Source organism: Siniperca chuatsi, linkage group LG24 (assembly GCF_020085105.1).
Source record: "Siniperca chuatsi isolate FFG_IHB_CAS linkage group LG24, ASM2008510v1, whole genome shotgun sequence".
Taxonomy (NCBI): domain Eukaryota; kingdom Metazoa; phylum Chordata; class Actinopteri; order Centrarchiformes; family Sinipercidae; genus Siniperca; species Siniperca chuatsi.
This window is the reverse complement of record NC_058065.1, coordinates 13,740,820-13,851,276: the sequence shown is the minus strand read 5'-3', so window position 1 is coordinate 13,851,276 and position 110,457 is coordinate 13,740,820. Positions and strand designations below refer to the sequence as shown.

The following is a 110,457-nucleotide window of genomic DNA, read 5'->3' as shown; positions in this document are numbered from 1 at the left end:
TTTCTGAATCAGACTCTAAAGAAGATCCAGTTCATTGGTATAATAGCTTAAAAATAGGATGAGTAATGAAGGCATTGCCTGCTGGTAGTACTACAATGCAAGGCTTCAGTAAGACACAGCTGACAATGTGGCTAATGGCCTATACTGGTGTCTATGGGATGTTACAGACTTTGTAGAGATTTGCATCGATGCAACACTGGTAATGATCTACCGCCCCCAGCACCCTCAGTCAGAGTCCCAGTGGGTTTCATACATGACAGAAATAATCTATTTTGTGCTTGTACATGCAGCTCGCAGCTTAACCTCTCACCTTAACTAATGACCCATTCTGGTGACACATTTATACATCGACGGGACTCAGTGGATGGGTCGGTAATCACTCAGCTGCAAGGACACAGAGCGGATAGCATTTCAATTTTTTTATCAGAAATCCTCAAACATGTTTAATGAAGGTTTTGTTTTAATAATAGCATACAGCTGGCCATTTGCAGACTCTGCTGTCTGTGAACTGCTCAAAGAATTTATGCAGCCATTACAAGTGTCACCATCAGCGAATAGCCTTCTACACTCCTAAAAATAAACTGTCCTTTACACAACAGCAGTTGTAGTCCAAGCACAATGTGATGCTGTAATGTCACCCTAATGCCTTTGACTTGGTTACCAATTTGTTGCTCAGCAGAGATAACAGATGAATGTGTTTGGTCACCTTTGCAATGGTGAGCAAATAAAAGCAGTTGAGGGTACAAGTGTTTGCCAGCAATCATGCACACATTCTTGTTCAGCCCTTTAAGGTGTCATTATGCTTCATCCAAAATGCTTGTTGGATCGTTGATCAGCGTCTTATTGGGGGGGTGCTGTGTCTGACAACACCCACTCTGCATAGCAATTGGCCAAATGTGAGGAGGCAGGATTTGAACTTTGACCTTTAACTTTACTGTCCCCAAGGGGAAATTTGTCTCGAGGCCAGGTAAAACACAGACCAGACTTGAACATAAAGCATAAAAGTACTTTTCTCGTAAGCTCTCCTTTTTCATTCTACACCCAACTACTTTCGCGTGTGCAATGCCTTAGAGGAGGGACTGTTTGAACGTTCCCATTTGTACGACTATCACGTCCCCCCACTCTCTATGATGTCTTCGAGTGTGGCTGTTTTGAACAGCTATAAATGCTTTTACCTTCAGAAGTAGCGCGAGTAAAATGCGAGCCGTTGTAGACGGACAACTGAGTCCTGCGTAGACAGGCCCATTAGGTTTCGGTTGTCCAGATATCTAACAGTTCAACCATAGTCGGATTTTAAAAAGTCACTGGACCACTGGAGTGTTGCAGTAGTAATTTGTTCTATATAATATTTTTATTTCTACATAATTCACTGTATTTTGAGCACACACTACTGATTGAAACTAACTTAAATGCATTACTGGCCCACACCAGTGTTTCTTTATGTTGTGGCCCATTTACTACAAATGATGTACAGTACATGTGCTGCAGCCTCAATTGTTTCAATTGAAAAAAAAATCCAATAGAAGAGAAAACATTTATTTATGGTATGCGAGTACCCTGGATACACAGTATGACAATGGTTCACAGTGCAAAAAGATATAAATTTTCCAAAAAAGGGCTAACAAGTCCTCAGATTTGATCAGTCAAACTAATTCATAATGCATTTATTTGAACGGGGCCCACGAACACACACCATCACAATGTGACATGAAAATCTGAACGAAGAATAATTGTGTGTGTGTGTGTGTGTGTGTGTGTGTGTGTGTGTGTGTGTGTGTGTGCACGCGCATCAGATTGGCTTGTTGACATGCCCTAGTTAATTCCAGTGAGCACAACATACTCAGTATAATATTGATTTAATACACTGATGAAGAACGAATCATTTAATTCTGAAACACAAAACAGTATCAATAGACCATTTGAGTGTGAGGTAGAACACACACACACACACACACACACACACGCACACTCTCTATCTCATCAAGAACAGTAACGCTGCAGGTCATTCCTGAAAAACAGAGGAGGATGTTTACCAGATCGTACATATGGAGTCAGAAAGAGGAGGATGTTTTCTCTACTGTAGGTTCTTATACTGTAGGGCAATTCTCAGTAAAGCTGAGTGTGACCTCAACACACACACACACACACAGAGCACACTGTATTGACCCTTTTTGTGGCTAAAAGAATTATAACAATATGAAAATGCTGTTTTGGACAGAATATGCAGACTTTTTCTCCATATTGATCCAGCGAAAACCTCTTAACGACAGCAGATGTTGTTAAATGCTGACAAACGCTGACTACAGAGGTTGTGTATGTGTGCATTAGGTACGTTACAGTAATGCTGCATTGTAATGATGACATTTAGAAACAAGCCATCATTAATAAATCAAATTCAGCCACTTAGAAAATTCCCATGTTGGCTTTCACGTTGCGATCTCGGTCTGAGGGAAACATCTCTGATGATTAGACAGGAAGTGAAGGGAAGGAAGTCAAAAAGTATCATTTCAAGGCTGAAACTACAACTTCTAAGATCCATAATGGACATCAGCCTTTTTTTGTGTTGCATGAAATTATGCTGACATTACATCATAACCAACAGAAAGGTCTAAACTGGAAAACCAATAAAGCTCAGTTTTCATTTTGGCATTGTAATAAACAGAAATGCTGTTGATGTTGGCGGTTTTCTGGTGTTTACTGCACAGCAGGATTTCATGTTCTGTAAAAAGAGGAATTCGCATTTTTTCAAACTAACTCACATCCTCCAATAAACATCAGATAACTGAAACCTACTGTGCTACTTTAGTGTCGACAGTGAATTTTGTCCAGATGTTCTTCGCCCACGATCCTTTTTCAAAATGACAGAATTAACAATGACTCTCAGCTGTAGAAATCAATACAACAGAGTAGAAAGACGTTTTCTACAGACTGAAAAGGTGTAGGCTAAAAGGTACAGCTGATCGCGGCTACTCTTTTCACAATACACAGCCTGTTTGACATCAAAAAGCAATGCTATTGCCAACATGTCATGCTGATCAAACACTTTCATAAAATTTATTTTACACTTACAAAGTGAGCTGCACATATTTAGTTCCTCAGTACAACTGTTCCATAAATTCATCCCTTTAATAAAAATAGAATGATTTTTTATTTATTTATTTATTTTTTTTTACATCAGTACTGACCCTTTGTTTCTTAAACATGCATATTCCTTGCAAATCAAATTCTCTCATTTGTAAGACATTTTCTGGATACTTTCAGGTCATTTGTTTTTTTTTTATTTCTACATGATCTGTACAATGACCAAGAGCGGTTCAGAAGACCCTTATGGATTATTTAAAATCAAGGCCAGTTACGTCGCCGGATTGGCGCTACGGGGCCCCACCCTGGAGCCAGGCCTGGGGTGGGTGCCCGACGGCGAAGCGCCTGGTGGCGGGCCTTTCCCCACGGGCCCGGCCGGGCACAGCCCGAAGGAGCGGCGTGGGGCCGTCCTCCCGTGGACCCACCACCCGCAGGAGGATCCGTGGGGCCGGTGCAGAGAGATCTGGGCGGCAGTCGAAGGCAGGGGCGGCGACCAGATCTCGGACACAGAAACTGGCTCTAGGGACATGGAATGTCACTTCGCTGGGGAAGGAGCCTGAGCTTGTGCGGGAGGTTGAGCGTTACCGGCTAGATATAGTCGGCCTCGCCTCCACGCACAGCCTGGGCTCTGGAACCCGTCTCCTCGAGAGGGGCTGGGCGCTCCATTTCTCTGGCGTTGCCCGGCGGGGAGAGGCGGCGGGCTGGTGTGGGCCTGCTCATAGCCCCACAGCTCAGCCGTCACGTGTTGGAGTTTACCCCAGTGAGCGAGAGGGTCGCGTCCCTCCGCCTCCGGGTGGGGACAGGTCTCTCACTGTTGTGGCGGCCTCACGGGCCGAACAGCAGTGCAGAGTACCAGGCCTTCTTGGAGTCCCTGGGAGGGGTACTAGACAGTGCACCACCCGGGGACTCCGTTGTTCTACTGGGGACTTCAACGCCCACGTGGGCAGCGACAGTGACACCTGGAGAGGGGTAATCGGAAGGAACGGCCCCCTGATCTGAACCCGAGCGGTGTTCAGTTGTTGGACTTCTGTGCTAGTTACAGTTTGTCCATAACTAACACCATGTTCAAGCACAAGGGTGTCCATCAGTGCACGTGGCACCAGGACACCTAGGCGGAGGTCGATGATCGACTTTGTTGTCGTATCATCTGACCTCCGGCCGTGTCTTGGACACTCGGGTGAAGAGAGAGGCGGAGCTGTCAACCGATCACCACCTGGTGGTGAGTTGGATCCGCTGGCGGGGAGGAAGCCGGACAGACTTGGCAGGCCCAAGCGTATCGTGAGGGTCTGCTGGGGACGCGTCTGGCGGAGCCCTCTGTCAGCAGGGTCTACAACTCACACCTCCGGAGAGCTTCTCCCAGATCCCGGGGAGGTTGGGGACATTGAGTCCGAGTGGACCATGTTTTCCACCTCCATTGTCGATGCGGCGGCTCGTAGCTGTGGTCGCAAGGTTTCTGGTGCCTGTCGCGGCGGCAATCCCCGAACACGGTGGTGGGCGCCGGAAGTAAAGGATGCCGTCAGGCTGAAGAAGGAGTCCTATCGGGCCTTGTTGGCTCGTGGGACTCCCGAGGCAGCTGACAGGTACCGGCAGGCTAAGCGTGCTGCAGCCCGTGCGGTCACAGAGGCAAAAACTCAGGACTGGGAGAGGTTCGAGAGGCCATGGAGGAGGACTATCGGTCGGCCTCAAAGAAATTCTGGCAAACCGTCCGACGGCTCAGGAGGGGAAGCAGTTCTTCACCAACACCTTATGCGGTGCGGGTGGAGAGCTGTTGACCTCGACTGGGGATGTTGTCGGACGGTGGAAGGAATACTTTGAGGATCTCCTCAATCCCGCTGTCACGTCTTCCGAAGAGGAAGCGGAGGCTGGGGACGGAGGCGGACTCATCCATCACCCTGGCCGAAGTCACTGAGGTTGTTGGCAAGCTCCTTGGTGGCAAGGCTTCGGGGGTGGATGAGATCCGTCCTGAGTATCTTAAGTCTCTGGATGTTGTGGGACTGTCTTGGCTGACACGTCTCTGCAACATCGCGTGGCGGTCTGGGACAGTGCCTCTGGACTGGCAGACCGGGGTGGTGGTCCCTCTGTATAAGAAGGGGACCGGAGGGTGTGTTCCAATCACAGAGGATCACACTTCTCAGCCTCCCGGTAAGGTCTATTCCAGGGTACTGGAGAGGAGAATTCGTCCGATAGTCGAACCTTGGATTCAGGAGGAGCAGAGTGGTTTTCGTCCCGGTCGTGGAACACTGGACCAGCTCTATACTCTCCATCGGGTGCTCGAGGGTTCATGGGAGTTTGCCCAACCAGTCCACATGTGCTTTGTGGATCTGGAGAAGGCGATCGACCGTGTGCCCCGGGCGCTTTGTGGGGAGTGCTCTGGGAGTATGGGGTCCGGGGCCCTTTGCTAAGGGCTGTCCGGTCCCTGTATAACGGAGCAGGAGCTACATGGATGATCTGTACAGTTTAAAGATCTACTGAGTCTCTGAATATCAGAACTTTTAATTTAATAAACAGTGAATTTGTTGGTTCTTAATCTTGATAAGTAGTTTTGTTTAAAACCCTTATGGCTCTCTTTTTAAGTATAAAAATTGGATTTGTATTTGTTTTATATATATATTTCCCAAATATTTCCACACAGGAAGTAATGTAACTCACAGGCAACAATATACAGGAGTATGAAGAAGCTTGATTTCTTTACTCTTTGTCCTTATACAGTGTTGCGATAGACTTAATTTGACATAATTTATATGTGGTTTCCAGCATAATTTATTACATATTTTCACTCCCAAAGATGATGAATTTAGAAGACAGAAACAGTCGTTTCAGCAAATGCCCGAAAATGACGTTTACATTCAAGTGATAAAGCCCTCTGGCTGCCATAGGTAGTATGATCAGAAAAGCAAAAGAAGAAGTCAGGTGACGTCATTATAGAGCGACGAAGTCCACAGAGGTGGTTAGACGGGTCAACAAAACGTCGGACGTCGAACACGGGAAACCTCTGTTCATTTCCCTGTTTCCTATTCAAACCATGAGCTTTTCCTAAAGCTAACCAAGTTGTTTTTGTGCCCTAACCCAACCGAACGTATTTTGTCATTTAATTTGGAGGACTTTAGTCTTGCTTACATCCAGAGATAGTTTGTTAAAATAAAACCAACTCTTTAGAAATGTTCCACAGTATCCAAAAGTTGTTTCAAATCACAACAAAATAAATCTGTGTCATCTACAAATAAAATACATTTCGATGTTTTGGAAACCTTACATATATCATTCATGTACAAAATAAACAATAATGTAACCTTCAATCATTTTGAATTAATATAATTTATTGGAACATTTTGATACCACCCACTGTACATTCATTACTCTATTGCAGTTGATTATTTCCTCCACAAGTTCCAGTACACTCCATAATTACGCTATGGAGCACTATTCTTAAAATCCCCAATGCTGGGTTTTAATCGATGATCTCATCAGAAAATTCCCCCTTTGTGCTTCCTATGTGACCTTGCTTTTACTTTACTGTAAAAGGCATAACAATGGGCATATGGGGATTTGATTCTAGTAAAACTCTGCCACCCTGTGACATCATCTCTGATGGATTCAAAACCAAATTTGATCACTTTAGAAAATGGTACATACACATATCCTTTAATTGTCATAATAACCGCCAACACACATCTCTCAGCATAAGCCGACTAACACTACAGGTTCACGAATAAAACTCTGTTTTAGACAGAAATATATAGTCTTTTCATCAGATGTATAAAGCTGTGCTTACACATGGTTCTGATTTATACATCTCAATCATCAGCCTGATTCTCATTCCCACAGTTAATGGCCATAAATGGTTGTAAATAATTAACTTCTGCCACTTGTTAGACCTTTCAATGAAAAGAATGGCAAAGGCGAAGTGCAATTTTACCGACTGTGTCACATCAGTGAGGTTCTCCAACAATGCCAGAGCAGCTGTTACTTGTGACCATTACGCACTGCTGTGGCAATTCGTAGCACTCAATCAATAGTATTAAATAGCAGAAAGGTAATCAATTATTCAGTTTACAGTGCTCACATCCAAACAGACTTAACAAGGTGCTTCACAATAAAGCAGGAAATGAAAAGATCATAAACACAGAGAAATAAAATGAGGCCTCCAATGTAAATAAAAAGAATGACAACATTTATCACACAAATGTTATTAATCAACATTAAGTTTGTAAATGCGCCTTTGATGAGCATTTTACAGAACAGAAAGATCAGTGAAAAATCAGTGAAATTGGGTAACAACCTACAGGAACAATGTTTTATTGTTAGATTCTGACTCTCAGGGTATTTAATCCAACTCCACTCGCCATTACTGTTGTGGCTTCTCACTTGTAAACTTGTGAAATAATAATGTAAACTTCAACTCTGGGGGAAAACCCCCCCTGAAACTGCTGAAGACCGAGCGACCTGCCTACACAGGCGTGATGGTGAGCTGTTAAGTCAGCCCAGCGCAGTGAGCCGCTGCCGGCCCGCAGATCCCCTGTAAGCTGGGTACTACTTACTGTACATGTATGTTTTGTGGACAAAATTTCACTTTTACACTTTCATGTGTTTCAGATTTTCATTAAATTATGTATTTCATCTGATTACAATTAAAGTTTGATGATTTATAATCTGTATAAAACTGTAATCTTACAGCCTGTGTCAAACGATTTAACACGTTTTGACATTCAATAACTTCGACATTCACATACACATACCGTCATCCGAATTCCAACTGTGATCAGCTCAAACATGCATGCTTTTAGTCAGTGAAACTGCATTCAGTCCGACTCCACTACAGAAATGGCGTCATCACTAGAGAGCGCAACACAGAAATCAGCTGGCAGATCAGTGTATAGGATGGCAAACTGTTGCCACGGCTACCACTGATACAGGACAGGTGGGTGATTGCTATCTCAGCCAGAATGCTGTCCTGAATTTTGCTTCACAACCCAAAACTATAAATGATCACATCTTGCTTTGACTCTTAGAATCCAATGAAAATCCACATTTATACAACTTTTATTTTTCAGATATAATGATTTTGTTCTTTGTATGTCATCAAAAACGCCCACATCTTTAAAAAACATATGCAACTGCTTTCTGAACCCCTGGCAGAGTATACTGCTTCTTGTTTGGAGCGGGACACCCTGTGCTTTCCGCTGCTTCATGATGACTCTGTTTTGTCTGCTGTGTGCTTCTGAGTCTCTGAGGACCAGCTGGAATGCTGACCTCTGCTCTTCCTCTTTCTGGGTCTTTCCCTCCCTGGTTCACAATTAGTTTGCCATAAAAACATGTGCCTTTTAATCCATGCTGAATTTGGAAAGCTCCATGTAGGAGAGATCTTAATCAGTCACTCTTCTTATACTGTTACTGCAGCTGAGGGAGCAGCATCAGTCATGCAGAAATAAACTTGAAAAACCAGCAGGAGAACAAATACACCAAAATTATTAGATCACATCACTTTGACCTTTATTTTTTGGGATACTCAGTTGTCCAGTTCTACTTCTGTCTCATTTTTCTCTCCACAAGAAGGTCAGAGGTCAAGGACACTTCAACAGGACGGACGTTCGGACTCATCGGAGGATCAAACCCAGAATGCAGGTTGGACTCTGCAAACACTTAGGCCTCCCTACGACTCTGCAGCAGCAACAGCTCAGCAGAGTCTGGCAGCCACGTGAAATCAGATGTCTCTGTTCCTGAAGATCCATGTTTGGAGAATTTAAAAGGTCTACTTGTCCACTTTTGAAACTTTATCACAGAGATTTACAGCAGCTGAGCTCAGCTTACCTTTCCCATTTCTTCAATAAAAAAAAAAAAAAACCCACTTTAATGTAGGAGTAATTTAGAGAAGAACATTAAAGGAGACATGAGATGAAAGAAGGAACCCAAAGGAACTCCAATAAAAGTGTCATGGTACAGCTGTACCACTCCTAGAGTCTGTCTGTGTGTGTGCGCTGGTGGGGCGCAGCCTCCGGTGAACCTCCAATCAGAAACTGACACACCTGCTCTCCATCCACCAATCAACACCTTGCAGTATATCTACCCGGCTCTCCTCACCAGTCTTCGCTAGATCGTCTGTTTACCCAAGTGGTGCTACGTCTCGGCCTCTGACTTGCCTCATAGAAAGATTTTTCCTGCATGTTTCCTGAATCCCTGACTAACTCTCTGACTCCCTGTGTTCAGGTTCATTCCGACACCTGCCTCCAAACTACTCACCGGCTCTCCAGAAACATCTCACCACGAATCTTCCGCTGCTCCACATCAGCCTGCTCACGGTGAATCCTTCCACACGCCTGGTTACTCTTCGTTTGTACAATAAACCGAAACTAACCCCTTCAGCTCTCTCTGTGTCAGTCGTGCTTTTGGGTCCAGAATCTGTGTACCATAACAAAAAGTCAATCATCCATCAATCAAGGTTTTATGGTCTGAAATTCTCATACTGCAGTTTCAGCAAAGAGCAGAGAGACTGTTAAAGTTAAATACAACCCTGCCCCTGTTTATATACTAATTCCCAACAGCAAATACATTTAGAGACAAACATAAGGGCACCTGAATCTGAGTCACAAAATGATGATACAGAAAAATGTTCACTGACAATGTTTCCCCATTCGTTTTCCCAACAATATCTGCTCGTAGCAACTAAAGTGCGATTAATCATTTGATCCATTATAATATAGAAATATATATATATATAATAAATCCAATATATAACATCATAAATATATTATCTATATATCATAAGGAGCAAATGTCAGTAAAAAATCTATAAAAATAGAACACTGAAGAAGAGATGCCATCAGCAACATTATAAATATACTTTGTATACAATAATATATAGAGACGGTCGATATGAAGCCTACTGAACAGTGGAAGGATTATTGCAGTGGAACAGTAGCTTTTACTGTGTACATGGTGAAAAGAACTTAATAAAGATCATCCCCCACACTTCAATCCTTGACCAGGAGTAAGTGCCTGGGATCACGTCAAACACGCACGCACCAACACACACACACGCACGCACCAACACACTCGAGCACGCATCTTTAAATCCCTTCCTTTTTAGAGATCGTTGACCCTACAGCGGCTTCTGTAACACACACACACAAAAGATAAACATGACATGCATGTGTTTATGCTGCTCGTCCCGCGGTGACCTCCCCTTCAGTGCGATGTCATGGCAATGTGATGACTACTTTCTCTGTTTCACTTCAGAGTCCCTTGTGCTGGAAAATTGGTGATTTAATGGGGAATGAAGAGCCCCAAAATAGCAGAAGACAGACAGTCCCAGGTGAAATGTGAAATGCAAAATGCGCACGCACACACACTGTCAGCCAGTTCAAGTGGGTTTAAAAGGATTGCACATTAGGAGCTACTGACTGAAAGAGTGTGGGAAAGAGTTCACAGTAAAAAAAACTGAGAAAACTCTGAGGTCAGTCATGAGATAGTTGAGAAGTTCATTTTATTCCTATGTGCAACCACTGAAAGAAGCTGTGCAGCAAATGTTTCAGATCTTTCCAATTTTATGAAAGGGATAAAAACAATAAACTGCTCAAGTAGGCCTTGATCATTTTAATCGACATTATCAATATCAGTAGGTCTGAGACAACTTACCAAATTATGAAAATAACAATTAGGTATCAAAAATATACAACAAATACTAAGTTTGACAGCTCTGTTTGTGTGTGTGTATGTAAAACGTATGCATCGGCTACACCCGTCAATTTTGATATCATAATCATTCAAAAATCCCATCAGCTGGGACCTCCGAAAATAAATAAAAACAGCTCCCACATTCCTCTACAGTTATACTTTTGAGTCCTTATTACTAATTTCAGCCCAGATTTTGCCCTGACAGGATTGATGAGAGGCTGAAGAAAGCACTGTACATGGATCCTGATTTTTTCCTTGTTTAAACAGCCAGGAGAAGGAAAACAAAACCTCGAGCTTTCTGTGTTTGGCTGCAGTTCTGGCAGAAAATCTCTGTGAATTAATAGAGAGTAGCGGTCAGCCAGCTTCATCTTCCTCTCTGTGTAACTGACACACACTGCCTCTGTTCGCCTGCCCAAAGTCTGCACCAACACACACACACACACACACACACACATATAGAGCTTTTGTTTAACATTCCAGTAGGTGCTAAAAGGTATTGTATTGCAAGGCAGCCAGGAGCTGGAGGTAGGAGAGAATTTCTTTGTATTGTGGCCAACAAGAGGCAACATATATGCACTTTTACTCTTTTCGCCATAGATTAATTGTTTGATCTATAAAATGACAGTAAAACAGTGAAAAATGTCCATCACATTTCCCGTCCGAGTCCTTGTTGACGTCATCAAATGTGCTCCACCAAACAGTAGAGAAAACCATCAAAGGGTTAAACCCATTACAAATTAAAATATTGTTTTATTCATTTTATAAAAAGACAGTCTTTTGTTGCTGGTCCCGGTCGGCATTGGCTCCTAAACTGGCAACAGTGTGGTATGACTCGCCATGTTTTGTTTGAAATATTACGAGAAGAAAAATGCATCAAATCCTGGAAAAGTGAGAGGGGATTTATCCAGAGCTGTGTTACCATCTGCCATATTCTCTCTCTCGCCCCACACCCGTGCAAAAACACCAAATTTCCTGACATCTACTCCGCCATGGCAGGCTATTGTGTTTCTCTTCCCAGAACTGTGTAACAAACCCAATAAAAGCCTCTTGGATGTCTCTCTCCTAGATGGCCCACTCTCTGTCTTTCGCTCACACACACACACACACACACACACACACACACACACACACACACACACACACACACATTGAATTTCAACCTGTGCAAACAAACTGCTAAAATGACCACAAACACATCACATCAATATGTTTATTAAGATGTGCACACACATCATAATAAATTTGTTTATGAGTCTCAGTATGAGTCTTCTTTATTTTAAAAAAGGCAGTAACGTATTGTTGCATTAGCAGCCAAAATAAAAAGCTACACTGCAAAAAGTGTCTTTCTGATCAGACTTTTAAAAAATGCTGCAGTTGCCCTCAGTGACAAGTTATACAAATTTGAAAAAGATCAAAGCATGTGACAATGTAAGCCGTCATTTTTTGGTGATTTCATATCACCGATATGTCAGTATTTCATTAGCTGAGAGCAGTGGCAATGTTTTCAGTTTGACCATCGCACACATCATTTTGAGTTTATTTAGTGGGATTCAAAAGGGCTTTTAGCTCAAAGTAAAAGCCATGAAATCGATGAAGATGAAAAATCATGTCATAAGATCATCCTCATGCTCTGCAGTGATATTTCGTCACATCCACAGAAAAAAAAAAAAAAAAAAAAAAAAAAAGCAAACAGTAAACAGTTGTTGATACAGTACAGTTGTAACAGTCAAGCCTCTGTTTCTGCAGAAACTAACAGTATGCAGACTCACTAATGGGACATTTTATGTGCGCAGGTTCTTCATAACACAAACAGATACAGAAGTACCCATATTTCTAACTGTGGTCACGTATGTATATTACATTATGCGATGACTTAATAATGTTGTTGGCTCCCCCTATTGGCTGACTGCATACAGTAGATGCTGTAGTCAGTTGGACCTTTGTGTAAATTAATAAAAAAAAGCCTCAGAAACTCCTGCGCCTTTGGTAGATAGTGTTGTCTTTCTGCAAGAAGTGAAGTATTTGCACTGTTGTTTCACAACTGGCCTGTCTAAGGATAAAGAATATGATTAATGTAGTCTTTAAAATTACATCAATTTCAAATTTGGGATTGTTTAAAGCTTCATCTTCATTCTTTTCCTACGACTTCTTAACATATTTCAGGGTTTTCCCTAGAACACTTATTATGTAATTAACCTCAGCCTGGTGTTGGCGAGGTGGTGCAGTGGTGAGGTTGGTTTTTTCCCCTTACACATCAGCTGATTGTGACTGACTGGACTGTTTGTCCAGAAGGTGTGTGTGTGTGTGTGGGGTTTGCAATGTGCAGCTTTGATTAATTACTGCAAAGTGAAACTCAGAATCAGCTTTATTGGTCAAGTCTACATGAATTTGACTCCAGTTTAAATACAATCAAAGGCTGTGTAGGCTAAAATCACTCCATATTTACTATGTAGTGCACTATATTGACTGTCCACCATTTCATTTGACTGTCTGAATTCTGACTGTAAAATTTCTGCACTAGCCTATAGTAGTGCGCGTGGCATGTTCACTACTTTCTGCTAACAATCCCACAATACAAGTATCCGCCTTTCAAAGATGCGCGAATTATGTTGTACAACTCTACAGCTATCAGTGATGATGCAAAATGATAACGATTAGTAAGTGTCCGAAATCTCAAGTTAATGCTCGCTATAGAGTCAACCATTGAGTGTCTACAGGGAGTAGTGAATTAGTGAGAGAGGGAGTAATTTCGGGCAGAGTGTTGGGTGGTGAAACAGTTCAAGAAACATCTAAAAATTCATTCTAAAGTTGCAGTTTGATTGACATCTGACAGCACAAGTTGTATGAAAGTATGAAAGGAATTAGTATGGGGATTTCTTGTATACTAACTGCAAAAAAGTATACTGAGTATACTATACTAAGATTAATATATGTATATACTGTATTTAGTTAGCATTTAGTATGAAATTGAGACACAGTTCCTGCTAAAGTGTTAGCACAGACTTCCAATATTCTCAAAAACGGAACCATTTTTTTCTGTGCAGCCTTCCAGTTAAAGATGATGCAGGGCTTTAAATAGTTACTCTAGAGTGTGTGTCATTTTATAGTCTTTAGCAGTCATGACTACTTTGCAGGGTCATAACTGACTCAGTTGTCCAAAGACATGATATTCAAGGTAAATCTGACTGCGAAAACCCGTCTCGGTTTGACTCATCGGTGTCCCTACGCCCTTCATGGTTTAATTCCCATTTCTCTTTTTCCCCAGCGAGACAGGAAATGGCACTAAGTGGTTCCCATGGTAACACAGTGTGTCACCAATGGCAGCTGGCCAAATATTAGCAGTGACCTCTCGAGCTGATAAAGTGAATATATTAATAAGAAATATGTTATGAACTATGTTCTCACATTCACACGCTCATATTTGTCATAATTGCTCATTGATTTCCTGACAACCACAGTGGCAAGGGGGAGAAAAAGAAAGAAAATTGCTTTTCCCTCCACTGATTTTAATGAAGGGGAAAGTTGGATCTGAAACTCATCAACTCTTTAAGTCATTTATTAGACATTCAGTTGATATTATCTTCAAATCTCCTGAACATCAGCTAATTTTTTCCCCACTGCAGATAGCACACGCATTTTATTGGAAGATGTGCAGCACAATGGAAAAATAAACGACTGATATAGACTGTTAGTTCAAGACTTTCAAGTCCAAGATGAAGACTTCATCGCCTTCATCAATAAGTTACGATTGGTAGGAAATTGGTATGCAGGTGCAGACTCACAAGACAGGACAGGCTAATATATAAGTTGGCACAGCAGAAGAGAGATTAAAAGACTTAAGCACAGAAAATGGTTTAAATTAATAGTCATCCCATCCTGAACGATGTTGTTGGTGCAGGGGCAACACTGGACAATTGGGCCCCAGAAAACAGCTGTTCTAAACAGCTGCGATACAAAATTATTATCTACAATCCCTGGCTTTCTCCATGGCCCCTGAGGGCCCTGAATCTGGCATCGGGGGATTCAGTTGTTCTTGTATTTATTGCAAACAAATCCGAAAGAGAACAGAGGAGAAGGAAGAACAGTGTGCCAGAGAAAAGTTCTACCCTGACAGAAAATGTAACCTGGGGGTCACGAGGTAAATCTGTGGGGTCACGAGATGATTAATGGCATAGGAACAAAGAAAGAACATAGTCCTCCTACACAAATTTGTATTCTTGTTTGTGTTTTTGTTTTTTGTTTTTTACTTTTCTGTAATCTTTGCTTTTTTCTTGTGAAATATTGGGAAGTTTTTCTGGCCACTAATAACTTTAGAGGAAACTGCTCAAAATTCACAGACATTGAGTATGACCTGTGAAAGAGTCGCAAGTCGATGCAGCTTAATTTTAAAGGGGCCACAAGTAGTGCTGACAAAAAAATGAACAACCAAAACTTCTGTACTGATTCTACTGATCAATCTCCACAACAAACCGTTACTGTATACATGACTGACTGAATCGGCTGCTGCTGATCCCAGCTCTTGTACATACTCGCTGCCATCGACACTTCCCGTACAAGCCCAACTGCAGCCTGTAATCCAAAGAGACCGCCTGGGGGCCTCAGGGCTCGCCAGATTCCTTCATGTACCAAAGTCCGACTGCTCATTAGCCTGTTAGCCTGTGGATAGTATTCCTGCTGCCTGCAGAGTTTGGCTAGATTCACTGCTGCAGTGCGTGTTAGTGTTAATAATTCTTTTGCACATTGATTTAAATACTTTTATGGTCTCCAGGTCAATTCTTATTTCGGCTACTGTCACGATACAACATACATACTAGCTGGTGGATTGTTGTTTATTTACTGTAAAAACAATACACAATACACAGGCACCAGGACACCCTAGGCCGGAGGTCGATGATCGACTTTGTTGTCGTATCATCTGACCTCCGGCCGCGTGTCTTGGACACTCGGGTGAAGAGAGGGGCGGAGCTGTCAACCGATCACCACCTGGTGGTGAGTTGGATCCGCTGGCGGGGGAGGAAGCCGGACAGACTTGGCAGGCCCAAGCGTATCGTGAGGGTCTGCTGGGAGCGTCTGGCGGAGCCCTCTGTCAGCAGGGTCTACAACTCACACCTCGGGAGAGCTTCTCCCAGATCCCGGGAGGTTGGGGACATTGAGTCCGAGTGGACCATGTTTTCCACCTCCATTGTCGATGCGGCGGCTCGTAGCTGTGGTCGCAAGGTTTCTGGTGCCTGTCGCGCGGCAATCCCCGAACACGGTGGTGGGCGCCGGAAGTAAGGGATGCCGTCAGGCTGAAGAAGGAGTCCTATCGGGCCTTGTTGGCTCGTGGGACTCCCGAGGCAGCTGACAGGTACCGGCAGGCTAAGCGTGCTGCAGCCCGTGCGGTCACAGAGGCAAAAACTCAGGACTGGGAGAGGTTCGGAGAGGCCATGGAGGAGGACTATCGGTCGGCCTCAAAGAAATTCTGGCAAACCGTCCGGACGGCTCAGGAGGGGGAAGCAGTGCTTCACCAACACCTTGTGCGGTGCGGGTGGAGAGCTGTTGACCTCGACTGGGGATGTTGTCGGACGGCGGAAGGAATACTTTGAGGATCTCCTCAATCCCGCTGTCACGTCTTCCGAAGAGGAAGCGGAGGCTGGGGACCCGGAGGCGGACTCATCCATCACCCTGGCCGAAGTCACTGAGGTTGTTGGCAAGCTCCTTGGTGGCAAGGCTTCGGGGTGGATGAGATCCGTCCTGAGTATCTTAAGTCTCTGGATGTTGTGGGACTGTCTTGGCTGACACGTCTCTGCAACATCGCGTGGCGGTCTGGGACAGTGCCTCTGGACTGGCAGACCGGGGTGGTGGTCCTCTGTATAAGAAGGGGACCGGAGGGTGTGTTCCAATCACAGAGGGATCACACTTCTCAGCCTCCCGGTAAGGTCTATTCCAGGGTACTGGAGAGGAGAATTCGTCCGATAGTCGAACCTCGGATTCAGGAGGAGCAGAGTGGTTTTCGTCCCGGTCGTGGAACACTGGACCAGCTCTATACTCTCCATCGGGTGCTCGAGGGTTCATGGGAGTTTGCCCAACCAGTCCACATGTGCTTTGTGGATCTGGAGAAGGCATTCGACCGTGTGCCCCGGGCGCTTTGTGGGGAGTGCTCTGGGAGTATGGGGTCCGGGGCCCTTTGCTAAGGGCTGTCCGGTCCCTGTATAACCGGAGCAGGAGCTGTGTTCGCATTGCCGGCAGTAAGTCAGACCTGTTCCCGGTGCATGTTGGACTCCGCCAGGGCTGCCCTTTGTCACCGGTTCTGTTCATAATTTATATGGACAGAATTTCTAGGCGCAGTCAGGGGCCGGAGGGTGTCGGTTTGGGAACCACAGGATCTCATCTCTGCTGTTTGCAGATGATGTCGTTCTGATGGCTTCTTCAAACCAGGACCTGCAGCATGCACTGGGACGGTTTGCAGCCGAGTGTGAAGCAGCTGGGATGAGAATCAGCTCTTCCAAATCTGAGGCCATGGTTCTTGACCGGAAAAAGGTGGTTTGCTCTCTTCGCGTGGGTGGGGAGTCCTTGCCCCAAGTGGAGGAGTTTAAGTATCTCGGGGTCTTGTTCACGAGTGAGGGACGGATGGAGCGTGAGATTGACAGGCGGATCGGTGCAGCGTCTGCAGTGATGCGGGCGCTGTATCGGACCGTTGTGGTAAAGAAGGAGCTGAGTCGAAAGACAAAGCTCTCGATTTACCGGTCAATCTACGCTCCTGCCCTCACCTATGGTCATGAGCTTTGGGTAGTGACCGAAAGGACAAGATCGCGGATACAAGCGGCCGAAATGGGCTTCCTCCGCCGAGTGGCTGGGCGCTCCCTTAGAGATAGGGTGAGGAGCTCAGTCACACGGGGAGCTCGAGTAGAGCCGCTGCTCCTCCACGTCGAGAGGAGCCAGCTGAGGTGGCTAGGGCATCTGATCCGGATGCCTCCTGGACGCCTCCCTCGGGAGGTGTTCTGGGCATGTCCCACCGGGAGGCGGCCCCGGGGAAGACCCAGGACACGCTGGAGGGACTATGTCTCTCGGCTGGCCTGGGAACGCCTCGGGATCCCCCCGGAGGAGCTGGAGGAAGTGTCTGGGGCGAAGGAAGTCTGGGAGTCCCTGCTTAGACTGCTGCCCCCGCGACCCGGCCCCGGATAAGCGGAAGAAGATGGATGGATGGATGGATGGATGGATGGACAATACACAGGTTGTAGCATCAACACAATGACCACAATAAGTAAAATAAAAAAACACTTCATGATTTCATAAGTTATCAGCTTTGTGTAGTCAGTACAGTTTAATATTTTGGAAGGATATAAAGCATAAATTGCTTTACTTTATTGCCTTGCTTTACTAATACTCGAAAAAAAAACCTCTAAAAGTTTAGAGGTGCAAACCTGATTATACCGTTATTACAAGTCACAAGCCAAAAAGGTCACTAAACAGTAGACAAGAGGGTGTGCATTATTTTCAGATAACCTCACAGCTCTGACGTAGCTTTGGTACCCCACATCACCTATTTTATTCCTCGTAGCTGATAGCTGAGCCTTCTCCTAGCTGTTCACAGGAGTGTACTGCTCCAAAATATTAATTACCGTTCCTTGTTACTATGTTTGCTAGCAAGTGGCCATGATAAAAGTGGAATAATCCACTCCAACCTGTGTAGTTATGAAAATAATGCTCCACAGAGCTTAATGGCCTCTGTAGAGTGTGTTATTTTCAATAACTGCATGGCTCATCATAAGCCTGGCTTTAGCAGTGAAATCCTGTGTGTGTGTGTGTACGTGTGTGTGTGTCTCTGAGAACACAGATTAAGGGACATCCCAAAGGAGTTTTAGTGTAATTATGGTTGAGAATTATCACAATCTTGGAGTATATATTCCCATACATAGCCAGATAAAGTTCTCACACACACACACAGCCACATTCTAAAAATATTCCCAACACAGCTCCATATCTCTGTAACCCTGCTTCCGGATGGCTGGTATCATTTGTCTGTGTCACACACATACATCAATGACGTACATACACCAACTGGGCTATAACACAAACACAAGAGAGACACATGCATGCATATAGTGTAGGTGTAGGCCATGTGGATGCAAACCTTGGCTTGATGGACCTACATCCATGTCAGCACAGGTAAGACTGCCTTTTACCAACAAACACAAACAAGCTTATAATAATAATAATAATTTCAGACACAGTGAAACCAGAGAGAAACTTCCAAACAAATATGATCGTCTCGTGGCTCTGCTGTGTTTCTGCCTCATCACAGCTTTGCTTTTGCATTCTTACACTCGAGCATCTGTGTTATTTTGCCATCAGTCCTCTGTGATTGCATACACTGACCTTGTAATAAAGCCAGATTCCTTCTCCACATGCCTGCACGTGTGCTGACTTGCTCTTGCTTTTGATTCACTCACTCCTGTATAGCTACTGCACAGAGAGTTGAAACCAGTCGTTGCGGTCGGTGTTATGCAACTAAACTATTCGACAATTTAAATTGGCCTTTTGCTTAACTACCGCAGTCTGCTTTAACTCAGTATAATGTACGGTAATGTAAGCATTAGCCAAGCTGACTAACAACAGTGAACCAAAACTTGATGTATTGCCTTTTCAATTACTCTTATCAGTGAAAAATCTTCTCCCAAGTTACTCCTGAAGAATAAACAAACAAATCATGACATGAAACTGCCTGCAAAAGTTAACAGTGAACACACCACTTGAGGCATCAGGCCTGCTCTGTGTGTGTGCATGTGTGTGTGTTAAGTCCCCCAGAAATGTAATTATATGCATGAGTTGCTTACGCTAATGTTATAACTCACTTGTAACACAGGGGCGGGTGGTTGGTCTACAATCTAGTTACATATTTTATCTAGGCGGGATCATTTCCCTCCTGATTGATTATGCTGACTCTGGTTTTTTCCAGGCTGCAGCAAATGCAATTATTTTGTATCTTACTCTGTTTGTGTGTGCGACCCTCGAATCAACAGAAATGGTACAGATTTAAGCTTATATGACCAAGAATTAACCTAAAAAAATGAAAGAAAAAAAAACCAACACCTGCAAATGCATACAGAGTTAAGAAATCTAATTTTCTCATTCTGGAGCATTTTACATAGAATCCACATTGACAGCTTCTGATGCCTACAATTCAGGGGTACAAATCAAGTTCAGATTCTGCCCATTTGCTTACATTTTCTCTACAGTTGGTGAAAACCTAACTGTTAGCAGTGAGACTCTAGGCTTGGAGCATGATCTATTAATGAAATGTTCAGAATCAGACTCAAGGATGTAATTTCCACTGAGGATCAGGGGACCACTCACTTTTCAAAATCCCCACTTTTATAGTTTGATTTACTCAATAAAATCTCTTCAACAGTGTCCCTCAGGCGACAAGGTTGCTTTACCTATTGGTGGAGGTTGTTGGGGTTGTATGCAGCCTGAGAGGAAGACTGCAGGCACTAATCAGGGCTAAAACACTCCCTGTGCCTCCCCTCATGTTTTTCAGGTTAAAAAATAATAATTTAGCCCTTTGCTGCATGATATCATCCTCTCTCCCCTGCCCTTCCTGCCTCTCTCTCTACTGTAACTATAAAGCAGAAAACGGCAACAATTTTTTTTTTTAAATATACAAAATTATAATTTAATCAATGTTTTATTTAGTTACTCCCAATATTTGTCATAAGATGTCATCATTAATCAAACTGTCTGCAGCTTCATAGAGCTAACTGGGCAGCCACACCATTATCTCATGTGTTTGATTCTCTTCTCAGCTCAGATGGCAGGAGTCTGTTTGCCAGAAATAGCTGCCAACAGCAGGAGAGCTAACTGTTAAAAGTCAGTGCCAGCAGTTCGCTTTCAAAAGCCCTTCACTGGCACTTCCATAGAATACATAGCTGACACATGAGCTGAGGTCATGAGCCCTTTAAACCCAGAACTCTGACTAAATGTTATTTTATTTAAAAATGCTTTTCCAGACAGAATAACTGAGGCAACACCTCAGGATTTAATCCTGTTCAAATCACTAGCTGCACTGGAAAAACCCAAACAGATACTGTATGGGTGAAATCAGGCCGTCTGCAATGTGTAAACACACACTGATTTGCTTGGCTTTTAATCATGTTTTTCTGCCCTGTTCACAATAGCTTTGACACTGAAAGGCTTGAACAGTGCACAGTAAACTGAAGGCTGACTTCATGAAGGAGAAATCCACTCAAAGACAGGGATCATTTGCTATTTAAGGACTGCTTTCTGTCAGTTATTTTGGCCTTTTGCAATGCATTTCTGATCAAATGGTTTTAAATATTTCTTTAAATAATCAATAAATCATTTGAGAGGATTTTCACCAAAATTTGTTCTTAAAAAGGAATACTTCAACCATTAATAATTTGATATTTTTTCTATATCACAGTTGCAATATTGATGGCAGTGGCAGTAGTGGTCAACATAAATACCAGGTGCTAGATGGGGCCAGCTATTCTTTTAGAGAGGCCAGTTAAAATTAACTCTGACTAAGTTAAGAAATTCAGATTTGTAGTATCATTCCATTGTGGTGAAATATAACAAACCACACAACATTTAATTAGTAAACTTTTATGACTATATTCAGTACTACAAAGCTTATAGTCTGAAACAGGTATAGTTCAGTACTGAATACTGAAAAGACCTAAAGGTTTATGTTCACATCAAAAAGTATCCATGCACAGCCTTATTAGCCAACAGGATCACAGACAACCAATAAATACAAATCTGGGAAAATTAAAAAATATTCAAAGCCCAGCAGGGTCTGTCCCTGCAACTGTGTCCATGTAGACCGCAACAATAACACAACAGCTTCAGTAACTTATAGTATATAACCTCCATAATACTAACATGAACACTCAAGGAGTTAAATACACACAGACAGCCACAGCCCAGAGTCATTTAACCATCAGGAAAAGAAACCTGCGAGCAAAGACAGACATACACAGACCGACAGATAGACAGAGGGTGTATCTGACTCACGTCATTTGAAGTCCAACTCCATTCTCCTTTCTTTCATTTACGTAAATGAAGTATCCATGTTGATAGTCATTGTGTTTGTTGACAGCACTTGTCATCTCCTCTCTCCATGGCTACTAGCTAACTAGCGTATTCTTACAAAAACGCGGTAACACTAGCAACACTTGAAAACTAGCTAACTCTTGCACTTGTTTTAAATAATACTAGCTTAACATTTTGTTGTTTGTTGTGAGGCCAGACCGTGACGGGGTTCACACCTCAAACAGTTTCTTTTCGTGAGACATGTCCATTCGCATTTTCGCACAGACATCACAGTGACCGCATCTTGTTTAATACTTAATATTTTTCACCTTCAAACTTCACCTGACTTCTCTTTGGTAGACTTCGGTAAGGGTGCAATATCGTCTTTGACCACGCAGACTGGCCAACATTTACACGTCGTTACGACAAAGGGGGGCGCTGTTGCGCGCTTTTGAGAAAAATCAACGAAAAGTGGGGAAGACATGGCCGCGACAACGAAATAAGAAGGGTCTGTTATGACAAAGAAAATGATTAAATCTATTTATTAAATTCATTCATTTCAACACTGCGGTGCACACTCTGGCAATTCTTAAAAGTGATAAAAGCCCCAAATCCCAAACCAAAACATAATTTTAGAGTTTTTAAATTTGATGGATTTGTGAATCTACAAAAATACACCAATTTAAGGGATAATATGTTTTTGTGACTCTTTCCAAGAAGTTCCATTGCCTAAACTTTTATAGCCCAATATACCTCAAAACATGGGATTGTTGAACAAATACTGTATTTCAACCCTTCTCTCAAGTGTTCAATGTTCTCTGTATTGTGCCCAGCAGAGGTGGGTAGAGTAGGCTAGCCAAAAACTGTACTCAAGTAAAAGTGCTGTTACTTTGCAAAACAAGTACTCAAGTAGAAGTAAAAGTAATCATCAAAATAACTAGGCTTCTTGAGTTAGAGTACAAAAGTATTTACTGTAAAAATTACTTGAGTAGCGAATAACTTAAGAAATAAAAAAGAAATAAAATACACTCCACTGGCACACTCCTGTCCCCCCCCCCCAGGTCTTATATTTGATGTGGATGTATCCAATGAGTAAAAGTAATGATTGTTCTCTAAAAAAAAAAAAAAAAAAAAATACTTAAGTCAGAGGAAAAAGTATGCTGCATTAAAACTACTCTGACTCTACAATTTACTCAAAAAGGTAGTTAGTACATGTAACGGAGGAAATGTAACTTGTTACTGTTCTATTTTCTGTTGCTGTGAAGCCCTTACAGCATCAAAACACCCACTTACAAACTAAATTATCAGTCCTTGGATTATATGCTCAGTCTGTCAGCTCATATAGATCAAAGACAGTAATTGGACAAAAACTGATCTGAATATTCACGCAACGGTTCAAAAGGAATTCCGCCCTAAACCACAATCCAAGAGCCATTCAGACCCTTCAGTACATGGTTTAGCATGGATGTTCCTTTTTAACTGAGAGATTAATAATTGATTCAAACAGCCCAAAAACCATATCTGAAACCACCGTAGAAATTCAAACAGACCGATCCAACTAACCTATTCCACCTCCTTCGTTGTGCATCTCAACTGCCGGGAAAAATTACACCGCCATCCTATGATGACACAGTCATTAAGGGACAGGAGGTGGAATGATGGGAAAAATAACATCAGAATCCTTTTCAAGACATTTCCAGGACATAGATATCCTTCACCTACACTCACTGCAATTTCCATGCATGGTGTGATTTCATAAGAGGGAAGGCAGAGCTGATCTGATCATATGACTGATTAGGATGTTGGCAAGACTTACTGGCACTGGAAACATGCCTTTATTGATTTAAAAAAAAGAAATGAAAATATACTTGAGAATAACCGCAACCAGCTTGGTGCAAATACCTCCCCCTCAGGTTCAGAACTTGCTGAGCTAAACTGCAGGAAAAAGAAAGACATGTACAGGACTGACCAACAGGGTGATACATACATGCTGCATGTGTTGTTGTATCTTCAAAAATGAGTTGTCAGCTAATCAGGTGTTCACCAGGAAAAAAACAAAAACGCAGCTGTTAAGAAAACAGGAAACAACATAATATTTGTTAAGTCATATTAAAAGCAAGAAAAATAGAAATGACACAAATATATGCATATGTATAGATTATCTTTTTTAACTCTAAAGTTCACAGTGTCTTTTGGTCCTTCCCACCTTTAACTGTATTATGTGTCTTTTTGCTAAATCTTTTCCAATCTGGCAATAAAATTCAGAGGGACATAATGAATTTCAATTATCCATTCAATAATCCTATGATAAATACAGTATAATGATATTAGTGAAAAGAAAAAACTGAAGCCCAGAATCGATATACAAACATGTTTAATCAATGGCTTAGTGTCATTTCCCTCCCATCTTGTTCTGTTACAGCTCAGAGTGAGTGTTAGGGTTATTGACCGGAGTCGGAGAGCTCGAGGAGGAATCTACAACCACACCATCTTCCACTTTCACCTCCTCTTGCTCTTCCTCTTCAGGAGTCTGCTGCTGGGCGGAATCGGGTTCGTGCATGTCCATGATTTTCAGGAAGTCATAGAAATCGACAGCAGGAGGCCAGCTATCCTCGCCCAACATCCCTACAAAGACGACCAAGACAGAGACCTATAATTACAATGTGCAACTTGATACAGGATTAAAGATGATACTGGCCTTTAATCGAATGCAACAGCAACTGTTTCTAAACTGCATTCCAAGTGTGGGGGTGAATAACTTATATTGGGTTGGCATTATTGCCATTATTGTTACTGAGACTAATTTTATTTTGTCTTGAAGGTAATGCAATGATTTCTTGTGGTTTAAGATTTGGTCATTTAAAGGTTTATCAACAGGTTTCAATGTGGAAATGAAGGAAATTTTCTAATTATGAAATAAATAATTAAATTAATATATTGTGTAAACTATACACATGAATCAATAATTTGTGAAATAAATATTATAAAATGTTATTTCGTCTTTATTTTCATAATAACAGAGTTGATATGGCTCGGTAGGCTGCTCATGCTACCTACCTAGCCCTCTAAATAGCTAGGCTGTGTTGTGAGCTTGGTTTATTACTCAGCATCCAAGTGAATAGCCAGTGTTAACAGCTATCTGGCTAATTCAGAGTTACCTCTGCAGCATTATGATACTAAAGATTTTTTTTCTTTGTGGTAGCTCTAGCCAACAGAAGCTAGCTAACACTGCTAACACTGGCTATTCACTTTGATGCTGAGTAATAATCCAAGCTCACAACCCAGCCTAGCTAGTTAGCTGGCTAGTTACGTAGACTGTGTAGCCTTGTTAAGCTAAATAAAAGAAGAGGTTGGTTTCTGTGTCTGTGTTAATTTACAGCAGCATCTAATTGGTTGATTCAGAATTACTTTGACAAGCTCCTGTAAGCTCTCGCTTACAGGAGCTAACTGGCTAAATGTTGTAGTAGTTGTTGAGCCATTGGGAAAAATACTACTGTGAAATAAAAATACACTTTTGAAAAAGGACATTTTGAAATAAAAATGTCTATAATGAAATTAAAATAAACTCCAATAAAACTGTTAATATGAAAATGAAAAGAATGATGAAACATTGCATAATAATGAGGTTGAGTTTGAATGATTTCTTAAATTATTTCACAATTTATTGGTTAATTTCTAGCCTATTTTTTACACAACTTGTTTTACACTTGTTTATTTAGTATAAAAATATATAATCATGAAAAATAACTCTTATTTCAACATTTAAAAATAATCAAGATAATAATTTTAGCCATAAATGTGCAGCATGACTCTAGAAAACTGAGTACCTACTTTGATTTTTTTTTTTGTTGCACAAAATTGGCCAACTTCCAAGAAATTTAATAATGCCACAAAATAAGAGAAAGTGGAGGCATAAAGCCACTCTGCATCTCTAAAGGTTGCAGGTCTCCAGTTTCTCTGTGGAGAATGGACGGAATGGGCTGGATGACAATCCTTCAGTTCAAATAGACAGAGACGAGTCACAGAGACTGATGTCTTATCTCACACCTATACAAACTACAGGGTCCGAAAGGTTAATGGCTCCAGACAGCTGAGGTTTAAAGCCTGAAGCTACCTTAACAATCATCACCTTCCTTTATTTTATTTATTTTTATTTAACCTGTATTTAACCAGGAAGTCCCTTGAGATTAAAACCTTTTTTTTTTTGAGGGAGACCTGGCCAAGATAGCACACCATTACAAGGTAACAAAAATTATGAAAAAAGGACCTTTTTAACGTTCATTACACGTGTAGCTGCTTAACTCAAAGCCTCTTGCACATACCTTTCACATTCCTCAGACAGGAACGCCACAAGTACGATCCTGTCACTGTTTTATCAACGGGCTTATCTGAGGGCCAGCAGAACTGCATAATAACTGACATATTCCTTTAACCTCTGTTCATCTTGAAGCACATGGCATTATACGTGTGCCTCAACATAGGAGATATAGGAGAAGAGGGTAGACATTATCAGCTAGTTCTTGACTATAAATTTCCAGTGGAGGATAACGGTCACATCTGTTTTATCATTTGTCATATTTTTTTTTTTTTTCTTTTTCCATGAGAAGTCATTCTCATCTTTCTATGCTTGAATATTTTTAACAGACACACTGCTCCATATTTTCTTTGAATTCTATCTCATTGGACACATGCCTCAAACCTTTTTATTCCGTCTGATAAAAGTGAATGAAATCACATTAATCACAAGTATTTGATGGCATTCCCTTATTGTATTCTTCTCCTTTTGACATCTGAAAAAGACTAGACAGGGGTCGTCAAATCATCCTGATCAGTCTATCCCTCAGAATTTGAGGCTCTAATAAGCCTCTTCTGATGTTTAAATTTACATTTTAGACATTTAGCAGCTGCACTTACATCTTACTATTTTACAACTTAAATGTAGATCAACGGAAACAGAAAATACCAGGTATAAATGCGAGTGTAGTTGGATTGTTCATTACGGATGCGTTATCAGCTGGAAAACACATCCAGATGCAGAATGCATTGCAACAACAGATGTCATAAAGGCCTTACTGCTAAAAAAAGAGAGAAATTTCAAAGAGAGTCATTTTAAAGAGCTCTTGAGAGTGAATAGAAAGGGGAATGACTCAGAAAGAAGAGCTGAGGTGAGGATCTTACTCAAAATGTTTTGTTCACCTCAGGATGCACACCCTTCTTCTGTGGTGATAGGTCCATTGAATCATTGCATTAAGGCATCTCTAGACCGCAGAGTCTGGCTTTAGTGAATCACTATTTGGATAAACTATGGTAATAACAAACATTCATGATTTATTGTTTCAGATATAGCACAGATAAGGAGCTAAACCAAATAAAGGAGGGAACAGAAGGAGTAATAAATGATAAGTAAGTGAAGTAATACATGTTTGTTGTTACTGCAGATAGATTGTTATAGTTTACTAGTTAGCTAACCAAACAGCTAGCTCGGTTGCCCTGTAAGTAGATCCCTATTGCAGTTAACAGAAATAGCTAATCTAAAGGGTTAATTTCTGTGTTTACTTTCGTTTAAGCTCGGAGACAAGCGTCTGAAATGATTTCTTACGAGGCTCAAACTGCTTGCCCTGATATATGTTGATTTGCCAGAGTCGTGTTTCCCGCCATGGGCCAAGTAACAAGTGAATATTTTTGATGCGGATGAATCCAGTAACGTTTTAAAGGATTTCTAAAAAATGGCAACATTCTGCATTATTTCTTTTTTACATTTTCACTATTTTCTTATAAACCACTGCACTTGAATGAAAAGAATCCGGAAAAAGGTGTCCCATGATTTTCACTATGTGTATTATGATACAGATCTGAAACTAGATGTAGATTTTTTTTTTTAACAAAATAGGGTTTAAACATCGTGTGCATCCTTCTATCATATTATATACTTTCCTATATACTGCTGCCTTTTATTTTCTTAATTTGACTCTTTGCTGTCCAGCACTTTCTCCTCCTTACCCGCTGGTGACTCAGCCCCGTCCTCGATCCTCTGCAGCCACTGTAAGATAGAGGGGGCCACTATGGGGGCGTCGGGGGGGTACTGATAGATTTCACCTCCGGAGGGCAAATAAGTGAGGACCAGAGCAGGGAGGGGGGGCATAGAGCCCAGGTATGACCCCAGGACAGACATACCAGCTGGAGTATGGCCACTGAAGACAGACCAACAAAATATATCTATTAATATACAATATTAAAATAATAAATATATATAAGAAGAAATAAAATATAAGAAGACAATCAAAGAGTGGTTTTTTTTTGTCTGTGTACATGATGGATGGAAGGAGCAACAAATACATTGCCATCTAGTTGGGTGAGTCCAAATATTTTGATTGACTGATCGATAATATTGATTGATGTACGTACAGGTGGATCCAGCAGGCCAGGTATCGCTCCATCCTCCCCCCCCCCAACTCTACCACTCCTCTCATCTCTTCCACCAGCACCAGGTTCTGCCTCCGCCCGATCTCGTCCTCCTCCTCTCCCACAAAGAGGAGCAGGAGGGCTTTACCCAGGGAGAGGAAGGACGGCAGGTTTTCCACCGTCAGCTCAGGCTGGAGATAAAGAGGAGCCAAAATTTGGTGATGGCTTATACAAAATCAGCACAAAGCCCAGTTTCTGCTAAATATCTATTTTTGCATAAGGGAATTTGGTTTTATGTGCAAAATAAGCAAAAAAAAAAAAGTGTCTTTGGGACAGTTGGGTTAACTGTGGAAAAACTCATTATTAAGTGTGTGAGTTCAAATCCCCAATAGACTGAAAACATGCGTGCAGAACAGATCATACTAGTAATGATCCAAACTAGGAACAGTAACAGTCGACATGTTTCATTTCACTACACTGATTACTAGATCAATCGGCAATGTGTGGTGGTGATTAGTCTATTCTGTTTGTCAAAGCCCTGACAAAGAGACATGATTGTTGTCCTCTGCATATGGCAGAAACCTTTAGAACCTGTGAAAGCCGTCTTACTGATTTAACTATTTAGATTTGTTTTCAATATGATAAATGTCACAAAAATAAAAAATACGGGGAAAGAAAAATATGAATAAAACGTCCTTCCCTGCTCTCCCGAATAAGTCAAACCACCCTTTCTTCAGCAAAAATAGAAATTACAATTACATCCCCCTTTTCTGACCACCTTTCCATCCTAGGCATTTTCATATAGTCCCTAAGTCACTTTCTTTATAAAAGAAATTCTGCTTATCAGACCTTGCTGCAATCTAGTCTTGATAAAAATTAGAACAACAGCACCACCAAAAGGGAGATTTTGTTATTGTTTGGACTTTTCATCCAAAGTGGCCTATGACACAATAAGGTTTTTTAGACCCCTAACCCTGGCTATTACACAGATTCATCAGTGAAAACAGCATAACAAACACTCAAAGGGAGAGCTGAACTTCTCTTTTTGAGTAACATCTGCGTAAAAGATTGCTGTTTCCACATCAGTTCATTGTTCAATGTGTTTAGTTGAGAAAATGTAAACTTAGACGTGACGCATTAATCTGACCTTGGATGTACTGAAGAAACCACGTCCAAACTCTGAATCCACATATGGTGGTTGTTATCTGTGACATACTGTGAGCGATTCAATCTTGGCTTTCACAAACTTCCAAGAAGTTACATCTGTATTTACGGCTATATCATTTCATGAGATTCAAATGAGGACTGGCTCAAAATCTGGGCTGAGAGACACTGGGATTTAGAATTTTGGCTGTATTCATTTTGTTTGAACTCTTAACCAAACAACTGTATTAAAATAGTTTCATCAGCTAACTTTAAATAACTTTCATTTCTCAGTACAAACAGGACTGTATAACCCAGAAAGACAAATGAACACATAGTTTGATTTACCAGTGGATGCAGCAGTGCAGTGTGGATGTGTGAGAGGAGATCTTCAGCAGAGGTGGACACAGGCAGTGTGGAGGGATGAGTGTGTGTCCTCCAAGACGGAAACACCAACACTGCAGGAAGCTCCACAATGTGCTCTGCCGCCCTGCGACACATTGAAGGTCATAAATGAAGCTAATTTTAAGACTATTTAATGATGCAGCAATATCTTACCCTTTACGAAATGTAATCACACATTGACTGAAGTGTCTTTTCAATACCTGACTGGATCCTTAGTGAATTCTACCCCTCAAAAACAAACTCAGTTCAATGTCAATCAATCTCCTACTGCCTTTAAGCACTGTTCAAAATACTGCTTTTTAAAGTTGAATAAGCATAGACAACTCAGAAAATGCACCTTACTTTGTGTCCACTGTTAAATCCAGACAAAAGCACTTAAAGAAGTTCAAGTGAATGAGTGAATTACAACTTCAAACTCAGACATAGGAGCTTAAAAGAAGCACTTAAAAAGGTGACTGTCAGGGACAACCTTGAAACAGCAATGACTAGACGGAATTTAGAGCTGTTACCATTTCTCTGCCAGCCCATCTGTCAGCAGTCCAGTCAGCACCTCTCCTCTCAATGACTTTGCTGCTTCAGTAAACAGTGGTACACCTGACAAGACACAGAAACATCACTAATACACCATCATATGATGTTACTGACAGTGGACAGGTCAGTGGTTTGTTTGAGAGTAGGTCTTGGAGGGACATTTTGAAGGCAGAGATATTTCTGCAATATTTTTTAAATTCACTAAGTGACCTGTCTAGTGTTATCTATTGCATTAAAATTAATACTTGTTTTCACATTCCAAGTCCCAAGGATAAGGTTGGTAATATTCCATATTTTTCGTGTTGTCAACATAAAAAGAACAAAACTATTGCACTGTGTTAACAAGTGTTGTGTGTGTATCAAAGCCTGATATTTCTTATTCCTCTGTACCACAGCGCTCCACTGTTGTCCAAAAAATATTGAAAACACATCAGTGAGCCACACTGTTGCACCGGGTGACATGTTCCTTCATTACCATGAACGCACACACTTATTTTGACTCAATCCCACATACAGCGTCCTGATGCCAGAAATACTCACTAATGCCGGGTTCGGACCGACTTTAGCACTGTGTGAAAAACGCAACTCCGTCATTCATCTGAATACAGCCAGCCCATCCACACAGTGGGGTGCCAACGCAGAAGGGAGACAGGCTGACTGTTTTACCAGACCACAACACACCGTCATCCAGTAAGGCACAGCGGTGGCCAATTAAATATGTACAAGCACACATTCGTGGTAAATTACTTTATAACATGAACGCCGAATTTCCCCTGTTTACCTGGCCATCGAAAACAGTTGCCACCGTGATAAGTATTATAAACCGCTGTGCAGTGTTTTTGGTGTCTGAGAAGTCTTTAAACTCACAGATCTGTTACTCAAACTAGACTTCCTGGATCCTTTTTCATGTCCCGCTGGTACCTGAAGCAAAGCGTCCCCGCAAACAAAGCCACTTGTGTTGTTTTGACACAGGGATGTTTTTTGGCCTGAACTAGCCTGAACACTCCAAATGCGTATTAATCCGCAGCTGAAAATAGTCAACAAATACACTGTTTACTTTTGTCTGAGTAACATTAGCTGACAATTACAGTGCCGAGCTGTTTAAGGAAATTACTGAGCCTTTTCTTTTTTAAATTAAGTATATATTTATGACCCGTTTTTGAAAAATGTACGTCTTCAGTAGGAACCAATGGGCTCGGGGCTGAATGCCACAGACAAGGTAAGGAAATCGTAAAGTATTGAGAGGCGGACTAACGCACTAGTTAGTTTTGCTCTGGGACTTATTTGACAGTAAGAAAAATATAAAATAACACCAGGCTTATACTTTAAGTGTAGCTTTAGAGACACAATTTTTCTCTACCTTTTGACTAACTGAGGCACAGTTGCTGTAACCATTAAAAAGTGACTAAAGTCCTAGTTTTGATTTCAGCTATAGAGGCATCACCATCAATTAAAAAAATGTCAGATGTCATAATTAGCCAATAATGTGCTCTGATTCATGCGTCACACCAACACACACAATTACAGGCTCCTACCTGCTTGTGTTTGTGTCTTAAACAGTCCCAGTACTCTGTCAGGCTTGTAGCCTGCGAGCTCAGGGGGAGGCACTTCCTGAAAGTAAGATGTCACATCCTCTTGGGTGGACAGTAGCACAGGAGAAGCTGGGCGGCTCCTGGTTAAATAAAAAACAGACAGATAAGCATGTGTGCACAGACACAAATAGACACATATATAACAAAACTTAACAGCCATGTTTATTATTCTCCAGGCATCTACTGTATACCTTACATTAGCACAACAGAAATACTTTGTGGTTACTGTGCTCATTTGGATTCTAACAGACCGATAATAAGCTTTGTTTATTAGCTACTTATTAAACAATAACTATGAGGGGAAAAGTGACACAAAAAAAGGAGGTAGATTGACAGTTCTTGGCTCTTGAGCCTAGAAAGCCTTATGAGTCTTTGCGTTAGACCTGTACTGAGTGGAAGACTTGGTACAGTTTAAAGGCTCAGAAATACAGCTATTCCAAGAGAAAGGCTATAACATTCTGGTCTGAGCAGACACTCCTCAGTCAAGACATGGATCGGTTGAAGTCTCCAGGTTATTACAGGACAAAAAGAAACAGGAAAATCTCTTGAGTTACAGAATACATGACTGTACATCAATATAAGCAATGACTGAAAACATATTTGTAAAAGTTCCCAAAAATGGATTTATATTGTCCTGCTGTTTCAAGTGATGCATGTTTACATGTGGCCAAGCTGTGTTTCCTGTGTGGGTTTATTTGTGGTAGTGAAGATAAATAGTGGCTTATTAAAAGGTTATCATGAGGTCTAATGGATAAAATTAATAGAAGTGACAAGATCGCCCTCACTTGTAATGCAAACACTGTTAGCACCAGAGTATGTGTTACATCTTTAGATGCAGTGCACTTTGGTGGTTGTTTCCTTTAATGTTGAAGATGATAAAGTAGTTTGTTTATTCTACTGCTGCACACTTTGTAATTGGTTGAATGTGCACTGTAATGACTCTTTCAAACTCCACAACCTAGTTTGTAACTTTCTATTTGTAGTGTCCAGGGCCAAGCGGAAATTACCCTGATGACATCACTATGACATCATCAGGGTTATTTTCCTTCCCTCCAGAGTCATAGAATTAATAATCCATAATTTGAATTAGAAGAGCATTTAACAGAATGTGATGGCTATCATTTCACATGATGTAATTTAACTCCTGATTTCAATATAATTTCAAAGACACATCCATGTCTGTGGATTCTTAGAATTTTTCTCACAGCATGATGAAGCGATGCAGCGCCTCAGTACCCAGCATGCCTCTGTAGTGCTGGGCCGACTCCTGGGGGCGGAGCAGCAAGACACTGGGGAAGGCCGTGATTGGCTGGAACGGCATTGGGAGAGAGCTGCCTGGCAGAGCAGCACAGAGGTCGGTCCACTCTCCACAGTCGACCGCACTCATCTGGACCTCGGAATCTGAAGAGATTTATTAATCAGGCAAACATCAAGATCGAGTTATTTCAAAACTTCTCAAATTTGATGATGATCAAAAACATCAAAATCACACACAATTTGCCAACCACAATGTCCCACTGTCTTACATATGAGGAACTACTTCTGTAAATACATAATTACAATGAATCACAAAGTAAAACCTAAAAATATAACTTGCTCAGAGGTGGGAAAGTTCCTAGTTTTCATGAACACACCATAAGGCAGAGGTTTTCAAACTGTGACACGCACCTCCCTAGAGGGAGAGACATGAGGCAAAGATACTGCGTGAGGCGAAAGAGACAGGAGCATGTCGCTGTTCTAAAAGCAGCAGGAAGTTAGTTGTTGTAGTTTGGCCCGGTGATTTGTTTCGCTCACCAACACGGTCAACAGTTGGAGCTGCAGCAATGGATGTGACACACAGCTCATGGAGGATATTAAGGTACTTTAAAACGATTAGCACCTGATTGCCACAGTTTGCGTCAGTATTTGTACTCCTTCTGAGTCATGACTCAGTCAAATCTGAACACACATACATGATACACATACTTTTAGATTCAGTATGACTACCACTTCCTGAGGGTATCTTTGATATTCATCACAAATAAACATCCACAAATCAACTTAGAAATCATAGAACAAAGATGTTCCTTATAACTCTAGAACTTCTGTTTTCTTGTGTCTCAAAGTGATCCAGTAATAATTGTATGTACATCCATGAATACACTGCAAACAGGAACTACTAATAGCTAATTCGGCATACTTTTAATGGTGCAAATTTGCCAAAATTTAAATATGTATAGGCTAAAAAACAGGACTGAAGCTGTAGCCCACAGCTAACTAACTGACTCCAGAGAAACATTATACTTCCTATTTACATCACCCAAAGGGAACTGTAGTTCCAAAACTTGGAGTATGATCATCCCTCAAACTGAAGTAAGTAATAATAATACCAGTTACAAAATCCATTAGTATTAACTTTTTTGTGTTGCACTATCAGTGTATTTTTCAGAATGTCCCATCAACATGTTCTTATATTCCTGGAACACTGACACGCACAAAAATTACACCAAGGGGGTGCATTTGTCTTAATTTTAAAACAGTGTTAGACTTTGAAACCCCCTGCCATAAGGACTCTGTTCATGCTGTGCTCTCCTGTTTACCTGCCAGTCTCTCTGCAACTTCGATGAAGGAGCTGAGAAAAGCCATTGAAACAGCATCCCCTGATGGTGAAATCGGAAACTACAATTAATTCTGTCCAAATTTAATTTTATTCGCATTCATTTGCTTCCCCTCCTTCACAGGTCAGTAGGGAGAGTTACATTTGAGGTAGAAGAGCGCCACTGTCAGGCTGCTTTGAGCTACTGCAGTGTGGAAGCTGTCTGACGTTAGGTGGGTAACTGAGTCCATGTCCAGCAAGTTGCCTCGGTTTTTGTAGACAGATGCCGCAATTTCGTCGTCCAACGTGCCTGGAAGCAGACACAGAATAAACATTAATACACACAGATATACTCTTATTTCTCCCTCCTCTTCCTCCTCCTCCCCCGTTACTGTTTGATTTCTCTCTTAATTCTCTCCATTTCACCATCAGACACTTACCAAAATGTGAATCGTCCTCCTCGTTTTCCTCCACCCCCTCGTCCTCGTCCTCATCTTCCTCTTCGCCATCCTCCTCTTTCTCTTGATTTGTGAAGAGCTCCAACACCTCATCAAGGTCGTGTAAGGTCAAATACTTCACCTCTGAGCTCTTGAAGTACACACACACACACACACACACACACACACACAAAAGGTAAACACACATGGGTAAAAAAAAAAACAAGTAATCTTGTTTTGTATGTATGTGACCATCATACCTTCTCTGGCAGCCTGTAAGCAGCATTATATTCATCAGGGGTTTTCACTGCAGGACTCTGCCTGATAACACACACACACAACAGACAGACAGTGATAAAGGTAGACTTTAGACTGTTTTGCTGGGAAAATAAAGAATACAATCTGGTAAAGGAAAGATACAAATTTAAAAAAGAATAAAGAAGAATACAGAACAATATGGATGAACTAGGACGAAATACAGATACAACACATGCAAAACATAGAAAATAAAATTGAAAGCTATAACAAGATTAAATTCTATCTGGAAATACAGGAAAAACACAGCATGTGTGATGTGTTACCTCTCAACAATGTCAGCAAATTAAAAACAAAAACAATGCCTAAAAGCCCACGATGTGTACCTGTGTACGAGCACCAGCAGGGCGAGGCCACGGAGCCTCTGGGCCAGAGCGGTGGCCGCGTCCCGGTCCAGGTGCTCAGTTTCGGGACGAGAGAACAGGAAGACCTGGGGGGTCTGCTGGAAGGGGAACTGGGGGGTCTGGGCCGAGGAGGGATCGTCATAAACTTCAGACTGGCAGTGGAGAGACACATATGATTATGTACAAATGAATACATTATATTCACTTTTGCCTTTTAGATGTTTTTCTGACTTGTGCTAAAGAATTTGACTAAAATACGTACATTTTGGATTTAAGGTGTCTAAGTCTGAAGTAGAGCTGAAATGATTAGTTGATTGATCAAATAGTCGATCAACAGAAATTTATTTGGGAACAATTTCTCATTTTTTAAGCAAAAATGACTATTACTGAACACAATATCTGATCACTGTAACAGCAAACAAACGGGGCTGGTTGTCGTGATTTGGGTTAAAATAAAATTTGAACTTGACCATGAACTGTGAAATAACTACAGGTTGTAACAACCCTCTTTTTAGTTTCTTTATACAAGATATTTACAGTGTGCGTTTGACTTTACCTCAGCATCAACGACAGCCATATCAACACCATCGCTACATCTACCTGCTCCGCTCAGCATAAACCTCCTGATGTGCCTGAGGAAGAGCACCAAGCTTGAAATGCGTTGCAATCCAGAGTAGCTGTTGATCCAAACCTTTTTCTGTGTTCCTCATGCCATTAAGTGCTGGTATTTGTGCAAATATTAAATGTTCTTACTTTTCTGCGTTCAACAGCTCCCCTACTTTTTTCTTTGTATTATCACTGACCTGTTAACCTGTTTAGGAAGTCTTTTTTCCACATTTTCTGTGAATTCTTAGTAAATCTGGTCCTGAATATTTTTGGGTTTTGGACTGTTGGTCAGAGAACACAAGCAATTTGATGACATCACCTCGGGCTATGGTAAATAAATCTGCAATTTTATAGACCAAACGATTAATCGAGTAAATAATCGGCAGATTAATCTATAATGAATATAATAGTCACTTTCAGCCCTAATCTAAAGTACTCCTCTTTTGCAAGGACAAAACTAGGGCTGCAGTTAACAATTATTTCATGAAAAATTCCCATCACCATATCCTAAGCCCAACATAATGCCATCAAACTGCTTATTTTGTCCACCCAAAAGTCCAAAATCCAAAGATATTCAGCTTACTACCACTTAAGGCAAAGACAAGCAGCTAATTAGAAGCTGGAACTAGGGAATGTTATAGATTTATTTAATTTTTTGGGAATTAATGGAACATTTTAATAAAATAAGAAAAAAATACATTATTTTAGCTGGACACAAACAGCAGACATACTGTACGCAAGGGTTGACGAGGGGTCAAAAGTAGATATTGCTTCGTTTCAAGGGGTCACATGCTGAAAAAGTCCATTAATAGACTAATCGTTTTAGCTCGAGACATAACTTCAAATATAAAGACATCTTTGCTTGAGTGTGCAGTATTCCACCGTGACTCTTTTTCCATCCTACTTACCACTAGTGGAGCCTCCATGAGCTGCAGGAAGGAGTGGAGGCTGAGGGTGGACAGGGGTTTCCTCATACGGGTCAAAGGGCAGCGCTCAGAGGTCACTGGGGTCATGAACCCACTGTGAACTCTACAGTGGAGGAACCACACTCGAGACGAGTGAGACAACTCGTTAACACTGGAAGACAGATGGAGAGACACAGTAAATACAACTTTTCTAGTAAAGAAAATACCATTCTCTGCAGCATTCAGGGGTTGACTGCCTCTTCATCACCACATTAAATGAATAAAACAGATGACTGTCATCACACGTTTTAGTTTTATGACAACAAATGTACCAAAGACAACTTTTTCCTAAAGTTTTCATGTGGAGTTTGACGTGGCACATGTCAAAACTGATTAGTAGTCTACAGAAAACACCAATCAATTCATCTTGATGACTCTACAGGAGGGATCAAACCATTCTTCCAAAATATATTTCCTCATTGGATGTTTTGATGGTGGAGAGCGCCATCTATCATGTCGCTCCAAAATCTCAGTTAGGATGACATCAGAGGGATGTTTCATAAAGCATGGTTACCAGTTAGACCAGTATCACTTTTAGGGAATGAAGTTTTATCAGTGATGTTTAAATAAGTCTAACCTAAGTAGCCAGACTAACCTGAACCTGGTCTGGTTAGATTCCAGACTTAGCTTCACCTCAGGCTGAACCACTGTTACAATCAATCTGACAGACTCAAACAATGTTTTCTCTTAAAGAGTAACTAAACGATTCAGGTCCAAATCTTTTGTCACCGACCAACCACCGCTCAGATCAAACTGTCAAACTAGGCAGTGCTGATCAAACATGAATCAAGATTCTGTGGGGTTTAGTTGCTCTTTAAGTTCCTCCATGTTTACATCCTGCGTTGTCACAAGCACGAGCCTCTCGTCCATGAGTAGCATGCTTCCTTCTGCGCGGTGATGCGGTTTGCGGGTGAAGTTCCGGTAGAAAGAAAATAGTTCCTACATGAAACTGCTCACAACAAGGTCTGTGGATTATCTTGAGTAACCGGGTCATGATTTCTGGTAACAGACATTGCTTTTCAAATGTATTTTTTTGGCACTTTGAGCACCACAAGCCGAGTTCCATATAGTCCCACTATATTCAAAAAAGGCAGACATTTCTACGGCCCATATCTCCAAAACTCGGCAACTCACACCAAAACAATCTAGATGGATAAATAGCACAACAGGTAAGAGGAGAAATATGTATTTTTGATTTTGGGGTGAACTGTCCCTTTAAGTTTCTAGAAAAGCCATTCATTTTATTTTATTTCTTTAGAATAAATTACCTGGCTGGGACATTAAGTTGTTTAATGACATGTTGCATCTTAAACATCTTTTACGTTCATTTTCAGCAATTACGATACAAAGACATTTCTCATCACTCACAGGACTTGAACCCAAGATGACGTGATTACAGCAGAGTTCAGCTGGACGGAGTTCATCTCTACTTTTATTAAAGTCTGAGCTCACCACTGGTCTACAACATGCTGCAAATGTTCTCTTTTGCTTGGTTATCTCTCAGTCGGCTTTATGAAACAGATTAATCCTGGTTCTGTTTGTTAGGCTCATTCAGCGTTTTCACAATAAGCCCTGCGCTAGCACATGATTTACAACAGAGAAAAGAAAAAGAACATACCCTAAGTGCTTCAAAACTGGGCCCCCAGTTATGAGGATGAACTGGTATTTGGATCCGTACACATATGCTGTCTCCATCATCGATCTGTGCTCTTAAGTAATACAATTAGCAGAAACAATACAATTCATTTGATTAGTCATTCAAGTCAATCAATCAATCGGACAATCTGTGTCTCCATCAGCAGTTGCCACCTTACACAGTACAATCCACAAGTCAATTAATCAGTCCTTAAGTACATCAGCCAGATAATCTCCATCGCTGACATTTTGTCAAACTTGAAAAAGTTTGAAAAAGTCCCTTTAACTTTCCTCAACATTTGTTGCCTCTGTATATCCATCCTCTCCTTCTTTTCCATACCTTGTGTTCCCAGACTGCGGACGTAACCCAGCACAATATCCTTCTTCCCTCTGGCTGCCTTCTCCATGGCCAGGAGGTCAGCATCTGTGTGGACGTATTTGACCTCTTCACGCAGAATTGCACTAGAAGCGGAAGACAGAGAAAGTAAAGCTCAAAGTGTCATGTAAATCTTAAAAGATAAATCTGGTGCTATATTTTTCTTGTTGTGAACAAATCCCGTGAAAAGACCAAAACCATGTGTTAGTCCATCTCTCAGTACTTTCTAACTTCCTGTCTGTGGCTCTCAGACCCAAGCCCATTGGTTACTACTGATGACAGAAATCTTTTGAAACGGCTCACAAATGTATGGTTTCATTTGCTAAAAAGGCACAGTCATTTCCTTAAAGAGCTGACCACTGTAGTTTTTAGCAAATGTTACAGCACATAACAGGCTTTGGATACACACACAATACTTGCTAGTAGGATACATTTATTGTTGGTTTTGGTCTTTTCGTTGGATTTTTTAAGACAAATATAGAACATCACATAAGTTATCCTTTTTACAAAAATAAAATGTGATTTAGGATTAATGTAATTAAAAAGCTTTCTTGAATGAAGATTATGACATTTTTATCATAAGTGCATTTCTATATTTCAAGATAATCTAATGGTAGACAGATACTTTATAGCCAATATGTCCAAAGCCACTTAATAATTATCTGTAATCAGCTGTAATGAGAAGAAACTTTGTCTTTGAATAAAGTTTGCTTGTCGAGTTTGTGGTTATTTATTCCACAAATGTGCTTATGTCACAAATGTATTGTAAAACAGGAGCAGAAAGTTAGTGTCAGTACTAGAACTGAAACAATTAGTCGGTTAATCAGTCATCACTCTGGTTCCAGCTTTTCCAATGTGGAGATTTTCTGCTTTTACATCACTGTAAATGATGTAATATGTAATATATGTGTAAATGAAATAGACCAAATCCGTTCATCGATTATGAAAATAATAGTTAGTTGCAGTAGTAATTTCCTCATTACACGTTGCGATGAAAGCATCACATGGTTCTGAAATGTAGCACACAAGCACAACAATTGTTATCATTCACATGGAGTCTGCATGAGATGACATACAAAACTCCAGAATGGATAATACTGAATAAAGACATTATAAAATACATGAATGAATGCAGTAAAATATATAAAATCAATGAAATGCTAAATAGTTTAATCAGCTACTTTATATAGTTTCTAGCTTCAGAAGAAAAATGTTCTATATATTGTGTTAAACCATATTAACACTATATACAACTACTACTTATCACTGTGTTCAAAATATCATTTGGAAATTGATTATATGTATTGTGTGTTTTAGATACAAGCTAGGGCTGAAGGTTAAAGCCTCACACAAGCGCATTGTAACCGAGGGAGTGTTGCTTACTTACAACAGGACTTCAGAGACTATGGAGTTGACGTCAAACACGGTGTCCAAATCAAAACCCAAGAACTCCTTACCACCCCTGACAGAAAGACATAGACAGCGTGACAAACAAAGGGTTGTTAGTTGTTAGTGTAAACAATCCTTAATGCCCTTGACAGAGTTATATTCTCTGCAGTTGTTGTTGTTGTTATATTTCTTGACTATCCTCCACTGAATCCTTCATGTGCGCACAGCCTACCTGAATAGAAAAGCTGTGTGCAGCATCCTTTCTTCTCTGCAGTATGTGTGAACCAGCTCTTTATTGCAGTTGATCTTAACAGAAAAAAAAAAAAAAAAAAAAAAAAAGGTACTGAACTGCCAGCTCTCTATCCATTCACTTTCTGGTATCTGTCTCCAAATCTTCAAGTTAATAAAAACTTGAAAATTTGATGTCAACTTCTATGACAGATGGAGCGCATAGCACTGAGAGGACTATAGTTACCTTGCCAACAAGTACCCCATAATCCTGCAGAGCGTCAGCAGACTTCTCTAGCTCCACCAAGAAGAGAGAGATGGTCGGAGAGACTGGAGACGGTGAGAAATACTGTTATCCTTGATTAGTGGGTTAAAAGGCTTTAGCTGCTATCTGCTGTGTTGCACCTTGACAAGTCACTGGTCAATCGTCATCTGAACGGTGGACCTTACCTGAACGCAGACATATTGGAAGAAAACAATCTTTTTAAGTGTGTCATGGCTCTGACAGTTGGTGATAAAGAAAATGAAGTCAATTTGACTGCTGCGCTCAGTGTGAGCTACTCTTTAAAAACTACTTGAAACGACGCAAACGTAAATGACTATATCAGCACAAATGTATTGCATCACCTACTGTATTACTGCTAAAATATAGACGTCTAAATACAAATTTGGAAAGATTGTGTTGTTTACATGTTCAATAGTGAGCAGCCTACCTTGATGCTCGAAATAGATAAACATCATCTTCCCAGAACGCAATTTCTCATAGAAGTCTGCAGCTGTGTATTCAATTAGGTCTGATGTGTTGGCCTTCTCTGTGCATCCTCCTGACCTCATCCACAGCAGGAAAACAGCGATACACATCCACATCATGGAGAAGAGGCTCGGCTATGCTGTCTGCGGGGAAAACAGAAGAAATAAAGAGAGAAAAGAACTATGTTGTCTGCGCAGAAATGTTTACTAGACAAACATGATGAAAATGATCCTTTCTGGATGCCACAGAAGCAGGAAGGTTGTGCTGTGACAGCGCTGACAATCCTTTTTTTGTTTGTTTTTTAAGCTGCCCAGGAACGCGGTTACATTCCTATACATGTAACAGCACTGTCCCATTACTTCAATGTAATTCATATGGATCTCAAACAAACCAACTAAGGGTAATAATATGAACACTTACTATTATTTCATATGGCCTGCACTGTTACATATAATTGGTTCAAATTTGTTGGTCCGTTAAATGGAACGGAATAGGAACGCATAAATGATGCTGTGAGGAAAGGAGCGAGCCGTGACAACAAAGATGCTAGCTGAGTGTTACCTGAGAAAGTCGAGGTGGGGTTAAGGTTCAACTTTTGTCTTTCCAAGTGCTACAAACGTTACAAACCAGTTAACCCCGTGGTGATTATGATGCTAATTATAAGCAGCAGCTTATCCTGAAGTCCTGAATAAACTTCAAAAATGGTGCTTTCTGCCATTACTTAAGAATATAGGTAACTTACTGCTAGCTAGTTCATTAGCTAGGCTTGTTGACTGCCTACTTATAGTTTTTCGTCCATGGCTTTACATGACTAGCCAACGTTAACACCTGCAAATTTAGAAGATACATGTCGGCATATGTACGTGGGAGATGTGACGGTAGGCCACAGACAAAGCAAGTTTACACGGTTATTTTTCGCCAAGCTGCACAGTTAAATTTGAAAAATGTGTCTTAAAAGAATTAAGCTCCATCTTTCGCGAAACAGTGTCAAGCTACTAGAGTAAAACAGTACTTCCTGTTACCATTTTAAAATAAAATCCTTAATTGACAAATTTGTTGAGAAGTTTTTGAGTAGTCCATGCCACTTAGTAGATTAACACGAAAATTATACTATGAGAATACAGCTGTTTTACATGTGTTGTTATTTTTATTCCCAAATGATGCTGTTACGTGCACGCCAACGTTTTACGCTTTTATTTTGAAGGCAAAACCACTTTTCCGCAAATGTTGATTATCGCTCCGTAACTTGACGTAAATGTCTGCAAATTGTTTTGATGCCCTCTTTCTCTACAAGAGACGCCCACGTGCTTCTTTAAGCCAATAGGATCAGGGAACGGTTTTGACTTGACCAAATGGCCAATCACAAGCGCACAGAGGGCGGGCACTGCCACAGCTGACATCATCATAAACCAATGGAGTGAGAAAGCTGTGGAGGCTGGGCGGCAGGATTAGCCAATGAAGTGGTGCACTGGGAAAGTGGGCGTGAGGACGTCTTTCACTTGGGAGATTTAGCTCGGAAACTGTCTAGAATTTGTGGCTCCCGAGTCAGCTGTTTCATAAGAAAATTAGCCTGGTGTTGAGCCAAGATGGCGACCTAGGAAGCGCTAGTTTCCATTTTAATTGAGAGCAGGGGGGCGGGTCTAAAACTGCATCACAGCTGATCTGGAGGTTTTTCCCCCCCTTAAGTTGTTTTTTGCAGAGAACAGCTTTGCAGAGATTCACAGAGGGAACGCTCTCTTGTTTTCTTTCACTATGTCTTGTTATTTTTAACCTAGCGGGGTTTTTTAAAAACTAGACTAAATTGCCTTCAACACAATGTTAGATTTAAACCCCAGCGCATTTTCATTATGCCACCTCTTTTCAGAATAAACTCCTTTTATCGCAATTTTTCGCATACCCTCGTCTTTTTGTCATCCACGATGAGTTTAGCCCAGGTCTGACCCAGGTTTAGTGTTTTTGCCTTCACAGCATCCCATGTGTTAGTGCGAGACGTCAGTGGCTATGTTTTCGGCAGGAGAGGAGGTTAATTCCCATTTGTTTACCTCACTGAAGGAGTACCATGGAGCTGCGATCTCCCCAACACTGGAGCTCAGTCTAACTACCATCTACACCGTCCTCTACTCTTTCCTGTTTGTTTTCGTTTACCTGCAGCTCTGGCTCATTTTGCACTACGGACACAAGCGCTTCAGCTACCAGAGTGTGTTTTTGTTTCTGTGTTTGCTGTGGGCAGCGCTGAGGACGACCCTTTTCTCTTTCTACTTTAAAAATGTGCTGCAGGCCAACCAGCTGCAGCCTCTGGCCTACTGGCTGCTCTACTGCTGCCCCGTCTGCCTGCAGTTCTTCACACTCTGCCTACTCAACCTCTACTTCACACAGGTAGGACTGCACTGTGTGTGTGTGTGTGTGTGTGTGTGTGTGTGTGTGTGTGAGAGAGAGAGGGGGTTTGTAGTGTGTGTGTGACCTGATTTCATAAAACAGCTGACATTGCAATTTTGTGTTCAATGTATTAATTTGATTTCACATTTAGCATACAGTTTAACTTCCATACAAGCAAATGGTGCTGTTATTCTATTCTGTTGTATTCTATTGACTCCTTTGGAGGATTCCTATTAATCCTCAATTTCTGGTACCAAGATCATCCAATGTCCTGTGGGCAAAAGCTCTGAATACCCAACTCTAGTTAAAAGGGCACCCATTTGAACAACAATGAATCATTGTCACATTGAGTTTGACACATTGAATTTGCAGTTAAGAAAGCCAGTTGTCATTTTAGCAAAGATAAAAGACCAGCTATTCAAAAACTACAGCTCCCACGAGGCTGACATAGGTTCGTTGATATGGTGGATAAAGGTTGAGCTGAAACAATTAGTTGGTTAAAATAAAATAATAAATTAAACAACTGTTTTGATAATTGATTAAACATTTGTAGTTTTTAAGCATAAATGCTAAAAGAAATCACAAGTTCCGGTTTCACAAATGTGAACTTCCTTTATAGTAAACTGAATAGTGTTTGGTTTTGGACTGATCCTGGACAAGACATGCAATTTGAAGATGTCACCATGGCCATTTTTCATTATTTTCTGACATTTTATAGACTGAACAATGAATTGATTAATTGGGAACATAGTAGAGCAGATTAATCGTTGATGAAAATAAGTGCTAGTTACAGCCCTAGATTAAATAGTTAAATTATTCTAATTTTTATATGGGTGGGTGTATTCATTTAGAATAGGGACGAGGCCTCTGTGTCAAAGCAATGTGGTTTATCTGTAAATAAAACATAACCTTAAAGGAATACTTAAATATTCGTAGTCACCATGAGGTTGCCGGGCAACCAGCAGAGACTCCAGGAAGTTGCACCCGGCTAAGAAATAGTCCCGCACATAACCCCCTGTAAAACATGTCATATTTACAGTTTGGTTTTTGTACGGAAGAAATGAGATAAAACGTGTTAGTTAGTGAGCTTTAGAGATGCTGGTAAGTTGTTACCTTTAGACAGAACCAGGCTAGCTGTTTCCCCCTGTTTCCAGTCTTTATGCTAAGCTAAGTTTACTGTTTCCTGGCTTTAGCTTCATACTCAATGGACAGACATGAGTGGTATCAATCTTCTCAAACTTTCTCTTGGAAAGAAGGCAAATAATGAGCATTTTACAAAATGTGGAAGTATTTCTTTAAGCCAGTCAAAAGTCCCAGCCTCCATTGATGTGTTTTATTCAATAAGTGGACAAGACTCAAGCAAATGTCCCTGTCAGCGGCATGTTATCACAAACTATGTGTGTAAGAGGGAAAGAGAGGGACACAGTTGGTCAGTCACAGTTGTTTAACACCTGCCCACTCCAAATGTCAAAGACCTGTTTGTTTCTGTCTCAGAAAACACCTACACACTTTTGGGACTTTTAGTTGGTGACAGTTCAATCACAGCTTCACAGAATGCGTCTCAATCAGGAATAGGGGTGTGAGTAGAAAGGAAGCTCGTCCAACTGCCTGAGTTGAGATTAGGTAATGAAGCCAGTGGTGTCATATGACTGCTGAATAAACATTGTAGCCCATTAGCTGATCTGTGACCAGTTAAAGCAGACAAACTACACTCTCTTTGAGTAAAATAAACATCTTCCTTTTCTTTGGTTATTGTGATAAACTGACTTCCATCAAATGTATGGTGGGAACAGAGGCCTTTTTTTCTTTCCGCCATTACCAACAAAATGGTGTTCTTCCATATCTGCTAAATTATAGGTTTACAAATATGTATCTCTATCGAAGTTGGGAAAACCATGTGACTGGCCAGCTCAGTGAACAAACATTTCCTGCTTGTGGTTTCACGTCTAGCTGAGTCAGACCTGAGTAATATATCAGAATTATATTTTCTCCCACAGTAGAAACTTGGATCATCCTGCTGCAGTGCTGTTGTTCCTGACTGTGACCCATCTGGTTAACAGTGCAGGGTATAATGCAATACACAATGTTAGTGTTACTTTCTTAATCATGAGTAGTGTAACAAACTGCTTTTACAAGTCCGGAGAATATTTGGCATTTCCCGTCAAAAAATTACTGAAATGATTATTCAACTATCAAAATAGTTGCTGATTAATTGCCTGTAGATCAACCAATCAATTTATTGACTAATTGTTTCAGCTCTAGCAGACATTCTTGCCAAATATGAACAATGGCATGATATACATGTGCTCAAAGTGCGTAAAGCATTATGACCTACAATTTGTCTCAAAAAACTAAAACTGCAGAGCTAGACTGCTTAAACACGAGCACAGAAAATCTGTCTTTTAGCAAAGTTCGAGCTCAGTGTGATTAATAATTTGTTCAACCAATGTCGGAACAGCAGTTCCTGCATTAGCGCCTAACTGCTGAACCGCGCTGTTTAATGTTGAACTCGCTGAAAGTAATAAACGCCGTGAGCAGAAAGCTGATATAACATCATGCCACCGTGACAAGGTCTGCCGCCTGACACACACACACACACACACATTTGTGGAAATACTGTGTGTAGTGTGTTTTCTGAGGAGTCAGGCGTGAGTCCTGACCTGTGATTTACTTCCCTCTTATTACATTTTAGCTCTTTCTTACTAGAGAAAATGATAATGGTAATAATCAGATAAAAACATTCATTACATCACTGGGAAATCTCACTCATACTGGAAGACAAAATATTGATTTAGCTACATTTTCCATAGGTTTTTGAGGTACACATACATACACATGTAGTGGACATAACGCATGTAATCTGGCAGTGATCTGTTGGCTTGTTGCTTCGTTTCTAGGTTACAAATTACCTCCTTCTGGCCTACATTCTCACACGAAAGGCTGAGTGTTTACGTGTGTCTTTAATCTCAATGTTGACAAATGTTGAGCAATTTTCAAGACCTTTGTGGCCACGGCACCGATTATATAATATCAAAAATGAATCGTTATCATCATTAATCAGTTAGTCTGACAGATAAGAGACTTTGAGCAGACCGATCAGATTATTGTATTTGTCTGCACGTTTGTACATCTTAATAACTGAATAATGAATAAACTACCTTTTGGTAAACATTTTTCAGTCATTCCAGGAAGTGAGTGAATCAGTGGAGGCCAGTGTCCCGGCTTTTGCGCACTTGAATTGGACTTGTGTACAGTCTGATGTTTTTTAAGGTCGCTACTGATAACATATTGGCAGCAAGGCAGCTGGTAGATGATATGTAGTTTGACTATTTATTTGATCATTTTCATGCCAACCAGGCAACGAGTACACGAGAGGTTTGAGCGGAGAGGAAGATACACATCCAATGTGTTTTGTACTGTGACATCTTTGCCAACGTGGCTTAAGCTGCTCATGCTAAAGTTTTCAATTCAATTTGAATTATTTGTTCTACGTTCTCCTTTTAAGAAAAATAGTATTTAACATGTTCTTGGTCTTATGAAGGCTCACCGTGTGTGTGCATACAGCTGTCGGCAAGACATTGATTCTTTGTCTGGCCCTTTATATAAAGCCGAACATTTCAATTTATACTGTATTTGCAGAAAGCAGTAACTGCTACTGCTATATCATTCGTGTAATGTAACTCTGAGTGCAGCATACATTAGCTTCTGGCTAATGTCCTTCTTATGTAGAATTACGATTGGACATTATGACAATACATAACATGAGGCGATAGAGATTTGTCAACCGTTAGAGATTTTGCTCCTTCCAATGTAGCTATCACTTTAATGGCTCTGATTGTATAAAGTAGAGCTTTATTACCCCAAAGGAGCAGTTTGGCTTACAGACAGCAGAGAGTGAATAATAAATACTAAAATGTGCAGAAATTAATAAAAACACTAAATGCAAAAAAGTATACAGGTTAATGCCATTGTCACTTGTTTACGTATTATTTTTGACATGAGATGTATCGCCAAAGACCCTTTTTTTTCTTCCTCTCAATTATAAAATCTTATTAACAATAAATTGTAAATCACTTTGACATTATTTGAACTAAAAAGAGCTGACTTTTATCATTGTAGTTGGACCTTAATTGGACTCATTAGTTCATCTCAAACATGCATAATTCTGTGTGTACACACTAAAGTGGATTCTTGCTTGGCCCTGTTGTTTTTCTTGTATTCTTTGAATGTATGCTGCATAAGTGTGCGCGCGCATGTGTTTCTGTCTACTTTAGTGACACACAGGAATCTCCTCAGGCTCTGTTAAGTTCACACCCTTCTCCTAAATGACCCCCTGCTCTCTCTTTCCTTTTATCTTGTCTTCATATGCTTTACTCATCATATTTGTTCTTTTTTGGTGGATTTATACATTTTCTCCTGTAGAAACCAATAATATGCCCCAGTAAAATACCCTAAAAACTGTCTCCAGATGAGTCAAAATGTGCAATTCTAAAAATACCATATTGGGATTATAAAAATGAGTATGAAAATATGTGTTGTATGTACATCATGTGTGATATTTTTTTTATATACTTTTCTTTGTTTAGGTGATGTTTAAGGCTAAAGCCAAGTATTCCCCAGAGCTCACCAAATACAAGTAAGTCTGTCTATAACTTTGTTGATTTTTATGTAACTTGCAGGTTTTCCACTTGTTTGACTTTGCCTTGACTTGAATTTATTCTAAACGGAACTGTCTATATCTCCATCTAATAACACGCAATAATCTTTTTGTCCTTGTTCTTTAGAGTCAGAATGTGGTCCATCCTCCCTCCTCTCCACAACCTGACTTTCTTTTCCTTTCTTCTCTCACACACATAGTTGGTTTGCAGCTTCAATGCCATGAATTTGAATAAGTTGTTGTTTATGAATAAAGTCACCTTCTTTTTGGCTCTTACTGTCTGTCTCTCTTTCTCTCTGCAGGGTTCCTCTGCGTTTGTTCTTCTTGTGTCTCAGTGTATTTTTCCTGGTGGTAAATCTAACATGTGCATTGTTAGTGCAAGGAGCTCTGGAGCGCTCTGAGTCACCAAGGTAAACAAAAAATACCATTAATAGAACATTTTCTCCTTACATAATAATGTCACATTTAGGTCCACAGAACAGTTTTTTACTTGATTGTCTTAAGTTAATAAACTTTATGTCACCAGTGATGGGGGTATCAGACATGCAGTCCTGGCCCGGGTCTTGATCAACGACACTCTGTTTGTCCTGTGTGCTGTCTCTCTGGCCGTCTGCATCTTCAAGATCGCCAAGATGTCCTCTGCCAGCGTTTACCTTGAATCCAAGGCAGGAATAAAACCATGCATGCGAAATTTAGACCCACAATTTAGTGTTTTACTCAGGCAAAGTTCTTGTGACAAAATTAACACCGATATTATGTTGTTGTAGAAAAACATGTCAGTATTCCACAAATGAAGGTAGGTTATCGAAAAATGTAACATTTTGGTAGGTGGTTTCCGTAGCAGGTAGTAGAAAACACAATGCCAGTATCACGATAGCTTATATATGGACATTTTCAGTATTCAGAAATGATAAACTTGGTGGAAACCCCTAAAATTACTGTTTAGAGGTAAATTTGTTTGTGGCACTCATCCTCGCATTTCTAAAACTTTTTTACTACACGCTACAGATATCTGTAAGCTCTAACGTTAGCTAGCTAAACACAAGACACATAGACTTCCGGTCCAGAAATGGCAGCTAGTAGCAGTGACGACGCTAAATAAGACTACATAAAGTAAGCTCTCACAGGAAGTGAGAAATGAACTGTGAATGGGTTCCAGGCCATCGATGGACAGCACGGGCTAAAAGCACAGAAGCCTGCTTCACACAAATAACGTTAGCATAAACAAAAGTAACGTTAGCATATACAAAATTCCTGCTGTTTGCCTGCTGCACAAGAGCATTCTGCATATTAGCAACATTAACGTTAGCATGACCATCCTGCACTTTAATATTAAAATATACCAGACACTAGATGTATCCTATGTGTAGGTTATTAGATGGCTGCAGTGTTTACAGGCAAAGCTTCACTCATACCAAACTGGGTCAATACAGGATTCACTCAGTATTATTTACACAAGATCATGAAGAGGGTCTGCACACCTATTTGTGATATTTTTTCCCCCCTTCTCTCTGACATATTACAAGCATAACTTGATACAGTTTCAATCCAAAGCCATCCGTCTGCCACCTCTATGAGCTCTCACTAAGTTGCACACTGAAACTCTAAACGCAAATCAAACGGATCACCTAGGCATTGATCATAGAGCCTGATAAATGTTTGCACTTTTCATTAAATAAACACAGTAACGGTGTGAGCTGTCGTACCTTAAGACAGGCAGTCTTAAGGTACCAGTTTCTGTGCAGAACTATCCACCATCTTACTAAAATCTGGAGCTCTGACAAGATCACTAGATTCTAACAGCTAAATATGCACACAAAGGGAGATTTCCTTCTACGGATATTGAACATTTTTCAGGCATTAGTGCGCATCTCGCAATCGCTTGGAAACCCAAGGTGGTGACTCATGATTCTTACCATAATGCAGACATGTACAGATGTTTAAATTTATGTCCTTCAAAACTTAATGTGGCCCATATCTGACATTCAATTACAGGCCAATAGCTGACTGATACATGAGCGTGAGCTTGTAATAAGCGCAGTAACTCTTCCTCCAGGGTACATCAGTGTGCCAAGCAACAGCAATAGGAGCTGTGGTGATTTTGCTCTACACATCCAGAGCCTGTTACAACCTGGTGGTGGTGGCACTGTCACCACAGGACAGACCCAGTCCCTTCAACTACGGCTGGTACAGCGTTTCTGATCAGGTATTGTACCAAGTCTGTTCAGTTATAGATGGAAAATAAGCTTTTGTTTGGCCAGAAACCCAGTGCTAAGTGTGTGTGGACACAGGAGATTTGGGAAAGCAATGCTTAGTGGGGTAAAGGGCTTTGTTTAAAGCTATAAATAACCATGTGTGTCTGTGTGTCCTGACCTACATTGGGGCTCAAGCCTTGAGACGGACAGCCCATTTTAAAGGGTTCCATCGTGGGTTTGTGTATGTGTTGGACATGATACACACCAACGGACACCTACTGTGTGGGTGTGTGGGCGTAATCTGGCTTTACAAATTATTCTGTATACCAGCTGTCAGTCCAACATCTCAACATTATTCTGTCCCTTCCCTGAGCATGTGTCTATGAGTGTGTGTACCAAGTCTTTTACCTATATTTATGTTACATATAGTAACTTCTACATCGCACTTACATCACAGTTTGCATCATTAAATAGTTGTTTGAAAAAGTTGTAATTATTATCTGTTTGTGCTGCATTTGATTTTATTTACTGTAACATCACTGGCAGGAATATAACATGAGTATGTTTGAAGATATTCACTAAAACTACAGCTTTAGATTGTGCACTGAACCCAAGGAATGCTAGACCGAAATTAGCTTGCGGTAGCTATGGAGCTACAGCCACGAGCCTAGCTTAGCTACAGCCACGAGCCTAGCTTAGCATAAAGTTGCTGGGATAAACAGCTAGTCTGGCCTAACATTTTGGAAAATACGGTGTCATGATCGGTACATGAGTTGCATGATAAGATCATACCACTCTCATGTCTGTGCGCAAATTATGTAGCTAGAGCCAGCAGGTGATTAGCTTAGTTTAGTCTAAAGAATGGAAGCAGGGGGAATGCAAGTTCCATCTTGCTACTTAAACCGAAATGTATTAACAACGTTTTTTGCATGCTCTAAAGATTTCTTTCTGACTATGCGTCCAGAGGGAAATAGTTATTGCACGTAACTCCACAAAAAAAACAACAACTTCTTAACCTTTTGGTCTGTGTACAGATGAAACAAACAAGATGCAATGTGTAAATTAGTGAGCTTTACAGGTGTTGGTAGGCATATTTTTTTTTACTTCAGAGAGGCTAGCTGTTTCTCCCTGCTTCCAGTCTTTAGACTAAGCTGAGCTAATCGCCACCTGATTCTAGCTACGTAATTAGTGCACAGACATGAGAGTGATATCAATTTTCTCATCTAACGCTCAGCAAGATAGCAAATAACCTTATTTCCCAAAATGATGAACTACCTTTAAGTCTGCCGTACAGATGAGAAGTGGTGTAAGAAAAAATATTTGAATAAGTCAAAAATATGTGCACTCACAAGATGAAAAAGCACAAATGCCAGAGCATGATGTCCACTATTTTCTGTTTGTTTAGTTCAGGTAATGAATATGAATATATTATACATTGTGCTTGTGTGTGTTACAGGCCGATGTGCAGGAGATCAGCGGTGAAGCCTACATTGTGTTTGGAATCATTCTGTTCTTCTGGGAGCTGCTACCTACAAGCTTAGTGGTGGTTTTCTTCAGAGTCCAGAGACCCAACCAAAACCTGGTAAAATAGCACGTTAAAAGAGCAAATGCCATCAATAATCTGTCTACAATAACTAAAAGGAAACTTGAATATCTCTCAGGCTCCGGGAGGGATGATCAACAGCCACAGTTTCAGCTCCAGAGCTTATTTCTTTGACAACCCTCGACGGTACGATAGTGATGATGACCTGTCCAGAAGCATTAATTGTAGGACTGATCGGGCCAGGTGGGCACACACACAAGCACGGTCTTTCAGAATCTGTTTTTCATTTAAGTACAGTTGAACTTAACTTTGTGTTTTAAGCTTTGTATTGAAAAATCAATACTGTGACTGATGAAATGACTTTTGATTGATTTTTCTCTACCTCTTCCTTATCCTTTCCCTCCTTCCTCTTCTTCAATCAATCCTTTTCATCTCTCAGTCTCCTCTCCACCGCTCCCCAGCTTGGTACGTCTAGTTGGTATGGCTCCATCCAACGCAACGGGCCCCTGACAGCGGGTGTTGCGTCCGCGCAGCAACAGCCGTCTTCCACGGCCCCCCTCCTCTTTGCCTACGGAAACATCCAGAGTAACCATCACCACCATCACAACTACTACTCCACCCCGCAGAACAACAACTACCACCATCATCATCACAGTAACTACTATTCCACGCCACAGAATTATTACTGTGGGTCGCAAACGTATTTCTGCACCCCACAGAATTAAACAGGGTTCATTGCAAAGATTGAAAACGACTGGCTAATAACTAACAATTCCTGCGTTTTTGTCACCATTTTGCTTCCCCAGATACATCAAAGCAGGTACTTTTGAGTGATATTCTGAGGTATTGCTCTGGACCAGGTTGGGCCTCGAAATTGGTTCACCAAATTATTCCAGAGAAATGGTGTGGCATCAACAACTGGAAAGTTGTTGTGCCATGACTAACTGCTTTTTTTAGGGCTTCAGAGTCTTTAAATGGCATGTATGGACCACTATGAAAGTAAATGCAGACTATGGACCAGAGTTTTAGCACTAATACGGCTAATACACCTAAAACTGCAAAGACCAAACTTTTTCTGTTAAATGTTTTGGTTAGATTATCATTTTTGAGATTGGAATTATCCGGGAACAGATAATCATCGCTCTCATCATCCTATCCCTCCTTTCCTTGTAAATTTCATCCAATTGTGCTTCTATGAAACGTACCATTCTGCTCAGACAGGAGCCATGTAGGAGGCTTATCAAGCTAACGTGGCTAATTCCGAAGCTGCATTGGTCTGTCAATCAACAACTCTGGATGCAGAGACATTACATTCACTCAGCATTTGTCAAACTATTATTTGGGTTGCCAAAAATGGGTTGTGTGACTGGGCAACCATATGATACAATCTTTTTAATTAGCATGAAAAAGGGTAATTTAAGCTGAAAAAGAACAGTGATGGATGCTGGTCTGCTAGCCAGATCCTCGATCCTCAAAAAGGCTTTTCTGATGATGAAAACCAAATGATATGCATCTAAGGGCGTGTCATGGTCTTTCTCACTTTTAGGTCTAGTTGCGTATGACAGGAGTTAGCTGTTGCTAATTTGCCATTGGTTGTTGTAGCAGTGAGAGCTAGCTTATAGCCAACGCTAACAGTTAGCTTAAACTCATAATCTGTTTAACCAAGAAAATTCTCAGACTCAAACTGAAGTACAATAAGCTAATCAAACTTCTATCCATGACAAACTTGGTAATATTATCTTGTTGGTGGCAAATTATTATTTTTTCAAAGAGTGATTGTTCATTTAGGTGCCACAGAAATAGAAAGCTGTACAAACACCGTTAGCGAGCTTAAGACTTTATCCTGTCAACACAGTTCTACTTTACTGGATTCTTGTTTAGTTTGACATGTAAAATAAGCTTTTAGCAATTTTCATAACTGACTGTAATCAAAATACTAGTTAATTTATCTCACAAATATCATCCATGTAAACTGCTTACAACTGCAAAATACATGTGAAATTTATATGTAGCTGCCATATGGGTGTTGTTGTCAATCTTGGCTTGGTCAATATATAAGTGTGTAAAAAATGTAACAACAATTTTTTATTAACACAATTAGGGGGGGAGGAACAGTTTCAACAGATGACTCAGGCTTTAACTAAATCTGCTTAAATACAAGAACATGCCACTGCTATTGGATAAAAATATTTAACAGCAGCCAAATCCAGGTTTCCTTACCCACAATTATACAATGGAAACTATGTGAAAACCTAAGACAGGAGCGCCATACACTGTCAAGCTGTTGAATGTTAAGAACATATCGTAGATTTACTTGGCAGTAGCATTATCAGTATCATTTGGACAATATACGACAGATCAAAGTAACAATATGTAATCTACATTCAACATTGGAGTAGAAATCAGCCCTAGGATTGTTCATTAACAGGGTGGAAGTGTCTCTGAAATGTATTTTTGACCAAAAACCTTTCATGGAATCTGATCCTTTGGGAGCTTTGAGGCAACAATTTGCACTTAGAAGACGGTCACCTTCAGAGAAAAGACTTTGGGCCTGAATGTAGGATTTCATCTCCTACTTGTTTTATGGATTTTCTTCAATAATCGTCTGTATTCTATATTTTACTATTTGTCCTTTGAGAAAGGAAATATCAGTGTGCCATCACATTTTGTCATATCTAATAGTTTCATTCTTTAAGGAAAATATTTTTGCACAATAAATGGTTGGATGATGTATGGTTTTGATTGTTTGTGTGTCTCCAAGTTAATCGATTTCTAATCCGTGTGTGAAGTGACATTTTGAGTCGGTATGTGTGTGATCTTTTTGGTTTTGAAGTTTAATATGCTTTTATACATCATCTTTTTATTTTACATTGATTTTTGTTGTTTAACAGATTTTATATTAGATTTTTTTTTCCCCACTTCCCCTCTCTGCTATCGTTATTCATAATCTCATGAATTATCTGAATCTCATGACAGACTGCACCCTATAAGCAATATTTCACTTTGATGGAACATTTTCATATATGAACCAGTTCTCAGACCAAAATCAGTGTATGTACTAACTAAGTTTGTCAGGACTGAATGGAACAACCCTACCCAACACTGTGGTACTTGTAGCTGTAATGAAACGCAATCTGTAAATGACAATGTAAACTTTGACATCATACAAGAAAACGAAAAAGCATGACTTGTATCAACAAGTTTCACAGGACAATACAATGAAGTTGTCAGTGTTGGGTCCAGCTGTTCACCTATTTCCGAAAAATGAACATCTACAGTGCATGCTTCTGCATCAGAGTGCAAGAACTCAGTGTCATTTTCTTTCCAAGGTGATATCGTTTGTGTAAAAATGTTATTTGCTTCAAAAGAGCAGTGATACTTGTTTTATGGATTGTTTTCTCCGTGGCCATACTGAATGTAACCTACCGTGCAACAGATCACTGATGATGTATGCAAGAAAAGCACTACCATGTTTAAATAAAGGCCTACTGCACTGTTTTTAAGACAAAAGTGAACCAGAATTTGTCAATTGTTCACCCTAATGGTTACACAAAATATATTTCATGTTACTAACTAACCATAAATATTAATCTATAAGTCTTATATGAAACATTACACAAAAATATAGTTTACTGACCTTTCTACCTCAGCAGTTTTGCACCAAATACAACCCAGACTGATGTAAAGTGGGATCAAACCACCGCCGCTACGCACAGACATGAACTCCTGGCAGCTGGTCATGTGGCTGAATTAAGCCAAGACAGCAGCTGATCAGCTCACTGCAAAACAAGTTTTGTAGCTGTTCTCTGAGACATAAACATATTTTAGGGAGCTATGAAATCACTGCACCAGAAAATATATATTTGCCAACGTGAAGACATTTCATTTGGTTTGAGACACATATTTGAAACAAGAAATGACATGATGATAATTTGTGGTTTCATTTTTGAAAACCAAAATGATTTACTTTGTGTAAAAATGCTATTGAACGAGACCTGCGAGCAGGCACTCGGGCCCAAGCACCCAGCGTTCTCTGTAGATGAGAGTGAAAAATAGTAAAAGCAGCTTTGGCTGAGGACTGATTGGAGTGGTGCTGCCACACTAATAGCTCTGTATTCCTGAGTGGGGTTTTTCTCAGACAGTCACCTGTTCAGCATGTTATGCAAAGGAATCCACAAGCAAGGAGATTCCATGCTTTTTCCATGTTGTGTATCTACAAACAATATTTGCAATGATTGATCATTTATTTTTCAAAAAAAAAAAACCCAAAACATTTACAAGCAACACCTTCTCAAAGTCTGATCAATCATTTCATACAGCATGAAAGAAAACTGAAATGACAATTTCGAGTGGGGTCACACAATACCGACAAACACCCTTAATTATTTTTAATATATAGCAAGCGTTGAACTTTCCAGCAAATATGTGTTCTCCATGTCCAAGTCCAGAATCTGGATCCTGACTTTAAGAAAAACAAGATCCTGGTCATACCTGCATTAAGATTTATACTTATTTGTAACATATTAGATTTTTTTTTTTGTAACCAAACGCTCATCTCCTGTCGTATAAAACCCTGGGTCTTATCTTTTTCTAAAACTGCATGAGCTGGAAGTTTTAGGTACACAGTTAATAGTTTTTCGTGATATAGGGAAAGCATTCAATATCTGTCCTGCATTTAAAAGGTGATTAGACAAAACAGGTTTTTATTTTTCAAATAAAGCTGACTTAAAAAAAAAAAAAAAAAAGGTAGCCAGATTTTAAAACAAATGTAAAGGTTTCCAGTGTTTCCAAAGTTCCAACATATTCACAGTTAAAAAAAATGGAATCACATTCTGTTAATGGAAGCTGTAAGCTCTGTCTGTGAGACGCTGAAAAAAAGTAATCTATTTTCCTTCCAAAGGTCAGGCTCCGCTAAGCCACCACTGAGCTGGTGTTTAGTGTCGCACTCAAGGACACAATTCAATTTAATTCAATGGGGCTAAAGGACACTTGGGGGTGAATGCTTGCTGTCGAGGCCAGCTCTCTCTCGGTAAACGTTCAACACCTCTCTGCTGCTCCTTTGATAAATCAAACGCACCTATTTGAATAAGTTCAAATCACGTACTCGAAATCCTACAAAACTATGTGTTATGCGTTACATCAGAACAAAAAAAACAACAAAACCCATTATTAAAAACATATAAGGCATCTCGGTCATTTGGCCTCAGAGTCAACACGCGCAAGAACACAAATGAGCCAACACATACATACTGTACACAAATCATAACACACAAAAGGCATATTCATGAATACATCTGCACACATAAACTGACACATGAATTTGCAATTACACACACAAAACAAATGTGTTCTTGCCAATTAAAAAAAAAAAAAAAAGTCATCTGATTACATGAAGATGTGGAAACAGACCAGTTCTGGAAACATTCTGGACTGAGATTCAGTATTGAAACATTTTTAGCTAATTAAGATTTAATTAAGTCAACATATCTTAGGTCTTTTGTAATCAGGTGAAGTCTTATATTTGTGCTACATGTTTTTAAGGAAAATCAGACCTGCCAGGAGGAAAAACATGTTCTCAAAAAATAAGAGTTTGTTTTTCAATAATTTGCAATGACATTACCAAGAACGCACCATTTTCCATCACATTTCCGGACTACTATTACGCAACTTTGTCACTATAGTCCTGTTTTGGGACAGTTTAAAAAACCCAGACTGAACAGTGTCTTTCCAAGCAGAAATCAGGGTCATATTTGTTGAAATCAGACATTTATTTGGCTGATTGGAGTCCACATGGGAACACAGCAGTTACATTAGATGACAATCTGTTAAAATACAAAAAGTTTTCCCTGCTGTGTTTTCTTGATGTAGAAATCAGTCTTGGTCCCTCCAACAATGTCTCACTCATCATTAATCATGTTAGTTTAGAGTGTTTTTTTAAAAAGCTGAGCTTCTCTAAAATCTTAAATTGAAATGTTTGTTAAATTCTTTCCCTCTGACCCAAAGCAAACGGGGTCATTTTGGACGAAAACCCGCTGTTCTAAAAATGTAATCATTGTGGGTCCCAAACTGAATGTGTTCATGAAACCATCATAAAGGTCACTCAGGAGTTTTAGAGTTCAAAGTTCGTCGTCATCGCTGCTGTCCCAAGATGCGAGGTTTGTAGATCTCCGAGGAAGGAGTTTGTGCTTATGTCAGGATTCCTCTCCGACTTCCTGGTTGATCACATGCTGGTATCCCTGATTGCTGACTGTCTTCTTCTGCCAACAAATAACGCCGAGGAGGAGGGTGATGAGGAGGAGGAGCAGACAACTGGACACCGCCAGGATGATGATCACTTCTGAAGATGGAGGGACAAAAGAATGCAAAGGACAGATGGACAGAGGAGAGGAAGGAAGAATGGAGAAAATGGATCAATGGTGGCACAATCGGCCATCTTTTTGTATTTTAATCAGGTTTTCTTGTGTGTGTGAGAAAAGTTCACCTTTATCTCTCCCTTCTGAAGGCACTTGACATTCTTTGTCCCGGTCATCTGAAATTGAGAGCTTTGTAATTCTCACAAACTCGTCTAGGGGGCAGTCAAGGGAGCAGCCTGGTAACTGCAGAGGGTAGGGCTCCACTGTGGTGTCATTACGGTAAAACATCGACACAGAAAAAGAGCTGGATGGACACAAACGGACAGAGAGATACAAGATTTCAGTTTTACAGTCTGACTGTCTAATGTCACAATAAAAGATGTTTCATGTCCACTATCAGCACTTTTGACCCACAAATAGTCCTCATGGACATTGAGGATAAAATGACCCGATTATTTGGAGCCTATACAGTATCATAAAAGCTATTTTAAAATCAATTGGTTCATAAGTCCTTGTATTTGACGCAGTTGAATCTGGTTGAGTTAAAATTCAAAGTAAAAGTCTCATCCATTTATTTCACTTAGCATATTTTCTTTCTTTCTAGTATAAGCTTCACATTATCACATGGAGTCGGTGTGTGTCAGTATTATATTTGAGTGAGTGTCAACAGTATGCTCTGTGTGTGAGTGTGTGTGTGTGTGTGTGTGTTACCCGTTGTCATCCCTGTACATCTCAAATATTTGACAGGAGGCATATGGTGGCTGTTTTCCGTTGAACACATTCAAGCTGGCCTGAAGAGCAGCTACAGTGGTGTCATGCTGTGGAAAGTCAAACAAAGAAACAGTTCTACTATACTTCCTGTACTTGCTTTCTTGCCAAGAGTTAGATGAGAAGCTCAATACCACTCTCATGTCTGTACGCCAAATATGACGCTACAGCTAGGCGACAGTTAGCTTAGTTTAGCACCAGTATTTCAAAAAGTAATTCTTATAGCGTTAGTATTGTTAGATAGCTCACCGCTGACAGCATCATCATTTTCAGTCTCTGTTTGGAGTCTGGGAGGGCCCTCATGGAAAGATTCTTCACTATTTCACCCAACAAGATACCTAAAAGACAGACAGCAGTTCTTATTTCCCCATTTGATCCTGTATTTAAAGGATAGGTCTGGTGATTTCCGGTAGTTTTCCTACCGTCAACAAATCTCATGAAAAAAATTGAAACCAACAATGAATGGCTCCTACTGACAAGTATTTCTCCTTCCTCCGTGCCACTGAGCTCCATTGTCGTCCAAAAAAACTATTAAAAACACTTCAATGAGCCGCACTGTTGCACTGGGTGACATGTTCCTTCATTACCATGAACACACACGCTGTAGTTTATTTTGACTCTTTCCTAAAATGCTGATCTAGTTTGGCAAGTCCCTGCAGTACAGCAGTCGAATTTCACCGAAGTACAAACACATACCTCCCTGCAGCCGGCTCTTTTCTTGTTGTTTGTAGACCCCGAATAGGACCTGTGAAAAGTGGACAGTATCATTACATTACAATATTTTTAACTCCAAAATAGCATTTAGGCCACCATGAGACACCAAAACTCCTAAATGAAACCAATGATAGTGCTACTACTTTTTACCTGAAATCCAAAGTCTTTTAGCACTCTGAGCTTCTCCAAAACATCAGGAGTCACCCAGGCAGGAGCTGACATGTTGTGACGGGACTGAACTCACACACAGCAAACACAGTGGGAATTATGGAAACCATGAAAAAGACAGCTGACTAAAAGAAACATTTCTAAAAAGGCTTAAAAGCTTTAATTAAGCTGTAGTAAGTTGACACACTTTGTCTTGTCTTTTTGTTCTTGATTGCACTTTGTCAGCAGTCCTCTGGCTGCACCTCTCACTGCACTCATCTCTCACACTGCTGCTAAATTATTCTTCGGCTGTCCTCAGTGACTCAGCTGTCCCTGATTTCATATTGGCCTCATACTTGAAATCTCACACTATTTTGTGTGTATTTGACCCGTCGTAATAATGTGGACAAAAAATCCCTTAAAATTAGAAAAATGCAAAATTATAGATACTGATGTTAGTATACGTATTGACAGTAATACAGTATATTGATTGGTTTGGCATATTTGTGCTCATGCTGTCCACTAAGAACCCAGCTGAAACGCACGCAGGGACGTTTGTGAACTAGATACGACAAAAAATACACAGAAAACGGCTACTTTTGTCCCCCTGTCCTGTTCCTCTAACAGCTTGTTTCCCACAATGGCCACGCGTTCCTCAAAAACTGGTGAGGCCAGTTGAGTCACAAGACTAAAACCAACACACGTGATATTCTGTCAGTTGCCGTAACACATAACTTGGGTGAACTTTTCTGGTGAAATTTAAACTGCTTGCGCGTCGTGTCATGAATGACAGCATGCTCTTATTTTAGCTATGATGTCGGCTTTTTTCTGCTTCATACCTGAAACATGTTCTAGCCATGACGTGAAAACCTGCCAAAATCTCTCATAAAAACAGATGGAATGGAATGGCAAGAACTCAGTTCATTATTTGAATTATTTACCTATAGTTTGTACACTTACTCATCAATTTAAAAATTATTGATTGTTTAAGTCCAAGTATAAACTGTCTGTACTGTAGTCTGATGCAAGTACATTTTAGAAATGTTGGTGTTCATTCTCATCATAACGTCGTGGTTAAATGCCATGTTTTCTGGTTCCACTGAACATTTTTCATCATACCTCAAAAAAAAAAAAAATAATAATAATAATGGGAGTCATGTCAGAAGTAAACTGGAGCTTAATTTAACATTTCCTGTCTTCTCAGAGAACGATACTTTTCCAGGGTCAGTCAACAGAAATATCAATACAAAACCGTTCACTTCTGCTCTGAACTTCTTGGTTTTGCGGGTGGTGACTGTCTGGTTCTGTGTGTGCCTGCGCACGTGTGTGTTCTCACCTCACAGAAGAGTGTGTCGTACACGCTCCAGACTGACTCCACATCAGTCTTATTCAGTCCTGTTTTACTCCTCACCAGCTCTATAATGTCCTGAGGAGAGGAACACAGTAAGCTCTACATACCTAAATTTGTATCAGCTTCAAAAATCTTAAAAATTTTTTTTTTTTTTTTTTTTTTTTTTAAAGATTTTTAGACTAGAAAATATCAGAATCAGGCTTTAAAAAATCCAACTGGTGTAATATCAATGTAATTGCAGAATTTATATTGGATGTCACATTAACCCCCAAAATTCCGTGACCTCAGTGTCCTCAATAGTAGCTATGGCCCTGATCTTGGCGCTATATACTGTATATGATATAACACAGAAAAGAAGACTGTACCTGGTATGTAGTGGTGACATTAATAAATTCCTCTGTGTGTTCAGTTTCATTCATCAGCTGTTTGTAGCGAGGACAGTCTCCAAGTGGAAACGAGAGAAGCTGAAAAAAATTTTTTTTAAAAAGAGACCGAAATGTCAGAAAAGTGTGGTGATCACTTGTAGAAAGGAGAACTGATAAAACTATTTATATTATATACATACCCTCTCTTCACTTTGTGGCACGGTGTGTACGGGTATTGGCTGCCACTTCACTTGTGGTGTGAAGACCTGCTGACCACTCGGGGGGTAGAGGCCTAGATGACGGCAAGAGTCATAATAATACAGACTGTTAATGTGAGGAAGAAAAGTACTAGAAAGAGAAGAATTACTGGTAGGAGGAAGAGCAGACACCTGCAAGGTTGGCCTCAGCGCTCATCAGGGTGCGATCGTAGTCTGTACTGCGAACTAAGATCTGAGGACAAAGCAGTTGCCAGTGAGGGATCAGATTTATTTACAAACTGTAGCTTGGTCATCACAGACTTTGGTCGGGTCAGTCTGTTAACGTGCAAGTGTTGGATAACAAACTGCAAAAGTACACAGGGGCTCCGACTGAGGCCCTCCTGCTGGAGAGCACCTCTCACACTTCCATCATGCATCGTGAAGGAACTGCAGCACCAGTGGGAACCCTGTATAACGCCAACATGGCAAGGGGCCCTTTCTCCTAAACATCTATATAAATCATCGCCTGTCTGTGAGCGTTCTGGCGAGGCGTCATGTGACCTGAAGGCGGAGAGAAGGGCACACCTACCTCGTGTCTTTCATAAGATTCGTTAAGGAATCCTTTGTATCGACTCCTCAGAAACTGGCCCAGCTCAAAGTGCTGCTTCATCCCCACCTAAAAACACACACACACACACAAACTGGCATTATACTCCTGATTACATCATTAAATGTAGTTACCCTTTCAAACGTTTCGACACATGTGCTGAACAGAAAATGTGTGCAAGTTTAAAGCGGGACAAAGACGTCAAAATAGCAGGTTAGTAATAGACTACATAATAATTTGCTAAGAAAATGTGTGATTGCTGTGCACACTGATACTAATTTGCCTGATTTCTGGACAACTTTATAGTCATATGAAAACTGACCTAAATGTATTGAGTTATAGATTCAATGGGAGTGAATAGAGCTTCAAAACACTTCAGTATTAGCCTTTAATGCATTACAGCATATGAAGTGTGCAGCTCATTATATTGCTGTGTTATAAATACAATGGGACTGAATGGGCCTCCATAGACTTAATGCAGTATATAACCAATAATAACTCAAACTGTGCATGTCAGCATAGTGAGCCTACATATAGTTAATCACTGTGCAATACTGAGCATTTTGGGATTCACATAGAGTTTGTACTGTATAGAGGTGCTGTGTTATAAATACAACTGATGGCTATGGCAGCCACATACAAAAAAAAATAGTTTTTCAAGGATAGCTTACCAAATATGGAAATGTATTAAAAAAATGTACAAAAAATGCAGGACACGGCATAAAATTATGTACCTATTGCAACGGTTTACATTATATATATTTTTTTTTTTTAAAGCAAAAAAAAAAAAAAAAGGCAGGGAAGAGAAGTATGCAAGACAACTCTACAACTCTAAGTGCTGATGCACTGCAGTCAGTCCACTTAAAACATATTCATTATACCTGCGATAGCTGTCCGAAGCCTTGAGGCCAGTCGCTCTCTTGGTGTGGGTCTTTGGGATAGGCTTTGATTGGTGACCTGTCACCATGCCGAAACAACTGGAGGGGAGAGAGAAGGGATGTCAGGTAACATCCAAATAACGCCACACTATTTCCCCTTTATTGTGCAACTACAACAAAAAAACTTCCACTATGGCATAAGAACATGTGACCTGCAGTTTCTTTCAGTATTTTCTATTAACTCAAGCTGTTTAAAAACCCCAACGTTGCTACACAGATACTAAAGAAGGACCATACTGTAATTTGATATTTGGTTAAAATACTATTAATAGCGAGTAAAAAAGCTATTACGAGGAACTGGGGACACAGGACCAATGGCTAGTAAGTGCTGAAGAAATCTTCTTAATGGAAAAAGAAAAAATGGGGAAAATGGACATTGGAAAGGAAAGGAGCTGCAAATGAATCCCACAACAGGACTGCATACATGGGAAAATGTGAATGTAGTTACCAATTTGGTAGCAAAAGCCACTTGATCAAGTTGATTTACTGACTGTCAGGAAATAAACATTTTTTACTGTTTCATCGTGTGATGTTTGACTTTGGCTTATTAAGTGTAACATTTGTATACACCATGCAGCTCCACTGAAAAAGAATCAAACCAAAACCTTTGTCCTAGGTTTATCTGTCACTGGCTGTTACAAAATCCAGTCAGCTGATTGTAATGATCTTGCCAGGTGGTTGTCAGACACTGCAACGTCATTTATAAACAGCTAAAACATGCCAACTGAAGACTTAAAATGATTAAAAACTGCAGTATAAGCATGTCTGTAGACAAAAAAAGGAAGTCAAGACTGATAATAAAAGGGTGTGAAAACCATTAAATGAGTGAGTAGGACATGATTTAAAACAGAAGTACAGTACAAACATCACAACAAAGTCCTACAATCATAAAAAGGCCTCAGTATACTGTACAGGGACCTTTTCAGGAGCTATGTTTATGAACTGGGCCTTTTACTTGAAACTGCTCCTTTGACAATAAATGGAGAATTAATGTTGTGATCCCTATTGTTGGTGTGGGCTGAAAGTAACATCTGTATCCATTCAACTAGGTCTTGTTACTGGATGCCACCACGTCAGCTGTCTCCTCAAGTAGAACGGTTTCAAGTTTCAATCTTCGAGTCACTAAAGAGAAGTGTGGGTTTGTGGTTTTCTGGTATGGAGAGCATGCATGACTGATCCGTCCAAAATAGCTGAAAAAGTTTGTAAACTCTTTTTGAAGGCTGGATTATCTCTTTAGAACTCCTAATCCTATCTGCTCCATGATCCATTATTGGCAATCTAGCAGGCGACTAGGTAACAGTTTCGAAACAATAAGTCCCATTAAGCTCCCTCAGCAGTTGCAACAACAGTCAACAAAAAGACTTTCATGAGAGAAAATCTATGTTGACCCTCTGCCCTGGTATTTTAACACTGTGACATGCAAGATGCTTGATGTCATGGCTTTAACGTGGGAAAGCACGAGTGTGTCCAATGCTGTTTCAATTCTCACATCCATGACAGATGTCTGTTACGCCACAAAATAAATAAATAAAAAAAATTCGCAGCTTGCCACAGCGTGTTCTCTATGGAGTGAAGCGAGGACTTCGCTGCAGCTCTAACAACACCACCCTCCTGCATGAAATTCACTAGCCGTCACAAGGAGGACGTGCAAAAATACACTAATGTGTGCACTTAAGGTGGAAGTGATGCTTTAGTGCTGGGTTTTATGATTCTGAGAGGATTAGACACCCTTTAAACCATCCGTAATGCTACAAACAACCATTTAAAATCCTCTCACAAACTATGTATTACTATACAGAAATACAGAAGCTTGTGTCCTATCTGCATAACTGTATCCTCCTGCAGTAATGTCAGTGTATAGCTCATCTTTGCTCTGTCAAGACAATAACTTCTGTATCCTTGACTACAGCTGGCATTCCTGGTGAGCTGTGAACAGCAAGTGCTTCATTAATATGTCCTTCTGTGCTTGGAACCAGGGAAACATCCAAGCAGAGACAATGGAGATTTTGACATGACCCAAACCATTACCAATCTGACCAGGGATGCCTCAGAGATCAGATATGACCCAAAGAATACATAAACAATTATTCCCAAGTGCTGTTGTTAGGTCAGCTGACAGGATGAGTTTCTGACAATGAAATGGTCTAAGTCATTCCAAACATTTTGATAATCTGTTCAAAATGACAGGTAAGACAGGTAAGGCTTGTAATGCAGGTTTGACTCCAGTTTGCCAGAAATAACCTTAAAATGACAGTTCATACCTCGAATGATTTATTTTAATTGTCAGCTGGACACAAACATAGTTCGTGTTAATGTTCATTTGGAGGGTTGTCTTTGGGTGTTTCGTGGTGTCTCACGACTCTGAATTCAAAATACGACTTATTTTACAATTATTTCCACTTTTACAACGGGTTAGCCTGTTTTCGAACGCAATATATTAACGTTAACTTACTAGCAAGCGGTGTGAACCAAACACAAAATGTGCTTCTTTAAAAAAAATATATATACATTGGCAGGTGAATTATGAGCATGCCGAAAATACTAAAATAGCTAAATGATTTGTCTCCGACTAAATTAGTGTTCAGACAAATATACATGTTTACAGATAAGCAAAGAAAAAACAAAATCTCCTCAATTTTGAATATAGCTCCGCAAGCGTCTATCCACACCGAAGAGAAACTACGCGGATCGCTGCAGAGTTCAAAACAGCTCCCGAAGATTTTAATGTTACTCACCACAGTCACATATACTCGTTCTCTTCCTGCTGCAGCTTTTCCACAGAAGGAGCCCACCGTTAAAAGAAAGAGCAGCGCAGCGAACACCATGTTTACGTCTGTGTAACCGGGGGGCTAACCTATATTTGCTAACCACAGATAGCTGCTTGTCGGTTTCCTAGGTCTCCCGTAAAAGTAGCTGCAGCTTCTTCTTCTCCTCCTCCTCCTTCTTCTTCTTTTTTAACGGCGGTTGGCAAACAGCTTAATGGTGCATTACCGCCACCTTCTGTTCTGGAGTATGGATCAGTCAGTAAAACATAATCTACAATTTCCCAGGGATTGAGTGGGGGAGGAAAGAAACAAACAAAAAACAAACAACAAAAAAAAGCCTACCTTTAGATCCTATAATAAAGCCCAGTACCCCTTAAAAAACCCAACAATTCTCTCACCTGTGCTCTATCATTCATACTTAATATTGTTTTTAAAGTGAGTTTCTGCACCCCTAGTTCCTTTAGTCTATTATCCATTATCCCTCTCTCCCTCTGATATTTCCTACAATGTAGAATTACATGTTCCACCGATTCCTCTTCCTGACACTCCTCACACATACCCGTCTGATGTTTCCCCACCATTTTTAATGTTTTATTTAGAGCACAGTGTCCCAGCCTTAGTCTTGTTAGTACCATTTCCTCTTTTCTGTTTCCCCCTCCTACATTATTTACTTTAATACTCTTTTGGATATGGTATAAATGTCTCCCTTTCCCCTCACTATCCCACATTTCATGCCATTTCTGGTTAATTTTTACTTCCGCTTTACTGATTCTTATTTGCATTTCTACATTTTCCTTCTTTAATGCCTTCTTTGCAACCTTGTCCACTTTTTCATTCCCCTTCACTCCTATATGTGCTGGAACCCATAAAAATCTAACTAGTCAGCTTCTTTCTTCTTCTTCTTCTTCTTCTTCTTCTTCTTCTTCTTCTTCTTCTTCTCCGTAAACTTAAATGGCGGTTGGCAATCAACGTTATGGTGCATTACCGCCACCAACTAGAATGGAGTGTGGATCGGGAATCTAACTATACCATTCACAAAATTCTAAATAAAAGGACATAAAATGAGAAAAATAGATTAAAAAAAAAACAAAACATAGTTATATTCTCGCTATCAAGTTCGTTCTCCTAAGATATTGAAACAACAACAGATAACGCTTCTTCCAAGAGCTTCTTTGTAAAAGCTCACATAAATCAAATCTCTATTATATTTCTTTAAGGTTCAGTGTCAGTTCCCCTCTCTCAGCATCATATTTTGGACAGTAAAGCATGACATGTCTTAAAGTTTCTTCTTGATCGCAGCATGCACATCTTCCCGTATTATGTTTTCCTATTTTACATAATGTGCTGTTTAATCTCGTCTGACCAAAACGTAGCCTGGATATTAGAGTTTCCCCTTTCGGGGTTCTCCCCCGTTTCTCTCATCATGCTTACTTTTCTTTGAATGTTGTCTAACCACCTTCCTGTTCTCTCTTCTTCCCACTGCTTTTGCCACCTTTCTTTCACCTTGTGCTTAAATGTGGTTTTCATTTCCGTTTTACTAAAGGCCACTGTAATGTCAATGTGATTCGTTTTTGTGGCTTCCTTTGCACACTTGTCAGCTGTTTCATTTCCTTTGATTCCTATGTGTGCTGGTATCCATACAAATGTCACATTTAGCCCCATCATTTGAAACATTTCTCCAGAGTGTTTGCTGTCTCTCTATTAAGACATCTGGTCTGCTGTCTGAATGGCCGTGCTTCAAGCTGACAAGCTGGAATCAGAGCATATCACTGCTCTCAAAGGTCTCACATCTTCAACCCGTCGCAATGCTAACAAACTTGCCAGCATCTCCCCTGTATACACGATACTCCATCACTGATTCGTTCGCCAATTTTAATGTTGAAATCTGGAACTATGAATGAAATACCAATTTTGTTAGCTGTGTTCTCTGAAGCACCTGTATAAATCTGAACATAGCTGCAGTAGATATTTTCTATAAAGGTCTTTATTATCTGTGGATGTTGGACTAATGTTTATTTCAGTTATTCCTACTTCTTCTGCTTTCTGCTCAATTGTCCATCCAAAACTCTTTGTTTCTCTCCTCTCCTTTTCCCATCTTGCATTGGATGATCTTCATTATGTCCTTTTAAATGAACCCAGTAGTTGTATTCTCCTTTATTCCAGTGGCATTTCTCCCATTTCCACTTGTAATGCTGATGTTGGGGTTGTTCTGATGCCACCTGAACATAGTCTCAAAGCCTGATATTGAATGTTGTCTTGATCCACCTATACATCGGGCCTTTAACCCTTAACTTAGTTTCATTAATAATACTTCCTTCCACATCATATCATAGGGCTTCTCCATATCAAAAAAGATGGCCACTATGCTTTCCCTATATATCTGTGCTTTCCTTATTTCATTTTCTAAACATAAAGCAGGGTCAATATAGTATAGTAGTATATATAGACACTGTACTGTACAGTGAAGTATATTTTGACCCATTCACAAGCTGCGACATAACCGACTCAACCTGTTGACTACATTGTATTCTTATTTTATTTTTATCAAATTTTTTTATTTTTATTTTTTGAGGAGGAAAACAGTTTTATACCTCTAATGGCCACAGACAATTAGAGGGCTTGTAGTTGGTCAAATTTTTGACTTACTAAAATTATGAGATAGTAAGTCAACATTTTCATTTACTTAATAACAATTTTGGCTTAGTTAATTCTGACATACTTGATACTGAGTAAAAATTGAGACAGTATTTTCTATATTCATTCTAAATTATAGGACAGTAAGTAACAATCATGAGACAGTAAGTCAAAATATCTCATAATACTGACCTAGAATCTTACAATTCTGACTTTAATGTGAAACTGTGAAAGTTTAATTTAACATGAGAATTATTATTTTTTATCACGCCTAACGTTTCTTTTCCTCTTTCTTTCTTCATTTTCTTGGCAGAAATGGGCTTCCATAAACATCTGCCAAAACGCATCAGAATTGTCAGGTCAATCACTTGGAGGCTTGCAGTTTTCCTCCTCAGCCACTAGAGGTCAGTGTTGTGTTGGCTGTAATCACCTATGCTCTGACATGTCAGACAAACAGTACTTGCAATGAGTTATTAGCCTATATACAACAAATAGACTGAATATTGCCTCCCCATGTGTTTTTGATGCATTGGCCTCTTTGCTAATGTCACTGTATCAACATTTTCTTTGGTAACGCTTTAAATTACAGCCCACAGTACAGAGAGTACAGCATAATTACACCGGAGTTAGGATGTAATCTTTTGTACTAACCGTGTACCAGTACAGTACGTACCAATAGGACATACATATATGTAGGAACCGGGGAACAAGATGTGAAGTTATGGAAGGGGGTAACAATTTGGGATCTTACAAAGAATTTATACTGTATTTTTAACTACTGTGTAACTGTGTGTATGACCTCCTGAGCAATAATCTGGACCTTTGGGAGGGAGATAACAGTGCGGTGGTATTCTCCCCTTGTTACATTTAGTTACAGGGTAATAAAACAGGTAATAAAACTAAGGCAGGAAAATGGGGACAACGGGTAAAAGTGCCGATATTGCAATGAAAAGGTATTTTTATTTTGATATAACTACAAAAAAATACTTTGGAAAGTGACGTTATAAAATGTGGAGCACTTATTAATATGGTGTACATTATTGTTGCTATGTAACAAAACATAAGCCTAAGCCTGGGAAGAAGGCCGTACCTCTATAGCTATAGCTAGAAAAGAGTAGCTATGCTAACTGCATGGCTCTGTGGACGTCAATGTCATTCAGGTCCACCAATACTTTGGTTTATGACTAAATACCTGCAAAACTAATGACATTCCCATCAGCCTCAGCTGTACGCTTGTGGTTAATGCTAATTAGCAAATGTTAGCATGTTCACTAAACGCTAAACTAAGATGATGAACAAGGTATACCTGCTAAACATCTGCATGTTAGCATTGTGAGCACGTTGACATGATAGCATTACCATTCAGTAAAGCCTCACAAAGCCCTTAGTCTTCTTAAAATTATGATAAAATACTGAGGAACAGTCATTTTATGATCCAATGTAGCCTAAGATCCGTTTGACGATCAAAACTAATGTCAGAGAAGAACCAACACCAGTTTTTATGTCCTGTCATATCATCAGATCATAAAAAATTATGGAGCCAAATCCATTTATGTGGCGAGCTACTCCCTCTTTAATGTGTGTATATATTTAGTATTATATGACATAACGATTGTAAAAGGACATATAAGCTAATCATGATGGTCCCCTGTCTGTACCCTGTAATTATTTGATCTGCACTGGGTAGTTAGAATACTCTGTAGCCTATTTGTTCCCTAGTACGTACCTAGTATCTAAGTATTTCATTGATAACCCGCACTATGTGCAAAACTATTTACGCGGTGATTTGCAGGCTGTAATCTAAAACCTTACTGAATATGTACTATCCTCCTATGGGCTAGTCTTTGTACTGGTCTTCATCTTGGAACCTTCGAATTTAGTTTTACTTTGACTGTCACTGCTTAAACACGGTTGTGAGCTAACACTCACTCCACTTACAGCTGCTGTACTAGTGCTATTGCAACTACTACTGCAACTACCACTATTACTACTACTACCATACTGATATTTCAAATACAACTACTACTATAACTTCTACTCCTACTCCCACTACTATTTGTATTTCTACTATCACATACTACTATTGTTGCTTATACTAATGGGCCAAAATGCACCAACTAGCTACATATTTGGTCAAAATTGAGTTAGACTGGGATTTGACTTGTTTACATCATATATGTATAAAAAAAGATTGAATAAAAATGACTGAGAAAACAGCACGTAAACCAAAGATATGATAAGTTAGATAGGTGGTGAGATAGCCACAGCTAGCCTTAGCTAATGCTAAGGCTAATCTTTTTGAGAAATCAATTTCGACGATAAAACGTCTTACTAATTCAGATAGTTATCCCACGTAAATGAGGCAGTAGCGACATTCAACCATGACTTTTTTTACAAAACAGTAGCACCAACTAAACTAGTCCTGCTAAAAGGTAACCAGCCTCGCCTAGAATAACAGAGTAGACTCTGACTTGAATGGAATTGAACATTGTACTAGTGCTATTGCAACTGCTACTTCTGCTAATACTTTCACATTTACCATTATTATAACTACTATTTCTACTACTACCATACTGCTATTGCTAATACAACGCCATACTATAACTCCTACTACCACTATCAGTTCTACTACCACTAGTAGGCCTACTACAATTATTACTTATATAAATAGGTCTCCTACAACTATTTCTACTGGCTTTTACTGGTTTTGAGTTCTAAAGAAATTATGTTCTTCCCCATAAAGTTGATGTTGAAAAAAAAGAAAAAGACAAATGGCAACAGGAAGAGAAAGATAGACAGGATTGTGTGAAGGCCAAGTAAAACCACGATCTACAGAAACATACTGTAAAATCATGATAATACCACATGCTTTTTTGAGAAGGTTGTGTGGCACACCTGGACATTAGCGCAAATAAAACGATCCCTGGGTTCAGGCAGAAAACACCTAGATTAGTGTTGATATAAACCCTGTGGGAACGTATCAGTACACCACATCCCACGAACTCCCTGCAAAACATAGAGTGGCAAAACAACAATATTCAGCATTCAGCAATATTCCCTCAGTAGCCTATTGCCAAGTTATTGTAGGCGACGTCTTTGCCAGTGAAATGTCAACAATAATCTCTTTGTTCCTTTGTTTTTGCCTCAGGCTGTTTATATCTGCGGTCAAATGCTGTGTGTTACTAAATCCTGGTGGAGGTGTTTATGTTTTTGCTCATATCTCAGATTATTGGTGACGGCTAATGCTGAAAACACATGCTATGCCGTTTAGCCCCGATAAATTCACACTTGTGCAAAAACAGAAAAATAGGCCGGCCACTGTCAACGGGATCACACACACATACACACATGTTTGCTTCACTGTCCCCGTGGGGGACAATCATTGACATAATGCTTTCCCTAGCCCCTTACCCTAACCTTAACCATCACAACTAAATACCTAACCTTAACCCTTACCCAAACCTTAACCTAATTGTAACCTTTACCCTAAAACCAAGTCTTAACCTTCAAAAAGCACTCTCTACCCATGTGGACCTCAAGTTTTGTCCCCACAGTGACACAAGTCCCCATGGGTTAGTGTGCATTCAGGTTAAAGTCCCCACCGGGATATAAGAACATGAAGCAAAAAAACACACACACACACGCACCATCATCAACAATAACACTAATGAGAACAATAGTGATTAGAGAAGGCAAGGATTACCCTTAATCTGCAGTATCTGTGTTTTTGTTAAAGTGGCAGATATGCTCATTAAGGAGGAGTTAAAGCAGGATACCCTCATGGAATCAAATGCACACTGACACCTTTTTGAAAGAGGTGTAATCAGCTTTTTGGGAGATTATAAAAAGCAATCCAAGTGTGTGTTTGGACGGGGGTCTGATTACTGGTCTGCCCCGCTCGGACATGACTAATGATCATGAAGATCACACGGAGAATTACTAGCATAATTACCGAGATGATCTGCTGAACAGATGTCTGTCAGCTATACCTCCTGTCATCTGACAGGCCTTTCCCAGCCTAATGCAGCCCCCAGCCCCAAGTGCTTGTTATTCATCACTAGCTTTGGTGTCTTCTGTTTGTCACTGATAGTGATCTACGGTGAGCAAAAATGTTTTTTTTTGGGTGCTAAAAATCATGTGTGGGAAGAGTTATGTGCGCTGAAGGCTGCGGGGATGCAGAGTGAGCCTGAGCAGCCAGATGATGGCAGCATTTCTGCAGCACGTTGTTACACTGAAGCCTCTGACGCATTTGCTTTAGTCAACCCCCCTCCACCCCCCGTGAGATGGCTGTTTTTCATTCAGCATGAACATTTTGTAAATATGCAGCAAAGTGCAGCATAAGCATAAAGGAATATCAAATCATAGACAAAACTAGGTTGCCTCCCCTCGGCTGTTTTTCACACAACAAAAGCTAAATTTTCAAGAGATAATGACCATTAAAGTAGGAAACGCAAGGTTCCAGTTGGAGAGGAATACCCACAGGTTTAAAAATAGGCCACAACACTCCTTATATAACAAGTGGGGCATCAGGGTTGTTTACAGTGTTACTGCCTGAGAAATGAATGGTTACAATCCAGCATTATGTTGCACATTTCAAATCCTCATTAATCCAAATGGGCTCAATTAGCCTGTCAATCACACTGTAAAAAAAGGAAGAATATATTTTAATGGAGGTATCATTCTGCTGCATCAAAACAGATATATAAAACGAGCCTTGGGTGTTTGTTTTTGCACGACACTTTCATTTTACAATAAACAATACAGGTTTTGTTCGAGGGGCTTCTGATCATTTCTGTTTTTATATGAGAGAGCTGTTGGAAAGCTGGGGGCGGGGTTTGCCTGGCTTGAATTATTTAATCAGCCAATAGGCAGCGTCAGAGTCGGGTTATGGACAGGCACGGCCCCTGCAGGACGCACCGCCCCCCTATGACTCTATGTTTTATTCCGTTTTTAGAGCGGCAGCGTCACATGTTGTTTTTCTCCAGGATCAGATCAGTCACTGGTCTGGTCCGACTGCACTGTTGCTTCTACCGTGGCGGAAAGCGGACACAGCTATCGGTGTCTGCTATGGATTAGATATATAAAAAAAAACGGGTAACCTTTAAAGTTTTTTTTTTTTTTTGCTGCGAGTTTTACAAAAAAAAAAGAGACTTTGCTTATCTGGAACTTGAAAAGAGAAGTGGAGAGAAATGGCAAGTCCTCCGGCGACGGGAGGACACCTGTTATCTAATGGGACGAATGGTGTGAAGAAGTACGGATACCTGAGGAAGCAGAAACACGGACACAGACGCTTTTTCGTGCTCCGAGAGCCGACCGAGCAATGCCCTGCCCGGCTGGAGTATTATGAAAGCGAGAAGAAATGGAGAAACAAGTCCGCCGCGAAACGGGTCATAACTTTGGACTCCTGTCTGTGCGTAAACAAACGAGCCGACGCCAAACACAAGCACCTCATCGCCCTCTACACCAAGGACGAGTACTTCGCTGTGGCTGCAGACAACGAGCAGGAGCAGGAGAGCTGGCACACGGTTCTGACTGATCTAATAGCCGAGGGGAAAGTGTACGACAGCCCCGCGTCCACCTCATCTTTAGTGGGCTTTGAGGAGGCCAGCTACGGACTCATTACTCCTGCAACGGCTGTCTATAAGGAGGTATGGCAGGTCAACTTGAAATCCAAAGGCTTGGGTCAGATCAAGAACCTCATTGGAGTGTACAGGCTGTGTTTGTCCAGTCGGACCATCAGCTTTGTCAAACTGAACTCAGAAACAGCTGCTGTCAGTTTACAGCTCATGAACATTAGGAGATGCGGCCACTCGGACAGTTTCTTCTTTATAGAGGTTGGCCGGTCAGCGGTCACTGGGCCTGGGGAGTTCTGGATGCAAGCAGAGGACTCAGTGGTGGCGCAGAACATCCATGAGACCATCCTTGATGCCATGAAGGCCATGAAGGAGCTGTCTGAGTTCAGGCCGCGGAGCAAAAGCCAGTCTGCCAGCACTAACCCGATCTCTGTGCCCACACGACGCAACCTCAACAACCTCCCCCCCAGTCAGACGGGCCTGGTGAGGAGATCCAGGACAGATAGCATGGCAGCCACGTCCCCAGGTAGAAAGTTCACGTCCTGTCGGATAAGAACGGCCAGCGAGGGAGACGGAAGCGTGACCCGGCCTGTGTCCATGTCCATATCTGTGAACGGGAGTCCCACCAGTCCAAACTCTGGAAATCACCTCAGCAGGTCCTATACCCTCAGCAGTGGGCGCACCTGCAGAATGCTAGAGTCCTCCTCCAACCTGCATCATAGCCGGTCCATGCCGGTGTCCAACTCCCCTCCGGTTGCCCCCAGCCCAATCAGCATGTCTCCCAGAGGGGGGGCTAGTATTTGCACTCCTGACAAAGCTCGACGGCCTTTCAGCTGCAGCGCCTCCATCTCAGGCTCCCTCAGCGACACTGGCTTCATGCTGTGTGACGATTACAGCTCCAGCCCAGGTGAACCCAAATACCTCCCCCTGACCCGCAGCGACACCCCTGACTCTCTGTCCAGCACGCCTCCATCCCGTGACATCAGCGAGTCTTGTGGCTACATGATAATGGAGGGGGCGAATGGCAGCAGGTCCGGGCCTGGCGGCGAAGGTCTAGCGTTTGACAAGGCGTACAGGAAGCGGACGCACTCCCTCACCACGCCACGTCAGCAGAGGGTGGTGGCGCCACTGTCCTCGGCCTCCCTGGATGAGTACACACTCATGAGGATGGCCCATGGACAGAACTCTCACTCCGCCTCGCCCAAACTGTGCTACCCTGAGGATTATGGAGACATTGAAATCGGTTCATCCAGGAGCTCCAGTAGTAACCTTGGCGATGATGGCTACATGCCAATGACGCCAGGTGTAGCGACCCAGTCTGGCAAGGCAGATAACTACGTGCCCATGAGCCCCATGTGCGTTTCAGCACCGAAGCAGATTATGAATCCTAGGGTGCATCCACAGGTGGCTGCCAGCAGTGGCTACAAGACCAACTCCCCCTGCAGCAGCTCTCTGGAGGACAGCGGCTACATGAGAATGTGGTGTGGCTCCAAATCCTCCACAGAGAGCCCAGACAGGAATGGTGAATACATGAACATGTCACCTGGAAACCCACCTCCACTCCAGACCTCCCCTGACTACTACTTGGGCCTGCTGGCTGGTGAACCTGCATCAGTGAGGTCAGCTTACCAGGCCGGCTCCCTCACGCTCCCTGCTAAACTTCAGGCCTCCAAAAATGACGACAGCAGCCAGTATGTGTTGATGAGCCCTCAGAGTTTGAGGCAGAGGGCGGGGGAATCAGACTATTATTCAGTGATGCAGCCCAGTGCACCTCAGACCTCACCCTCAGTGCCCTCCCCAGTCAGACATGGCCGGGTGGAGAGCCTGCCCTACAGAGGGAGGCTAGGCAGGCCTAACAGGCTATCCCTGGACACCCTGAGGACCCTGCCCAGCATGCACGAGCACCCCCTGCCCGGAGAACCCCGGAGCCCTGGGGAGTACATTAACATTGACTTCAGTGGCACCAGATTCTCCCCGCCCTCCATTGTATCCGCAGAGAGCCAGTCTTCATCACTGGGTTCCAGCAGCGGGGGAACGGGACGGTCCTCTCTGACAGACTACATAAACTTGGAGCTGGGCTCACACTCTCCAAAGGAGGCTGACACTCCCTCTAGGCGCTTGGACACACTACCAGAGTTATCCACGTGCCCCTGCTCAGAGGAGGCTGGAGTGTACCATCTGGATAGTGAGAAAGAGTCTCAGGGCCTCAGTGATGAGGTGAAAAATGACTACTCTGAGATGACATTTGGGATGACCAGCTCGCCTGCACAGCTTGTTCCTCAGAACACAGCAAGGTATGTGTATCTGTGTTGTGAGGGACTCATTTTTGTAATTTATTATCCTTTTATTTCAACAGTCTGGCTGTATGATTGATCCCAGGCAAAGGCAAACATAGTGATTCAGTTATTACAAGAACAGTTTGTACTGCATGATGAAACAGCCATTTTAATTCCTCTGAATGAACAAACGTACATTTTTACTCAATGAATAAATGTAAAACGTGAAATGGAAAGTGTCTGATAATCGGCATTATCGACACTGATAATGTGAACCATGATCCTTGCTTGATTTCCTTTTAAATTTATACTGATCACAAGGGAAATGGTGGTAACAAGAAGCAGATATGGATTTTTTAGCTTCAATACAGTTGGGATGTGAATTGTGACTCAAAATCAAGTAAATATCCTTAATATTTTAGTAGATGATTGTATTTTAAACCTTTGGTTAATAGCTTTATGGTTGTTTTTTGTTTTTACCAGTATTAACCATTTCATATTTTGAACATTGTTTTCCAGCAGCCAGAGCAGCAGGGAGAGGAGGCTCTCCCTGGAGCACCAGGGAGTCCCAGAAGGCATTGGGGTCTTCCTGCTTGGGGCCCCGTCTTCCTCCACAGTGGACCCCGACTGCTCTGCCAAGGTGATCCGGGCCAATCCGCAGGGACGTAGGCGCCACAGCTCTGAGACCTTCTCCTCTACCGCCACCGTGACGCCAGTCCTGCCCTCCTTCGCCCGAGGCGACGCGGTGAAGAGGCACAGCTCGGTGGAGAACATCTCGTCCCGGAGCAGCGAGGGCTCTGATGAGGAGTACGGCAGCCCGGTGAACCGGCAGAGCTCGGCCGGCTACCCGAGCGGACTGAACTACATTGCCTTGAACCTACTGGACAACAGGGTGGAGCAATGTGAGGACCTGGCTGGCTTTAAACCCACCAGCAGCTGCAAAGGGGGCATCAATGGATTACACAGCACACCATATGTCTGCTTGGGATTCAAGGAGGCTGCAACCACTGCCAAAGGTGAGTGAGGTGGATGTCAGACTTGCTAAATAATTTCAAATAAATAAGCCCTGCAGGTGTTACTGTTTTTAAAGAAGGGCTTGAAAGAAGTGTTTTAGGAATGTGAAAGGTAGATCTTTTTAATCAAAACAAATAACTACAGCAGTTTGGTTGTACTGTATGAAAAGAGAGCTGTACTGTGCAGTTGGAAGAGAAAAACAAGGATGAAGGCAAACTTGGATTTCCTCTAGATTCAAATTCAAACTGGCTCTGTGGAGGTGGTGCTGATGTTGCCTTCAGGTGCTCCTCTTAACTTCCTACTTTTGAATACTTACAGATCCTGTAACATGAGTAGCTTTAGTGGCAACTTTTGCCAGTGGGTGAGTGTCAAAATCAAGAGGAGTGGCTTCTGATTTTAGTTGCAATCAATCATGCTTTTACTGTTTGTTTGTTTTGTTTTTTTTAGTCATTTTTTGTATTCCCAATATTTCCCACAACATGTGAACGCAGCACAAGGCTGCTATGAAACGTGACCAGGCTGAGAGCTCTGAAGTAAACAAGCACCATGACAGAGCAGGACGCTGCCTTGCTGCTACTGTTGTGGGCTGCAGATACTAAAAATACACGAGCAGATTGCAGGATTCCACCAACGCTTATTATGAATGAAAGCTGTTTTGTACAAAAAACAAAAATGAGAGACTAGAGATTCATTAGAAACCATCATACACAAGTATACAGTATAAATGAAGTCAGATGTATTAAATAGTTCCTTATCAAGTCTAAAATAGGTTTACTATGGCATGTGTTTGGCAGTAATGCTGCTGGTAATGCCAAAGGAATGCCTCAAAGTTGATAGGTAAGGCTTGCTGTCAGTTGTAATGTCACACTGAGCTGCAGGCGTTTCCGGCTGTTATTTTTCAGTTGGGTAGGCTTTAGGATGTGTTGCACATCAATGTGACCTCTATAGACCCCTTATTCCCACCATCCCATGATCAATACCCGTGTCCCAGAATATCCCAATGAACAAAAAACAAGCTGTGGCGTGGGATAGCAGATGGTGTAAACAAAGACCACAGGGACAGCAGAATGTTGACATGAAAGCCAAGTTTGACTTTCTGTCCCCACGCCGTTTATTGGACACAGTGAGCTCACATGTGTTTGCGAGCACAGAGATGGGTGGGACTAGGGGGGTTTACGCTGACATGTGAGGCCCAGCACAAGTGGATATGTGTTTTGTGTGTGTGTCCTTGTAGGCAGCGAGGGAAAACAACAAAGTGGGCGAGTTGCTATGCGGCCATCAGGTAACTGGATGTCACGGTCCACTTTCCTGGCAGAGCGGGTTTGAAAAGTTGCTGTGAGAGGGGCCTGTTTTTGTTTTTGTCCTGGCTCCAGGCCATTTGAATAGAAAGTGGCTTTGATTTCACCACAAGGCCCCTGTGTATGGAGAGAGAAGTTATATTATGTTTCATTTTCAACACACAGAACAGAAATAGGCTGTATAATAGTTATTAGTATTTGCACAGTAAGTGGTGTTCTGATAAATAAAGAGGAATGTACCAACACAGAGCAGCCCTCACAGTATGGAAAATCTTTTTTTTTTTTTTTTTTTTCCCTGGAGGGCCTTAAGTTATGCATTCTTTAAATTTACAGTTGTGTGACATCTTTGACAGTGAAATGTACGTGACTGAAGTCAAATGGCTGTTTTTCAGTTAAGCAGGCGGTAAACTGAGTTTATTATGGTCTGCTGCATCCTTTCAGATATTTGATTTACAGCAAAATGACTCTTAACAACATGTGCTCGCAAGTTTGTTTATATCTGAGCTGTGTTGGTTTGCACATGTTCCGTACAATGGGGTACAAATATTTTTATGGTGCAAATAAAGCTTGATGTTATTGACTAGGGAGAGGGAGGGAAAAGAGTCAAGCACATACATGTGGACTCTAGCACGTACGCATGCAGAGCATTCAGGGTTGTTTTTTTTTCTCTCAGGGATCTTTTTTTTTTTTCCAGCCGCGTAGCCTGCATCCGTGAACACTTGGCAGAGATGTGCAGAAAGAGAGCGTCGCCTGTTTTGTTTTCCACTGCTGCTTGCCTGACTGTTTGTGGGAGAGCGAATGAATGCGTGCATAATGGGGCAGGATGGCACGTGCACTCCACTGCCCTTCTGCCTCATTAGGCTGTTCACTTAGCAGAAGTAAGACAAGCAGAGAGGGGGAGATGGAGCACAGCCTTGTATGCTCAGTAGAAAGAGGAGGGGAAGGGCTTGGGCTTTTTAAAGCAACAAACAAACTCATTGGTGAGCCCCCCTTCAACCAAGGTGCATTCTGGGAGCCCACGATGGCAGACCCAATGGCTTGTTTACTGAACTCTCAGTCCCACTGCTGTATGGTGAAGCGGGGTGAAGGAGGTCAAAGTGCGCTACAGGGGTTTTTGGCGCCGGGCCCCGCTGGCGGAGGGCTTTGATTTCGTGTTTATCAGGACATCATGCTGGGCTCCCAGGCCATGTGCCATCCTGACCCAAAAGTCTGCAGGTTTTCCTTCCAGCCAAATACCTCCGCGCCTTGACTCCGCTGATTAGTTTACTCTCTTAGTGAAATGTAGATTGGCTGGAATGAAAACCTGCTGACTCTTGGGCCAGGTTAGCTTCTGGTTGAATGCCACCACTCTGGAGGAACATGTGGCTGTTTGTCAGGATCAAAGTACCGCTAAACCCCTTGGAATTTAGCGTTTGCCCCCCAGACCCATGTGACAGCCCCCTTGGTGGGGAAACGTGACTGCACTGCTGAAGTCATAAGCTTTTAACAATGGGATAAGTTTTTTTTGGTGCTTCACCTAGAGTCAGCTTAGATTTCCTGATGCCTGGCATAAGGTCAGGTGTTTGTTTACATCTTGTTCTGTCAGCGGGCCAGCCCATGTGACTCTGAGGTGGTGTTTACCTCTGCCCTATCCCAAGCCGCCCGTCTCCTCTCGCAGCCCTGGCTAGCCGCAGCTCAGCCAGGTGGATGTACTGTACCAGACCCAGATTAGCCAAGTCAGCCGTCTCTGTTTCCACCTCTTAGTCTGACTAATACCTTTTATCTGACGGCGATGACCAGCTCCTGCTTCCCCTGTGCTGATTCAAGAAGCTTGATTTGCACAGTGAGATGATTCTTACTACAGTTAGGCTTATAGGTCAGTTTGCTGGTGTATTTATTTGTTTGCCTTTTACTAGTTCATAATCATTTCATCATCAGGTGTCGCAGTAGGTAGAAGATAGGGGATAGAAGGAGGGTGAAAAACTGATAAGGGGGCTCAAACATCCGGAGGAGACCTGCTGTGACACTCCTGAGTGCTAGGGGCAGATGGCCACTCTCCGGAGGGCAAGCGTGTGAGAGAGTGCGCGCGCGTGTGTGTGTGTGTGTGTGTGTGTGTGTGTATTTGGGGTGGAGTGGGGGGTTAAACACCTGCCACTCTGCCCTATCTTCACACACATGCAAACACTGTCATTACACTGATTTCACTACCCATGCCTACACTAGCATGTAAACATACACATACCACTATATGTCTCTCTCTCATGCACACACACACATCCCTACCTACTCACTATCCCCCCACCAATGAAAGCCCACCATCTGCCGCACCCATGGGCTGCAAAGAGCATGACCATCAGCATCAAGTGTGTGTGTGTGTGTGTAATTCATCGGCCAGATTAGAAGCATTTGTGTCCATCTACTCAAATCCCGCTTCCTCTTAACGTCATTCAGTCAGCAGTATTGCGAGTGATGTCATCGCAGAGATGATGCGCTGGGTAGATCCAAATGCACCCAGAGCATGTTACGTATATCTGCAACTTACATTTCCTGTGATGTGTGTGTGTTTGTTATGATGTTAGAGGGTGCAGCGACCGAAAGCGTTCTAGTTGCACAGCCATGCATCCCTAACTTGCCCTGAGCATGCTCAGTAGATTCGGTGGCAGTAGATGAGAGGTTCACAAGATGCATCATGGGAAAGGTAGAAAGACAGGGATAAGAAGAAAAACAAGTTCTGTTACACAAATTTGAATTCTTATCTCCAGTCTTCACTTGTTTAGTGAGAAAATGGGCCTCGAAAATGTACTGAAAGGAGGCAGTATGACTCCTGTGATGAGGTTTTGCAAGTAGACACTGCTCACACACACTGAGACTTCGACATTTGCATGAGGGCTGCATTGATACCACTTTTCCACTGCTGGAATTTTGTGGAGCCCATGTGGCTCTATTTTGATTGTGTACATGTCACTTTCTGTTCTGGCATTTGTGGATTCACTCATAAAGGTGACACCTGATTTTAGCCATCAGCCTGATTTGTCCAATCTATTGTTGCTGCAGCCCTGCACACTGGCTCAAACACACACGTACACACAAGCTGTTGAATAGTTTATTTACATCATCAGACCTGCATTGAAGCCGAGATGTTGCAAACATAACAAAGCAGTGCAAATAGCCATCGCAGGAAATCCAGAAATGCCATGTTACTTGATATATAAAGAACAAACATGCACACGTAACACCGCAGGCTCTTGTGTCAGTGTTTCCAGGCAGTGTGTGTCTGTGTGTGTGTGTGTGTCATGGCATGGGGAGGAGGGGGGCTTAAGTAGGCCGGGATGTTCCAGACAGTAGCGCTAGCTGCTAGATAACTGCGTGGCCAGCGTTCCCCACATTTAGCCAGCCACAGCTCCAGATGAGATTACAGCCTCTGCAGGCGAGATTAGATGGCCAGGCGTAGATCAGTGAGAGCAGCGGCTACTCCACAGACAGCAGCTGGGTAATACGTAATGCAAGGTGTGAGCATTTGGTCGCTTTAGCCTGTCCAGATTTTAGTTTATCGTAATAGAGCACAAATCAAGCTGCAATCAACAGAAATCTAAAGAGAAATATAAAATCATAAAATCATATCTGGGTAGCACTGAAGACACATCAGCCAAACACTAATATTATATATCTCAGTTATCATTTGTTGCTCCCCCAGAAATTGAGTTAGTATATACAAGAGAATTCTGGATGTGGTTTGGTCTGGTTTAATTGTAAATTATATAAGATACAGGGACTTATCAGGGATTTAGTGACTTAACATCCCTAGTGTCCACAACTACCCTCCATCCTTCTCTGTTTATCATTTTATCATGCTAAAACAGAATTAAGTTAGTGTTTTTTACAAGGCTGTTTCCAAAAATGGCAACTTTTCAGGAACTAAGAAAAACAGCCTTGCTTTCAGCCTGACCGCCGTGCATTTTTGAGGTTATCCAACGGCTTTTTAAAGAGTTTCGTCAGACTTACACCAACTGAAGTTTCCCTGCCCAAAGAAAACCACGTAATCCTTGTGTGGTTTCATGACACATCACTGCAGGGAGGATATTGTCCTCCTGGAAGCCTTCATCCCCCACTCCCCCTTTCCACACACACATTCAGTAGAGCAGCCCTCTCTTCAGCAGTAAGCCCTTCACTGTTGGACTCTAGCTCTTCCTGGAAGCTTCCAGTTGACCCAGTGTCCCTCCCTCCCCCTTGACCACCACTCTGATTCAAGTAAATCCCTCCTTGTTTCTGTTTGCAATGCCCCCAACCCCTCCTCCACACACACATACTGTCAACAGCGGCCTTTAAAACACGATAAAACACCAGAAAATCAATATCTGTTGCAGTATAAATGCAACCACAGTTTCTCTCTCTGCATGTATATCAGAGATGCATCAGCTACTGTACTGCTCGCTGCTGCTAGCTATTCCTCCACTGCTCAGCGTGTGTCCATAGCAACACGACAGCGCAACAGGAGACCCCCAACCCCCGTCACTCTACATCCCAGAACATGTAATTACGACCGTTGCCGACCAGCCTCCCACTCCCAGCCTCCCTCCCCTGTCCTTCAAGCGCTTCCCGGGCAAAACGAGTAGGATTGGGATGGGTTGGGGTGGAGGGGGTGACCAGTCCAGGTGGAGCAAAGTGAGCCGCAGAGGCCGGCTGTCATGCCACTGGAAAGATAATGCTGTAGTCAGAGTGCATGTCCAATCGCACAACATGCACATTTATCAACCCTCCCCACGCACACATGAACACATCGTGGCTATAATGAGCCAAAGTTCTTACTAAATATCGTCATTAAACACAAATAATACACATAAAACAATCAAGGTTACACATCCCAAATCCCTCCTATTTAATGTGTGTGTTTGCAGCACTCACTGTTCTTGTTATTCAAGCTGTTTTTCCCAATGGTTCCTTGTTATTGTGGCACAGAAACACAGCCTAATCTGAGTCTGCGAATGTTCACACTGTACAGTATAAGACTCTGTTCTCTCAAACTTCTCTGCTGTGTGAAAGGTCTGCATTGTTGGCACTGCTGTTGTTTGTGGGGAAATAATCAGACTACAAACTGGGGTTTACTCTCTTTTTTGTATAATCAGACAGATGAAACTAATCTGTGATGAAAGGAGCTCTTAAAGCATCCCTACTCACACCTGTTTCTTCTCATATGCAAGAATTGGGTGCATTTGTATTAACGCAAGTTTTATGTAATGATTATGTATTTAATTAGCATTTTGTTGAGTGCTAAACATTCCTAACGCACTATTGAAGTAATTGACATCTGGCGGTGGTAATGCGCAAATAAAGACTCTCAAAGACTCACACAAGTGTGAGAGTTTGGTGAGAAACCCTGAACGTAAATGTAACTTCTGTTTGTGTACAAAAAAACTTCAGTGCAGCTTTAAGTCTCCATGTATATTTCATCATTTTTGGCCTTGAGCTTGTTAATTGGTATTCATTCACTCCCACTCAGCTGATGGAAATGCACCACATTTGTATTTAAAACGTGTTTGACAGTTGGATGCAAATGGCTACAAATGCTCATCCTACTGTAGTTAATAATATGTGATTGTGAGAGAATATAAGATTAAGTGTACTATTCAAACGGCTGTTGTCATGTATTGAAATAATTTAAGAGTGTTGAAATTATTAGATATTTTCACTAATTCCCTCTTTTTCTCACTTGTCTCTTTCAGACTGAAGGACTCCTCCGTCCTCTGACTTGGCGTCTTCACCGACCTGCTGCTTGAAAAAAAGTGGCCCTAAAAGACTGTCAGGACCCTCAGCAACACTCACACACTAACACATACACAAGCAGGTCACCATCTATGCATGTCGTGAATTTGCTGAAGGCATTACAGGTGTGTTTGTGTGTGTGTGTGTGTGTGTGTGTGTGTGGGTGGATGTGTGTGTTGTGTATTGGTGCGGCTCATGTTCCCTGCGCTTTCAGAGGCCATTTCTCCTCTGACCCAAATTTTGGCGCAAGCACAGAAGCAAAGATAGTCAGACAATAAGAAAACACTAATGGTACCCAGATACTATTTATTTACTTGAGGGCAGTTTTAATGACTGCCTGTATGCATGCGAATGTGTGTTTCTGAGACAAAGTACGACCAACCGGTACGTCAGTGAACAATGAAACCTACTATAGAAATGGCCCAGGGAGTGAGGATACAAAGGTACACGGAGTATATAACTATATTTAGATTAGATATTTTATTTATTTTTGGAAGATGAATGTCTGATAAGACCTACCCAATGCCTTAATGTCTATACTGTCCTTATGTTTTCTATGAAATAAGATATAAATATTCTATTACAGTATGTCTGTTTGGACCTACATCTCTATATTGTTATTCTGTTGTGGAAAGTAAAAAGCCTGGCTTACCATTAAAAAAAATATTATTTCTGAAATGTACAATACAGTGGGGCTGCTTGAGATCTAAATTAATGTATTGATATTAAAGTATTTTCTTAATTACTAATTTCTTATTTATTCTAATCTAGTTTATTTTTTTGTCCAATCAAAGCGCTGGACTTAAAGAAATATATTTCTAAATGTCTTTAAAGAGTTAGGCATGTCTTATAACTCAGCTCAGACCCCACAACACCAGGCATCTGAATGCACTGTACCTCCCACAGTTCCTCAGTCACTTGAGCCTGAAAACCTCACACACTCCTACCTTCAAACCTACGGCCTGCTGTTAAGCTCCATGCAGGCCGCCCTGCTGTGATATCATTTGACCGTACAACCGTCTAGTTGAGGTGACGATGGAGGGGTAGAGCCAATGAAAAATGTCAAGGTTGGGGCACAGTCGAAGCGGTTTCTGGTCAACGAGTGAGGGCTGAAGTGAGGGGGAAAGGGGCCGCCAGTGTCAGCAGTGCTGGACAGGCACTGAGGGGAGGAGAGAGGCCAACAGCCACACCAGGGGCCATCATGGAGGTTCACTGGATAAGCAGCTGGCTGGAAGGCGGCATAAAAAAGTTTGATCTGGCTGAAGAGAGTTACAAGTCAAAGACCATGTAGCTATATAACTATGTGATAACAATTACGGGATAATGCTACATGCTAAAACAGTGTAATAGTAGCACAAGTAGAGAGGAGTCATCAAGTCAGTGAACTGACTAAATGAAGTGTTTTGTACAGCAGTATGTATCTATCGCCATTAGCTACTGGCTGACATTGGCTACCATTAGCTACTGGTCATACCAGACCCAGTAAGGTAGCAGCAGAACTCCTGAGTGTAATGAATTGAACAACAGTTATTTCTTAATAACTTAATAACATTTTTTTAAGATACATAGTCTCTCTTTAAAATTAGCCTATGTTACATTTGCTGTTACGTAGTCTCGTTTTAATCTGAAGAAACTAAACATTTTGATGAGGAGAGAAATGATCATTTTGTCAAAAATGACACACACACAAAAAGAATTCCGCTGCTTCCCAAGAGCTTTGAACCTCCAAAATGGCCGCCAGATGGTTTGCTAACGTTATCTGAAAGCCCTCTTTGGACATCCTAACTGTGTGGTCTTTGTGTCGCCCATTGTGCCAACTGGCTCACAACCCCTTTAGTGTACAGTAGATTGTAAAACTTTTAACCATGTCTGAATGTATTGCTGAGCTGGTGGGAACACCACAGGAACATAAAATGGCAAACGGTTTTGAGAGAGTTGAATAATATTGGAGCTGTACCACTTTAAGTTGTGGTATGTATTTATCTTCAGTCTTGAATGTGTATATTTTGTACATAGAAAGAGTTTAACTAAAAAAAATCTATTGAAAATACATAAGAGTACTTAGATTTTACCTATGTTGCAATGATATTCCTGTGTAAAGACTTTGGCTACCGATTTTTAAAAAGGTGACAGGGTTTTTGCTTTGGGGTTGTACAGTGTATTGTATGCTTTTCTCCCTCAGTCTCTGTGACTATATGAAAAAATCTTCTATAGTCTATTTTATTATAGAGATCTCTTTGCCTTGTCGACACACTTTACCTAATGGCATATGCAATAGTGACATGAATACAATCTAGTTTACAACCGTGGAACCAAATGTAACATTGCATTAATGATTATTTTCTGTTTGTGACGAGCAGAAGCTGTTTTGCTCCTTGTACATTTCTCTTTCTGCCAAGCGTTTTGTTTTTGTCGCTAGGAACTTTGTTCTTGACATGTTTCAAAGCGCTTTCCACATTTCTGTGTCCATGGACAGACTCTTCTTTTACAGATTGATCTTGGATTAAGTCTGAATGTGTCATTGTCTTCCATTGTACATAGTTCAATATACTGTTTATGTGATGCTCACAAGAGATGATTATGATTTATAAATTCTGGTAGTCGAGTATTGCTTTTGTCTGTATTGATTATGGATAGCAGCCTACAGAAATAAATGAATTTATTTAAAGAGGTACAACTTTGTCTTCATTTTTTATTTCCACAAGTAATATCTCATGCAGCCTAAATGACAACTAGTATGGCTGTGGTGTAATATGAAGAGCTCAATACAATAATATTGTTGTTATGTGTATGTTATGATAATAATAATAAATTAATAAGAAATATTATATTTTCCTCATGGAAATGCCCTTTTTCTAGCAGTACGATAAAGATAAATATTGAAAAATAAAAATTATTGTTTTTTCTTACAAATATCTATACTTAAATGCTTTAAAGCAGACTATAACTTTTAGTAACATTTACGGGATAATGGCAAATTCTAAAACGTAGTATAATATCAAAAATAGAGAAGAGTCATAAAGTCAGCAAACTGAATCAGGAAAGTTCTATCTAAAGTTAGCCACCATTAGTTGCTGGTCATACCAGACCAAGTAAGGCTCTAGCAGCAAAACCCCTGAGTGTAATGAATTGAGCCAGTCTTTGTTTTATTGCTTAAGTAAACAACACATTTCACCTGTTTCTATCTCCCACACACTCACATGCCAATACGGGGAGCTGTCACCCAGGAACCTTGTATTGCTTTACCTTACAGTTATCTTATTACACATGTTCAATGTCAGATTTAGGAATATTTTCCCTTGATGAGGTTACATATCATTGGTTACTTAAAACAAGGCATAGAGGCATAAAGAATCAGTTCACCTTAATCACAAAAAAACATTTTTTTACTTTGGTATCTAGTCATGCAGATTATTTTGGTTTTATTTTCCAAGGTATTGATACTTTTGCTATGAATGCTGAATGGAATGTTTGTGGTATTTAAAGAAATAGTTTGTGTTTGCTTATATGCTGTCTTTCAGAGAGTTAGATAAGATTGATACCACAATCATGGAGTATGTGCGTTACGTATGGAGCTGGAGCTAGGGGAGATTAGCCTATCTTACAGTGGCTGGAACTAGGAGGAAAACACCTAGCTGTACAAAAACAGAAATGTAAAAATGAGAATTAGTTCTGTTGTCCGTCAAGAATTAGTTACAGCATGTTACTCCCCCTAAAACCACAAACTGTCACTGTTACTTGTAGTGTTAATTAGTGAGATTTAGAGCTAGCTGTTTCCCCCTGCTGTCAGTCTTTGCTAAGACTGCTAAGCTAGGCTAACTGCCTCCTGGCTCCAGCTCATACTTGACGCACAGACATGAAGGTGATATCAATGTACTCATTTTACTCCCTGCAAGAAAGCTAATACTTCCCCAAAATCAAAATCAAAGTTATTTCACCTTGAATTATTCTTCAAAGGGAAATGACATTTCAAAAACTCAGCAAAATGTATTTCCAGAAACAATGGATGATCCAATGACAATGACAATGGATAGTTTTCTTTGAAACAACTTTTTACCAAAGAAATTGTCCCAAATAAAGTTGTTGACAACTGTGGATTATATTTTGACACATTTTCCCCCTCAGATAAGTGAGTAAACTAGCAATTTTTTGTCAGTATAGTATACTTGTATATTTTGTTCTTTGTAGCCATGCTAACAGCGTGGCTCTAGGAATGGCAAACCACTTTGGTCCAGACTGAAATATCTCAAAAACTACTGGAGGCATTGCAATGGAATTTGGTACAGACATTCATGTTCCCCTCAGAATGAATTGTAAGCACTTCGGTGATCCCCTGACCTTTCCTCTACATCATAATCAGGTCTTTTTAGTTTGTTCAATTGGTTAATGACCAAATACCTGCAGAACTAATGGAATTCCCATTAGATTCCGGTGTACTTTGTGTTTAGTGCTAATTAGCAAATATTAGCATGCTAACACTGTAAACTAAGATGGTGACAATGGTGATACCTGCTAGACATCAGCATGTTAGCATTGTCATTGTGAGCATGCTGACGCTAAAAACACTGCCTAAGTACAGCCTCATAGAGCTGCCGTTCAGTAAAAACAGGGTCGAACCCAAATGCAGGACTCTGAGAACAGCCAGATAAAATAAAAAGTTTACTCGAGGTCGAAAACAGGCAGGCAGGGGAGATGAGGCAAACGTATCCAATAGGGGATCAGGCTAGAGAGCAAGAGTCCAAAAGGCAGGCAGGGGGTCATAACAGGCAAAAACTCAGGCAGGCAGAGAAAATGGCTAGAAGGCTAAGGCAGAAGCACAATAGACAATCTGGTAGGGAATGAATGGAAGTGGGCCCGTATATATGCTACTGGGTTGATGGGGAAGTGAGAACACAGGGGCTACTGCAGGGCAGGTGGGAGTGGCAGGCTCTGGAATGACAGGACAGTTAGTACATGGCAGGGGGGGAAATGCAGACAAGGAAAATGTGAGACAAGGAATTGGCTGGCAGTCTTGTTTGCAGATGAAGCAGAAAGTGAGCAGCATTCAGGTTACTACTACTCTCATTCTACATATATCAATTTAATTAGTCGCCCTGAGTCTCACCCAGTGTGTCCCCCTTGGAACACAGAACCCTCTGATTATGAACAATATCCCACACTCACAATATGATTATAATGCAGCTGTGACCCTTTAATATTCTTTATGGCCATCACTTCACCAAGTTTTCAGTGCTCCAGTACAGACACAAAATAAACACACACACACACACACACAAGCAGCCACTGAGGGCACACCTCTAGCTGGTGTGTATTAATTAGCAGTATGACACTGTCAGTGGGGCTCTGCTCTGCTGCCATGCAGAAACCAGCCTTACATAAGCACCCACCATGCCACCAGGAGGGACACAGTGTTCCTCACCTCTCTCTGCACGGACTGTCTGTCTTAAAAAACAAGCAAAATTTTCTTCCCTTTTTCTTTAACGGAATCTGTATGGGCACATTTCTGTTCCGAAGACAAACCGCAGGAGAAGGACACGAAAACAGAAGTCTTTGTTGCAAGATGCTTTTGTTGTCGCTGGTTGTCTTCCTCAGCATAAAGGACAGCTTGCTAAATAAAGTGTGTCAGGGAAGTCAATTTCTCAGTTAACAGCAGTTAAGAGCTCCAAAAATACAGTTTACAGGATGCTCCTTTGAAGTAATTGTATGTGTGTGTGTGTCTATCTGGTCTATTCCTGGATGCCCTCAATTATTCCCAAATTTAGAATCACATTCACAATAACATGCTTGTACACACACGCAGACAAGCAAGAAAGAATTCACCATGGCTGAGATACTGGAGCCATGAAATCTGCATCATCATACGATTTAGGGGCTTGATTTCCTCGAACTTGTGACATTTCTTGTGCCTAGAAGTCTTTGAAGCTCAGGAAATTTCCAATTTCGAGTGACATCAAATGGCATGCATTACTCTCCAAAGGGCATCATGTAAAGACTAACTAAATAAGAAGCCTTAAGTGGATTTCTTCATTTGATTACATACAGACAAATATACTGCAAGCATACTCCAAGCATCATTTTATAACATTCCATTTAATTATTTCCACTATAAAGCCAATCTGTGAATTATGTGAGCAACAGTCAAATGAATATTTATAGGATAACACATACGTATGTCAACTTTGAAATCTGTCATTCTTGGTAAATTGGTCAGATAAACAGGTCATCTGCACTCATGAAACTGGAAAAAGTATGGCTCCACTGGGAATTAAACCTGTGACCCAGGCCTGATTTGTTAGTAGCTTGATCTGCAGAGAGCAGCTAAACTGGAAATAATCATGTGAAATTGAACTTCAAACGGCAATTCCCCAATGCACTACATGGACTCAACGCCCCCTTTGTACAGTACATAACAGCATGTGTGGTACTGTAGATTATGGTCTTATAGAATGAATAGCTACTCCTTTGGCAACCTCATCCACCCTGCGCTCCACTGGGTCTCCCTGCCAGCTTGCTGCCGTGCTGTGCTGCGGCTCTTGAGGGGATTGGGAGTCGCTGCCCCCATTATTTCTCCCTGAATCAGCCTAAGGAGGGTTTCAGCCTGGCTCATTGAACTTTGCCGTGCAGCAGCAGGGCTGAGCTGTGACCTGCTTACAGTAGCCAGCTCTGGCTCTCCACAGAAGAGACAACAGAGACACACGGCACTCGTGATCCCACAAGAAAACATAACATACTGGCATATATTTTAGAAATACCATAATAAATCAAATATTTTTGAGATCCCCCCCCCTTCTTGGCCATGCTAATGTCAAAATGCTGCCATGCTCACAATGACAACGCTAACATGCTAATGCAAGTATTTATTCATAAAACCAGTATACCACCCAATAGTTGTTGAGACATTTCATTCAAAACCACAAATGTCAACTTCATGGTGGCACTAGAGAAAACATCAGGGGATCACCAAAGTCAGTAGAATTCATCCTCAGGGAACCATGAATAGCTGTACAATTACAAAATAGTTGTTGAGATTTTTTTAGTGTGGATCAAAGTGGTGGACCAACAAAATGACAAGGGCTATTGGTGCGTCTGCCTTGTTCACTTCTGCTTTGTTTGTTTCTAACTTGTCAAAAATAAGGAAGAGAACTGTAGGAAGTGAGAGGTCATGTGGTCAGCGACTATCTGTTGCTAAATGTGTTCAGTAACAGCCTGCACTCTCTTTAGGTCTTTCTCCTGGAGCAGAAGCAGCACTCTTAAGTTACATGAAGGTCAACAGGTCAATCAGCCCTGACATTTTATCAGCCCTCACTTCTCCATGCTTGCTTAGACATAAAGTGCCACAAGGCAAAATCTGGATGCTTGGCTAAGTATCTGAAGCTTTGACATTTTTCATTTTGAGTCATTTTCATTCACGGAATTCTTGCTGCGATGCCAGTGAAAGTTTCTGGGTTGAGTTTTCCGCTATTTTAAAGTGTCTTGAGAGCCTTACGGACCATGTGTGGTAACATTAGTATTGTCTTGGGCTTGTGCCTGCTCAGTTTGACTTAAGCCAATGTGGTTTGGTACAGAGTGCAATAAATGATCACAGATGCTCTGTTAGCATCATTTGATACTCATTTTTCTGCTGCTTTCAATGAAGAGGTTTGGCAGATAAATCAAAAGAGAATCTTTACGTGCATGTGAGTTTTTTTGTGTGTGTATCAATGGAAAGCTCAAGTGTCTGCAACTCTGTCTCTCTTGGTCCGTGGCATCCAGACGCCACCTGATTGGACAGCATGTGGAGCCCAGGTCCCGCCCACTGCTCACAAACATTCCTGCTGCTGTTTACCACGCTGGCAGTGGAGTGGAAGACTCCAGCCTGCTGGTCCACATGCGGTCTTATCAGCCGACACTCATTCACAGCTCGTAAACATGTTTTGCAAAGGAAATTCTCTGGGAAAACACTGCTGTAAAAGAGCCAAACATAAGTCGACTCATATTTTTGTGTCTCTGATGAGCTGGTGTGATATCTAGTGGGCTAAAAGCCAGTCATGTATGCAGCATAATATGTCAGTTTATTATTTTGGAGTCAGCTAAAACAGATTACTGTCTGTGTGACCTAACTAGCCTGTAGGATGGTTTTCTCATGCTGGAAACCTTTTTCAGGCTGGACTTTTAGTTTCTCAGAAGCAAAGAAGGTCTGGAGGAAGAATCAATCTCATTGGTTGAGTTAAACCTCAGGGCGCAGAGCCAAAGATTTGAAAGTAAGAGGGAAGTTAGCAACAAAGGAAGTGACAAAATAGGACTTGGAAGCTAAAAGCTAGCTAGTTGTTTACCCTGCTTCCAGTCTTTATGCTAAACTAAGCTAACCATCCCCTCTAAATTCATATTTAACATACATATGTGAGAATCAAAGATTGCCTGTGAATGTGTCTTTGTCTGTTTCCATTTATAGTTTATTATAACATTCAGCTTTATGAGTGTAATATTTCCGTTATAGCAGCATTTAACACAAAGCTAAAAGCAGTACATTATAATGTTACAAAATAACTGGATGACAGTTGCAAAAACAGGAAACATCATTTCAATTCTACTTAGTACAACCCATTTTGTACAAAAGTGCATAGTGAAATGTACAATTTTCCATATGTATTGAAATGAAAGCCTAGAATTGACTGGTAAGACACACCCCACCTCCTTCTGTTCGTCTGCATACCATACCTACATGCTCTTATTCATATATTTCACATTTACTGAGTGTTAAAGTTTAGAACATTCCTCATGACCGTCAACCAGAGGTATCAGCTCATTTGAAATTTTACCTCAGGCTATTTTATGTTTTTGTGTGCAAGTTCTTATAAGAAAGAAACAAGCCAGAAAAGGCTTGGGATCCTCTGGTTGATGCACGCCAGCCTACATGAGTCACTGCAGGCCTCAGGCTGAACATGTGAACACACATTGGTTTCGCAGACCAATGAAATGCTTGCTAATAGCTAACATGCAAATCCACAGTCTGGCAACAACGGTGTCACCTTTACTCTGTGTTTGCACGACCTTTAAATGTTGAGAGGTTGATGTGTTTCAAGCAAGTGTGCAGTAGTGCAGTATGTTATTAAATGAAACACTTCTATACTTGTCCCATAAAAAACGTGTAAAACTGTTGTTTTTTCTGCTCATATGTAGGTTCAGAGTGTTATTTAGTAGTATTTAGAAGGAAATAGCTCCTATAGATCATAGATCTCTTTTGAAATTTCTATCTTTTGTGTCTAAACAATAGTCTGTAGCCATGCTAGTGGCTCTGCGTACTTGTACTTGAGCTAAATGCTCACATCAGCATGCTAACATGCTTACAATGATAATGCTAGCATGTTGATGTTGAGCAGGTATTGTTTACAATGTTCACCTTGTTAGTTCAATGTGTTAACATGCTAACACTTGCTAATTAGCACTTAACACAAAGTACAGCTGAGGCTGATGGGAATGTCATTAGTTCATGCTAATATGTAGCCACAAACCAATGTACAGAACAAAATCTTGACCTGATGATGGAGCTAAATGAAAAGTCAGGGGCTAAAAGTTATTACAATTCATCCTCTGGGGACCATGAATGTGTGTACTAAATTTCATAGCGATTCATCCAATATTTGTTGTGACATTTACTGTAACTGCAAAAATGTCAACCTGCTGGTGGCGCTAGAGGAACAGTAAGGTGCTCACCAAAGTCAGTAGGATTCATCCTCCTGAGACCATGAATATCTGTACAAAACGTCATGGCAATCCATGTAACAGTTGTTGAGATATTTCAGTCTAGACCGTCAGACCAACTGACATTGCCATCCCTAGAGCTTTGTCGCTAGTGTGGCTAAAAGGGACAAGGAGCACATTAGTTTTATGTCATTTAATCCATTATTTATCATGAAAAGCAGACTTCATAATTTATTTCCTGTAATTATATAAAGCTCTTTAAATTCATGGAAAAGCAGCATAAAAATGCAAAAATCCATCACACAGTGCCCTTTGACACTTAATCCACACGTGTCAGGAAACACAGCCTCTGCATGACAACTGAGTTTTAAGCATGGCAATCAAAAACCAAAACACACAAGGCGAGATTAGGAGATATGGTAACTCTGATGCATTATCCACATTTCCATCTATGTGTGTCTGACCTTTACTGCCTGAGAGCAAACAAAAAGACACACAGAGCTGTAAAGACATCCTGAAAGAGCCTTTTCTCAGCTAATTAATAAAGACACCTTACTATGTGTGATCACAGTTTGTTCTCTGTTTTGCTGTTCACATTGACCTCTAAAACTGTGTATTTTGGGTTCTTTCCTGTAGTTGGTTTGTATGATGTCCTCACTCCTAACATACAGTACTACAGGTGTCTTCTTACACTGATGAAACTCTCAGGAATTTGAACAAACCACACTAAGCATCTAGATGTGAACACACCCTTAAGATGCACCAGTAATCTAGAAAATGCAGAAACAAAACCTGATAAGCTTAGATGTTTCTATGAAGAAGCTTGGCTCCACACACATTCAGTGCTTTTAGATCTGGAACAAATAACATTTCTTAATTTTACTGTAGTGTTAATTTTTTATACAGCTGTGTTTTCATGGTGTACATACTATTGATACATCCAGTATTTCTGAATAGCTGGGTGACGTGACATGCCTTTTTCTTGTGCGTCACATGCTTCAGTTTCCTCCGGCTCTGCGTGGTTGACAGTGATACTAACAGGTTCCCTGTAGTGGAGGGGGATGCTGTTTCAGAGCGGAGTCAGTGAGACACTGATGCTAATGAGGCATTAGCTTAAGCCTATAATGCGGAGCATGGCAGTTTAACATTGAGGGCGGCCCTCAGCACACAACCAATCTGACTCACTGGATTTGGGATGATACTGCTGGTGACCTAAAAGCTACAAAACACACATTCAAACCGCAAACGCACACTGTTACATTGTTTACCTAATGCATCATTTTGATTGTTTTTACAGAATCATGCATAAACCTAATTCCATCTGCATTATTATATTTTATGTAGTAGTATCACTAGCATTACTTTTAGTCTGGATTTTTTGTCCATGAAAATGGCCAAATTCAGACATAAAAATATGAGTATAAATATAAATATAAGCACAAAACAGTGGCAAGCTTCACATTCAATCCAAATATATTGCAACGTATCAACCTTCAACAATTAATCAACAAAATAATTGTAATGCTAACAGAAATTATCACAGAGTAGCTTTTGTGTGTTGGACAAGTAAGCTAATGACAGAAATTGCTTGTTTTGCGCCAACAAGTTTTCAAACTTGAGTCAAACTGGCAATATATATAGGCTATCAGTAACTAATACACATAGCTAGTAAAAAAACCCCAAAGATTTAAAAACACATAATACTACCTATTACCTGTGCAGTGCTTTCAGCTTTCGTTTCGTCCGGTTTCAGCAGCAGCCAGTGGCTGTCTCTCACAGATCAACGAAATTTTTGGTTAGATACCGCTATATTCACTTCCTAGCTAACATAAATATAACTGCCAGAAGCACTTGATCGGTCTCTGTAAATAATATTATAAAGAGTACGGTCTAGACCTGCTCTATAGGAAAAGTGCAATGAGATAACTTCAGTTACGAATTGGCGCTATATAAATACAATTTGTTGAATTGGAAAAGAAGTCAGCGAACAATTTTTACTGCCCGCCAACACAGATATTACACCAATCAAATAGTACCAAAAATACGGAGCACCATCTGCAGAAAAGTACATACAATTTGCATTTCTTCTTTTTGATATAGACAATTTTAACCAAAATCTGTCACCATGGAGGTATATATTGATTTTATGCCAAAATTAAAGGTGCTATTGATAACATTGATAACATCCAGCCACTAGATGATGCACTTCCCTCCCCCTTTCCATTCCATTCCAGTGGTTGCCAGTTCGTTGCACAACCTGCATATTTCATGGTCGAGTGGCGTGAGACTCAGACTCAGTCATATCAAGTGATGAATCTTTTGTGATAGAGTAATGAATTAATTTTGCAACATATAGCTATACATTAGCTATAGATTTAGGTGACTTTGTGCGGTGGTCTTTCATGTAACGTTATTTATGGTAATCTTAGGATATGGCTAGCTAGCTTTAGGTAACCCTTTTCCTCCCATCATTTAATAATTATAGGGCTCTATACTGCAATGCTTACTGCAAATGACATTTCAATCATCCCTATACTATAAGACATTAGTTATGTATTTACATTTTAATCCAATCAAAGAGTACAGTATTTTACATTGTAGGGATGCTGTTAAAACCCACAGCACTCCACATTAGAACGAAAGCTACAGTAAAAGTTAACGTTAGCTAGCACGTAGTGTTGACCTAACATTAGTTGAAGTGTTTTCTTACTGAAAACAAATCTCATAGCGGATTATAAAAAACAGCTGAGCCCCACACAGCAACATTGGCTACAGGGAGAAAGGACGACTGTATGATCATGTCTGTATTTTCAGATTTTTATATAAATGTGAGCACCGTAGCTGTTGAGCGCAACGTAGCTAGCTACATGGCTAGCTAGCCACAAGTACCTCAGCGAAGTGTCTCATAATAGGGCTAACGTTAGACTGCTATATGAGATGACACCCTCAATAAAAGTCACGTTTTGAGTCTAAACACTATAATGAGCAGATTTACAGCAGTTTAATTAACTTTAATTTACCTTCAACATGCCACACTGGTAATATATTGGGATCCCAAGTCCACTCTATTCATAAAGAAGAGCGACCATCTTTTCATAAGCAGACCGCCACTGGCCTGGACGGACCAGTGACTGGTCAATCATGTTGCCCTGCATAAACTTGTACTGGCCCCGGGCCCTCGGTTATGTCAGACTCTGGCCCACTTCTAAATCCCCTCTGATACGCATCTTCGTTATAACGTTACATTATTTAAGGGAACTATAACATTAGGTAACTGGATGCAACTGTCACTAATGCTAACGTGGATCCTTAGGGATTGACGCTGTTATTTTTCTAATTTTGATAATCTAACGGGTGACAACACATTAGTTAAAGTTTTAAGGACTAAGACTGTAGGTAGTTGTTGTTTATTTTGTTTAAATATGCAGGACTGTAATTTTCTGGGTTATTGTTGTTCGGACGATTAAGCTAAGATAGCTAATGTGCTAACCAGTGTACGTTTTTTTCCACACTAACCGGCAACTATACCACGTGATACCAACGTCGTTATACTATTGGCTCACAAGCCTTGTTAGACGCAGGAACCAAACATCAGACATCTCACACAGAGATAAATAAAACATTAATTTTGGACCTGTTAAAATTTTTAAAATGATTAATTCACAATCATAATATTTTTTTTTAGGAAAAGTGATACTTTTATTACGCACCTTTCTAAAAGCTCTGTGGATGTTTTTTTTGTTTTTTTAAAATATTCTTCTACATAAAAATGTTATCAACCTTTAAATTTTAATTTCATTTTGAGTTTAAAAACTGACATGGAGGCATACATACTGACAAACACATACTGACCTTTATCTTGAAATTGAAGATAATATTCCATAATCATCATTTTAAAATGATCTGCAGAGCGCTACACTCTGTGATGAAAAATTCATGTCTTTTAAAAGCTTTATTTCCATGGTGACTGTATAATTTGACATGCAATGATACCTCAGTGCTCAGAGTATTTGAATTTGCTTTAAAAAAAATTAAAGAACCAATGAAATGCATTTCATTTGCCTGACAGACTCAGACCATGCTATACAATGTAGCCCCTCCAGTTTTGGCCTGAGTCCAAATCTTGTTTTCTACTTTAATCTCATCTCTGTAAATGTATTAGTGAGGCTCCTGCGTCTGTAAAGGACTGCTGTGAAACCAGCACCATAGCTGCCTCTGAGCCTATTCTCAGCCTTAAAGTTAAACAGCTACAAAAAGTGATTTGCGTCAGTATGTGTTAAAGCCTAAACACTCAGGGTAATGCTTAAATGTGGATGTCTGCATGAGGACCATCTGTGTATTTAACAGTAATGTAATCAGCTTGTTGTCTTGTAATGTAACCTGCCTGTTTACAAGCCTGTTTTGATGTTTCCTTTAACAGCAGTGGCTCCGAATGTGAGCCAAGGTTCCCCTCAGGGTACAAAAAAGTTTATCTTATCTTTCCATTAATGTGAGTGTGTTGCCTGTGAATGAGTTAAGAGAAGAATTATTTCATGCTCACTTCTATTAGACTGCAGGCTTTATGCACATCTTTCAAATTCCTTTTTAAACCCAGGCGTTTTTGAACTTTGCTCTGAACTTTTGGTACTCACTGCATTGCCAAATGAGGAAAACTATCTAAATCCATCTACTTAAAGTCCAACAAGAATTTCTGGTGTTTAACCTTTTACTAGCCACAGTTCCGGCCCCAGGACACTAGTAGAACTCACAGACTCCTGGTACTATGAAAAAATACACAAATACTACCATTTAATGAATGGTAGTATTTGTGTATTTTTTCATATGAACGCCCCATCGTCAAAATATTACAGTTGAAATGCAAAGCAGAGTCTATACCTAAAACCTGAAAGAAATAGTTTGATGTTTTTAATAAGCTTATTCATATTCTCATTAAACTTTAAATGAGAAGATTGATACCACTCTCATGTCTGCGTGCAGTGTGAAGCCAGCAGGTAATAATATTATAAAGAGTGCGGTCTAGACCTGCTCTGTAGGAAAAGTGCAATGAGATAACTTCAGTTATGAATTGGCGCTATATAAAGAAAATTGAATTGAATTGAATTTCTAATATGTGCAGCAGTTCTCCCAGCTCCAATATTTCCTTATATGACTAAAGATATTTCAACTACAATAAAACCAAATGAGGCTTTTTGGCATGTTTGCAGTGTATTTCAGTCTTCCAAACATTCTTCCAGCATTCCTCGACCTCCAATAGAGACTCACTGTACTACAGTGGCAATTAACTGACTACGCAAATGGATGCTTACAGTTCTTGTTGATTACTGAGCTTTCTAAGCCCTACAGATTTTAATGATAGTTTGAGTTTGTGTGCATGTGGGTCGCTGAGACTCAGATCTGCTTCAGCCTCCAGCGTCTGGCTCCGTAGTCGAGCTGGTGCCTCGCTGTTTTTGACCTTAGTCCCGGTGCTTGTTTACCTGCTGAGTGGAATGTGGAGTTATGTAAGGCTTAATCTATCAGAAAGTACATGTCCCTCTGTTACCTGGGCCACAGGGCAACACACACAAACACACACACACGGATGTCCACACTGACAAACTGCTTAATGATATGGCCTTTCTGGTGTCGCACACGGTATATCCAAACCGTGCTCAAATAAAAAAACATAACCCTGTGTACACACCGCTAAGCCTTAGCGACACACACACACACACTATGCACACACGAGTGTTAAGGTCTTGCGTGCACTTTTATGACCAATAACCAGGCTTTTACGATCACACAACAAAGATAAAGGCCCACTCAGCTTATGCATGCTGAACACAAACACACACACACAGAGTGGAAACACACACACCTTAGGCATTGTTAACCAGTCTGAGTGTGTTGCCATTATAGAGTCAGCTCCATCTACGGAAATTTCCCCTCATGTTTGCTGAAAAAGCACTGCTGACGTGTTTCCCGTCATATGTTTGTGTGTTATTGACATGCAGACGAGTTCAATATTTCTTTCCGAAGGTTTCTATTCATGGAACCCATCCGGTTCGAATTGTGTGCTGCACCCATGCAGCTCCTCTGTGGCTTCATACTGGTGGAGGACTGGGTCGGACTGCTCATAAACACCCTCAGAAAGTCTGTTACTCTCATCAATGGGACATGGCTTGTAAGGTTTCCACATCAACATATCAGTGTATTGAAAGTAAAAATAGACGTCTGCATACAGAAAGCACACGTGTGACAAATATATGTACATGATAAAAGACGTGTTGCAACCTTTTTGCTTTGTATGCAGAGTTCCAGTTTAACATACTGTACAGTATATTACATAACCTTATATTTGAGTAAGATAATTACCTGAAATTCATTTTTATGCTACATTCAATTAAAAGATTATATGGTCTTATATGAGACCAGAGTTAAAGCTGCTTATTGGAAAGTTTACAGTCACACATATGAGGTTTTTTATGTGACAGCAACACTAGAGAGGTTCTGCTGATTTAGTCAAGCAAGGACTTGAGTCATCTACTTCCAGCATGTACGCACAGGAGTGCTATTCCACGGTGCAACTGCTTTCCCATATGCCCCATATGAACTTTTCACCAGCAGCTGTCTGCAGGAGTTTGAAACTGGGCCCAATCCTATTAGTGGGACTGGGTTAGTGCCTATAAGAATCTTAGTCAGCAGCACACCACCACCCACCAAACCGTGGTCACACTGGTGGCATGTTTGCGTGCTCAGCAGCCAAGTAAATCATCCGTCAAACATGCCAGCCACAAGGCTAAAGCTTACAGAACCGAACAGAGTCGGAGACACACATTCAGAGGGGCTTAATGGAGAGCAGCGGCACGCAAAGATGCTGTACCCAAAACTATACGACCAAATCCAGCAAACAGCCCTGAGCACCCGCATGTACTCTGTGCTGTCCACAAACACGCAAATAAAGCCAAGAACGAACACCCAAACACGGCTGAAATCAACAGCAGGTGCAGAATACGACCAGCTGTGGAGCCAAGGAACAGCTCCTTTGGGTAGCTGTGATAGGCTACACCAAGGAGTCCGACAAACAAAATAAACATGAGATTATCTTAGTATGAATGGCATGTGTGCTGTAAACAGATTGTGACCTTTCATTTCGTGCCTCATTACTCATAAACTAACAAAACATGGACTTCATACTTGTTTTTGTCCTACGAAGGCGAAAGCCAGAGCTGGGAGGTGAACAAGGCTTTCAGGGTTATTGTTATCGAAACAGCTAGTGGTAGCCTTGGTCCAATGAGCAACCTGCTTTCTGATAGAGAAATTAATCTAAATAAAATTTTCACTGCAGAAAACATTTCTAGATGATCAAGGGAAACCATAGTCACTGCAAAAGTCAGCCATTTTAATGTTTTTTGTTGTTACCAATGGCTTTTGGAAAAGTGCTGCAGAGCCTCTGGACCAAAAGCAATTTGATGGATTGTTGTAAGAATATTGCATTAATGACTTACCCGAATTTATAACTGTAGACTTGTACAAAAGTAAGAAACACATGACCATTTATTAACAAACTTAGTGACATTTGTAACTACAGAATTGACTGGATACATAAGCTCACAAACTAATGTGGTTCATTAATAATATGCTCAGCGCTTGATTACTACTGTAAGTAGTCAGCTAATTAGCAAGACATCAATTGGCTAACAATTGAATTAGAGCAGATAAACACACTGTTAAATACAACTCTTACACTTCAAAAGCTCTACAGACCTGCCTTGCATAGTTACGGTTGCTAAGCTATGATTGGACAATCACTGCTCAGGAGAGGGGTTTAGCGAACGATCAATTGATTAAAAAAAGGTAGAGCCGATTAACATTTATTGATGAGGAGGAGAAACAACAGCAAAAGGAATTTTTCACAACCTTGCAACCCAAAAGTTGCTTATTAATGGTTTTTACCTGCTCTATACAGTATTAGTGAATTATTTATTAGCCTTTAATAAAGTATTACTTACAATTTATAAGCCCCTTATAAAGAGTGACATATTAGAAAGTGGTACTGTTATTTCAATATCACTTAAAAGCAGCTTAAGGTCTATGTGGTTTCGACTTGCTGCCTTATGGGTTGGTGCAGGCTGTGATCAGATGTTAACATGCTGATAGAAAAATCATTTATGATTTTAAATACAGTATCACAGACCTGGACGTGCACTTTGAGAAAAAGCAGATAAGTGCATACATTCTGCAGCTGGCCACACAGACAGTCCAACCAGAGCGAGGCTGTGAATAAATGTTTGTTTACATATGACCAGATTGTAGTTGCTCATTGGATTATGAAGAGTTCCAAGTGTCTCAGACTGGCACCAGATTATTTACTGAGAGCCAAAGTCCTGGCCTGAAGAAAACAAAAACATGCTGATAATACTGAGAAAAAAAAACAACATAAAAGGGAGCGTGTCTGTGATTTATTAATGGTCCCTGTAGGCATATTAAACACTTTGTTAAAGAAATCAATCCTGCCCTGTTATTAAAATTTCAAAGGAGTGTAAATTATCTGAACTGATGCCTTTGTGGTGAAATAGGTTTGGTCCCTGGACCATCAGGTAAGATTCCACTGTGAAAGAATCGAAGACAATAAACAGATTAATAAAGGTAAACGACCTGGAGATGTAACTATGCTGAACAAGACGATTCAAAGCTCAAGTCCCATTTATACTGTATTTAAATTTAAATGTATGTGATTCTGGAGAAATCCAATACCATGACAATTACCATAATATAGCGAACAACGACATAGCAAGTAATGTAACTAACGTTAGCTAGGTTGTGGGTTAGCAAACTGTCCCTACAGTTGCTGCTGCGAAGCTAACAGCCAGAGAGGACGAGATGTTTCCCAGAGCCAGCACAGCAGCTCCAGACAACGATACTCACAACTCTTCTGCTGCTATAGAAAGTAAACTGAATCTCCGTGGCCAAGTCATTTAACGTTACCTGACACACACATCATGGCTGGAATGGCTGGAATAGTGTTGTGTGGCCCGGTCTGAGCCACTTTGTTTGTTTCACTTTGTTTGAACGGAGAGCTAGCGTACCGTGAGGAGATATTTGCTGAATTTGACAAAAAGACGTGTACTGGATTAGAATCGCATACCCCACCTTTAAGACCAAACTTCGCAGCTTACTGTCTTGGCACCATTTGTTGGTTTGAATCAAAGTTTGACCCCTGAGTCCAACAAGATGACACACTCCCTCAGAACATTGCCATGTCATTCATTTGAATGTTATGTAATGAGTTGTTTTTGAGCAGAGCTCTTCAAGCAGGGCTGATGATAGCATAATGTTGCATAAGATGCATCAGAGGGTGCTGTCTTGTTGTGTTCTCCATGGCTGCTGATACTGTATGCGTTTAGCTTCTGATGTAATGTGAAAAGGCAACTCGTCATATTTAGGCTGAAGGTCAGGATGGGAGCAGTTATCGCTCAGAACGGTCTATCAGTCACCGAGTTCAAAGAGAACACTTGGATAATGAGACTGCAACGGATAACAATTACAGCAGTCATGATGTTCAAAGTGTGATCGATCACATGACCTTACTGGAAGAGAAGCCTGCCAATATAAATGCCAACAGTGCAAGTGCATGTTTCAGGGAGCATTTATATGAGAACACAGGGGACACTTTAATTGAACTACTGTGAGGCACTGTAATTGCAGATACACTCAAGTCTACGTGACCTATTCTAAAAAATGCCATCCATGGCATGAATGTGAATGTGTTGATGCACAATATTTCACTGGAAATAATAAATAATAATAATAAATAAAACTGAATTATTTCCCCACCCCAACTGTTTGTACTGCAGAGATACTGCATGGTTCAGTTTGAGAACAAATGAGCTGCAAATTTCTTAAAGGATATGCACCATGTAAGCAAAATATCAACTGAAATGTCATAGGTAGTAAAACTAGATTTTGACACAGGGCCCCCGCTAGTGCCGTGGCTTTATAGACAGCAATGTCTGTCTGTCTGTCCGTCAGTCTGTTGGTCCACCACTTTGGTCCAGACTGAAATATCTCAACAACTATTGGACGGATTGCCATGAAATTTGGTAAAGACATTCATGGTTCTCATACAATGAATCCTACTGACTTTGGTGATCCCCTGACTTTACATTTAGTGCTGCCATGAGGCTGACTTTTTTTTTAAAGTGAAATATCTCAACAACTACTTGATGAATTTCTGTGGAAATTGCTACAGATATTCAAGGTCCCTAAATGTTACTATGATGAGAGGCTAAACTAAGATGGTGAGCCTGGTAAATATTACCTGCTAAACATAAGAATGTTAGCATTGTCACTCTGAGCATGTTAGCTTGCTGACCATAGCATTTAGCTCAAAGCACTGCTGCTGTACGTAAAGCTTTGTTTATGTGTCATTGCGTCAAGTGCTTAGGCTGTACAGCAAAAACAATGCTTAAGCATAGTCTCTCAGAGCTGCTAGCATGGCTGTAGACTCTTAGTCTTGTTAATTGTACATTAGTGGTGCATATTGACAAATAAATCTAGGAATGAATTAAATTCAATAAATTTTCCACACTGGCAACCTGGGGCAAAGCGGGCAACTGGGGCCCTGGAGCAGATGCCTGCTTTGCCCGATTGGTTATCCAGCCTTGATCAACATGTTAGATTTAGACAAAAACTGCTGTATTTTGTTTGCAAACATAAGGCAAAATGTGATTTAAATTTAAATGTATTAATATTTATTACATCTTCTATTAAGTAAAGGATAAGCGGGAATAGATAATGGATGGGGCGAATGGCGAATAAACTGTACAATACTGTACTGTACAATACAGATACGGCCCGGCCCGCACAAGTGATTATAATTTATGATTCTAGTAAGACTTTTAAACAGTTGTCTCAGAAACTATTCCCTGTATATAGCATACACATCATAATATAAGAACAATCATGCATACGGGAGTCCCATAATCTCCTTAACTAATAAAACATATGCTGTTTTTGGAAAGAGGATATTTATCTGTAACATATCTCAGTCTGTATAGTCTTAAATTATATCTTTATCACATAAAGATTTATATCACATTAATGTTACTAAAAAGTGAAACCATTAGTCGTGTTTGTATAACATTTTCTGTATTTATATTTAAATTTTATTCCGCTTTTATTTCAATAGGGATCATTAAAGTTTTCTTTAATCAACACAAAAAATCAGGATTAGGTGTATTTCACAGGATCAATGTAATAAAAAATATGAGGCTTTACTGAAATATAAAGTTGTGTATCATCCACATACAAATAATAACAAATACAGCCAAGGCTCTGAATAACGAGCCCAAGAGAAGCATATAGAAAGAAAATAAAAGAGGCCTGAGAACGGCGCCCTGAGGCACACCACATTCACAGAGCACAAGAAATATAGTTCCCATTGGAGACTACAAATTTCCTCTATGACAAGTAAGAGGAAAACCAATCAAATGCAGATCTTGACGTGTCAGCCCTGGGCTTAAACAAATAAATCATGATGGCGTGATCAGTGGTGTCAAAAGCAGCACTTAAATTTAACAGCAGCAAAATGGGCAACTGCCAATCTAGACAGGCTTAGGTGTCAGCGTGGGCGAGAGTGTATGGCATTCAGCTGACACCTCCCTTCACACACAAATCCACTATGCTGATAATGGACCCAACAACAGTGTTTATGATTTTCCATGGCTTAATTAGCCCCAGTGACACCTGAGCCTATCTAGATTGGAGCTCATTTAACATAGTGATATCTGAACACGTGGAGTATTTCCTTTTTTTATGGACATAATAACAGACACAAGGAGCAGAGGAAAATAACATTTCTGATGATTTCTGGCTTACGATCAATCCTCCCTTGAATAAATAACTTCATAAATAAAATGTCATTACAATTTCACAGACTACTTTTATGTAACTTTGGTCGGAAGTCTTCCTTCTGGTCAGCAAAGAACAACACTAACTTCAGTTATATATCAATAAACTCATTGGTTCACTATACATACAGCACACTCATAATACAACCCTGACCTTCTTTGTGAGCCCATCTGCTTCACTTAATTGCTGCAGGGGCTATTATCTCATGCTTTAACCCAAACCAAGGCCGACTTGGGGTCACTGAAGGGCTGCTATGGCGACCTCCCCACCCCTCTGCTATTATGCCACATGATGTAACTGAGCTAGACCTCTGCACAGGTCAGCTGGCTGTCCAGTCAGTCTGATGAAAACAGAGAACGGTCAGGGATTTGATCTGAAATTCAATTTCATAACAACAGAGAGGTAGAGTGAGAGCTGTTATGACACAGCGTGTTATGACAGAGTGAAGGGGAGAGACAGACAGCTATTAAACAGGTTAAAAAAAAGAGGGCAGATCGCAATGTGGAATGGCAGTGATGTGTGAAGCTGTTCTAATTTTAGTCGAAGGTCACTGGGTACTGTCTGGCTTGCCCCTGCCAGCTGAAAAAAAAAAGCCCAGCACAATATTTTGTGCTCTGCAATTTAGGTGAACAGGATCTCCTTGTCCTCATCTCTCCTGACATTTGTGTAAGATTATGTGGTGAGGACTTCAATTGTGCCTTGAGGTGGCGGTGCATCAAATGCGGCTTTGGCAAGTGCACAGAGGTTTTTTTCACTGTTTATAAAACAACTGCTGGGAACACACATTAGGCATCGTACGAACGGGAACAAACTGTACTGAAAACACACTCTAATACGCACACTGTATTTGTGTCTGTCGGTAATGTATGTCAGTTTTAGCCTTCGGGCCACCACCTGCAGCTGGTATGCTATACTGCCTGAAACCAAATATACATGCCGTACTTCATTTTACAGTATTCTACACAGAATTGAGCAAATAAGATAAGGTACGCCTTTATTGTTCCCCAGAGGGGAAATTCAGGTGTTGCAGCAGTGTGTCGGAGAAGTAAGTACAGATCCATTTAGAAAAAGTAAGAAACTAATAAATAAGAAGATAAATAAAATTATGGCAATAAAAAAAGTTGCACCTTATACTAATAGTGCAGTGATAAGTAAAGTTAGCAAAGTATAGTTTACTAGACATCATATTTAGTGTAGTATAATAGAGATCACATGTGAGATATTATATCATATCTGTTATGTTATATTAGATATACAATTGTAATGAAATATTGTAGTTTTATGTAATATGAACTACTACAACAGTGTACACTATAATATAATATAATAATATCAGGACATGATATTGAGCTACAACCCACAGCTCAATCATCTGACAGCTTAAAGGTGCGTTCCAGCAACTTACTATTACACTTTCATTTAGTTGTGGGACTCATAAGAAACTGATTTTAAAAAATAAATTGTCAAAATCGATGCAGAAAGTCTCTAGTATGGGTCAAGCTCCAAAAACACTTAATCCTACATTTCCCAAAATACAACCCAATAGCGTCTTTTCATTACACCCTCACTGCCTAAGGAAGCATCTTTCAAACTTCAAGTCCCAAGTTTGTAACACACTTTCTGTTAAACATTTGAAGTCTCAAGCCCATAACCTTGATGACATCACACTGACATCATCAGGGTTATTTTCTCAGCTCCTTCCAGAGCCACAGAACACATTATACAGCTGTTTCCACAGGCTGAAAAGTACTCCTCATGACTAATAAACTGATCTTAATGTGTAAAATTTGTGGAGTGCCCCTTTAAAAGTCCTTCTCGACTCATCTAATTCTAGTTATTTCCATCCCTTGCCTATAATAAGGAAAGTCATTATTATATATTACATGGGTTTACCACATTAGTGTCCCTTATGAAATTGTAATTAACCAATGGGAAGCCTTTTGGCAAATATATGTCTCAATGTGTCATGAACCAGTAGGGGACAGGAAGTGTTTACCACTGTCTCTGCAGCCACATATCACCGCCAACTCACTCTGAATGAGGAGGCTGACGCACCGCTTAATCATCGGCCATGTAGAGGGGGGGATTTTAGCTCTATTACTCTGCCCAATTCTCTCTCTTTCCCTCTCAGTCCCAGAGCGAGCTGATGCATGCCACGGAAGCAGTGACGTCAGTTGTTTACTGTCTTGTCGGTCGCCGCTCGTTGTAGTGCAGCAGCACATCCAGAAGGGCTTATGTAACTCCACTGCCGGCTGCATGACAGCATGATATGGGGGGGGGGGTCCGGACTTATGCTGCAGCCTGCACGGCATCACCCACTCCCACATAAGCACAGATGCATGCATACTGTACGCAGACATACAGTAAACAGCCAGTCAGTCAGCTTTCCTCTCCACTGCACGGCATTGTGTGTGTGAAGTGAAAACACAGCGGGTTCACTGCTGGAGCACATAGTAGCTCCAAATGGACCTCCTCCCTCCCCACACATATCCCAAGATCCTCCACTGCAGCAGCGGCAGAAGCAGACAGGTAAACAACTCTGGCTGGCGTCTAAGAGCCGTCCAGCTCGGCCTGCACAGACTCAGGTCGCCCCCTGTTGACAGCAGGAAGCAATAAACAACACCAAATTTGGGTTGCTGCTGAATTGAGGAGTCTTTTATTTTTCAGATCAAAATATGGTTCTTCTACTAGACTGGAGGTCTTCTATTTTTACTAAGGCATGACATTGTCTGACTTATTTTATACCTGTGTTTAAATTAGAAAATAAAATTCACTAAGGGAAATTATTCCAGATCATTTGGGGCCCTGTGACTTTACTTTTTATCTTGCTTTTTTTTTTTTTTAAAGAAAGGGTTGGTACATGGCAGCAAGGAAAGCTTCATATAATTTCAGGGTTACAGGAGTAGACACAATTACAAGACATGTTGTAGGAAATAAAACAGAAGTTAAATAAATCAAAATAGTTAGCAGATATAGAAGTGAGAGTCCACAATAAAATGAAAAGAAAACCTGTAACAGATGATTTTTGGCCATGCCTGGTTAATCTAACCAGGCACTCCACTCCACTCGCATCTTCTGAACTACCTTCTCATCTGCTGAGCATAGACTCATAGGGTGCAATCTCTACCATTGCATTCTTCCGGTCTTTCAAATCTGGAGCTTTAGCTTTCCAATGCTCCAAAATAATTCTGGAGGCTGCAGTCATACCCACCATAATACATTACATACATACATTTTGATATATTTGGTGTTTGAGATCCCATAATAAACATAAAACAGGAGTCAGAGGGATCGCTGAACCAAACCAACGACCCAGGGCTTCCATCAGTTTGACCCAGAATGGTCTCACTAATGTGCATTCCCATATACAATGTAGGAATGTTCTGATTTCCATTCTGCACTTCAACAAACACACACACACACACACACCCAGTACTGTGATAATGCTACTTGTGATAATTCTGCTGTTGATGACTGTTTTTCTCATTGGTAACACTTTACTTTAAGTCTCCCTATTTAGCATTTATAAGCAGTATACAAACTTGTAATAAAGGGTTTATGACACACTATAATGTAATTGTACGCAGGTATAAGGACATTTTAAGGTGTTTATTAATGTGCAGTATTTGTCAACAAGTATAACTTCTCCCATAAAGACATATTTTATATTATTACAACTGTGTTTTACTATATTGTCATATATTATCTGTTTTAACAGCAGCCTCCACTTATGGGTGTCCAAATGAGGAGTTGTTGACAAATACATTAATAAACACTTACATATGCTTACAACTGCATTATAGTGTGTTATAAACCATTTATTACATATACTGCTTATAAATGCAAAATAGTAAGGAGTTACTTTCTCATTTTTTCCATATGTATAAACTAGAATAC

General features: G+C 40.8%; 4 protein-coding genes across 13 annotated transcripts; 2 read left to right on the top strand and 2 right to left on the bottom strand.

Annotated features, from left to right (window-relative positions):
- Nucleotides 1-24,143: 24,143 nt before the first annotated feature.
- Nucleotides 24,144-42,360, bottom strand: txndc16 (thioredoxin domain containing 16). 7 transcript variants are annotated; one of them, XM_044188201.1, is made up of 20 exons: nt 42,223-42,360; nt 41,443-41,623; nt 40,977-41,059; nt 40,734-40,807; nt 40,500-40,574; nt 39,077-39,198; nt 38,720-38,810; nt 37,045-37,213; nt 35,513-35,682; nt 35,132-35,192; nt 34,875-35,022; nt 34,598-34,744; nt 34,439-34,498; nt 33,065-33,260; nt 31,803-31,939; nt 30,246-30,330; nt 29,680-29,821; nt 28,192-28,379; nt 27,787-27,977; nt 24,144-24,411 (listed from the first exon to the last, which is right to left on the bottom strand). In XM_044188201.1, exons 2-20 carry the CDS (start codon nt 41,597-41,599, stop codon nt 24,203-24,205), a joined length of 2,505 nt encoding a protein of 834 aa, XP_044044136.1. In that variant the 5' UTR covers nt 41,600-41,623; nt 42,223-42,360; the 3' UTR covers nt 24,144-24,202. The 7 variants fall into 7 exon arrangements, with proteins under 7 accessions (XP_044044136.1, XP_044044135.1, XP_044044137.1 ...); XM_044188200.1 differs by lacking the exon at nt 42,223-42,360 and adding an exon at nt 42,042-42,180; XM_044188202.1 differs by lacking the exon at nt 42,223-42,360 and adding an exon at nt 41,901-42,032.
- gpr137c (G protein-coupled receptor 137c) lies at nt 42,241-55,761 on the top strand. Of its 3 annotated transcripts, none has more exons than XM_044188211.1 (9): nt 42,241-42,358; nt 43,632-43,856; nt 48,443-48,492; nt 48,816-48,923; nt 49,040-49,178; nt 50,570-50,719; nt 52,165-52,290; nt 52,370-52,494; nt 52,691-55,761. In XM_044188211.1, the coding sequence occupies exons 1-9, from the start codon at nt 42,338-42,340 to the stop codon at nt 52,974-52,976; spliced, it is 1,230 nt and encodes a 409-aa protein (XP_044044146.1). In that variant the 5' UTR covers nt 42,241-42,337; the 3' UTR covers nt 52,977-55,761. The 3 variants fall into 3 exon arrangements, with proteins under 3 accessions (XP_044044146.1, XP_044044145.1, XP_044044144.1); XM_044188210.1 differs by lacking the exon at nt 42,241-42,358 and adding an exon at nt 42,984-43,502; XM_044188209.1 differs by lacking the exon at nt 42,241-42,358 and having other exon boundaries at nt 42,986-43,856.
- A 715-nt stretch (nt 55,762-56,476) lies between these two features.
- acp2 (acid phosphatase 2, lysosomal) lies at nt 56,477-66,636 on the bottom strand. Its single transcript, XM_044188213.1, has 13 exons — nt 66,427-66,636; nt 63,635-63,730; nt 62,736-62,822; nt 62,339-62,399; nt 62,150-62,241; nt 61,950-62,048; nt 61,570-61,659; nt 60,237-60,320; nt 60,069-60,117; nt 59,622-59,710; nt 59,316-59,422; nt 58,733-58,908; nt 56,477-58,588 (listed from the first exon to the last, which is right to left on the bottom strand). The coding sequence occupies exons 1-13, from the start codon at nt 66,514-66,516 to the stop codon at nt 58,443-58,445; spliced, it is 1,266 nt and encodes a 421-aa protein (XP_044044148.1). The 5' UTR covers nt 66,517-66,636; the 3' UTR covers nt 56,477-58,442.
- A 7,397-nt stretch (nt 66,637-74,033) lies between these two features.
- LOC122872245 (insulin receptor substrate 2-like) lies at nt 74,034-87,664 on the top strand. Of its 2 annotated transcripts, none has more exons than XM_044188192.1 (3): nt 74,034-76,957; nt 77,462-77,955; nt 84,951-87,664. In XM_044188192.1, the coding sequence occupies exons 1-3, from the start codon at nt 74,280-74,282 to the stop codon at nt 84,953-84,955; spliced, it is 3,177 nt and encodes a 1,058-aa protein (XP_044044127.1). In that variant the 5' UTR covers nt 74,034-74,279; the 3' UTR covers nt 84,956-87,664. The 2 variants fall into 2 exon arrangements, with proteins under 2 accessions (XP_044044127.1, XP_044044126.1); XM_044188191.1 differs by having other exon boundaries at nt 74,036-76,957; nt 77,459-77,955.
- Nucleotides 87,665-110,457: the final 22,793 nt, after the last annotated feature.

What these genes read in the sequence shown, in the direction of transcription:
- txndc16 (XM_044188201.1), bottom strand. Translation starts at nt 41,599, where the DNA reads ATGATGTGGATGTGTATCGCTGTTTTCCTGCTGTGGATGAGGTCAGGA. An exon ending in ATAGTCTCTGAAGTCCTGTT is followed by an intron (nt 39,199 to 40,499) that starts GTAAGTAAGCAA and finishes TTCCGCTTCTAG; the next exon opens with TGCAATTCTGCGTGAAGAGG. An exon ending in CCAGTTTTGAAGCACTTAGG is followed by an intron (nt 37,214 to 38,719) that starts GTATGTTCTTTT and finishes TCTGTCTTCCAG; the next exon opens with TGTTAACGAGTTGTCTCACT.
- LOC122872245 (XM_044188191.1), top strand. Translation starts at nt 74,280, where the DNA reads ATGGCAAGTCCTCCGGCGACGGGAGGACACCTGTTATCTAATGGGACG. An exon ending in GTTCCTCAGAACACAGCAAG is followed by an intron (nt 76,958 to 77,458) that starts GTATGTGTATCT and finishes ATTGTTTTCCAG; the next exon opens with CAGCCAGAGCAGCAGGGAGA.
- acp2 (XM_044188213.1), bottom strand. Translation starts at nt 66,516, where the DNA reads ATGGTGTTCGCTGCGCTGCTCTTTCTTTTAACGGTGGGCTCCTTCTGT. An exon ending in AATCTTATGAAAGACACGAG is followed by an intron (nt 62,400 to 62,735) that starts GTAGGTGTGCCC and finishes CTTTGTCCTCAG; the next exon opens with ATCTTAGTTCGCAGTACAGA. An exon ending in ACGACACACTCTTCTGTGAG is followed by an intron (nt 60,321 to 61,569) that starts GTGAGAACACAC and finishes GTGTGAGTTCAG; the next exon opens with TCCCGTCACAACATGTCAGC.
- gpr137c (XM_044188209.1), top strand. Translation starts at nt 43,482, where the DNA reads ATGTTTTCGGCAGGAGAGGAGGTTAATTCCCATTTGTTTACCTCACTG. An exon ending in TCAACCTCTACTTCACACAG is followed by an intron (nt 43,857 to 48,442) that starts GTAGGACTGCAC and finishes TTCTTTGTTTAG; the next exon opens with GTGATGTTTAAGGCTAAAGC. An exon ending in AGAGACCCAACCAAAACCTG is followed by an intron (nt 52,291 to 52,369) that starts GTAAAATAGCAC and finishes AATATCTCTCAG; the next exon opens with GCTCCGGGAGGGATGATCAA.